Source organism: Fundulus heteroclitus, chromosome 3, assembly GCF_011125445.2.
Source record: "Fundulus heteroclitus isolate FHET01 chromosome 3, MU-UCD_Fhet_4.1, whole genome shotgun sequence".
Lineage (NCBI taxonomy): Eukaryota > Metazoa > Chordata > Actinopteri > Cyprinodontiformes > Fundulidae > Fundulus > Fundulus heteroclitus.
Genome location: NC_046363.1, coordinates 19,266,332 through 19,410,510, shown reverse-complemented (window position 1 = coordinate 19,410,510; position 144,179 = coordinate 19,266,332). Strand labels below are relative to the sequence as shown.

Here is a 144,179-nt window from a genome sequence, read left to right as displayed (position 1 = left end):
ATAACTCAATATTTATAAAGAAAGAATACATGATTCTGGACTTAAAACCCTCTTAACCATCTTAGCTCCGGGTTTAGCAAGGTTACAGGCACCAGCATTATTAAAACATAAGCCTCTGTGTGTTATGGAGAAAGTTGACCCTTTGTCTCAACTCTGAGATTTCCAAAAGGCTGCCAACATTTCCTAATACCTGTAATCTGATAAAGTTTCACTCTCTTTAAGTAGCAGCCTGAATGAACCGTACATGATCTTCTATAGAAAATAGTTTCCTTTTAAATAAAGATTTTTTTTCCCCCACTGACATTAAATTGGACTAAATCTTATCTGGTAATACCAAAATTATTTGTATCTTAATGTGAAAATAATTCATGAGATAAGGTTTTTTTTTTTTTAGAGAATTCTTTTTAATAACTTTCTAGTCAGACAACTTTCTAACATCGGTGGGGGACTTTGATCTACTTATTTATTTAATTTTAAGATTTTTTTCATGGCCTAATCCAACTAACATACAAGTGTTTGGCCATGATGATCATTGTTACATTTGGAGGGAAAAGAAGAAGCTTGAGTGTCAAAGAAGTGAGTCTACAAACCAGATTCAGTTGTAAACTATCGTTAATAGCATCTGGAAGGAGACCCAAGTTATGCACCTTAAATGGGACTTTTATGAAATATTAAGGACATCGATGTACATTTCTGTATTTTAAAATGAAAAAAAAGTTCTTAATATTTAGCAATTTAACAAATACAAATAAAATAGGTCATCCTATTTTAACAGGGTATGTAAATATCTAGTTTCAACTGTAGCTTCTTTGAGCTTTTGCGTTTTCTCTCCTCATTGCTTTTGGAAATAGTTAACTCTTAAGTCCTTTTCCCACAGCATCAACATCCACAGTAAGGATTTTCCACGATTTCTGAGTTCCTGACTGGCCAGTCACAGGTCTGGACTAGTGAAAATAAAAAAAATAAAAACTTAAATCCCAGATATCAGTTAATTTCTGATATAATTTTTAACAAATTTAATTTTTTGTCTTCTTTGTTCTTTTTTAACAGGAGTTGTTTTTTTTTTTTTGTTCACAGAGAGAAATCAGATTTTGTCTTGACCCTCCTACGACTTGCCATCAGCTCTAAAACGTATCTATTTTCATCAATGTGGAGACGTTAGATGGGGCTATCTGCCGCAGGTTGATATTAGAGACACAGAGAGATTTAGCGACAAAATACCACGCGACACACTCAACAGTAAACCATAAATTTTATGACTCACGGCCAACAAATACAGCTTGAAATTAAAGGTCATAAACCATCTGTCTGTGTTTTGAAGGTATCTAACTGGAGAAGCTCCGTTTGCCTTCCATTAAACACTTGTTACTGCTACTTTAATGTTATCACTTCCACACCATTGCTCTATTTTCTTTTTATTACTTCGCCGCCTCCCCTCAGCATGTCAGGCTAGTGCTTTGAAGCAGCAGCCATCTGCAGTGCGTTACAGCCGGCTCTCCTCCCTGCCTGGAAGGGTGGGGGGAGGGTGGGGGGGGGGGGGGAGAGGGTATATATCTAAAATGTGCTGACTCTGCACGGCTAGTTGTAGCGTTCTTTATTACCAGCACACAAGGCTGTTCTCCCGCCAGGACAGACAGCTGAGCATCAGGCGAGTGCAGTGTGTTGGGGAGGAAAGCTATATAATCTAATTGTTTTCTACCAGCTTCTATTTCTTGTTTTGTTTCACAGACTGTGCACACTGTGTGTGTGAGCCGTCTGCATGCAGTCGTCCTCTCAAATAAAACGCCACAAGCTTTTTTTGTATTATAAACCCGCCACCAAGTTCCTTTGAGCGCCTGCACATGCTAGCCTCGCTCGCCGAAATTCCTGCAATTCCAGTCGACAGGAACAGGTGTGATGAGCAGCGGCACGGCAATAACAAGCGCAGTGCAAAAAACCTCCTGGGACGCAACAGCGAACTGGAGCATCCCAGCCCTGAGACAGATGAGGCAGACACCATCCCAGACTGGTGATGTCATCCCCGTGGAGCACTCCCAGTGCTTTGTCTCTCAGCGGCACTGCAGAGTACAGCCGCAGGCACGCACACACACACACACACACACGCACACACACACACCTGTCTGTGACATTCGGCTTTTGTCACTCAGGTTCGAAGGCTTTCTCGAGCCAGAGGGCTGCTTTTTCCCTCAGCCTTGCAGTAAAATGGCGCCCCAGATAGCCTGCATCTTGGAGAGAGGTTGCTCCATTGTGACCAGGAGGGACCAGCAACACCTGCGCTCTCCAATCTGCAAACAACACAGGTCGCCTGTATGCGCTGCGAATATCCGGGCGTTTGTCTTGCGGCAATATAGCAGAAACAAATAAGAGGATATGTGCATCGGGAGCAAATACAGGGGAGAGTACTCGAAACACATAGCGCGGCAGATACTGTAAACACATTCAGACTGTTGTTGATTCTATGCAAATGTGAGTGCCATGGCTTTACAGTATGACTGCAGAGATGAAGAATGCTCTTCAAAGGGTTTTCTTGCATCAGAGCGGAGGGGTAAGACTACTGTTCACAGCAGGATTGAAACAGGAAATACTGCTTTAGCAGCAAATCCCGACACACAGGCAGCGGATGCATTATAATTATTCTGTAGGTATAGCAGTGACACGTCTTTCTTTATTCTAAGACCCAAAATGATATGTGGTTGTTCAGTTTCTTTTACCAATAAACTCTGAAAATGTTGTGTGCCTTTGCACCCAGCGCCTTGAGTGAATACTTTTGCAAGTCGTTTGATGTAGTACAGCTCTACCAAATGTTCATGCATTGAGGGTAAAGTTTTTGCTCAGTACTTTGCAAAGTAGAGCAAGACTTGCCAAAACTGATCAATTGTGTTTGATTCTGGACTTTGACTGGAAGGTGAATATCCCCTCCTGTATTGCTGATCTTCCTCCAGGATTGCCTTTGATTTAGCTCCATCCATATTTCTAGCCTCCCTTTGCCTTTTTGAAGATAAGACGCCCCCACAGCATGATGTTTTCACCCCTGTGTTTAACAGTGGGGAGTGTGTATAGGGTCTTATTTTTGCTGCACACATAGCATTTTGCATATTGGACAAAAAAAAGAAAAGCAAAAACAGTTTTGGTCTCATTTGACAAGTGCACCTTTGCCACGTTTACATGGCAGTAGCAATGTTTTAAAGGAGTTCAAGTGGCTTTCTAGCAACAATGGCTAAGGCCACACAAGCTTTGGATCTCTATAATTTCTCCAAAGTGAGCAGTGGCTCCTTGACTGCTTCTCTGATTTGTACTCTCCTTGTCGAGCCTGTCAATTAAGGCGGATCTGCAGCTGTTCCGCACTCTTTCCGTTTTCAGATGGATTGAAAAGTGCTTTATAGGGTTGATCAAAGCCGGGGATATTGTTAAATCAGCTTTAAACTTCTCCATAACTTTACCCCCAACCTACCTGCTATGATCTTTGGTTTTCGTGATGCTCTTTGTTCACTAAAGTTCTCCAATGAACGTCTAAACCTTTCATAGACCTGCTGCATTTATATCGAAGTTAAATTATACATCATGGACTCTGTTTGCTAATTAGGTGATACCTGAAGGCAAATGGGTGTACTGGATTTTATTTAAGGGTATCAAAATAAAGGGTGGTGGAAAGCAAAAGCAGGAAACTACTCATCAGATTATGTTAGAGCCTTTTGAAAACCCACTTTTCATCCCACTTTACAGTTAAACAGTTTGTGCTGACACCTTCCAGTTGACGGTGAAATATTATTCCCTGTGATATTTGTCTTCCTAGGTAATCTACCTAGGGCTGACAATATTGTAGCTTTTGCTTAGATACCTTATATCCCCTTTCTGCTAACTTCTGAAGAACTTTGAGTCTCGATGGCAGTCATCCAGTGTAAATGAACAGATTAATAGAGTTCTTTTAATCAAGCAGCTCTTCCAAATAATGTCTAAGAACTTAATTCACAAATAAACCCAATTGTTAAGGATTATGAGATTATAGCTGCTGGCTCTCCTCTTCCTGTATTGTTTTATGTATGAGAATCCAGTACTGAAGCAGTACCATCCCTCTGCCTGGTTAGATTAAATATGTTTATGTCTGTTTCGAGCATTGTTCCTTTAAAACGCTGACAGGGTGAGGTAACTTTTAACGCAATAAAGTAGATGGAATAGGGTTCGCAAAAGGACAAGATGTGAAAAATTAAAAGGATATTAGCTCTCTCTCTCTCTCTCTTTGAACCTTTTCTTAAAGCTCTTTGGATCACCCATAAAAAGGGGTCATCATCCCCATATATCTGAAATATATAGATATCACCATCTGTTTTGCTTGATGCCTCAGTTACTACTTGTGAGAAGTTTCTCTCGTTTTTCATAGACAAAGTGGCATCTACTAGACGTGCTATTGGTGCACCTGTTAATATAGATGCTGACCCTGGTGGTTCTGCTGGTTTTAGGCATTTTGAACCACTGTCTTTTTCTTATTTGAACAAAATTGTGCAAAGCAAGAGAACTAATTGCCTTCTTGACGTTCTTCCTAACAAGTTGTTGAAAGAACGTTTTTTAATATCATTGGTCCTACTCTCCTGTCTTTTATTAACTCCTGTCTTAGTTCAGGAATGGTGCCAACTGCTTATAAACATTCTCTTTGAAACCCCCTCTTTAAAAAAAAAAACTCACATATACCCCTTGGTTTTAGCTAGTGTAAGCCTATTTCTCAGTTGTCTTTCCTTCCCAAGGTTGTAGAAAGTTTTGTTTTTGGCCTGCTACAGCCATTTTAGGGAGATCATTTATATAAGTAATAATTTATATAAGTTTCAGTCTGACTTCAGACTGCGACTGCACAGAGCCTGCCTCACTATAAGTACTTAATGACATTTTTGTGTCCGTTGATGGTAGTTGTCCTTGTTATCCTGTTGCTGCCGTACCTTACAAAAGCTTTTGATGCTGTCAATCATTCTGTCTCATTTAAGCCACTATGTTGATATCCGTGGCTCAATGCTTAAATGTTTTGCCTCCTATCCAACAGACCTTTCACAGTTATGATTAATAACTGTATCTTTCTCCAGTGCTCCTCTGTCATGTGGGATGCCACACGGTCCCAATCTTGGCTCACTCCCCCCCTCCCCCCCTATCTGCTCTGCCACTCAGAGCAATTATATTTTGACACCCCTTGTCTTTCCAGTTAAGCCGATTATCTTCAGATTTACCTGTCTTTAAAAGCAGGTAACAGTCACAACACTCCTTCTTCATGGTAGCTCTGCAGTAAAACCGTGGTTAAGCAGAAATTTGTTTGTAAATAAACGACCAGACCAAGAACATTTTGTTTGGTGAGAATGCGACCATTGACGTCATTGCTCTGAATTTCTAATTTGGTGACCCTGTAAGCAATGTGGGAGTAAATTTAACTAGGATTTTAAATTCAACAAATTTAAAATTTAGCTAACATTTTTTTTTAGTTAAAGTCAACTCTTTTTTAAAACCGCGCTGATTTTGAAAAAGCTATAGACACTTTTATCAGCTCAAGAATTGATCACTGTAACAATGCTCTTTAGGTCAGTGTCTCTCAACAGGATTGAATTGATCCAAAATTCAGCTGCACATCATTTAACTGACTCCTCCAGGCGCCAGCTGATCACCACCATTTCGTCCTCCCTACACTGGCTGCCCATCCGTTTTATAACAGATTTGAAGCTTTTATTGTTTGTTTCTAAAGCTCTTAATGGTCTAGTCTCACCACACATTTGTGATTTATTGAGTTTCTGTGTGCATGGTAGGTCCCTGAGATCATCGTCATAGTTGTTCTTCAATGTTCCCATAACTAAATATAAACATTGGGCCTTCTCGGTCATGGCACCCAGACCCTGGAACCAGCTCCCTCTGGATCGCTGCTCCATCAATGACCTGAGCGTTTTTAAATCTAAACTTAAGACTTTTTTATACAGGAAGGCTTTTAATACTTGGTAGCTCTGTGGCATTTTATTCCATATTTCTGACTTTTATTTATAATTTTATCAGTTTTATTTGTTTGAACTGTTTTTAAATGATTCTTATGATTTTATTGGAAATCAGTCTGGCAGCCCGGTTGGCTGTTGTAAAGGGCTATAATACATTTAATGAATAAATGAATGAATACGGGAGTAACATTATCAAGCACATATATTTGAAATAATTGTATAGCCCTTTTAATCCCCTTTTATAATGTTGAGTGCTAACAGCTCTTCATCAAGTCACCGGTCATGCCTTCTCCCGTTAAGAGACAAAGCCTTCGTCAGTTCCCCCTAATTTGCTCTGAACGTGCCAGACATCGGCAATGCGCTCTGTCATACAACACGGTCAGAACACTTTAGGGCCATTAATGATGCTTACCCATCAGCTGTAGTGTTTACGCTCCAGCTCGCTCAACAGACAGCCAATCAGTGGCTCCAAATTAGATTTACTTTCATTTCTGAATCCCCCCTTGGGGCTGTATGATTCTGTTATCCAGCAAACACAAGGGCCGTCCGCACCAATATTGGAATCAAACTGCCTTTGGACATGCGCGCAGATTGAGCAGCAAGTATTAGAAACATTAAATATGCAAAAAAAAAAAAAAAAAAAGTGTTGCAATTTCTTTGTGGGTGTGTGCAACACAAAGGGAGGTTGTGCATGCAGGGTTTGGTTAAAAAAAAAAAGTCTCAGGCCTTTTTGAACTGAATTTATTGTATGTCGTTGTCGTCTCACCACTGATGACAAGTGCCGTGATTAAGACACATTTTCTAATTGGCAAAGCTACCCGTGATGGGTTTATTTAATGTGTTTGATGTCACTCCAGCTGCAATTTGCGGCGGCGCTGGTGCTGCACCATAAATCCCGTAATCAATTTGATGACGGTGTGATTGGTGTACACATGGAAAGGAGGTAGTAATGTCAGCCTCTCAGGTTCATGAGACTCCCGGGCTTCATATTTTCTCTCAATTCACATCCTATTAGAGATTCTGACCCTCCCCCTCCATCCTCACTCTGTGCTACTGTGCTGTAGCCTCTCCGCTCATCCCCACATCCCTCCCCTCCTCCTCCTCCTCCCCCCCCCCTCCGTGCACACACAGTTCCCCTCTTTCGTAGTCACACACATATAGGCGCACACACATGCACTCGCTGCACTCTCTCTTTCCATCTCTCGCACTTTTACAAACAGAGCTCACAGACTGGAGTGTGTCTGTCTCTGTGTGTGCTTTCTGGGGGTGGGGGGTTAGGGGGGGGTAGAAGGGGGGGTACTTGGGCTGCAGAGACGTGAGGGAGGAAAAAAGAGGGGAGATGGCAGGATGGTGACTAGAGATTGAAGAAGAGGGAGAAAGATTTGAAAGCACATGTGTGCTTCCACGGGCACACAACTGAGCAAGCTCCCACCCACCCCCCCTGCATCCTCCATCTCTCCCCTTTTAATTTTTTCCCCCCCGTTTTGCAGCCAGGCACGTTCGGTGACAGCAGCCCTGCAGAGACAAAAGGTGAAGCGCCGCGTAGACGTTGTCAGGTAGGTAGAGAGCAGAATAATGGAATCAATACTATTGTCTGTAACCTACCTGCTGCTGGGCTCCCTGTCTGGCCCCGGCAGAGACTACGAAGGGGAGAGCTAGAAGAGCTGAGAGGAGAAACAGAACCACTCCGGCTGGGAGAGAAAGGAAAAGAAGAGGCTGCCTCTGAGGTGAATACCTGTTTTATTTCCGTTAAGCTTTCTCACCCAGGAGGTTAATGCAGAAAATCAGATCTCTGTTTCTCCATTTTTATCTGCAACTTTTTTTCACCACTAATGCATATAAAGCCGCTGACAGAGGTGAAACAAGTAGTTTTATTGAATATGCGTGATTATATTCATGTAAGTATATGCATGTTTGTCAGTAGTTATGCGGTGTCTATGCTGCATGTGGTGAGGTCGTGTCTGTTTTTAAACTTATTTTGCACCCTTTTTTTTTTTTAAACAAAGTACTGTGTATTATTAAAGAATATTTAATAATGTACGATTGGCCGCTGTCACTTTTTGGAGTGTGCTGTGTGTTCGTGCAAACGGTGCCGAAAGTTTTGGGGTTTGGCATACTGATCTTTGTGTTTTTTCTGTTTTCATTCATGACACGAATAGCCACGATTTAAAAAAACGGAAGGTAAACGCAGCAGCCGTGCGTTTGTGACAAACGTCTTCTATCCCCCGTGGTCTGCTCCGTGCAGCTGCCGTATCACACGTTAACAAAGGCAGAATACAAGAATCACACCTCTGCATTACCAAATCTTGGCCTGCAAGGTTATGACGTAAAACTGTTTAATAAAGCATATAAGCCATGCATAGCAGCTTGATTTGATGCCCAACGTAGATGACACTGCTAAATTCTACGTCTCTTTATACGTTTGTGTAAAATGCAGAAATGTTCAACATTTAAAAAAACATGGCTGCTTGACAGATTTGCCATGAAAAGTACAGATTTTTCTTACTTTTTTCCCCCTCCACATGTGCAAGAACATGCAGTCTTCAGCAGTCTGTCCATGCACTTCTGTCTGTCTACCAGTGGGTGGCATCACTTTAATGTTTCTACGCCATGAATCGTCTCTCTTTCATCAATGAAAAGTGACACAATGATTTTTAACCTGGAATAAGAAGTCATCATGATACATTTTCTTTTTTTTCACAGGAGGATGCCCAACTTTTACCCATCTTGTCTTATTCGGTGATAGTTCTATATGAACTGATGGTCCTGTCTTAGCGATTAATCTACATGAAGATACTATAAAGATAAATCTCATTATGAATGTGTGTAGAACCTATGTCTATAAATTGTAAGTGCCCCGTAAAGATTAAAATATACATATAAAGAGCAGCTGAAGATGCAACAGTCATGTTTATAGTCATTTTATAGTAGGTAGCGCATGTAAAGGTTAAGTTTGAAAACGATGGTAAAAGATAAATAGTCCTTTTTGCTTTGTGTCTTAGCCTGTACTTTATCCGATGATGTTTCCTACATTTTAAACAGCTCCCTGAGCTCAGAAAACCCATTAGACGGTTTCTCCCAATAAATCATGCTCCAGATGCCCATGACATTTACCAACATTTTAAAGGTAATTGTTTCTATTCAATTAAGCCCTTTGCAATGAATTTAATTGATTCATTACATAGATTACTGGTGGCCTTGCCTCGAAAAATGGGCTTCACAACTGCTTTTGCTGCAATGCTAAACAAATGATTAGCGCGGGAGAGTTAATGTCAGTGTTTATGCAGCAGTTCTGCTTTAATTGAACCGTTCGGGCTCATTTCTGATCCGCAGCGAGGCAGGAGACCAGGCCGGTGCCGCAGCAGAATCCAAATGTCAGATGAGGTCATGTCTTTGTCTCGCCGCTGCGGCTCTGCGGTTCTTTCCATTAAGACGTTTGATTTTTGCCACCGGGCTTTTTTTTTTTTTTTTCGCATTACGCTGCGGTGTTTTAAAACCTCTCGGTCTGTTTTCATTTAACAGTATGCCCCTCTGTCCCTGAGACCCTTAACCTGTGAGGTCAAAGCAGGTCACAGGTGAGGTCCTCGGGAACAGGGCTGCATTCAGTTTCAACGTTTTGCGAAATTTGGAAGTATTTGACACTATAATCATATTTCCTCTCCTTCCTGAAAAGTCATCTGTTTCGGCCTGAAGGAAGTGTCAGACGGTGCAGTATCACAGTTTGTGTAATGACGCGTCAAGGCAGCGTGACTCCTCAGACTGTTTTACCACCTGTCATGTTACAATCAAGACTTTTCGGTCTGTGCAAGAAGAGGACAACCACGTCTCCTGCAGCCTCAGACCCTCTCAGGGGGCCAACCCTATTGGCTGCCTTTGTGTTATCGCCTCCGATGGGGGGCCAATAGGAAGACAGCCGAGGGTTGTGACCCCGTCATATGTCGACTTTGAAGATGAAGCACAAGTTTTTCTTCTGGCGGCAGAAGTTTTTCTTTTATGTGTTAATAAAACGGACTAAAAAGGTATTGTCTGTGTACACGTGTGCCTATGAGTTATTTACACAACATATGCTCTTGTAAAAGATCTTAAAAGGACTTTGACATTTTCAACATGTAAATTATTATATATGGAGAAATCAGTCGGAGAGATTTCCCTTTATCGGCTCGGCTCAGCAATCAGAAGGTCCAAATAAACCCCCCCCCCCCCCCCCCCCCCTTAATTAAATGCACCAAAACTAAGAAGTGCTGCCCCTTTGCGATCTGGAAATGACTCACCAAAGCATCTACAATGGATCTCAAAAGTGTACACAACCCTGCTGAGATCCCAAGCTGTTTCCGTGTGGAAAAATGAAACCATAATTATTGCATTTTTTTTTCTCGAAACATAATGTGACATATCCTGTATGTATATCAACTGGAAAATAAATATGTTTGAAGGGAAAATAAACTCTGTCTTGCAAAAGTTCTCCAAATGTATCAGATGCAAATAACTTTTCAGGTGAACCCTTTGTTTTGGCTAGGTCAGTCAGAAACTTACATTTTCTTCCTTTGAATATATTTTTTTTCCCAGCATCTGCTTGGACTCTGTAACGCTGACAGACAAAATCTTTCTTTATCTTAAGCTTCCTGGGAGACTCCTGAAGATTTGGGGTCAAAACTCATGAGATCAAATCCCACACTTACACAAATATCAGTTCCATAACCCTAGATCATGATTCTGCCACCACCATGTTTCTTTGTAGCTGTAATGTTCTTTTTAGTGCTTTTGTGCCAAATTTAACCTTGGGTATTGCGGCCCACAAGCTAATGTTGGTTTCAATGTAACATTACACATTCCTCCACAAGCTTTTAGAAGCTGTTTGGATGTTTTCTTTAGAAAAAACATAGTGTTTTTATTTTATTTTAGAGTCCTAATCTTTTTTTCAAGACATATACACAAATGTATATTATCACATCCAGAACAAACAGACTAGAAATGTACTGTTTTTGGCTCTGATTGGTGATCAGCAGGTCTAGTTCTGAAAAAAGTTTTTTTTTCTGCCCATTAAATGCATTAAAAAAATTAGAGGTTCCTTGTAGAAAACTGAGAAGAGTTGGGAAAATGTCAGACACAAGCCTACAGGCACAACAAGAAAGACACGAAAACACCCTGGTTAATTTGGGATTTCCCGTGTTCAGCCATTTTCAGACTTTGGCGGTCCTGGAGAACACTCCTGCCTGATATTGATTGGCCTGTCTGTGCTGAGACAGATGAATGCATTAGTACCCAGCTCACCCTGCCACTGGAAATATATTAAGTTCATGTATTAGGCACCCTGTCTGGTTGCCATGGAGATGCACCAGGAGCGAGGGATCGGGGAGAAGAAGGATGGGGGGTGTGGAGGGATGAGGAGGCGAGTGGGGGATACAGGATGCGATGAGCCAGTCGAGTTGATTTGTAGTCCTACTCCCTCTTCGTTTATTTCTGTCTGTCGCCGCTCTTACCTCCAACCCCTGCTCTCCACTGGTTTCATCGCTTCGGTCTCCTGTCCACTTGAAACTGTTTGAACTTTATCCAGAAGAACGTGCAATTTTCACGTCTTCAATTAATTTTTTGTTTTTCCTTTGTTCTTGCACAACCCCCCCACCCCCCAAAAAACTGGCTCTGACTTTCCATCTGTCAGTTTCCGCAGCAGACCCATTTATTAAAAATTGTAAATTTTTCTTGCCGATACCCTCCTTGCTTTGTCCTGGCGCGTACGTAAGCGCTTAACTCCCTTTTTATCTGCCCCTCTCCCCCTCATCTGCGCCACCTCCCTTCCTCGGCTCACACCATCTCTGTGCTCTGCAGTAAAACTGGTGCATTGAGGCAGCCGGAAACGGGGACTAGACACAATAGAATGGAGGGAAGTGCAGAGGGTACTGTCTGCAACCTGAAGAATTAGAAGTTATTCACATGTAGTCGCCGTGGGAGCGGGATTTGAATAAAAACAAAACATTTAGTGGAGGCTGGAGCTCCTGTTGAAAATGTGCAAGGCTATTTTGTGGCTCGCAAGTGTTAGTTTGCTGATTTGCCCCGCTGTGAGCTGCTACGAGTGCTTCGTCGAGGTGGAAGACAGCCTTCGGCTGTGCTGGGGTCACGTTCTGACGCACGAAAACGTCCGAAACGTGGACGAGTGCTTTAGGATGCTGGACCGCATATTCAACACGAACGAGAGCGTGATAGAGGCTGGAAGAGTGGGTAGGGGCCAAATAGTCTGTTTATCATTCAGATTCATCGAAGCAACGATTTTATGCGTTTCCCTTCTCCAGGTGAAGGCTATGACATCAAGCTGAAGGAGATACTAGACGCTGAGATCCTCCCCATAGTGGAGGAGTTTGACCAGCAGCTGAATAAGGGTAACTAAAACACCTGCTCCAGCAGACAGCAAATTAGTTGTTCAGTGAGCTCCAGAAATGAGACGTTTCCGAAATGATGCCCTAAAGCATACAATTCACCTAGATGTTTTGAGCCAAATATCTCCTGTCTTCCTCCTCCTCCTCCATCTATCAGACAGCGTGTACGAGAGCAGGCTGCTGACAGCAGCAGACAATTTCATTGCAGCTGCCTCCAAACTGCCTAGAGGTGAGACATGGTCTCTCACACATTTCCTTCATCTTTTCCATCTCAAGTAATGCCCACGCCGGATCATCGCCACTCCCTCTGATCTCTTTAATCGTCTTGTGATAATCTAGTTACGTAATTACAGGCTTTGAATAACTGTGGAAGCAGAACTGCACGTGCACAAAGTCAAATCGTGACTGAGGTAAAATGTTTCGTTCTTTCCACAGTCTCTGGGTGTTTTCCTCCATGTGGTGAGTGCCGTCCCGTTTCTAATCTCTTTACTCAAACCGACCTGTTTAAGGAAAATCCTTCCTCATTTTGTTAAGGATGCAGTGCCTTATGAAACTTTTCATACTCCCTGTGCTTTTTTTTTTTTTTTTTTTTCTTTTGCAACGAACCAACACAAAGAAGATCATAATTGTAAAGTAAGAGTAAAATGTTTTTGTTTTTTTTAACCAATCAGCATCAACATGAACAAGGAGCACACCAGACTGATCAGGGATAAAGCTACGGAGAACATTAAAGCATGGTTAGGCTTAAAAAAAGATGTATCCCAAGCTTTGAACGTCTCACTGGTCTATCTATCATGAAAACAACTGTAAACCTACCAAGACATGACCTAAGACCGGAGAAGGAGAGCCTTTCAAAGAGAAGCAACCCGGAGGCTTATGGTAACTGGGGGAGCTGCAGAGATCCACAGCTCAGGTGGGAGAATCTGTTAACAGAACAACCTTTAGTTTTACGCTCTACAAATCTGGCCTCTGTGGAAGAGTGGCATGGTTGTTGATTTGTCAAAACTAAGCAAAAAGACTTTGCCTCTGCAGCTTACCACAAGCTACGCAGGGACACAGCAAATACGCAGAAGAAGGTGCTCTGGTGAGATGAGACCAAGATTTAGGTTCATAGTTGACGAGAGGAACTGAATGCAGGGCAATCCTGGAAGAAATCCTGTTTGAGGCTGCAAAAGACTTGAGACTGTAGTGGATTGCCTGTCAACAGATCAGCCACCTCAAACTTACAGTCAGAGCTACAATAGAGTTATTTAGATCAGAATATACTGATGCTTTAGAACGACCTGGTGAAAGTCCAGATCAGAACCCAATTGGAAATCTGTGGTGTGACTTGCAAATTTGCCGTTCACGGATGTTATCCATTCAATCTGACTGAGCTTGAGCGATTTCTCAAAGAAGAGCAAAATGTGGTCTTTAAGAAGCCAAACAAAACTGCAGCAAAAGTAGGCGAAACAAAGTACTGATGCGGGGGAGTTAAATACAAATGTATACAAATGGAAACACAAATGGATGCTTGTCAGATTTATATTTGCATTTATATCATTTTCTTTCCACTTTACAATTATGCTCTGCTTTGAATTAGTTTCTCACTTTAATCCTAATAAGATGCACTATAGTTAGTTGCTGTTAAATGACAAAATGTGGAAACGTTCTGGTTCAATACATTTGCAAGGGACTGTAGGTTCTAAATATTTTAAGAATGGTTCTGTTAAGTTTACTAGATTTATCAACATTGAGACGTTCTTCTTTTCTTTTTACAAATAGCGTGAAGGTTTCCCAAACCATGTTATAACAAGTCTCTAATTAGTGTACGATCTTCCACAACAAATTTGTCCTAAGTTGGAATGTTTGTGCAAAGGCTGCAAATACTAAAGCAGTCCCAATACAAAAAAAAAAAATCGTTCTGTGTGTTCCCAAAAAAGAAGAGAAGGGTTTTATAAATGTGTTTTAAAGAATCTTCATTCAGTGCATAAATATCAATTCAGGTTTTATTATATTGTTGAACAAAAACGATCCAATCCCAACCAGACTGATTCAAAATCTGAGATAAATAGGAAGCTACAGTCAGACGCTAACGTTAGTGTTTATATTGTCTGTATCTTGTCTAGTGTTGACAGCCAGATTAGGTGGTTCTGGAAGGTGAGGCTCTCAGCTAGTTAGAGGAACCGAGACTAAAAGCAGAAATCCACCATCTCAAAGTAACTTCGCCCTCAAAGGTGTCAAAGGAGTTTATATGAAAACTGTTTTATTAACCTTTAAATTGTAATTATATTTGCATCAGGTGGTTGTCTTTCTCTGAAACCCAGGATTATTTACATTGGAAATATTAGTAGGAGGCTTGGCCGGACTGGTGATCTTCCTTAGTGAAATGAAAACTAAAGCAATCTGAAAATCAATAAAGTAGCATTTACCTAAATCAATGTAACATATTTGATTTGCTTCCATATCAAAGAGTGAGCTCATGGAATTGCATTTGCATAAACCCCTCGGATGTATTTGAGATCCGAGTTATTTTAAGATGGCAAAAGTCCACCTTTGATTTTGACCCTTCTCACGCTAGCCGATAGCTTTAGACAATCTGGACTTATCCTGAATAAAGGCGTCAAGAGTTTTATCTCCCACAGGTTTAACTTAATACCTGTTTAATGGAACCTCGCTTTAGAAGCACCGAACCATCCCTTTAACTCTAGTTTCATGCTCCCGTCAGGTTTTCAGAGTGCAGGCGCTGTGTACAACTGTATCACCTGCCAGTATGACTCCTGTGAATTCCCACTCGACTGTCCAGGTGAGAGCATAATTCACAGGGTGACAGATTTTGTTACATCACAGCTAAAGGAAGACGGGCTAATCTAGACATGACAGATCCTTAAATAGCTATATTTTCCCCACTCATAAGTCCTGATCCCTGAAATGCTCTGCGCTTGATCCTTGAAATGCTCTGAACAAAAAAAAAAGTCAGGATTTGAAAACGAGACAGTGGAAAGGTTTTACTTCCACACATTATATCTTTTTTGCACAGAGCCCTCGAGGTTCTCTTTAAGTTGATGACTTCTTTATGCGGGGTGACAGCCGACTCCCACACACGGCGGTGTTCGTATCACCCCTGCACAGCTCAGCCGATGTTTAGCATATCATCACTTTTGCTGCACTCCTCAGAGACCGGGCTTAAGTATTATCATTAAGGAAGGCTCAGACTGCAAGCGCTGCCCTCTGTGAATGTTATCTGTATGCATGCGTCTCTGTCTGTGTGCATGTGGGTGGCTATATATTTATTTCAGTTCAAGAAATTGAGGTAATGGAGAACAGCGGGGCCCGAATGTGGTGTGATGTGCCTTTTGATCTACCAAATGATATTGAGGTGATCTGGAGGTTTGCAGAGGAGGTAAGCTCAAAGCATAATGATCCATGTCGGTCCATAGCTGTAGTTTCAGAAGATTAGCTCTTTTTTTGTTAGGACCAGGTTTTCGTCCAACTAACCCACTGAATGTCCAAGAAAGAGGAACAAAATACGTTGAAATAGACATGCGCAGACGACTTTCTTAAGATAAACTGTTTTTGCAAATGTTCATCTATACTTAAAATGTCAAACAACACAAAAAGATCGACAATTTGATCAAAAGGTGAGCATCTAAAGTCAAATAAATGCTGAATCTCTACAAAGGAACACAGCATGGTTTACACGACACATTCAGATAAACCCAAAATGATTCATACCCCAATCAGATTTCAAGTATATTAAAGTTTAAATGTATATTTTAATTCTACCACCATCATGTTTCTTGTGACTGTAAATAATAATATAATTTTGGGAGCAACGTGGCCACAACCCTGACCTGAATATTATTGAAAATCCTTGGGGGGAGCTAAAGATTAGGGCGATTTTTGCGTACTTGTGGCCTGAGTCCCATTGTTTCAAAGCTTAGCCTCCGCTAGAAGGACTAATTTCACTTTTATGTCTTTCGTATGAATCAGAACCTAAAAGCTTATGTAGCTTAACATCACAAGTGGGAAATGTGCTTTTGTTCCCCAAATTATCTTAATGATGTCTAGATTATTGACCTCAACCTACAAATGTTACAAAACTCTTAACTGAAGCTCTTTCCGCATTTTGCTTTAGTCCGAGCAAAATCCACTGTTGCATCTTGTTAGCTGAAGCAACTGCTGTCGATAAACGGGGGGGGGGGGGGGGCAACCGTATCTTCCTTCACAGGTGAAAACGCAGGAAATGGACCAGTTTAAGGAGGTGACAGCAGGAGTGGACAGGCTCTACTCCATTCCATCAACCCGCTTGCAGCATCAGGGCACTTATCAGTGCGAGATGTACTCAGGCAGTCGCTCCATTGTCAGGCTCTACTTCTACATCACAGGTAACCAGATGCACCACATTTTCAAGGGCACAGAAACTGAGGCTTGTTATATTGAACATGGCATATGTGACTGTTTGAGGGGAAAGTTAGGTAAATTAAAGAGGAGTTCATGCCTTTATTTTGTATCTTGTATAATCAGAAAAAGGAGTGAAAAAATCTGAATGTTACATACAGAAGCTTTCAGATGTTTTAGTTAATTTTCTAAAAATCCCTTACAGTCTTTCAAAGTGGTCCTGATCGGTCATTTTTCAGGTTTTCTGACGATGTTTAAAAGATCTCCTTTGGACTTCGGGAAGCGGTATCATCTTTCATTTGATCATCTTTGATGTTCATAATTTTAGCTAAATGCACTTTGGTAATCACCTCCTTCGTGCTAAAATATCACTTTATTTCTTGCAAACTGTTTTACTTAAGAATCAACTGAAGAAATCTGAACATGTTATGTCTATGCAGCCATCTCCCCGTAACAAAGTACCTAACTATCCAATTGGTTCTTTACTAACTTGTGTGTTGGTGAAACATGCATTAAGTTCGCAAGCATTTTTTCATGTCTGTGTGTTTCATCTATCAGAGATAGATAAACAAGCTAAAAAAAATAGTCAGCTGAAAGTATTCAGGTACTGGAACGAATTTGACAATGTTTAAATTAAATCTTTAATAGACCTTCAGAGAGCCTGAACACAGAAACATTAGGAGCACTTTCAAGGATCATAAGAGAGCCAGGCTACTCAGATTCAACATTTAATGAAATAGGGGCAGACTCAACACTTTTACAAAGTATTTGCATACATATGGGACATTTTTAATTACTGCTATTCAAGACATGAATATTTAAAACATTTTAAATGTTTTTGCAACTTTTAAAAAAGAAATCCAAACTCTTCGATTGGCTGAATGCATACTGCTCCTCGCAAAAGTAAACATCAAAGTATCGTATTGCGATTTTAGTGACAGACCCATAGACATTATGTACGTAGACGCCCCATTGGACGCTGCCGGCCGCTGGGCCGACGTGCCTACGGGGCGGCCATCTTGGGTCAGACCACAGATCAGACAGCTGCTATCAGAATGAATAGGAGGCAGCTCAGATCTCATTTTTATCATATGTTCCCAATGCTGGTGACCTTTGAGTTAGATTACTCATATTTATTCAGAACCAAAACTATTTAAACTGAAGTCAAACTGGATGAGATATGTATACACGCAGTTATATCTTTAGCAGTTACATATTAATATAATAAACACACAAATTATACACACATTATATATATATATATATATATATATATATATATATATATATATATATATATATATATATATATATATATATATATATATATATATATGACCTAAGATGGCCGCTCTTTTGGCACGCCTCTCACCCGACGTCGGGGCGTCTACGTATATGATGTCTATGTGACACACCAACACAAAGCAAAGCATAATAGGTAACTGGAAATAAATAAAAACGTGGTTTGCAGTTTTGTTTTACACATAGTGCCCTTTGGTGTATCCCTCTACCAGCTTTGCACAAATGGGGACTAAAACAAACTCAATCCTAGTCAGATTGGATGAGGAGCGACTGGGAACTAATAATTAAAGTTATTGCTCAAGATTCTGAACCAGATTTGGGTCCATTGTAACACATGGATGCGATTTGATTTAAACCATCCGTTGCGGCTCTGAGTGGATGTTTTGTGTCGTTGTGCTGGCGAAAGATGAACCTCCATCCCAGCTGCCAGGGTTAAAGTGTTTCTTCATTTAGCTCTGACAAGCTTTTCTTTCCCTGCTGAGGAAAATCCTTCCCACAGCATGATGCTGACCCTACATTTTACAGCGTGGATGGGCATTTAGGGTGGTGCACAGTGCGACCTTTCCAACATCCTCAGTGTCTTCCCTGTAAGCCCAGATATTTCATTTTCGGTCCCACATGTTTGCTGGGTTCCCCGACGTGGCTTGAACGTGATAAACGACTTCCTGTGGCTTTCTGACAACAACAGCTCTCTTCTTGTCACTCTTCTCAAAGGTCAGGTTTGTGTTGTACCATACTAAAAATTAATCTGTTAACAAACTCTCCCACCACCCACGTGGACGCTGTTTACTCATTAGGTGGCTTCTAAAAAGCAAGCTGGTCTGGATTTTATTTTGGGCTGTCAGAAACAAGGGTGCTGAATAACAATGTACACCCTGCTTTTTAGATGTTTGTTTCAAAGAATTTCAAAATCATGTGTAATTTATCTTCCCCTTTACTTTTATGTTCTACTTTGTTGGTCTGCCACATAAAATCCCAATAAAAAATGCACTTATCTTTCTGATTGTAATGTGACATAATGTGAAAATGTTTAAGCAGTATGGATGCTCTTGCTTCAACAGCATGTATGGTTTTAGAAATCTAAGCTTCTTCTGCTACACTGACGGTGCCATCTATGTTTTCCTGCGTGTTTTTCTTCTCTCTGTGTCTTTAAGTGACCCCCCAGCTTGTGGCAGGCCACACAGAGCTGCAGGAGATATTTGACCTGTCTCTGCTCCCAGGAGGGCAGTTACTCGCCGCGCCTGGCGCAGCTCCTCGCTCCTTCCTCCGCCTCCTCCTGTTTCTTCTCACCACCTGTTTAACCACTTCACTGCTGCTGCTGTTCCTCTCCCTGGGGTGAAAACAAAGCTACAATCTGCACAACATAAGACATTAGCAACGTCAGACACCCGTCCTGTGAGCACGCATGCCTTAGATTGTTTTTTTTTATTGCATATTTGTAATTGGCTGTTTCAGGGTCTTGTACTGGACATCGGTGTCAGAGGAAGAGCGTCCTGTTGGAAATACAGATGAAGACGAAGTTTTGGGGCCTGTCTTGTTATGAGTTTGAACGCATTAATCTGTATTAAAAATGTACAGAAAGCACAGGGCCTTCAGTGAATCTTTGTCATAGTTAATCGTCAACGTGTGTTTAACTCTCCTCACCACTAGAGGTCAGGATACACATCTTCATTAGAACAATCAACCAAGGCCTTTGGCATACATAAAACATATTGAAAGGATTGTTTCAAACTAAGCAGAACAAATGTGTTAGTCTGCACTTATTAGAGCGAGATGTGTCTTCGTGAAAATATCAAATAGGGCTGTTTGTGTTTAGTTACATGCATATAAAATTGTACTCGCTGTTAAGGTAAACCTTTTAATGCAGAATGTTTAAGGTTCAGTTCAAGTTATTTTCATTGGGAGTACCTGACATTTAATGCGTTCTCTAATATTTAGCACTCTAATTCTAATTTTTATAGTTTACATCCTCTATGTTATTTTTTTGTAATAACAAATAAAACAAATGGAGTTGTTTCTCAAGAATCCTTTAACGTCAGCCCATACGAACATATCATTATTTATAAACACTGCCAACATTAATATTTAAGACTCCCTTCAGTTTAGGCACTAAATTTGTCCTGTTAAAGTTTGACAATAATTCTCCTCCTGTTTGGCTTACAATTTGCATGAAGAAAGTTGACTATACTGTGCTCTTTAAAAAAGGTAAATTCTTCAGCAATTTGTTCAAAACACACAAAATATCATCTGAGTTTAAATTTTTAGTGAAGTTGTCTAAGGGCTCAGATAACAGCACTTTAGTTGTTGATATAGAGGAACGAGACCTGTCCATGTTTTGATCCAAGAAAATTTTTATATCAGCTCCAAAAATTAGTACAAAGTTACTCAAGCCAAGCATTTCTTTAGTCAACAGTTGGGAGAAGTTTTCTTTATAAGTAGTTGGGCCATAAATAGATATAAATGCCACTTTCCCTCCCGTGTAAAGTCATAAAATGCCTAACTTCCTAAGCAACAATGGGCTTGTAAAATTCTGTATTCTGTTCACATCCACTGGCCTGAGATGGGTCTATAGTAGAGCTACGCCCACCATCTGCCTGTGCAGAGTACCCAAGAATGCTATCAAGGAAGAATTTAGCCAATTAACATAACAGTATAATTCTGTTAAATTGGCCATAGATTGTTAGGTTAAAGAGGCGCATACAAATATACATAAATAGGCAAGCAAACATAACCCTGATAGAAAGAAAAGAAAAACACCCTCAGTGAAATCATTGTCTGTCATTGGTTACGAGTTCACCTACAGTGTCTTTTATGTTGGTTGTTGTGTAGCTGAAGCCACGCCCCCTCCCATCCCTCAAATCCTTTTGTCTGTGAAATCCACGAAGCAAGATCTATCTATAGGGAATCTTTGTCCATTTCTGAACATTATAAAATACCAGACCTTGTTTGAACAATGCAATGCATTATATGTTGCATTGCAAAGCCCAAAATGTATATAACAAGCAGAAAAATCGAACAATTAACAGGCCAAAATGATCTAGCATTTGGGTAAGGTGGACAAACTACAAGTGTAAGTTACCAGTGGCTTCAATTTTCTTGGTTATCTTCAGGCTTCCATACAGGCAACAACCGGTGGCTCTCCCCCGGCAATCGGCCCCTTTAACAGTATCAAAGGACTTTTGCTTGCTGGCCACTTTAACTCTCATGTTAGCTGGATAAATCAGAAAGTTGGTGATTCCCTTCTGTCGGAAGAGGGCTCTCACCCCATACAGGCCCCTCTCTGTTGCCACAGTTGGTAATTCAGTTGTTAGCATCCCGTTTGATTTGGCTAACAGGGCCCTGCAGGTTGTCAACTTTACCCGTTAGCATATCCACGCTAGCCGCCGGCATGTTTTCCTTATCTTGGACCGACTTCAGCAAAGCTCCATTTTCAGAGATACATGTAATAAGTGGTGACAACGCTTTCTCAAAGGCTTCTGTTAGCGTGTTTTTCACCACACGCTGCAACAAGTTTTCTTTCGACTTCGACTGTTTGTTAGCTCTGCTATCTCACCAGGTGTTCGCTCATCTCAGCAGACAAATCAGTGTGGCATACATTGCATTAATGCGCCTACGTGCATTTTTCCATCATGTGTAAATACAATACAGTTAATAGTAAGTAACGATACACAAAACTAAAAACATAAAAGAAAAGATAAAAAAAAATGCATCCGGGCAACATCATAGAGCATAAAACAAGTTAAAAGCCAGTCTGGATAAGTGCAGAATCAAGGCAGCACAAAGATGGTGGGAACGCGTTGCTGAGATCCACAGCTTGGGTGTAATAATCTGTTGACAGGACAACGTTACCCACTCTACAAATCTGGACTTAATGAAAGAGAGGCCAGGAAGAAAAATAAATGTTGAAAACTAGCCTTAAGGACCATTTGGCCTAAGTGCAACATGGGTTGCAAAAAATTAACATTTCACAGACTTCTGAAAACATCATCCCCATGGTAAAACACACTGGAGACAGTATCATGATGAGTGGATCATTGATGGAGCTAAATCCTGGAAAGAAAAAGCCTGTTAGAGGTTGAAAACGACATGAGACTGAGTTGGAGGGTCACCTTATGGCACGACGGCAACACTAAACAAACAGTAAGTGCTGCAGTGGAATGGTTTAAATCAAAGCATACTCGTATATTAGGATGGCCTTGCTGTTCACACAGAGTCGTATGCATTCTGACCAGGTCTAAGCTGTTTTGCACAAAAGAATAGGGACAAACTTCAGTCTATGGACATGAAAAGGTGCTAGACATGCCCCAGAAGCAGCAAAAGGTGGTTCTACAACCTATTGACAAAGTATTGACTCAAGTAGCCTGAATACAAATGGTTGCTACATGTTTCAGATATTTATCTGTTAAATAAGGACCAAACTTTGTATTGTTTTTCTTCCAGCCAACTCTTAAGTCCTCCGTCGTAGATCAAGGACATTTGCTGTCATAATGTGACAAAATCTGAACAATGTTAGGAGTTATCAATATATTTACAAGGCCCTATGTGTTTTATTCTGTGGAAGTCATCTATGTATTTACCTTCTATCAAATATTTAGTATATTTAGTATCTTGATTTCATTGTTTTGAGGCACAAGAACTAGGAAACAGATCAGCTTGAATCATAGACGTAATGATCCATATCAGATCAGCGTGATGAGGCACTGAATCCAAAGTAAGCGATAACTTGTGTGAAAACGCATGTTGTCTGATAAATTTCTATCAAGATTCTGTCAGACAAAGATAAAGTGCAGGAAAAAAAATAAATCACAAAATAGCAAGAAAGGTGGAAGTTAAAGTACATTTTGGTTTAAGAGCTGTCGTCATGGAACAACTTGATAACCACTCAGGTCAAGAGGTAGTGATTTTACTGAAAAGGGAGGAAAGGATTGTATTGACTCGGTGTGCTGTGCTGAACTCTGTGGCCTGGTTTGCTTAATTTATTGCCTGAATGAAGAGCTTATGTTGATGCATTCTGATACGTTCTGCTCTGAAATCATGAGTTATTGTAAATGTTTCCCCAGTAAAGGTATGGGATTTTGTACAGGATTTATGGCTGTGACCAAAAGACCACCAGAGGGCAGCAAAATACAGCTTGTCATGCAGTCACCTCAATGAGCAACACTGAAGATATGACAAGTAAAATAGTCAGTGTATATTGTATATTTGGTCAACCATTAACGTCTAATCTGATGGCAACAGGTGACTACAGCCCTTAGTAAACATGTCCAAACTGAGCCCAATCAGCCATTTTCCCTCCCCGGTGTCATGTGACTCGTTAGTGTTAAACGTTCTCAGGTGTGAATGGGGAACAAATGTGTAAAATTTGGTATCATCACTCTCACACTCTTTCATACTCACTGGAAGTTCAACATGGCTCATCATGCCAAAAAAAAAACTCAAAAGGATCTGAAAAAAAAGAAAAGTTGCTCCACATAAAGATGACCTTGGCTATGAGTAGATTGCCAAACACCCTGAAATATATGGCCAAGACCATATAACGGTTTAGCAGGACTGGTTCCACTCAGAACAGGCCTCACCATGGTCGACCAAGGAGGATGAGCGCACATGTTCAGCTCCATATCCAGAGGTTGTCTTTTGAAAACAGGCACATGTGTGCTGCCAGCATTGCTGCAGAGGTTGAAGGGCAGGTTGGGTCAGCGTGTCAGTGTTCAGACCACATGCCGGCGCCGCACGCTGCATCAAATTGGTCTGCATGGAGTACTGGAACCAGGTCCTGTGGTCTGACGAGACCAAGGTAAAGTAATTTGGTTCAGATAGCGTGAAACGTGTGTGGCAGCACCCAGATGAGGAGTACAACGACAAAAAATGTCTTGCCTACAGTTGGGTATGGTGGTGGGACTGTTGTGGTTTGGGGCTGGAACGGTGTTGCCGGCTGTGAGGAGCTACAGTTCATCAAGGGAACCATGAATGCCAACATGTACTGTCACGCCAACTGACAAAAAGCACGCCGAGAACATCAAAACTTCTTTCATTCACTTCCATAAACAAAACAAATCTTCAGGTAGACCTGCAGGAGGCAATCAATCATTTGCATTTTTTGCAACATCACCAGAAAAGCATCCTAACCGACTTCCTGTCAAGAGGAGGAACTTCCTGTTAGACGGCCTTGAACATCAGTTCAATACATGCTGTGGAGGGCAAAGGAGGAAAGTTTGTTGAGAGCAAAAGTTTAAAGAAACAAGCCAAACCAAGAAAACTAAAATCCCTCAGTTCACCGTCAAACGCAACTGGTAGGAGATTTGACTTTCTTGAATTACTCACCTGTTGTTGTGGAAGGTGGAAAGGATAAACTTGTGCTTAACTATGTGCTCCAAATGTGCACATGTAAAATGTTTGTCTCAGTAGGCATCTGACTTAGTTTATGCTAATGTTAGTGCTTTTCAGTTAATTATTTTCACTTAATTTGGTTGCCTGTCTTGTTGGCGGACTTCCTGTTTGCGGTAAGGCGTATTGCGTCACTTCCTGTTGTTGCTGTGTGAACGACGGAGCTTTGCTCCAGGCTCTCTCGCTTTTTATCTTTAAACCTCTTTGCTGTAACATCTGTTTCCAAACATAAGCACTTTTAAAACATTGTCTGTGGCTGCTCATCACGTTTGGGAATTCCTCGTGTTTCACACGGTTTGTTCTTTGGCGTGATAATAGGGCGTTAGCCTAGCTTTAGCCTAGCGCTAGCCAAGCCTTAGCCTCATAATGGCTTCTCCGGCTCTGACTAAGTCTCCTATCTGCTGCTCTCTGTGTCAGATGTTCAGTTATTCCTCTGCCTCCTTTAGTGATGATGGTACATGTAATAAATGTAGTGTTTTTGTAGCTTTGGAGGCGAGGGTGTCAGAATTGGAGACCCGGCTCCGTGCTGTTGAAAAACCAGCTGATAGCCGCTCTTTTGCTAGCGCGGAGCCGCATAGAGTAACTTCACGTAGCGAACCTAAAGCAGTAGCACCCGAGCAGCCTGGTAACCAGGCTGGCTGGGTGACGGTTCGTAGGAAGCATAGCTCTAGATTACAGACCCCAGATCACCACCAACCCATCTGCGTTTCTAATAAATTTTCCCCTCTGAGCGACAATCTCGCCGAGGAGCCGACCTTAATTATTGGCAGCTCCATAATGAGAAATGTGGCACTAAAGAAACCAGGGACCATAGTTAAATGCCTGCCAGGGGCCAGAACAGGCGACATAGAATCCTACCTAAAACTACTGGCTAAGGATAAGCGTAAATACCGCAAAATTGTTATTCACGCTGGCGGTAATGACACCCGGTCACGCCGATCAGAGGTCACCAAAGTTGGTGTTGCTTCGGTTTGTGAGTTTGCTAAAACTATGTCGGACTCTGTAATTTTCTCTGGTCCCCTGCCTGATCTGACCAGTGATGACATGTTTAGCCGCATGTCATCATTCAACCGCTGGTTGTCTAGGTGGTGTCCAGAAAACGACGTGGGCTACATTGATAACTGGAGAACTTTCTGGGGAAAACCTGGTCTGATCCGGAGAGACGGCATCCATCCTACTTTGGATGGTGCAGCTCTTCTTTCTAGGAATCTGGCCGGATTTATTAGTTCTCCTAAATGCTGACAACCCAGGGTCCAGACCAGGAAGCAGAGCCGTAGTTTAACACACCTCTCTGCAGCTTCTGTACTGTTACCCACCCATTATCCTATTGAGACGGTGTCTTTCCCACGGCCAAAACTTAACAGATCAAAAACTGATCTAAAAGGAACAAATCATAAAAACCTAATAAAAATCAATATGGTTCACCTTGAACCTAAAAATAAAATAATAAAATGTGGTCTATTAAATATAAGGTCTCTCCCTCCAAAGACTTTGTTAGTTAATGAATTGATTTCTGATAATCAGATTGATTTGTTTTGTCTCACAGAAACCTGGCTACAAGAGGACTACGTTAGTATAAATGAGTCAACCCCCTCCAGTTATTCAAATTTCCACATTCCCAGATCTGTGGGAAGAGGAGGAGGAGTGGCAACTATCTTTCAGTCTGATTTATTAATTAGTCCCAGGCCAACTAATAATTACAGTTCTTTTGAACATTTAACCCTCAGTTTCCCTCATCCAAACTGCAAAGCAATAAAACCTCTTCTGTTTGTTGTTTTGTATCGTCCACCAGGCCCTTACACTCAGTTTTTGGATGAGTTGTCAGATTTCTTATCTGATTTGGTGTTAAATACTGATAAGGTTATTATAGTGGGTGATTTTAACATCCATGTTGACACTGAATGTGATAACCTTAGTGTAGCCTTTAAAACTATCCTAGATTCAATTGGTTTTGCTCAAAATGTGCATGAACCGACGCACTCTCGGCTCCATACTTTAGACCTTGTTCTGACATATGGCATTGATTGTGAAGAATTAACAGTATTCTCTCACAACCCTGTCCTGTCTGATCATTTTTTAATAACATTTGAGTTTAATCTAACTGAATTCTCCACCCCCAAAAGAGGGTTCCATTATAGTAGATTTTTATCGGATAATGCTGTATCAAAACTTAAAGAGTCTGTCCCCTTCTTAATATCCTCAGTATTGCAGAAATGCCCTGTAGATGGCAGCATTGCTGTTTCTTCCCATTCACAAATCGATACCTTTGCTAACAATGTGACTTCCTCATTGCGTTCTGCATTAGACAATGTAGCTCCCTTGAAAAAGAAGGTGATTATTCACAGGAAGCTGGCTCCTTGGTTTAATTCAGAGCTGCGTTCCTTGAAGCACAATGTTAGGAAATTGGAGAGAAAATGGCGCTCTACACACCAAGAGGAATCCTACTTAATCTGGAGGGACAGACTATTGTTGTATAACAAGACCCTCCGCAGAGTTAGAGTAGCATATTTTTCATCATTAATTGAAGAGAATAAAAATAATCCTAGATTTCTCTTTAGTACAGTTGCCAAACTTACCCAGAGCCACAGCTCTGTTGATCCATCCATTCCCTTAGCTCTCAGTAGTAATGATTTTATGGGATTCTTCATAAATAAAATTGATGCCATTAAAAATAAAATAATTGGCATCCTCCCAAACATGATTACCTCGTCCTCAGTAAGTGAGGCAGCATTGGAGGAATCTTTAGAATCTGCGCAGTGTTTGAACTGTTTAGAAGCAGTAGAGCTTTCTGAGCTATCTAAAATTTTAGCTTTATCTAAACCTTCTACCTGTATGTTAGACCCAATCCCAACCAAGTTGTTTAAGGAGATATTCCCTTTGATCAGTGGCACTATTTTAGACATGATTAATCTATCCTTAGTAAATGGATATGTACCACAGGTTTTGAAAGTAGCTGTTATTAAACCTTTACTTAAGAAACCTTCTCTTGATCAAGATGAGTTAGTAAATTACAGACCTATATCTAATCTTCTTTTCTTATCTAAAATTCTTGAGAAAGTAGTTGCTAATCAACTTTGTGAACATTTACAAAGTAATGACCTACTTGAGGAGTTTCAGTCAGGCTTCAGAGCTCATCATAGCACTGAAACAGCTCTGGTGAAGGTCACTAATGATATTCTCATGGCCTCAGATAATGGACTTGTGTCTATACTTGTCCTGTTAGATCTCAGTGCTGCGTTTGATACAGTTGATCACAATATTCTCCTACAAAGACTTGAACATACTGTAGGGATTAAGGGGAAAGCATTAGGCTGGTTTAAATCTTATCTGTCAGACAGATTCCAATTTGTTCATGTTAATAATAAATCTTCCTCAAACTCTAGGGTCACCTGTGGAGTACCACAGGGTTCAGTCCTTGGACCAATTCTCTTTACTATATATATGCTTCCGATTGGCAAAATTATCAGACAGCATGGGATTAATTTCCACTGTTATGCTGATGATACTCAGCTATATTTATCCATAAATCCTGATGAATCCAATCAATTACTTCGACTGCAGTCATGTCTTGATGACATCAAAAGCTGGATGACTTTAAATTTCCTGCATCTAAATTCTGACAAGACCGAAGTTTTAATCTTTGGGCCAGAGTCCTCAAAAAATAAACTTCTTAACCAATCACTTAATCTGGGTGGCATTAACCTGGCCTCTGGTAATAAAGTAAAAAATCTTGGTGTTATTTTTGACCAAGACATGTCATTTAAATCCCATATTAAACAGGTTTCCAGAGTTTCCTTTTTTCACCTCCGGAATATCGCCAAAATTAGAAACATTCTGTCCAGGAGTGATGCTGAAAAACTGGTCCATGCATTTGTTACTTCAAGGCTGGACTATTGTAATTCTTTACTATCAGGAAGTCCACAAAATGCAGTTCAAAGCCTTCAGCTGATCCAAAATGCTGCAGCAAGAGTTCTGATGAAAATCAACAAGAGGGATCATATTTCTCCAATTTTAGCTTCCCTTCATTGGCTTCCTGTTAAATCAAGAATAGAATTTAAAATTCTTCTTCTAACGTATAAAGCCCTTAATAATCAAGCTCCATCATATATCAGAGCTCTGATTACCCCGTATGTTCCTAACAGAGCACTTCGCTCTCAGACTGCAGGTCTGCTGGTGGTTCCTAGAGTCTCTAAAAGTAGAATGGGAGGCAGATCCTTTAGCTATCAGGCTCCTCTCCTGTGGAACCAACTCCCAGTTTTGGTCCGTGAGGCAGACACCCTGTCTACTTTTAAGACTAGGCTTAAAACTTTTCTTTTTGACAAAAATTATAACTAGTGACTCATGTTACTCTCAGCTACCTTTATAGTTTTACTGCTATATGCTTAGGTTACTGGAGTATATCAGGATCTAATTTTCTCACTATATTGAGTTCTACTGTTCTTCAATTATGCATTATGTGTTGTCATTTCTGCTTTAACTTTCTGTTCTCTCTCTTTTCTCTTCATAGTAGGTACACCTGGTCTGGCGTTCTGTTAACTTTGACATCATCCAGAGAAGACGACTCACCTGCTACTACCATCTAATGTAGAACAGATTACTAGATCAATGTGTGCTTCTGTGCTTTTTTGTTTCTCTTGTTGTGTCTCTGTTCTGTCTTCTGTAACCCCAGTCGGTCGAGGCAGATGACCGTTCATACTGAGCCCGGTTCTGCCGGAGGTTTTTTTTCCCGTTAATGGGTGGTTTTTCTTCCCACTGTCGCTTCATGCTTGCTCAGTATGAGGGATTGCAGCAAAGCCATGTACAATGCAGATGACTCTTCCTGTGGCTCTACGGTTCCCCAGGAGTGAATGCTGCTTGTCGGGACTTTGATGCAATCAACTGGTTTCCTTATATAGGAAATTTTTGACCAATCTGTATAATCTGACCCAATCTGTATAATATGATTGAACTTGACTTTGTAAAGTGCCTTGAGATGACATGTTTCATGATTTGGCGCTATATAAATAAAATTGAATTGAATTGAATTGAACTATAGTTTAAAGTCTGAAGGTTATGTTAAGCTTGACAATGCAGCTTGTTGTTTAAGTTAGTGACTGAAACCAGTCCAATTGTTAGGACTTGTGTTTGTGCTTTTGTTAGACACTCCACTATTTGCATATATTATTTACTTCTTAAGTTAAATGTTAAACAAGATATATTTGTTTATGTGAGATTAATGCTAAAACTTAAAGGTATGTTGGCACTTATGCTGACTTAATGCTAAGGCATTGCTAGTTTGGTTGCACTCAAAGTTAGTTGTAATCAATACTAAATTAGTACTTTATGGATTTTTATTTTTTACATTTTAATGGTTTAAACTTGAAATAGCGCAATATCTCCTGTTACTCTTGTGTTCATGGTTTTCAACCTGAATGACTGAATGACCCCTTCACCGATCAAATCAAGAAAACAAATTTCAATAATAAACAAGAAAGGGGATATCCTTGTTCTGGGTTGTTCCTTGCCGACTGGGCTCTTTCAAGTGGAGCATTACTGAGGGGGAAAAAATCAAAATCACAACAAAACTTGACATGTACAGTGACATACTGGAACAGATCAGCATCGCATCCTTCAGAAACCGACCACAGGGCAGTATCCCACCATGATAATGACCCCAAACGCACCTCCAGGATGACCACTGCCTTTGCTGAAGAAACTTAGGGTAAAGATGCTGGGCTGGCCAAGCATGTTTCCAGGCCTAAACCCTTTTGAGCATCTATGGGCTATCCCCAAGCAGAAGGTGCAGCACAAGGTTTCCAACATCCAGCAGCTCTGTCAAGTCTTTACAGAGGACTGGAAGAGGACTCCAGGGGCAACCCGTGAGGCTCTAGTGAACTCCAGGCTAAAGAGAGTAAAGGCAGAGCTGGAAAATAATGGTGGCCACAAAAAATATTGGCACCTTTGTTGCCAACTGTTTAGACATAAATGGTTGTGTGGAGTTATTTTGAGGGAAAGGCAGATTTAACCTGTTGTACAAGCTGTACACTGACCAATTTCCTTTCTATCAAGGTGTTATACATTCAGAGTTGGTCCCATGAAAATATATAAAAAACTAATTTTTAAATTGTGAGGTGGGCACTCACTTTTGTGAGATACTATACAACATTTATCTTGACTTCCCCTTCAACTTTGTGGTGACAATCACATTAAGGTCGTGTCCCTGAGAGTGTCGCCAATGACAACGTCCCGAAAAACACATCTGTAAAAATAAAAAAGAAGAACTTCCAGTTGCAAAACGCATTATTTCCCAAAAGAAATGTGACAACAGAGTCATTTGCTGCAACCTTTTCTGCCACCGTTAATCACTCAAAACTGTTGGCCGCTTTGTCCAGAGACCATTACAAAGGTCAATGAGTAAACATGTCTGTGAGGCCAGACTGAAGAAACACACATCTCATGACAGAAGATGTTTTTCCTCAGTGACTGCATTTTTCTTCATGAAAGAATTAGAAAGATTTGTGAATTTAGATGAGCTGAAGGTCTAATGTCCTTTAAAAAGGAGCGGCAGCTTTCACTCGACTCTCTCTCTGAATGTTCAGAGCCCTGCCTGTATCAAGTATCACAGTAACACTCGTGAAAACCTCCGGTTAGGATTTTTTTTTTTAGCGCGAACTGTGGAAATGTCCCTGATTTATAATGGAGGCCGGATCAAACAGGCGCTTGAAAAAGTATTGGCATGATTTGCGTCATAAAGACGTAATGCTTGGGCGTCGACCTGCGATGAGATCTGTACACATAGTGAGGACTTGCCCTCCTTATGGGGTCAAGCAGTTTCAATAGCACTTCAAGGTTTACGCACAGCGCTCATTATGAAAAGTGAACATGAATAGAAAAAAATAGGAATGTACAGGAGCAGCCGCACCAATAAATGACCCTCATTACAGAGTTAGTCATCCAACTATGAATCCAGATAATTGCATTTGACAAGTCATGTCTTTTTAAAGAAAGTACAGGTAAAAAAAGAATAACTCAAGACCACGGAAACATCTGAATGAATGATACAACAAAAGATAATCTGCTGTTTGGACTGTTGTGTTCACTTTTGAATACATTCTAAACACTTAATTTTTTATCAACGCCATTCATACGGGGATCGTTCAGACTGTGTGTAATTTATTTAGCCTGGATTTTGAGACTCTTCCCATTTCTATTTTATTTTCTCTTTAACTTTTTTTGTCTACTGGGCTTCACTATTTTAAGAAAACAAACAATTGCTGAATATTTTGATGACAATACTGATTAAGACTCAGCCCAGTCTCTTTTTCTAACTTTTCCTTCATCCCTGTGTCCCAGCCGTTTTCGGCATCACAAACTTATGTCACATGTGGACACTGGGGGCAGTGGATGCTCATCCAAGGGGCCAGATATATTACTGGCATGCAGAATTTACATGCCTGACAATTGCGTCCATGCAGTCATTTAAAATAGGGATTGCATTTTGATGTATAACTTGCAGCTCTGTTGATTACCATACCATCATTGTGATTAGATATTTTTCTGTTTGTCTTCTATTCCTTGTATTTTCAGTCCAAAATACGAAAATAAATAAATATGTCTAACTGCTTCTTGACTGGAGCAGCAACTTCTGTCTTCATGCTTATTAACCAAGATTGACTGCACTTTGTGCTGAAGTAAGAATAGAGCTTTCAAAACTACTTTACCAACTCAAAAGTATAGCATTTTATATTAAAGTCCATCTAGAAAAACTTATCGTAAACAGTAGCCCAATTAGGCGAACATTTCTACTTGTTTTTATCTTTGCATAGATTTCTCACACAAGATCTGAGGGAGTAAAGAAGCTTTTTTTGCAGAGTCTGCATAAAACAACCACAGAGGTCGTTTTAGGCTTTGTCAAGGAGTCTTTTTTATTCACATGCCAACAAGCAGAGCTTCGCTTCAAATTCTTTGTAATCAAGGATCTGACTCTATTAGTGTATCCTTATTCTCTGTGGCGTGGTCCTAATCGTGTTCCTCTTGATGTGACACGCCTATATGTAATTTCAAATAAATGTAGGGCTGTCTTCATTTATTCCAAACTAGAAATGGCATTTCTCATTCAGTTTTACAGAAAATCTACTTGAATCTCTTGGTAATGTTAAAACTGATATCAAAACTGTATTTTTGTCCAAATATATCAAAAGAAAACAGAGGCTATTGTAGAGTGTGTCCTAACGCATGCATCCACTGAGCTTTTTTTTAATCCATTTAGATTTTTAGGGAATGATTACGCTTTTCCTCTTGATTAACGGTCAAACCTCTATTGAACAGCATGTTTTTGTTCCATTAAATCACGTATTTTGGCAAGAAACATTTTAGTCCTGCTTTACCGAGCACAATGGTGGGAGTAAGGTCTTAGAAACAAAATAAAACCAGTCCCACAGGCTGTGGAAGAACATTTCGTTCAACCTATTCAAAAAGATGGAGATCCAATGGAAAAACATCAGAAAGTCTCCAAAAAAAACCAGAACATTGTGTTTAAAAATTCTCATTGAGTTAGTGAGGCACACTGTAGCAAAAAGCTGTCATTGATAAGCCTGATAATCTTGCTGCAACAGAATAATATGCACACTTTATTAGGGGCTTTATTAGAACCTCCTGTTCTAACACTGACAGGTACACCGGAACTGGAGACGGTGCTTTCAGGTGCTTGGAGGAGACATTGGACATCACTGCCACTGATTATTCTTTTTAGATTTCTCCTTAAAATGTCTACTCTCTAGCAAGACACCTTCCAGAGAAAAATGTTTGGAGAAAAAATAAATAAAATGTAAACAGAAGTCAAGCAAAGGAAATGAAAAAAAATTCCCCCCAGTTGTACCTGTGGTCTAAAATGCGAGTCCACAGCTGGTGTATAACTAATTTCCCGACAGTGTATCCGTGATCTTAACATATAAACTCTTGAAGAAGAAACAAAAGTGCATTTATTAACTTTTCATCCATTATCTCAAATAGAATTCAAGAGGGAATGAAGGGGAATAGCTTTCTGTTCCTTAAAACTAGAGATTATTCAGGGGCACAGTTTGTAAATGAAAGGTTGTGAGCTGCATGTGGATCTGCACAAACAAATGTAAACACCTTCTCTGTTGATATACTTTTAAAGGCTGAAGAGCTCGAATATATTTTGCCCGGTTTCACTGTTAATCATTATTGTTTTTATATCACTGCTAATTGTTGTTCATCAGCAAAAATAATGAAACATAATAAGAATGTTTCATTTAAAAAAAATCTTATAATTTCAACGACCATTGGAATTTAAGGCCCGGTGTGTACCAGTGTATTTTGTTTGCAATAATTTTCTGTTGTTCTCAGCAAACAAAAAAAAGACAACTGCATATAGTAATTTTTGTTTAAAAATATAGTCACGATAACATTTTACATCAACCAAACAAGTAAACCATGATAAAATTACATTTTATGAAAGTAGAATCATTTTCCAATAGGCTACATTTGCCATTTCAGTGTTGTTCTTCCTTAACAAATTCAAAATAAAATTATAAATAAAAATCATATAAATAAAAGGAATGATAGCATTATACATCTACATGGGCTGACTAGGTCCTGTAAATTTAAAATAAATTGGCAAAACACTTTCAATGCTCACCGTTTTAAATGAGTGAGCCACTTCCAGTGGAAATATGAGGTCATACCGTTGCAGCGGATATAAAACAAGCAGCACATACGACAAAGCAATAAATAAAAATATGTAATATAGGCCGTGGGCCAGAATCTGTACGGTGACTTTTCGTATGAACTGTCAGTGGGCAACTTTCTTGCACCGGGATAAGTTGCTACACATAGCAGTGATCTCAAAACACCAATGTTCCCACGTTTTCACTTGCACATTAAGAAGTTATAGCCGATAAAAAATCTAAACTGTGGCGCTCCAGTCCAATAAGTCACGTGATTCGATTTTTGCTGCTCAGCCAATCCGATCGCTGTATTGTCAGCTGAGCGAGTTTACCACGTCATCATGGCTGCGCCCGTAAGATGGTTGTTTCTGTTGTGTCTGTTTCCAGACGAAGAAAGCCCAATAATAGCATTTTGTGGCGCCACCTGGCAGAGATCTTGATGGCAAGAAAAAAATAAATAGCCCAGACCATCCATCCATCCATTCATCCATCCATCCATCCATCCATTTTCTAACACGCTTATCCCTGCGTTCGCGAGGTGCCGGTCCCTATCTCCAGCTGTCAATGGGCGAGAGGCGTTGTATAAACTGGACAGGTCACCAGTCCATCGCAGGGCAGAAATAGTCCAGACTTTTGCCCAATTTACTGTGATATCACCAAGACCTGCTGCGCTAGGATAGCACAGGTGTCGTTGTGCCAAACGACTTATCCCCGCCAGAATTTGTATTCCCTGCACCAAGAGCGCATTCAGCTGGAAGAATGAATCTAGTCAACTCCGCCTCATTTCCAACCTATTAGGCGTGGAAATGAGGATGTTTTACTTTTCTTAACGAAATATAGCAATGGTGTCGTTACATTATCGTTCATCCATCCATCCAGTATAATACGTTATGAGAAAGAAAACGGTCATTTCCAGATGTGTCACGAAAATATTAGCTTTATGTTATTAGATTGTCGAATGTCTGTCTGCTGAAACCAAAATCCACCTTCCTAAGTCCATCACAGCTGTCTGCTGGTTCTCTTTTTTTCTTTTTTGGTAGCTAAACCCGCATGAATAGATTATATAAAGCGGATTTCACGTGTGATCAAATGAACACTGAATAAAGGCACAGCCAAAATTATCAGATTTAATAAGATTTTAATTCAACCAAGAACCTTATCGAGATATTAACCGTATTAAGAAAACGAGATATGTCTCTTTTAAAAATAGAACAACGTATTAGGAGTTTAAAAAAAATAAATTTCATTTTACTAGAATGTGATGTTTAAAATATTTAGACTTCACAAAGCTGGAGGTTAAAACTTTTATTGATTTCAAAAATACAATACAAAATTCTACAAATTCCGAAGGGGATAACTCGTTTGGCACAACGAGTTTATACAACGCGTCTCACCCATTGACAGCTGGAGCTCGGCACCAGCACCTCGCAAACCCAGCGGGGATAAGCCTGTTAGAAAAAAAAAAAAAAAGAAAAAAAAAAAAAAAAAAAAAAAAAAAAAAAGAAAATGGATGGATGGATGGATGGATGGACAGATGGTCTGGGCTATTTATTTTTTTCTTGCCATCAAGATCTCTGCCAGCTGGCGCCAGAAAATGCTATTATTGGGCTTTCTTCATCTGGAAACAAATGCATACAAACATCTTACGAGCGCAGCCATGATGAACTGATGAACGCGCACAGCTGACAATACAGCGATCTGATTGGCTGAGCAGCAAAAATCGAATCACGTGACCTCTTGGACCGGAGCGCCACAGTTTAGATTTTTTATCGGCTATAACTTATTAATGTGCAAGCGAAAACGTGGGAACATTGGTGTTTTGAGATCACTGCTATGTGTAGCAACTTATCCTGGTGGAAGAAAGTTGCCCCCTGACAGTTCATACGAAACTTCTTAAGGAAGCGTCCTACAGATTCTGGCCCACGGCCTAATACAACCGTGTAACCACAGTATCATCAGTATCACCTAATATCATCTAATATTTAAAGGAAGCATCTGTATAGAGAATCTCTGGCAATCTTGGCTGTTGAGATGCCTGGTAACATCAGGAAGCGAAGACCTGACTTTATCTGTTCGATTTCAAAAACATAGACAGCCAGACCTGCCCAGTCAACAGTACAGTCAATTTAGAGAAGGTAAGAAACTTGACTGGAGTACCTGGAGAAAAGCATGCAAGTATCAGAGCATGAGAAACTCCTCAGAAAAACATCACATGAGATATGAAAAAGGGAATTCCTTTTGGAAGAAAAAAGGGCAGAAAATTTTCAAGTGCTAAACTTTTCTGCAATTATTGTCTTAGAGTTTTAAAAAAAATATATTTTGAATCTGAGGTGCTGATTATCTGAAGTGCTACATCAACACAGATTCTTTTAATTTTCTGAGGTGAGAAAATTCAGCAGAAGACTCCTCTTACCCAGATGCACCACAGAGCGCCACAGGAAATCATTCCTGCCTGTGGTAATCAATCTGTACAACGCCTACCTCTTTAATTCTGACTCAAAATTATTGACATTTATTTATTCTTTTGCACATTAACAGTATCAGTATTTCTTAGATCTATCTATCTATATCTATCTATCTATCTATCTATCTATCTATCTATCTATCTATCTATCTATCTATCTATCTAGAGAGAGATAGTTACATATGTATATATTTATGTTTTGTGTGGAATGTTGTACACACACACACATATCTATCTATCTATATATATATATATATATATATATATATATATATATATATATATATATTGTTTGTATATCTGGAGCATGTAACAAAAATAATTTCCCCCTGGTATTATTAAAGTATTTCTGATACGTGTCTTCTCGGTGGAAAACACACAATGGGAGCACAGCCTAGGATCTGCGGGACCTTATAAAGCTCTCGTGGAGAATCTAAAAATAAGCAGACATGACTCAATGCCCAGGTTTTCCTTCAACAGGCAGAAAGTTGTATTGTTTCCATCAACCCGCCTGCTTACCAGGGCAACTGAGCTTTGTGACACAACTGACCGGAAATATAAGCTGTGAGGGTGGGATTTTTTCCTTTTTTCATGGTTGTATTGTTGTATTAGTCATATTGGAAAAGTGCTGATTTTTTATTTTTTTTTATGTGTGTTGCTTTTTTTTTTTTTTTTTTTTACAGTTAGTATACTGGGCATTTCTTATCCATGGACCCCAATGCACTTGCCTCCAAGCAACTACTAAAGCTGAGGGCTGACCAAGAGTCACAGACCATCTCAGTGTTGAAACAACCATGACTCTTGTTTTTCTTTCACAATATTCAATTGATATAAGAGGTGTTTTATTTTCTTCAGTCAGGACTTTGCTTGATACTTTTGTTCATGTACAGATTTGCGCACAACTGCTGACATTACAAAGCAAAGATGTATTGACTTTTACATTATCATGTGGTAAATAAACGTGTTTTTATTGTCCAAAGTTTTTTTTTTTCTTTTTAACTCCTCCACGCTTTCAGCAAATACATCCATCAATCATCTACACCTGCTTATCTATGCAAGAGGTGGCTGGTGCCTAGCTCTAGTGGTCATTGGGCGAGAGACAGGGTACACCCTGGACAGGGGCCACTTTACATTCAGCAGGACAAACAATCATGCATGCACACCTTGGGGCAATTTAGAGAGACTAATTAACCTAACAGTAATGTTTGTGGATTGTGGGAGAAAGTTGGAGTGCCCTGAGAGAACCCATAGATGCAGAACATGCAAACTCCATGCCGAATGACCACAGGTAGGGTTTGAACCCAGTGGCTCAATAATATTTAGATCTGGTGACTGTGCAGGCCATGGGAGATGTTCAACTTCACTTTCATGTTCATCAAACCAATCTTTCACCAGTCTTGCTGTGTGTATTGGTGCATTGTCATCCTGATACACGGCACCTCCTTCAGGATACAATGTTTGAACCATTGGATGCACATGGTCCTCCAGAATGGTTCGGTAGTCCTTGGCAGTGACGCGTCCATCTAGCACAAGTATGGGGCCAAGGGAATGCCATGATATGGCAGCCCAAACCATCACTGATCCACAGTGGTGTCAAAAGTACACACATTTGTTACTTAAGTAGAAGTATAGATACTGCAGTTTAAAAACACTATGGTAAAAGTTGAAGTATCAACTTGACCTCTTTACTCAAGTAAAAGTGAAAAAGTATGTGCTCCAAAAACTACTTAAAGTATAAAAGTATAAAGTAACCTTTAAAAAAATTCCACTATATGAATTGAAAGCTTAATTTAAACACTGATTAGTTGTACATGTGGCCCAAGACGCAACATAATCATTAACTCATTAGTCAAAGACAAAGTCACTCAAGGAGCATGTTCTCTCTCAAACTTTATTGGAATTCAATTCCAAACAGAGGTAGTATTCAAGCCTGCAGAACTGCCAGAACATAAATGTGTGAGTTCCATCAAATACCTAAGGTAAACTATACCCTTTGGTGCAAAAACATTCTATGTAGTTTGTGTGTGGAGGGAGAGAGAGAGAGAGAGAGAGAGAGAGAGAGAGAGAGAGAGAGAGAGAGAGAGAGAGAAGAAAGAAAGAAAGAGAAAGAGAGAGAAAAAGAGAATAGCTATAGAATAGCTAACCAATGAGTGTTTGCGTTATATGACTCGTACCGCGAGCAAGCTATTTTTAGAAACGTAACGTCACGATGACGTCACATCACGTGGTACGCAGTAGGGCAAGCTTGCATAGTCCGCCGCTGTTTCGCTGTAAAAGAGATGTGCGTTACCCTTGGTTTTACTCGGTAAACGACTGCTTTTTCCAAATCTAAAACCATGGTTTTTAAACATTGTTGCTATGGAACGTGCAACAGCGACTCGAGGTACGCTGATCGGCCGCATATGAAGGATGTTTTCTTCAAGACTCCCAAGGAGAAATGTATGCACTGGGTACACCGGTGCTGTCAGCCTACACAACAGTTCAACCCGGAAAAAGTTACCAAATTCACGTACATATGTAGCAAGCATTTTGTTGGAGGAAAGGGCACAACCGAAGAACATCCTGACCCAATTCCAGCGACATCAAGTAGTGAACAGGTAAGAGTATTTTGGTGGCCGACATGTTAATATTGAAGCGCCTGCTACCATGATAGCATATAGGCTATCATGGTAGCAGGCGCTAACATGATAGCCTGCTACCAGGATAGCTTACTCAAAAACATTTCAAATAAGACAAACATTAAACATATACCGATCCCTGGACGGTGATTACAAACAAAAAAAACGGCCGACGACGCCATGACTGCCGCGCAGGGAAAAAAAACAAAGCTTACCGTTCGATCAACTCGGCCCGTTTTCCGGATTTTTTAAGCCCTCGACACTCAAGCCATCGTTTGAGCTGAACGTTGGTGTGTTCTTGGACAGTGCGACCAGTAATCCGTGAGCTAGGGACATCGTCTTGGGAAAGTTTAACGGCTATAAAGTCGGTCATATCGCTGTTTCTGTTGCGCGTGTAATAGCTGGTTGCTACGGGCGTTCTCTACCTGTATGCCCTACCTAAGCGGCAAAAGGGGCGCTGCTCTTGAGTCGGTGACGTCACGTGCGCGGTACGCCATTACACTAGTTCTCACTAGGTGTGGATGGCGCACATTACGTGAAATAAATATTTATAAATTTTAAACTGAAGCTAAGAGTAACGAGTAACGTTTGTTTTAAAAATGTAAGGAATAGAAAGTACAGATACTTGTGTGAAAATGTAATGAGTAGAAGTCCGAAGTAGGAAGAAAAATAAGTAATGGAGTAAAGTATAGATACCTAAAAAGTGTACTTAAGTACAGTAAGAAAGTATTTGTACTTTGTTACTTGACACCTCTGCTGATCCACCCCCATGCTTCACTCTGGGCATGCAACAGTCTGGGTGGTACGCTTCTTTGGGGCTTCTCCACACCATAACTCTCCCGGATGTGGAGAAAACAGTAAAGGTGGACTTATCAGAGAACAATACATGTTTCAAATTGTCCACAGCCCAAGATTTGCGCTCCTTGTAGCATTGAAACCGACGTTTGGCATTGGCACGAGTGACCAAAGGTTTGGCTATAGCAGCCCGGCCGTGGATATTGACCCTGTGGAGCTCCCGACGGACAGTTTTGGTGGAAACAGGAGAGTTGAGGTGCACATTTAATTCTGCCGTGATTTGGGGAGCCGTGGTTTTATGTTTTTTGGATACAATCCGAGTTAGCACCCGAACATCCCTTTCAGACAGCTTCCTCTTGCATCCACAGTTAATCCTGTTGGATGTGGTTCGTCCTTCTTGGTGGTATGCTGACATTACCCTGGACCCCGTGGCTCTTGATACATCACAAAGACTTGCTGTCTTGGTCACAGATGCGCCAGCAAGACGTGCACTAACAATTTGTCCTCTTTTGAACTCTGGTATGTCACACATAATGTTGTGTGCATTGCAATATTTTGAGCAAAACTGTGCTCTTACCCTTGCTAATTGGACCTTCACACTCTGCTCTTATTGGTTCAATGTGCAATTAATGAAGATTGGCCACCAGGCTGGTCCAATTTAGCCATGAGACCTCCCATATATATATATATATATATATATATATATATATATATATATATATATATATATATATATAGATAGATAGATAGATAGATAGATAGATAGATAGATAGAGATATATATATATATATATATATATATATATATATATATATATATATATATATATATATATATAGAGAGAGAGAGAGAGAGAGAGAGAGAGAGAGAGAGAGATTTAGTTACTCTAATATTAAATATGTTTCACACAAATATTTTCTGAAAAATTACTTCTGCCTGTATTTTAATGGTCAGGGTGTCAGTTTTGGGTCTAGCTTTCCAAGTTATTGATTCGAGTCTAATTATTTCCTGGAGAAATAATGACACTAATAAAATCATGTTTCCTAAAAGTTAATTATTTTACTAAATCATTCTTTAAAATGTTATTTATCCAAATAATGTTTTATATGATTTAGATTTGCATTGTGAATGGGTTGAATATAATAATTGTTCTGAATTAGTTAAGCTAATTTAATCTCATTCCACATACTTTAAGATGAACCTTGGTTCTCTAACTTGGATCAGCAGTGAACTAGGATTCACTGAATCATTCTGATGTTGGTTTTCAACATTTTTTGTTTTGTCCTTTTTGTTCCTTTTGTATGTACATACTTCCTTAGCTTCTTTTATCTTACTTGTTTTGTTTAGTAGCTTAGTGAAGTTCCACTAGCCTGGTAGAAAGGATTGGTTGATTGAAATATAGTGTTAATTCAGATAAACAGCATTCTGTAGTGGTTTTCTTTGGATGTTCATTTATTTCTGTTAATAAATTCTTGAACTTGAAGAGAAGTTGTCACTCCTTTATTCTATATGTGTGCAGAGTTTGCTGTTAAATGAATGCCAGTGTTCGGATCACCCTTTCAACTATTGTCCTAATATCAGCTGTTTGGGCTGATATTCACCGGACAATACTTAGCAGACCAGGAGTTACTTATTAAACATTAAATAACTTGAAAACATGTGTAGTGGCACAGCACGTGTTAGAAGGGAAACCAAAAATCAACAGTAAGTCTCTCTCAATCCTCCTTATAATGTAGCCAAAAAGGAGAAAGTGTTTTGGCTAAATTTTGTCATCAGCAGTAATGTTTTCTGATTAGGGTAGTATGCTAAAAATATGTCAGCTGCAATCCAAACAAGTTTTTTATTGCTTATTGGTGTACCCAGTCATTAAAATTTGATTGGGAAGCTCCCCTGTATTATAGATTGAGTGAATATCCCAAGATGTGGCTAATTTTGAAGTACAGGTTTTGATTGCCATCTTTAACTAATTATTTTGAAAATGTCCCTTTCTACTCATATTCTGATGCAAGGAATCGTTCTGTTTCCTAAATAATTAAAATTTAACGTGACTTAAGTTAGTTATTTTTGGTTGGGTCAGGAGTTATAATTTCTCATATTTATTTAACACCCAACAGTTTAAACAAGGTTTGGGTGAATGATGAACTCTCCAAAAACTAATTCACAATTTATTACAATTGTGAGAAGATGATGTTCACACACTATGAACCCTTGGAACAATCAGTTGTTTTCAGCGTTTCCTACAAACCAGCTTTAAAGAAGCTGTATCACTAAAATATTTAAATTATTTGTTACATCATGGGACTACATACAACAGAAAACTCTTTCATCCTGAGCTGAGCCAAGAAATGTCTCAAATATCCGATAAAGGAATGCTCATTCTCTTCTTTTTAAGCACTAAGGATTTCCACATTTCCTATGAAATGTGATAATGTTGCACATTATTACAGCTTTCAAAGAACACACAAAAAAAGCCCTTCCATTGATCATTTCTAAAAGTCCTGGTGAACCACTCATTGTAGTGACATTCCACAAATCCACAAGTGTTTTCCCATGGGATGCCTCCAATGACCTCACCAAGTTTGGGAAAAACTGTGGTCTCTGAATAAAGCTGTCGTGTTTCTTTAAACTGTGTGTTTTGCATCGTTTCCAGTAAACGATTCCCACTCCAGCAGTATGAGTCTTCCACCGCATTGGGCCAGGCGTAGATTGTGCTCTCTAGTTCAATGATGGGCTGCAAGCCAGAAATAACAGAATGATCTAACCCAGATTTTTTTTCATATCCTTTACACTGAATCAGTGTCTCAAACTTTCTCTCACTTCGTCTAATCTTTTCCACTCTACTTTAGATATACTTAAATTGTATATGTTGCTGGGAAAGGTGAAGACAAATAAAAAGCAGAGAAGAAATTTAATGTGGAAAATACTATTTTGGAAACGACAGGCAAGAACCACACCAGCAAAAAAGCTTTTTTATTATCTTGTATTAAAACAGTCAAGCGTCTTGATCTGCCAGAAGTGTTTCTTTCTTCTTCTCTGCACACCATCTTCTGTTAGGCTTTCACGCCATGTAATGTCGTAACATCTGGAAAGGATTATAAAGCCAACGTAGTGGAGCTGTTTGCGGAAATGGTTGTCACCCTCCAAAAGGTTTCCTGATGATTTTCTCACAGCTCTCCCAGATTGAAGCGGAAATCCTCGGACAGCCGGCTGAGCAGCTCTAAAGGAATGGGACTGATAAAAGTTTGGGGCTCCAGAAACACCACGTAGCTGCTCAGCATGTGCATCAGACTAAAATGTGACCGGGCTGACGTCAAAGAGGGAGCCCCAGACAGACAGGGTGGGGAGAGAAAGTTAACTGCAAACAGAAGATGGGAAGTGATGCTTGACTTGGTCACGTAATTAATTTGCACCAAACCTCTCCTCCCTTTCTGCTTTTTCTTACTCATAACGGGTTTAAAGGTGCAGAGCGTCTGAGAGCTTCAAAATCCAGCTTGAATAAAAGATGGAAAGAGACACCGAACTCCAACTCCCCTTTTGAAATCTGATGAGTCATATTGTTGCTAAAGTTGGGGAAAAATCTACTCCTTTGAATGAATATATCTTAGTTTAGGTTCCATCATATTTTCTATTTAACCCAAATCCTGTTCAGGTCAAATCAAACTGAGTTCATTCCAGTCTTGCACAATCCTGCAAATGTTCCAATTATTACAGCTGTAGCTTAAATTCAAAATTGGGATAATTTCTATATATCGATAGATAGATAGATAGATAGATAGATAGATAGATAGATAGATAGATAGATAGATAGATAGATAGATAGATAGATAGATAGATAGATAGATAGATAGATAGATAGATAGATAGATAGATAGATAGATAGATAGATAGATAGATAGATAGATAGATAGATAGATAGATAGATAGATAGATGGATGCAAAGGAGGACTTTTCCATCTGCTGCCTTCCTGCAAACGGTACCGAAGCAGACTGGGTGTATGGAGGGTGAAACGTGCCAATAATATGTCCATTGTGCAGAAGACAAGGCTGCATCTTGACAAATGCAGAAACTACCAAAAGTGGGTAAAGAACTGTCAAACACATTATTAAAAACTGGAAGGATAGTGGGACCCGTCGTCTTTGAGGAAAAAATGTGCCTGGAAAAATAATCCTAAACGATAGTGATCGCCGATCGCTTAAGGGTAACTCACCCCCAAATCAACCTTTTTTCCAATAAACTGTTAACATGGGTGTCTTATAGTGCTGTCCACATATCCCGGTCATTACTTTGACAAATTTGTGCATATTTGTTGAGACCCTTTGTGTCTAAAATTGTCAGTGTGTCGTCCTCCTAGGGTTAAACGTGGTCTTGCATTGAATTTCGAATTAATGTCGCTTTCGGTTGACCTGACGTAATTCTGATTTAGTGACGCTGGTAGCTCTGCCACTGTAGAGTATAAAAGCAGCCCGGTCTTAAAAGAAAAAAAAAAAAAAAACACAGCTCCATCTTGTACCTCCATAGCGAGCACTATTGCACTTTTCAAACCCTCTGGTGTCTTTTTTGTTTGTTTGGTGAAATCAAATCAAAGAAAAACAACAGCAGAACTCCAGACTATGTTTAATAATGAAAGTAAGAGCATTTCCACACGCACAATGTGAAGGGAACTCAAGGGATTGGGACTGAACAGCTGTGTAGCCTTAAGAAAACCGGTAATCAGTGAGGCTAACTGGGGAAAAAAGGTTTCAGTTTGCTAGGGAGTATAAAGATTGGACTCTGGAGCAAGGGAAGGTCTTATGGCCTGATGAGTCCAGATTTACCCTGTTCCAGAGTGATGGATGCATCAGGGTAAGAAGAGAGGCAGGTGAAGTGATTTACCCACCAATATAAAAATAGGTCTTATAATTATGTTAAGATATACACAGATGCATCAAAACACTTAACTGGAAAAATAGGAATGTCATTCATTGTTCATTGTCTGTATACACAGGAGAAATGTTAGCCATTTTATTAGCAGTTCAGTGGATAGAGGAAATAAAACCATTTCTTCATTAAATTACTTTAAAAATTCCCATGCTGCTCCCAAGTGCCCGTTTGCATGTTGGTCCAACCCTATCTTCACAAATCATGACAGACACAAAAGTAAAATGACAGATACTTTATCCCACACATTACAATGTCCATCTAAAGAAATTGTATATTGCATATATTTTTCCCAGTCATCTAAGAAAGTGAAATTATATAGAGCCATTACACATCGAGGGATATGTTTTAAGCTATTGTTTCTTATAATTTGGATGATTATAGCTTACAGATGATGAAAACCCAAAATTTGGTGTCTCAGAAAATTAGAATACTATGAAAATTTTAACTACTGGAAACTCATGGTGTCACACCCTAATCAGCTAATTTACTCGAAACACCTGCAAAGGTTTCCTGAGCCTTTAAAGGTCTCTCCCTCTGGGTCAGTAGGCAGTACGATCATGGGGAGGACCTTTGACATGACAGATGTCAGTCATTGAGAACCTTAACAGTAACGGAAAGTTGTTGCTAAGGAAGCTGGTTATTCACAGAGCTCTGTATCCAAGTTAACAGAAAATTCAGTGGAAGGAAGAAGTGTGGTAGGAAAAGGTGCACCCGCAACAGGGAGAACAGCAGCCTTTAGGATTGTCAGGCTTCCCAAGAAGTGCACTGAGGCTGGTGTCAGTGCATCAGGAGTCACAACACACAGATAAAAATTAGACATGGGCTACAAATGTCACACTCTTTCATGTCAACCCACTCCTAAACCAGAGATGATGTCAGAAGCGTTTTACATGGGCTAAGAAGTGAAAGAACTTGGGTCTCATTTATAAAACTTTGCATAGAATCTATACTAAAAGTGTACATTCGCCAAGAAAAAGAAAATGGTGTACAGCAAAAAAAGAATAATTCTGATTCATAGAACAATGTGTCAATGCCGTGGGGTGCCAGACAAATGAGTGTGTATGTACAACATAAGACTTTTGGCTTCCATGGGATTTTATGCTGGTGTCTAAATGGTTATTTAAATATTCTCGCATTTTTCTGCACCCATGGCCAGTAAACACTTTAAAGTCACACTCCTGGCAGGTTAGACGTGTGGTTGCAAATGTTAGTCAAACATACAAATGCAAACAGAAGAGTCCAAAAAATAACGACAAGACAGGAGACAATGACACAACAAACAAATTTTCTGTCATTTATTTACAAAATAAAAATGTAATGAGGCTTTTACTTGAGGGGGAAAACCAGATAAAGGAACTTGGACTCATCAAGCCAGACATTAAAATCCAGCAGCAGACAAGTGACCATTGACAAATTTAGGTTCAAGTAGTTTATAGTTTGGTGGTAACCTCCAACCTGTAGCGCGCCTCACCAAAAGTAATTTCATCACCAACTGCCACTGTTTCTGATTATAATGAGAGGAAGAGCAGCACTTGACAGTATGGTGCAGGAAAAATAACCCAGACTTCACCATCTCAAAGATAAAAGAAGTAATTGTGGACAGCAGGAAATCTAAGTGCACCACACACATACCCCTCTGAGTTCATGGCGAGGAAGTAGAGAGAGTTGAAAACTACAAGTTCCTGGTGGTCCACATCTCTGCTGACCTCACCTGGAACGCACACATCTCACACCAGGAGGGGAAGACCCAACAAAGACTATTTTCTAAGGAAGTTAACGCAGGTTTAACGCCCTCACCAGCTGCTGACAAACTTTTACAGGTCAGTGATAGAGAGCCTCCTGGTGTATTGCTGCATTGTATGGCTCTCCAGTTGTTCACAGGAAAACAGGAAGAACCTGCAGCAGCTGGTGAGATCAGCAGGAACACATTAATCAATCACAACTGCTGACTCTGACAGACATTTACACCTGCAGACTCTAAAAAAATATATAGCTCCTTTGCAATAGACTCTACTAACCCCTGATACAGTTTTTCTCCACTCCCATCTAGAAAATCAATCCATAAATCAGTCACCACTATCACGTATAGATGCCATTTTTTTTTTACAGCCTTCTGTCTGGAAAGCAACAACTTTCCGGACAGAAGGCTGTAAATAGCCCTATTGCTTATAACCTTTGTTTTATTAGTGATAAAAGCAATTTATTGGTCTACTCTATGTTACCAATTGTCATTCAGTTAATTTTTAACAATATGCTTTAGATATGCTGTTAATAATTCAAGTGGTACGCTTCATTTTTATAATTACCTAATTTTTCAGAGGATCACATCACTGAGTGTCAAACTCGCTGGAGTGGTTAATTGATGTGGTCCAAACATTTTTGCCAGGTTTGAAAAGCCCTCTGCTGGATCAAGTTAGTATTAAACTTAATTATTTCTAATAAATGTCAAACTACACTAAAAAGAAGAGCCAAATGAATACTTTACTTTCATTGTCCAACTCCCAGTTTTAGTCTGTGAGGCAAACACCCTGTCTACCACAAGACCAGCCTTAAAACTTTCTGATAGAGCTTGTAATTAGAGTGGCTTAGGTAATCTTGAGCTATCTCTGTAGTTATATGCAGCTATAGGCTTACGCTGCTGGATGACATTAAGACCTAGGTCCCTCACTTGGCTTAATTATCCTACTATTCTAATTGTTGTTATTCCAACTTTTAACTTTATGTTCTCTCCATTCTTTTCTCTTTATAGTAAATTGATGAGTTTGTGGGTATTAACGTCCATCCCGGGTCACAGACTTCTTAGTTCATCCCTGTACTGTTGGTAAATTAGTGCTTAATGGAAGATACATAGAAAGTATCGATCTTCTGTGTTATTTTTCTGTGTCTCTGCTCAGTCTTCTCTAACCCCCTGACTGTTGTGTCAGATGACCGTTCACACTGAGCCTGGTTTTCCTTCCTGTTAACAGGGAATTTTCCTCTCCACTGTCGCTACATGCATGCTTGGTATGAAGGATGGCTGCAAAGCCAACAAGTAATGCAGATGACTGTCTACTGTAGCTTCACGTTGTTTCAGGAGGAGTCAATGCTGCAAGTCAATGACTCAATGCAATCTGCTGGGTTTCCTTAGATAAAAATAGTTTGACCAATCTGTCTGGATGATTTGATAGAACTGAAAGTGCCTTGAGATGACGTGTTCTGAATTGGAGCTATATCAATAAATTTGAATTAAACTGAGTTTTTCTGTAATTCCTATCTGCAAGTAAATACATTCTCAACAATTTGTAATTTCACAGTGATTGCTTCTTAATGATTGCACATATAATGTTGGAAAAGCTTTACTAAAAAACTTTTTTTAGATGAAAGCAGCGTAAAATTGTCTGAAACGATCTCCGCTTATGCAACAGCGATGTGGATTAAATGTGTTTGAGCCTCAGAGTACAGTATCATCTGTTTTTCTTTCATGTTTGGCCAAACTGGGATCTCCAAAGCAAACCTTTTGTTTTTTAGCAGATGAGGAGTTGTGTCTGAGTCATTTTAGGTTTTTCTTGTTTGTTTATGCTTGAAGAGTCAATGTCTAAACTTACATTTGCGGTAGGAATGGGAGCGATGTAAAGAGGTACAAACCTCTCATACAATGTCATGTCCTTTGAGAAGTTAAATCGGGTCCTTGCTGTTTATGGCACTCATCAAAGGCCCATGTTTTCCCTGATGGCAGTCCACATGTTTAAATGAATATGATCATGTGGTTGTTTTTATGGTTGCATGGGTTCCTTCAGTTTTTTCTAATCAGGAGTATATGGCACTGTTTTAAGAAACTGAACTTGTTATTGTGGGTTTTTTTTATCTTTGCATTCTTTTGCAAAACCTTGATAATTATGTATTTTTAATGAATTAGTATATTTTTAATAAATACTAATACTAATAATAATATGAATTATTTATGTATTTATCATCTTGTGATCTTACGGAAGAGTACTATGTGGCTGGGTAGTGTAGCAACCGCGTCAACGACAAATTTCTCACAAGGAAAATTAAGAGGCTTTAACTTTATATATATATATATATATATATATATATATATATATATAGAGAGAGAGAGAGAGAGAGAGAGAGAGAGAGAGAGAGAGAGAGAGAGAGAGAGAGAGAGAGAATTAAGAAAGTCCAAAAGTAAAACAAACAAAAAAAACTAAATCATGACTATATATATTGCCGTGTTGGGCCTTTGTGTGCTCTCTCAGTTTTCTTAGTTCTTTGTCTCAACCCGGTGTTGAGACAAAGATGCATTTCCGATCTATACTTCAATCCTGATGGCCTATATCAAGGCCATTGGGACTGAACTCCTTCTCATGTTCAAGAAAATAATTTGGGATGTTTTAAGCTTTGTGACATGGTGCATTTATCTGCTGGACGTACCTTTCAGAAGATGGGTTATACATGTTCATAAAGCAACAGACCCCTAGGTGTCCTGGAGTCATGGACACCCGTTGGGTATGACTCCTGAGGATGTGGCGGACCGGCTGTGGGCCCAAGCTGGGCTCTGAGGGGCATCTCTTTCCCCTGACTTCCCTGGGCTAGCTCAACATTTGGGGTGGTAATGTCCCCTTCCTTCTTGTGTCAGCCTGCTGCTGACATTTTGAAATGTATTTGTACGTCCTACATCCTTTTTCCTCTTTTTATCTCATGCAAGTTTTGTTTTTGATGAATTATGTAATCCTTTAATACGTTGATACGTTATTTCAACTCTGTCACAGCATAGCATTATGCATTAAATGAGTACAGGGATGAACTATAAAGTCTGTGACCCGGGATGGAAGTTAGTACCCACAAACTCACCAATTTAACCAACCCACAAGCCACAGCGGTGGGCTTGCAATACTAACCAGAGAACTGAGCTGCCATTAGACTACTGCAAAGAGATCTAAAAATAAGGAACACCAAAAAAAAGATTTACTCATTATAAATGCTCACTTGAAGCTGAATTCACTTTGTCTATTTTAATGAATGATGTCAGTGATCCATTCATATGGTCCCAAGTGTCATTGTGATTCTAAACTTAACACAGACTTTAGACAAACTTAAAAGCAGCACCAAAGCACCTTAGAATCTAAAAATCTTTTCTTTTCCATAGACCCACCATGTATTTACCCAAATTGCACGCGTTTGGTTTAATATGTTGATTCTTTCCAGCTGCCAACCTAAATATAGTTAATTCTTGGACTGAAAAACAGCACATATTACAAAAAGCTTTTCACAGTACACACATTTTTTTTAAATAATTTAATCAACCTGAAAAGAAGTAAAATCGTAAATCACAGTGAGTTTGTTTTTCTCCTGGTGGAACCTCTGTTACCAGCTACAGATCTGTCTTGAACAATAATAATCATCAGGCCAGCTAGAATACCCTGGCCTGGTACAGAAAACGACCAGAGACTGCTAGTAACATATGGCTAGATGATCAAAACCAGACATTTTAAGGCTGAAGGTATGAAAAACAGTTCATACAGAATCACTACAAGGTACAGATCTCAGACTGGAAACTCTAAATCTCCTTTAGTACAGTTATATTAGGGGCACTTTCCTCTGAACATTTTACTTTCTTTTGAACAAGTGGTCTCATAAAATTACTATTTTTGTTATTAACTGTTATTTATTTATCATTATTTTTGTTTCTGGGACAACTCACATTTCTCTAAATCTCCTGGAGGCCTTGACGGATCACTGAGGCTAGTTTGTCAACGAGAGCAACAGCGTTTTGTGCGCATTACCTATGTTGCAGGTTATAACTGATGCATTCAGTTTCAATAACATTATAGTTGTATCTATTTTGCCGATATGCATTTGCATTAGTTTGTTTCATTTTTAATAGATGTGCAAAAAGAGTTACACCATTGAAGTATTGTTTGGATTAAGGATTAATTAGGTGTCATTACCTTAGCAGTCCAATAAAGAGACATATCCTATTTTAATACAGACAGGTGAGCTGAACAGCAAGAAACAAGGATAGAATCGCGGGATTGAACAGAATCTACTGTAAAATGTAAAATGTTGTAGAACTTGGTGATTTGAGGACAGTCTAGAAAATGCTTTTTGGTTTCCCTAACGATCCGTTGATGTACCAATTACACTACACAGTGGAAGAAAAAAAAAACAGTAAAATACAGCTTACGTTGGTTGCTGCATGTCTGTGTGATGGGACCATTTTAGCTAAAATACATCACTCCATCAGATTAGTAGTTGGTTAGGAAAGGACAAGACATAGTGCAGGAATGGAAATGGGTTAGCAGGCAGGAAAACTGCTCTAGGTTTTAATCACAAAGGACCAATTGGTAGTGCGAGGGAAAGATATAGCAAGCTGAATTATGAATGAGTTAAAATGGAGAGGAGGGAAGCTGGCGTTAGCCCTTTAACTGCTCCCCAGACTGAGACCCTCAGTCAAAATGAGATTTTTTTTGTGTTTTAGGTCAAATGTTGTCGGAATATCCAGCCATGTTTGTAAAAAAAAAAAAAAAAAACAAGCAATTTAACTCTGTCGGAGCAGAAACCCCAGAGGAGGAAACAAAACATTGGTTGCTGTCAAAAAGCAAAACCATCACAATGCCATTGTAGCTCTTGTAAGGCTGAAGAAATGCTATTTGAAGTTTTATATCCTTGTATTTGGTGTAGACCCCAGCAACGTTTGAGGTACTGGAAAACAATTTGGGGCATTGCTGGGGTCTTCACTTTACCAAATCTTTGACCTTATACTTTCACATTGGGAGGAGGCAACATTGTGCCAGAAACTTTTGGATGTCCTTACAACAGACAATCCTATTTCTTTACTTTCAGCATGGCTATATTGTATCGTTCAGCAGCAAAATCAAACATGTTATGTCTTGTTTTTAAATCTTTACTAAAAACAACTTACTGCCCAAAAGTATGTTTGAAATAAGTAGACGCTTGTTAAAACATTTTGAGTGAACCATTTATTTATTTACAAGCAGGTGTAATATTAATATTTATGTTGTACAATTAATCGGGAACAGTTTGTAACCTTTGAACCTCTGAATGCAAGCATTATGTAAGGTAATGCACTCAGTGAGGCTGTAAATCACACATATGACTTTCTTTTGCAGTCTTCAGTCTGTCAAGGTGACTAAGATACGTGTTACACAATGCAACATTACAATAATTAAGATGCGATTCAAATAGAGAAAATTAAAAGATTAATTTCAGTTTGATTTATACAGCACCAACTTTCGACACGTCATCTCAAGGCACTTTACAGAGTCAAATTCAATCAAAGAGCATTGTTTTTATCGTAAAAGGTCTGCTGTATTTAATTTTCTTTGCGTGTTCATCTTATCCACACCCTTGTTCAGATTGTATAACAATCCATTAGCCTTTACACATGCATTGGGATCTAGATATGGTGAAGGACTACTTGGATGATTGTACAGCAAACTTTTTAGCTGTGATGATGCCTGCGTTCAGGGCAAGCATTTTTCCATCATGATACTGTTGACATTCATGTCACTTCTCAATCAGTGAATTATGCTGTTCCTACTATTTACATTGGCGGGGCATTTGCTTGACTGCATTAGGAAAAAAAGAGTCATTACTATACTTTACCGCTCTATAAAAGCTATAGTGCAACCTCCGCCCCATTGTTAAGAAAATAATTCCACCTTAAATAGAGTTCATAGGTCTTTTTGAAGTTATATGCGTCATTTCAAAGTTGTTTTTTAAAAAAAAAAAAAAAGCTACCATCCCGCCCAACACATGTAATAAGGCAGATGTACTGTTTAGGGATTCCCTGTGCATTCTACATTTCTAAACAGAATGGAAATATCCAATACGTGAAGCAATATTGCAGATAACATTTACTCTCTTTTCCCATTTTCCACCTGAAAATACACAACTGAAATAAATCAAGCATAGCTCCACAATTATCAGGTCTAAATGCAATCTTTTTGAGACCAGTGTGAAGATAAGACATAAAATAATATTTTTTTCAGTAGAACCAATGTCCCAACTGTTACTACGTCTGATTTATTTGTGTTTAAACAAAGAAAACATATAATGTTTTGAGCATCGCTTAAAGTTTTTTACTAAATAAACATTATGAAAGTCCTTTTGAAAGCCCTGGAGACACCAGAGATTGTATTTATTGACATCTTTCTATAGCTGCACTAAATGTGGATATTGGGACAATTTAGCCAAATGTGCTAAAACTGTGTGCTGAAAATGTGTTTTTCACCTCATAAAAGGGAATCTGGTCAATGCACAAAAATACAGCAAATAAATGTATGTGATAATTAAATTATACGACGAGACATAAATGTAAATATCCTTCAAAATTAGCTTATTTATCCATTTGTCTTTTTAATTACCACCTCATTTATTAATTTCTCATTATAATATTCAACTTTATTTATTAATGACTAAGTTTATAAATGTATTTATTTCTATGTTTTAATATTTTTGTCTGTTTTATTATTCCTTTCTATATTTTTACGCCATTTATTTCTTCAAACCTATTTATTTATGCCTGTCCTTTTTCCATTTCTGTATTTCAGCCTCATTGTGCAAATGAGGACTGGGTGGTCTTAAGGGGACAACAGCTCCCTATTGGTTGGTCTGCATCAGCCTTCCGTAGGTGGAAACTTCATGCTGCTGCCATAATGGCCGCCACTACCGGCTTCTGTCATAGTGGCTGTTGTGTGGATGCTCTGACGTGTTGCAGTCAGATGCACACATGGACGCAGATGTCAGCAGGTGTCGTGTCAGTTCTCCCGACAGAAACTACAGCCCCTGCGCTACGAGCTCCCATTGGGCTGGAGCAGCGAATCCAGTCGACTCCGTCTCATTTCCAGCCATCTGGTCGTGAAAATAGAGATGTTGAGCTTTTGCTACAAAAAAAGGTTACAAAGTGTTATTACCTCGTCGTTGAGTTAGTGGGTTGAACACCATTTGCCTAATATGATCACATGATCACATCTGTTTTAACTCAATTAATATAAAAAGCCTGGTGGTCCAAGTCCGTCGGCCAGCCTCGTTCATTACACCGATAGGTTTAATGGCAAAGGCAAATTTGTTTGTATAGCACATTTCAGTACAGAGTCAATGCAAAGTGCTTTACATGATTAAATACAGGGGGGGGAAAAGCAATAATAAAGGCAAGCAGGAATAAAATGTAGAAACAAAATAAAACATGGAAAAATAGAAACTAAAAGCAAACATTAAAAACAGTTGGACTACAAAGTTAAACTAATGATGTTTCAGTAAAACAGTTTAACTAGAACAGTCGAAGGCAATCCTGAACAAATGTGTTTTTAATCTTGATTTAAAGGAACTCAGGCTTTCCGTACTTTTACAGTTTTCTGGAAGTTTGTTCCAGATAAGTGGAGCATAGGAACTTAATGCTGCTTCTCCTTGTTCAGTTCTGGTTCTAGGTATGCAGAGTAGGCTGGAGCCAGAAGACCTGAGTGGTCTGGATGGTTGATACACTGATAACAAGTCTGTGATGTATTTAGGTGCTAAGCCATTCAGGGATTTATAGACTAACAGAAGTATTTTAAAGTCTATTCTCTGAGATACAGGGAGCCAGTGTAAGGACTTTAGAACTGGGGTGAAGTTCTCTACTTTCTTAGTCTTAGTGAGGACGCGGGCAGCAGCGTTCTGGATCAGCTGCAGCTGTCTGATCCACTTTTTAGGCAGACCTGTGAAAACACCGTTGCAGTAATCAATTCTACTAAAAATAAACGCATGGATTTGTTTTTCCAGATCCTTCTGAGACATTAGTCCTTTTATCCTGGAAATGGAAATTTGCAATAGAGGACACGGCTCCATTTACTGCAGCAGCAGGAGAGCCAAGAGCATCCTATGGTGCACAAACAACAGTTGGAAGTTGGATAAATTAGGCAGAAGTTAGCAGTAAAACCCAAATGCTGACTCAGAATTACCTAATTCTAAAGGCTCCCACATACATGAGTCCGTGTACGTCTGAGCTGAGTCCTCGCATACTCAATGCGGACTTTGTGTGTGATTTACCTGTATTACATAAAAGCACAACATGATCTTCACTAGCACGTTTGAGGTTGCATGTTCATGGAAATATGATCTTAAAAGAGCTAGCAGAGGTCTTCAATTCCAGTCCTCGAGGGGCAGTGTCCTGCAACTTCCACGTGTCTCTGAGTCAAATAAACAGGTAAACATTAGCAGGACTCTGGTTATTGATTATTGAATTTGCCTGCCAAAGTTCAATTACAGAACTGAAAATGGATTCATCAGGTATCTAATGATCATAAATACATCCTGTTGTGCTATTCATGTTTTTTCTTATGGTTTATTATCCTGGATGTACTTTGAACCAGATTATGTGACTCTTTATATTATGCTCCCTTGTTCCCTGTCAGTGAAATTACTCTAAAGTAAGGTTCTCCAACTCAAACAAGTGAGGCAGCCGGTGCCAGTACTGCCCCATCGTTAGAGGTCTATTTCAGTGTTGCAGTACTACAAAAAAAGCATAAATAATTCTGGGATTCAAACACAAAAGAACTATGTTATGGTGTTTAAATTGAAATAATGCAATACTACGTGTAGCAATTGTTTAATAAAACAAAACCTAAATGAATAGGTACCAGAAATGTGGAAAAAAAGGTAAAGAAGCAGCCATTTGAAGTCAAATAAGTGACTGACTGTTGACATACAGTATTTGTAGCTTCAGCTACTTTTTCACCGCTGCAACAAAAGCATGCCAAGACAATATCTTTACTTTAATTATCCCATTTTATAGAAACAGTTCAATGTTTTCAGAACTCTTAAAGAAAATTTTTAAACCTTTAACTTAACAAGAAAAAAACTGAATGCCTTTGATGGACTGACAACCTGTCCAAGGTGTACCCAGCCTCTCACCCAATGACCGCTGGAGATGTGCAACAGAAAGCTTTCACACTCTAAGGCTGTTGTGATGAGCTGATCCTTGTAGCTCTCGTGATACTCTCCACGTTTAGTCGTGTAATGACTCTTGTGATCATATTCCTTACGAACAGCAACTTTCTCTTTACATTCAATGCATATTGCATTTTCAACGGGCTAAATATATATATATATATATATATATATATATATATATATATATATATATATATATATATATATATATATATATATATATATATATATATATATTCCTGGAATGGCTTCCTGTGTGGAAGTGTTCTGCGTTTGTCATCTTCATTTCTGTAGGTTTTGTTAGCGACATCTTTGGTTTTGTTTTTTAATACTAGTTAGCCTACTGCTTCTGCACTTATTCTCCCGCTTTTTATTGGCTTTGCTATTCCTTTGTAATTAATACGCAATTATTGTTTCTATTAAAATAACCCATTTTAATATGTTTGCTTATTAAAATGTTTAAATTTAAACAAACTACTGTCTTAATACAAAACACCTTGCACAATTACTGTCTTAAATGTGAAATACTAAAATTATTTTTTGCAATAAAAAAAATGTAAGAACATTTTTTATGGTCAGCTTTTTGGGGAAGCATAGTAATCAGGCCTACTGTCAATTCTTTCCAAATACTTTATTTTAAATAGTCTTAATTCACAGAAATAACATACATTGTCACATTTTTATATTTACAGTTTTTGAAAAATTAGAGAACAAACATAAACTGCAGACATTTGTCAAATTCCATAACAAAGTGCATTTGGGACATACTTACAACATAATGAACAAACTAACTGTAATAAATAAAACCATGATGAAGTCTTAACATGTATGACTCCTGTCATTGATCAGAGATGGCTTTTTCTGCTTGTTGATGTTTCACAGTGTGGCGTACTCTACATACAGTGTGCAATTTTCAAGTAAATCTGCAAAACAGTCATTCAGTGCAAGAAAAACATGAAAAAGAGACAATCTACTCATCATGAAAATATACACAACTGCATACATGGACAGTAGTAATCAGTGTTTGTAGAAAAGCCCAATCAATTTCCCTTGATTGGACTTTTTACTGAAGGTAACAATATTGAATCCATTATTTAGTTTGCACAGATAAAATAAATACAGTAATAATAATAAATTAACACATTAATTTAATGTCTTTACACACTGAGTGAGTAGGTTTGGGCGCGCTTTCTGCATAACCTGCGGAACCAGGCCCAGTAGAGGAACATCATGAGCAACCAGTAACATAAGTAAGCCACACAACCAAAAACAAGAAACTTAGTTTCCATTATCTTGGCTGGACTTGACCAATTTTCTTTGGTCTCCCTGTAGATTGTGTATCCAAACCCACTCAGCAGAATAGCAGCCCAAACTGACAGCGGAAGCAGGGGCATGTAGTTACCAACAATCTTACGCCTGCCCGATGTCCCCCAGCTGCTTTTGTTCATTGTGAGAATGGCAAAGTACTTTGCAGGCAGCAAACTGGTCATGTACAGGGTGGAGTAGAGCGACATAAAGACCATCACCATGCTTTGGCGAAGGAGGCAAGCGTATGCCGCTTTCAGCAACCCAATGAGCTGAATGCAGCAGAGGACCCAGAGGATGTCCCACAGTGAGCCCCTCCAGAACAGCTGGATCATAGTGGCCGTGACGAAGAAGGGGAAAATGCCCGAGACGATGGACTCGTAGGTCATCCAGAGGTGATGCTTGTGCCACCACATGGCGTTGTAGAGCCACTCTCGGAAGTAGGATTTGGTCCAGCGTGTTTGCTGGTTCAGCCAGCGCAGAAACTGGGCGGGTGTTTCGGTGTAGCACTTTGAGCGAGCCGTGTACCTAAAGCACAAGGGGGAGAAAAACTTTAGATTTAACATTTCTGGAATATGGTGGATCGTGAGAAGGTGTTTTTTTTTTTTTTTTATAACAAAAGGGTATGTACTTTGTGGCGTAACCCATGCTCAGCATGCGGTTGGTGAGGTGTCTGTCGTCACCAAACGTGCAATGGCTTCCCAAAAACTTCTGATTGTACCAGGATTCCAGAAACTGCTGGAGGAGGTCGTTCCTGTACAAACCTACATTAGAAATGAAAACAATGTTTCTTTAATGACGAGTTTACTCAGAAATAATGCTTCTTTGATGCCAATGACAATAATTTTCCTTACCCAGAGGACCACTGATGCAGGACACACAGTTGAAAAAGGACTGGCAGGCCCGCTCTATGTTGAAAGCCATCCAGTACCTGAGGCTGCTCATGAAGCTGATGTACGAGTCTTTAAGGTTAAGGATCATCACGTCTCCTCCCACAGCACCATACTTGGGGTTGCTCTCCAATACCTTGCAAAGCTCTACTGTGGCTAACGGGTCCAACTTGGTGTCTGAATCGCACACCTGAGGAGCCAAAACAGATTGCTTTACAATTAAAAATCAATTCACAACATAGTGGAGAAGACGTTTTGGGATCTTGAACGAGTGGAGAAAAGTACATACCTGTATGTAGTCAACTGATAATCCCAGTGCCTTAAATGCTGTGTACATCACCTCCCGTTTGCCTCCCCACTTCTGCATGATGCACACACACCTTTTGGTCTGGATCAGGTGCTCCACTTCTTTTCTCTGAGGATCCTCTCCAATGACATAATCAGCATCCCATTCTGTTCCATTTTTTTCATTCTGCTGAGCCTGTGTGGGATCCCATGAGTGGTAATTGTTCTTCCACACGAAGAAACCCGGATCCTGGTCCGCAAAAACCTCCCGGAACATGTCCATCATGTACCGGTCATCGTCAGAGTTGCCATCTATCACCATGATGATACGCATCAGCTCCGAGGGATACTGCAAGCCCCTCACAGAGTTGAGACATTCTCTGAGATAGGATGGATCCTCCTGGTAAGCAGAAATGGTGAATCCAATCGTTTTGGTGTAGCTGCACGGCTTTTTGTGGCTCTTCATCCGGCAGTGCTCGATAAAGGCGAACAGGCTTTGGACCAGAACGTGGAGCGAGAGCAAGAGTCCATAAAAGCCAAAGGAAATGATCTTAAACTTGGATGTCACCAGCTGGAAGCCCTGCACATAGGCCCAAACCATGACTCCCAGAACCACCAGAGCGAAGAGGAAGGTGAAGATAGCTCGGAGGATTGTGCCCAACTTCTTTAATGAATGTTTCAGTTTCATTTTGTTCTGTAGACCAAAAGACACAACGGGTTGAAAAGCTCGTTAAAAAGAGGTTTTGAAAAAACAAACTAATGTGAAAAATTTTTCCAGATGAGGAAGCTTGGCAAAGGTCTTTGATAAAATGTGACAATCTGACAGCTTTTAGGGAGTGTGCAGGCGTTTTGCTCCCAGTTTAGGCTTAGACTGCAGATCAGAGTCGAGCAGTTTACCACCTCACTCACTGACTATTTAGACACACTTTGAATAAGCAGCATTATTAGAAATACCAGCAGATTTTTTTGTAAGACAGAAGCGTTTTACATCTCAGAAAAAAATGTTTTAAAGGGCTCTTCTTTTACCCACCATTGTTTGTAAAAGGTTTTTTTCTTGCATATTTTATAATATTGCCATTACCACAAGGTGAGCTGAATTTATACAATAATATATACAAATGTAGACCCTATTTGAATCATTAAATATATGTTCATTTGGAGTTTTAATATCACACAATATTTAGCATTTTGTTTTTCATAAAAAAAATATTTATTGTTGTATTATCTAAAATTATTGTATTATGATACTTTATTGTATTATAATATTTTATATCTCATTTTCCTGAATCAAACTTAAAATATTAAATAAATTGCCAATGAATTGTTGGAAGCTCCAGATAAATTAGTCTTTCCCTCCTGTTATCAGCAAAGCAACTTAAATAATTAAAATTAATTCATAACGTGTTTTTATTTATTTGTTTATATTAACCTTACCTTATGTGCGGTTCCTTTGGCTTAAAATTTGCAGTTCGCTCACCCGTTGTTCTTCTTAGTCTGGATGCTTTTGGTCTGAAGGTTTCTGCTTTTATAAGTTAGGTTCAGGGTGGGATGAGGCTACATGCTTTCTATGTCCTGAACATGGTCAATTAAGCGCGCCTCCCGCTGACTCAGCCTCACGTCAAGGATTGGCCCAAACATTTGCTTTTCATCATCATCGCATCTCCATGGAAATCCTTGAAAACGCAAATAAATTCTATGATGGTTACGCCTTAAACAGCTGTAAACAGCCGACTTTTTTTGTGATTGTTCTATCTATCTATCTATCTATCTATCTATCTATCTATCTATCTATCTATCTATCTATCTATCTATCTATCTATCTATCTATCTATCTATCTATCTATCTATCTATCTATCTATCTATCTATCTATCTATCTATCTATCTATCTATCTATCTATCTATCTATCTATCTATCTTAAATTTTGAAACTAATCACCATCCTTTGTTTTCATGTGAAATAATTACATATATTATTAGTGAAAATAAATTTATTATTTGACAATATGAACAGTGTGGCATCACCACCTTTGTGCTCTACAAACACAGTTTAACCTTATTTTCACCGTTTTTTCTCACAAATTGTGGTCATAATTGTTATTTTTATAATTTTTTTTCATTTACCGGTACTCGCCCCAGAAAGGGGTATCTAGTTATTACGTCATAGTGACAATATCGTTAAAAGAGAGAAAATAACGATTATGATTGTGGCTTGCAACAAGTCGTTCATTAGCTAAATGTTGCCCTCTGCTGGGTGTTATCTAAAACTGCTGATTTAAAAAAAAATTCTTTTTTTATCTTACTTTCATTTCATTTTTTCTTTTCGTTTAGCTCTTTGACGTGAATAAATGTGTGAAAAGGAAAAAGCATGTGTATGCTGTTTAACTCAGACCAAGAATACTAAAACTCTTTTATGTGTTTTTTTTTCTTTTGCCTTTTTCTTCTTTTTTGCATCTGTCACTGTCCTGACTTAACCATGATCACATCACATCCCTGGAGAGTTTCTTTACAAATCTGTTGACCGCTCCTGTGTGTCTACGCCCTTACCCACTGGAAGCTGGCATGAAGCATAAGCGCGCTTCATGTCCGGCTCAAATAGAAGTCACCGGAAAACTGATGTCACACAGGGAGGCCATCTGTGCACCCAAAGAGTAAACTACAAGGCTAGTTTATGTAGGTTCTCTCCAGCGGTTATTCTCTTAGCAATGACTGGTACAGTATTACGGTATTTTCTTTCAGTCAGTGCCTAAGCTTGTTTACATGTGGAAACTTTTATGTTTTACTTGTGACTTGAAGCTGTGTCTGTAAACAATTTTCAGACATGGTAGGCAACTTGTTTTTGCTTCACTGGGACCCTCAAAAACATACACACCTCTAATAAAACCAGGTGCTGATGACTTCATGACATTCATTTCTAAACTTTTTCCAATTCTAGGGTGACATTTGTACTTGAATTTCACTGAAAAACAACTTAATTGTCTTGGAAAAAAATTGTCATTTTGATTTTATTCACAGAAACTGGCTTATGTAAACTTTATTTTAGAAAAGGCCTCTTAACTCACCATACTACTCAGCTCTACCTTTTCGCAGTAAAATCATTCAGTTGTGGTCTATGCAAAGTGGAACTGCAACGCTTTGGTCTGAATTTCTCGCTAATTTACCCCCACGTTCCCACTTGTCGCCCCTGTTCTGAGGTACGTCTGAGGGCAACTCGATTTTGTGCAGTCTCTTTAGATCTAAAATAGGCACTTCACACCTTACCCACCCACCAGGTCCCAGAGCGTTCCACTCCACCCCGTTCGGCCATTTTTAGAGTTTGCTAGTGGACGGCGTAAAGAGCAGCCGATGTCTCATCCACTTGTAGCTTCGGCATCCTTCAGCTTGGACTACAAAATCCATTTTCTGAACCGCTTAATCCCTCATGGGATCGCTCATGAAAATAAAAGAAATGGCGGAATCGGGCGACTGATGGGCTGGAAGTCTATAACCTTGTTCAGCAGCTTCACAGCAAATGTTGGTTAAAAAAAAAAACCATAATACTGAGAAAACTGAACAGCTCAAGAAACAGACCAAAACAGAATGTAAAGATTTCTATGTAAATCATTACATATGCATAAAAGGGTTTATTGACCAACTTCACCACTCCTCTGCTTCTGAAGAAATCATCAATGCAAAGACACTGAAACTAAAGCATGTTTTGCCGTAAACAAATTCCAAAGGAAACAAAAATTCCTGTTCCTTCGAAAACAAACGTAACATATTTTTGAACACAGGCCGTGATAAACATTCACAGGTTCCAGTCTTTTCTTAAGGTCAGCCAACGGGCTGCGTGACTCACTCATAAAGTCTGTGCTACGCCCAAGCAACCAGATTCACTTAAATCATTTCTGGGGTTTACTAAAATAGTTAGACCATCTGAGAGGACAGATTTCTTAACTGCAGCTGGTCCGGTTTACCGCCTATGATGTCACGTAATTAACTTTAAAATCGTATTTATATTGAAATCTTTAAAGGAGGATCAGCTGACCACCACATTTATATGACTAGTTATAGTTGTTTTTTGCCCTGGTGGACTGCATGCTTTACAGCTTCAACCCCACAGACTGCAGTGTTGCAGAACACTTTGCCATAATTTACAGCAGGCTGACTTGAAATGACAGCTTTATTCCTCAGCTACAGAGGCGATCCTTGAGCAGTAGACCTTTCTTCCCTTTCATAGTCAGGTTCTTCTGAGTCTGAGCTTGTTGCTGCAAATGTTCTGACCACATGCAAGGCAGCTGGATCTGTTATGCTCAATATTACGCTCCGGAGCATTTGCGTTCAGATTTACAGCTTTACAAGCTTACGGCGATGAGTTATGCTTATGTGGCTTTTCAAGCACTTATAATCAGGGCACGGTTGTATTTGAGAGTTGTCTGGTAATATATCCTGTCAGTTTGACAAAGTGGAGATACGTCAGGAGCTTCATAGATCTGGGGTGCTTTTTAAGTAAAGATAATTGGTGCTTATATCACAACTAGACTTTACATCTGACACTTAAAAGTATTTTTTAGCTGTAAGTAAATAAATAAATAAATAAATAAATAAATAAATAAAAACTCTGGTGTTAAAGCCCAGATTGAAATCTGGGCGATTTTTGTCTGTTGAATACAAATCTTTCAAGTGTTTTTTTGAATAAATTGGAGATCCAACAAAGAATCGTCTAAGACAGAGTAAGATGATTTTCAGTTTGATTGCCAGTTAGCAGTAAATGGCAGATCAGAATCTGAAGAAAAAGAAACAATATAAACACTCCAGCTCATTCCCAGGCCAGACAGAAAATCTGCAGTCCCTCCAGCGAAGTCTGGGTCTTCCCTAGGGCCTCCTTCCAGTGGGACATGCACAGAAAACCTGCAGCAGGAGGCGTCCTGGTCAGATGCCCAAACCACCTCAACTGACTCGTTATGATTGACATCTTTACTTCAAGGCCTTCCGGTATATGACAGAGCTTCTCACCATATCTAAGACTGAGTCTGGCCATGTTTATGGAGGAAGCTCATTTTGGCCGTTCATGTGCAGAATCTTGTCCTTTCGGTCACTATCCAGGTCTCATGACCATAGTTGAGGATCAGAAAAGGTTAGGGAACAGGTGTTCCTGAAGGAGGGCAAGACCGAGTAGACCAGGGGTGTCAAACATACGGCCCGCCGAACAATTTAGTCCGGCCCTGTGGCTAAATGCATTATCATTATAAAAAAAAAAAAAAATGTCCAGTGTCCTGTCTGGCAATGTGGCAATAAGATGCCACAAAGAGCTCATCAGAATTGACTTTCACAAGTGGACAAGATAAAAGGAAGAGAATGATAAAACAATTATTGAAAAAAACATGTATTTCGTTTAATTGAAAATATGCAGTTCCTATATTGTCCACGAGGGCGCTGTGTTTTAATTAGCAGATTAAGCTTCAGGTGTGGAAAAATTTAAATAATTTATTAATTTTTATCTGTTTGATGTATTAGACATGCAGAACAGTGTTTTTAAGTAAAAAAAAATGTGAATAAATGTTTTTCAACATTGTATAATCACTGTGATCAGTTCTTATGCATAATGCACTTAAGTAAATGTTTAACTGAGTAAAAGTATTGTTGAAATTGCACATACTTTTCTTAAAAACGCAGAGGTTATTCATAATATATTGTGTAAAAGTGAAATTCATTTAATATAAAAATCAACAACAAGTCCACTTTTATTAGTTCTATTTAATCTTGCAATGAGTTTACTCGTGTGGCCCTCTTGAGATCAGATTAAGCTGAATGCGGCCCCTATACCATAAAATGAGTTTGACACCCCTGGAGTAGACATAAGTCGCTCTTCAGCGTTTCAAGCCTTGGAAAAAAGTGGTATGTTTTTTTGAAAATCTTACAGTTAAGGTAAGCATCTATATTCCCTTAGAAACACACACGGTGACTTGTGTCTTGTTAATCCCAGCCATGCTAGCTGTGTTCATTGCTAATATAAGATGCCCAGGACAGTTTAAGGACAGTTTTTGTCTCATCTCACCAGAGCACCTTCTTCATACGCTTCAGCATGTCCCCTACATGGTTTGGACTTCTGTTGCCTTTTCTATAAAGGGTTTTTGTAGCATCCTGTCCTGGACTGCTCACTGTGTCTATTTCCGTATCTCGCTGGACTTGGGGCTGAACCCATGAGTGGTAGTTTCCCCATGAGGGGAAAATGTGTCAAACCAATGAAAATGGGTTAACTCATTTGTAAGAGGTGTCTTTTGCTCTGCTGAGATGCTGATGATGAAAACTGAGGGGTTGCCAGTTTCTTTAAACAGGTCAAAGCAATCAATAAAAACTGTAAGGGGTAGATGAGTAAAGGTGAACACTTGTGCAAACCTCTCTTTTCAGATTTATTTTGTAAAAAAAAAAAAATTATCATTCTATTTAGAGTTTGTCTCTATTAACAACTCAAAAACAGAGTTTTGGATTTGATTCATATCACAACATAAAAGAGTTCAAGGAGTATTGCTTTTTTTTTTAGCTCCCATCTAGCTTCAGATCTGGTGACTTTTATATTTTTATAGCACTAAACATTATACCGCCTTTATTATTGGTGCACTTTAAACGTAAGTTCTTTATGACTTTATTATTTGATGAACAAATACACCACTCAAATCTGCCTTTATAAAAAATATTGTAGATGTGTTACAAAAGTTATCATTATGAATTGTGACGCCCCAAACCACCTGTCATGTACCTATCACATAATGTTTTAAGAGTTATTTTTATTACACCCATGTCTTTTACTGGTACAAACAAAACATGTTTATATGACATTTCTGTTGCTATGCCATTGACACCCTGCAAACTATACTGTCCTTAAAATGGTAGATCCCAGCTGTTTCTCTGTGGCAAACATTATTCAGAAACAACTAACTTGCAGGAATTGTATGTTGGCCACCCAAAAGGCAGTATTGGGTGGCCAACTTGAATCTGAAACTATTTAAACTAAATATTGTTTAAATTTCCTATGAGGCTCAACTCTATCAATGATAAGTCTGCAGGGTAAAATCTTCTCCAAATTAATGAGCTCTAACTGCCAATTTTTGATATTAATATTATTTTGAAGAAAACTGAAACTGAACATTCAGATAACTAGCAGCTGAATAAATGGCTATCCAAATCCATAAAGTTCCATCAGAGTTTCTCTCTTGAATTCAAATAAATAGGTTTGTATGCATTATTTATTTCTAGATATTTGACAGAACTTTAAAGGATAAACTTATACAGGGTGGAAAGAAGAATAATGAACTCCATATGATTGATAATTGGTCCATCAGTTCGTATCACCTTTGAAGAACCAAGACAAAGTGATGAGGCTACAACCTCTTAAAGTCTGTCATTTATATTTGGAAAAATATCTGATTAATGACCTCTATTCTTAAATATAGTCTGGGGTCTAAACTAGCAAAAAATGATTACTTTGTGGGGTATTTGTTTCATATTGACACAAATCTGAATTAACAATTTTAGTACAGCTTTTAATTCATACAGATGGCATCTGGACATGACATTAGTCTAAATATCAAATATGCAGAGTGAGATCCATGGGCTTTCAGGGGTCTCATTTATAAAACTTTGCGTGGAATCCATACTAAAAGTGTACATATGCCAAGAAAAAGAAAATGGCGTATGCCAAAAAATATTCAGATTTCTGAAACCGTGCGCACACAATTTCCCTTTATAGAACGCAGCTGTACCTAAACATTTGCGTACCTGGTTCTGCCTCATGAACCAGCCTTCTGCATGCCCAGATTTAACCATAAAAGGTCAATTCAAAGCACCTCGTGAATGTTAATGTGAATTAAAATGGGTCAGCTAATCGATTTTTTTCATCACGGTGATTTGGCAACCGCAGAGAAAAAAAATCCCCAAAGAAACTAAAAAAAAAAGTCACAGAGAGGAGTTTATTAAATGTGAAAATCAGAGATAAAAGCACACATGTTGCTCACATTAAAATAACTTGTGAAATGTGAAAATGATCACAGTTTTAAACGCTGGATGACAAACTCACGCAGTGCTCCATGTTTAATCTCATCTGACGCTGTGCGTTCAGATCGACTATCTGAGGAGGGAGGGAGACCATGAGGAATGAGAGGTCTCCTCCCAGATGATAAGGACCAAAAAAAAAACTGTTTAGGAAGCTGACGGGGTGCGGACGCTCGGAAGAGCGCTGCGTGATGAGCGCGCACCTTCTCTGCGCTCTATTTGGACCCAAAAACTGGAATGTTGTAGCCACTGTCCCCTGTAGGTTAAATCAGAATGCAATGCTCGGAGTCACCATCATTGGCTAGAAAACCTTTGATCGCTGAAACCGCGTTTCCTTCTAAGTCCTCCATTTGCAGGTCCTCCAGCAGTAACCATTACATGTATTACTCACGTGTGAATTTGAGTCGGCACAGAAAAAGCTGTGGCGAAGAGGGAAGCTTACTTCTGAACTTATTGTGTAGATGCTTTATATTTTCCCAATTTATTGAGCAACACATCTTCTGTCTACGTGTAGAATTGGACTTGCTGCAGGAATTAGAAGCCATCTAGAGGACGTTCTAATGTATTTAGCTGCTTTGAGAATACATGTTTGGATTTTCACTGATCCAAGCATCAGATATTTTTCACATCATGATATAAATCCAGCTAGGAGCTCCCAGAGATGATCCCTACAGTTTTCAAATTTGTAAGTTTAAGTTTTTTAAGTTTAGCTCAGGTGCTCAGGTGAAAGTCCCTCTGCTTGCTAATCCTCATGATGACCCATCTGATGCTTATCTCCACCTCACATCCTGCTGAGTGAATATAAGTGATTAGCTGTAACTTACAATTAGTTCTGAGTCAGCGTGTCTGGTTCATCCCACGTCCACCTGTTTTCTGTGTGCCACACACACCAGGCTGGTGTTCTGCAGTTGGCTCTGCTGTTGCTGTGAAATGAGCGGTCTCCCCTGATGTAAACCTGTTTTCAGTAATGAACGAGGCTGGCTGAGAGCCCCAGACTGCCTGTCCCTGGCTGTGGTGCACGTTGCTGCACAATCACGGAGCAGCGTTTGCTCTAAAACCTTTGCTTTTGATTCACTGTCAGGTTGTGGTGGAGGGCGATGTAATTATCTGGAATAAAATAGAAACAAATCTGATTGTTGTAAAATTTAAATATTAAGTGTGTCGTCATTTTAGGGCTTGGTGTGTTATTTTATCTAAATGTCTTTCTTCTGAGATCTAAGGCTGTTCGGAAAACATCCTGGGCTAAATGCCTAAAGCCCCTGAAGCCCTGGTCTAATGAAGCTCCAGCAACTACCAGAAAATAAAATGCAATATTTTTTCCCGGCAGCTTTTGGCATTTTAAGTTAATGTAGGCATTAATTATGGACAGTTTCACCACAGTTCTGTGGGAAACATCGGAGTACTAATGATCCAACAGAGCACTTTCACTTTCCTGTTAAATAAAAAAAATACACATTTCTCTTTTACTGGCTTTTCATGTAAACCTAACCTGGTGAAGTGTTAACTTTTTATTATTTTCCATTTTCATGTTTTTATGGAGACAGCTTTGCAGGAGGCCGTTGTTTGGATACAATTTGCCAAAAGCTCTCAGGGGTCCTTGTGTCCTGCCATCATCTATGTCTACGTATCTTCTGCTTTATAAATATTTGCTTATAATTAGACAGTCTTCATATCGATCCCTTGTACCTGTAGACTGATTATCTTTTATTTATTTGTAGCCTTTTTTAATGTTTTGTTTTTGTGTTTTTCTAATTATTTCCTGTGCTGAAAATATCAGCACAGGAAATAATAAAAGAAAAGTAAGTGTTTTAATCATTGTTTAGTAGTTATTCTAAATTAATTGTGTAGTTGTAAAGTGGCTCTGGGCAAATGCAGGTCGGTAAAGGTAGAAAAAATTTTTTTTGTAATTATTTAACCTTAACTGCAACTTAAGGAATAATGGGAGGAATTACTCAGCAGTATAACTAAAACTGCTCATCATCTACTATTATTTATCAATTGAAACAACTAACTTAAACTCCAAAAATAGTTACAAGAAAAGCTGGATAGCATGTAGAGAAGGACAGAAGGGAAATTTATGAGGTCTAGAAAATGGTGGTTAGACAAACTAAATCACGTTTTTTTTTTCAGTCAATTCAAATTTAAGTACAATTTGTCAGGGTTTAGTTTTTGTCTTGCTCCTGTTTCCTGTGAGTTCAGTTTAACATCCTCTTGCTCAGTTTACCCTCCACTCCTCCAGTAATCAGTCACACCCGTTAGGCTTTAATTAGACTGAATCCAATCCACCTGCTAGCCTCCCTATTTAAGCCTCACTCCACCTTCACTTCACCGCTGGTCCGTCTTCATTCTTCTTTTGCTTCAGCAAGAGAAGCTCCCACGTCCTCCCGAGCACCACCCGTCTGTGGCACAATCTACCAGAGATTTTCCCACGTCTGGTAATGTGTCAACAGTCCCAAGTCTGGCCATCGGAGATATTTCCACGTCCGGTCGTCAGAGCTCCCTGTGTCAACCTCCTCTTTCCAGCCACAAGTAAGGCCACCTCCTTTGGAAATAATCATTGTCTCCTCTGCATCAGGACGTTCTAGCCTGCTCTGGAGGCTACCCGTTTCCACGGCTCATCGTCCGCAGCACTCCAGCGACCTCCAAGACTCACCAGCTCTCCAGCTCCACCATTCACCTTCTTCCACATCCATCCCCGCTTTAATAAACTTTCTTAAACGGAGCTCTGTGTGTGTGTGGTATAGTTGGTTCATCTATGCAAAACCTGACACAATTACTCATTGAAGAATACAAGAAGTGGGAACTGATGACCTGAAAATAGTCCATAGGTTCTATACGACTAATCAACCTACAGAGATATGTCTTTGGTTGTTGGTCTTTGGTTCCTTATTATCGCTGGACTGAAGGTGAAATACAATTTTTTTTGCACAACTTCCCCATTCGTCATTAGGCGAATTTAAGTAAATGACCTGCAATGGATACATGCTTTCTTAAAAGCCCCAGTCTTTCACTTACCTGCAGGTAAACCAAATACGGGGGTTTAAATCCTGGAGCTTTCAATGGAAAATGGGCTATTGTGTTATGACACATAATTAAAAATTAGCATTACATCAGAACATAAAAATGCTAATATGATGACTATCTTCGTTAAGCAGATTCTGCTATGAAAGCTTAAGCTTCTTTGCTACCCCTAGGCCTTAATGAAATGGAGGAATGATCACCCATATCTATTACTTTGAGAATAAGACTCAAATTTAGTTCACACCATGTCGACCTGGTGGGCTTTCCTAAACAGTTCTCTGGACCTGCTCCTATCAAAGTCAAACCTACGTATTTTCACTGATGATGAATAACTGTGAGATTAGACTAGTCAGCATTATACAGTAGATAAGGAGTTTGTCAGACTGTGAAATGAGTAAAAACTTTAACTCACACCCTACCATAATAGCTTCCTATTAAAACCCATGTTGACTCAACTTAATAAATAGAGATTTTTGTGAACTATCAGTAAAAAACACACTTTACATGAATAGGTCCCATTGTTTGTCTTTACTCATTTTTCCAGTGTACATGTAAAGTCTTCAGCTTTACACATCAGCCAGACGCCATTGTTGTCTTGATCCAGGAAACATAATTACAAACTTTTGTGTACACTCCAGGCTTGTTTCTCTGAGCACAGCCATGGCCCCAGGACACGACTCCTTGGAGCTCTCCCTTACACACCATGGGACCTCCAGAGTCACCCTGAAATGAAAAAAAAGGTTGTAGGATATCAACTTAGACATTTTGCAACAAGAAAAAAAAAGTGTATTTATGCACCCATGATAATGGTATTACCTGACAGGAATCCTTCCCCCCCTCAAGATATCCAGCGCATATCATGTTTTCAGTGATCTGAAAAGGATATGCATTGAAGCAAGAGTCATCACTCAACAGAGGGACTTCTAGGCACTGCAGCTTGTGTGGGTACCTTGCTGTAAGGACACAGAAATCAGCTATTTCTCCGTCCCCAATTGGTTACATCACCTGTCGGAGACAATGTTTAACTCACAGCCCTCATCACTGGGGCGAATATTCCCCCATCCAGATATCTGGCACATCGTCCCAGCACTGGCACACTGGGATGGAAGCATGGCAGGGCGCACATAGTCGTTCAGAACAACAGGCTGACTCAGCTTGATCAGCATGATGTCGCTGTCTTGCGTGCGAGGATTGTAATCAGGGTGGCGAATGAACGTGGCAGACATGATGTGCTGTTCAGTATGCTCAGGTTCCCAGATGTCATGCTCTCCCAGCCGAACCTCTACATTTGCCCTGAAAAAAACAAACATTTTGGAAAGCCAGTATAGTTTCCCCAGCACTGATGTTCTGTAAAACCTCTAGAATTTAGATGTTACATTTTAGTTCAAGACAAAAAAGCTAGTTTATGGTGTCTTGGAAAAACATTCCCACCCCTCAAACTCCTTTTCATGTTTTGTCACATTTCAGTTATAAGCCTTAATGTATTTTACATTACATTCACACAAAGTAGCGATTAATTGGAAATGATATGTGACTTTTAATGTTGTTTTTTTTACAAATATGTATATAAAAAAAGTGTAGTTAGTGTGTAAATTAATCTGAGTATAAATTCTGTCGTTCTGTGAATGCCTGAGAGGTTTGTTAGAAAAAATAGGAGAACAAAAAGCTTCATGAAGACTGAGGAGCACCACTAGACACGGGATAAAACTGACTTGTCTGATGCGTGGAGAAGCTTGAAGCAGGGTTAGGTTAAAGGACGATGTTCAACATTCAGAAATCAAAAGAAAATGGGACAACTGCAAACTTATAAAATCGTGGCCATCCACCTGAAATCAATGGCTGTCATGACAAGCATAAACCAAACAAGCAGCCAAGATGGAGGTTAATGCATTTATTTAACAGGGCATGGAAGCTGGTCAGAGTTGATTGGAAGATGGTTGGAACAAAATACAGAGAAACCCTGGAATAACAGCAAAGCTTTCAGATACTATTTTGAAAAAAAAACAAAAAAACAAACTCAAAACCCTGTATCCTTTTCCATTGAGTTCACGAATGTTATGACACACACACAAAATCTGAATAAAATCCATAAAATATGATGATTGTAAAGTGACAAATCATTAAAAGGTTCATGTTGCACAAATCTTTGTTTGCAATGCACTGTCCATGCGGTAAAATAGGTGATATTTATCACGTTTCTTACTTTGGTTTGCAGTGTGCAGCCGACAGCACCCACTCATCAGACAGGAGAATCCCTCCACAGTAGTTGTACCCAGTGAACAGCGACACTTGATAGGGCACAGAGTTTCTCGGGCACTCATACCCCCCAACAATCTTCTCATCATCTTCCAGGCCAACTGGAGATCCGAAGGTAAGATTCAACTTTTTACAATATAGAAAATTCACTTACCGTTGTCAATTATAACAAGAGTCTCTGGTGCCACCCAATGTCACCCTATAAATAATTAAATCATATACCTGCCACTCCAAAGAAGATCAGGACAAGAAAAAGATCCATGCCTCTGTCTGTTTTGCTGCTTTACTAATGTGTCCTTGCTCTCTCTAAGTCAGGTATTTTAGTCCTCTTATCTCCTCTTTTCGAGCTCCTTTATCACCTCAAACACATGCCATATGTTACGTTTCCCTAGATATCCTGAATCTAAAGTAAACCATACAATATATGAGCTGTATATTTTTTGGGAAAATAGTTCAGGAAATAGTTTGAATCCTCCTTAATCTTTGTATTTTGAGTCAAACCGTTTTACTTAAATTCATTCATATTATTTTGTGTGATGTGTTTCAGCACATATTGCTGAAACACTGAGGCAGAGATGTCTAAATATTTTTATTTGAAAATATGTTTTTGCATTGCATTTCACAGTTTCTTCATTCAGCCTAATCATGTGGGGCAGATTTTAACTAACTTGGAAAATGGAGGCTATAAAATTTTACATTTAGCTGTGAAGAACAAATGATGCTAACATGTTGGTTTAAGTTTTCAGTATTTGAATAAGCTTGTGAGTTTTTAGGCTGGTGATCTCTCTCTCTCTCTCTCTCTCTCTCTCTCTCTCTCTCTCTCTCTCTCCATATATATATATATATATATATATATATATATATATATATATATATATATATATATATATATATATATATATATATATATATATATATATATATATATATATATATATATGTATGTGTGTGTGTGTCTGTGTATGTATATAAACTGATGCATCTGTTTATGCAGCTGTTAACCTGGTGCATAATTGACGCCCCAGAAAACAATATTATGTTGTCTGTAGCAACAGAACAGTACTTTTCAGAGGCTTTCACTTTACTAAACGTAGTCAAACTACTTCATATTGCTTTATCACACAAATATTTTTATCTTACAGAGGAGAACCCATGCTTATCTGTACATTTAGCCAAAAAACATCTAAGAGAAGATCCTAATAAACCTGATAATTAAGAAACTGCCCAATTAAGAAACTGACACAAAAACAGCAGGTAATGTACATTCAATGACTTTTAAACTTTAAACAGGATAAAATCTTATTGGCATAGGCATGCTTCCAATCCTTCCTAATGGACTTTACTTTCTATCTATAACAATTTGTATTAATAGTTTACGTGTATGTTGGATGCCAGTAACTTAAAAAAAAAAACACCAGAAATCATGAAAACACTTTTTATCTCAGCTGCAACAAAGGACATGCCATGCAGTAAGATGAATTAAGGTTTTATCACATTACATGGAAAAATCTTTTAGGCCAAATACATCACAATACATATAAACTACTTCATAGTATTCAATTCAAGAATACTTTATTAACCCCAAAGCGATTTAAATGCTATCAAAAGTGACCAAAACATCAGCCAGAAAGCAGAGGAACTGAGAAGTGGTCTGTGGTCACCATCTGCAGAACCACTCCTTTATTGGGGGGCTGAGAACAAACATGCAGAAGCTGAAGGGTCCGTGGCTGTGGCGGTAGATAAAACACCTGAGGGGTGACAGGCAAGTTTTGTGTCAAAGGAGGGTGTGATGACTGTTTGGCTGTGGGAGGAAGAGGAGGATGATGAGCTTGTTCCTGAACTGAACCTATTGTCCAGACTTCCATCTGCCCGATGCTCCTTCTGCTTGAAGCCTGTGATCATCTTCTTCCCTGACCTCACATCTCTGATATTGTTCTGCTGCAGCTTGCTCTCCAGCTTCTTCTTGTAAACGTCCTTGCTTTCTCTTATCTTGACTTTAAGTCTCTTTTGTATATGCCTCGGTAATTTCTTGTTTCCCTTCCTGAAAGCTCTTGTTTTTTCCTCATTCAGTAGTTCCTTCAGGTCACTGGTGGTCCAGGGTTTGTTGTTGGGTAAGCATCTCTTTGTTCTGGTGGGGATTGTGTTGTCCACCAAGTGCTTATGTAGTCAGTCACAATGTGACTGGCAGAGCGCATAGAGTGACTGAACATGTAGCCTTGATGTGCTGCCTTTCAGTCTCAATCTGATCTTGTTCTGCCACCTGTTAGCAATCGCTGAAAAATATGTCAATGAGAGCAAATCCACTGGAGAGTCAGTTGTGCTTGGATATACAGGAACAAATGTGGTGCTGTGACGTCAAAGTTTCCGCCAGTAGGCATGACCTCCAATTTTCGTGTGACTGTAGTTACGTAGTACACATAAATCAAAATGGATTTATGGTTTTAATATTTGATGATCAACTTTACTGTGAATTTTTCTGGTTAATTGTTAACATAACTCAGGTCATCTTAATTCCTTTGTATGGAACTCCCTTAGCAACATCAAGTTGTTTAGTGAATGGGAAATAGAGCGGACTGGGTGGGGCTCCGCACTTTTATCAGTTCACTCTTCAGTGAAATAAAACACCAGAAAATTTAGTGGAATCAAAGCGCGTGTTGGTTCAATGTCCTTATTTCCAAACGTCAAATAAGGACAATGAAGTGGGTAAGGAAAGACATTGAATGTTGCCTGCAAACCACCGTACACGTTAATTACCAAGTCATTGACTTTTGTGATGTTGTGGCGCATTAAGTAATGTTTTATTGTTTAAATGATTGTATGATGAATCGTCCCATAACTTGGACTTTTTGACTTGTAGATACAGCACAGTTGTAACAGTGTAAACAAACAAGCATTAGTTCTAATATAACGGCTTTCAATACCCAAACAACATCAGTGACCTGTAATATATATATTATTAATCATTCAACGTAGGATAGTAAACACAAAAAGGTCACAAGTGAAAGGGAATAGGAGGAAATCTGAAATAAATCAGCTTTTAAAAAATGCTACTAATAATAATAATAATAATAATAATAATAATAATAATAATAATAATAATAATAATAATAATAGGTTGTTATCTTAAGTGGGCCAATCTGAGGCATGAAACTCCAGGGCTGAAAATGAGTCCCACTCCGGCCCTGGTCAGGATGGTGTCCTCAAGCGTGCATGCTTTCCCTGTTTAAGGAAAAAAAAAAGTCCAGAGCATTTCCAAACTTTAATTTTGCTTTTAACATTTTATTTAGATTAATCCCTCCTCTACTCTGAGTAGCATTTCAGCCCTTCTTGGTATATCATGAGTTTGAGTGGGTGTAGTAATGCTGTCTTATAACCTTCAGCTATCATTTTCAAAAGGTCACATGTGTTTGTTCTGAGGTTGATGCTGACATTTCACACTGAAACACTTTAATCTCTTGGACACTGAACCCATTTCCTTCCTGAGCTGTTGCATGGCGGGGCATCCCCATACAATTCATACTTGCAAACGCTTGAACAGCTAAATGTGGCAACTTTATGCTTCTGGAAGTTACACACAAGGATAAGTTATGGAGGTGCACAATTCTCTGGGTATTTTTTCTCTGTCATTTTACACACGCAAGAAATACGAATAATTTTGATAATCCTAAATAACCAAGAAAAGAAAAGGTTAGTCTGATTTGATGAGGATAAAGAACAACGTGTGTTTTTACAGAGTGTATCTAGATGTCTGAGGGCACAATGAATGAGTATTGAAAACTGTTATTGAAACACATTTAAAAACTATAAGAAAAGCTTTTTTCTTGTTTGTTAAGGACGGCTTCAAAATGTCTCCTGTGGGGAGAAAGTGGCTGCATGCATTGCTCAGGTGTGGTTTTAACACATTTTTCCACAGAAACTCTCAAATTTTCTAGGTTCTGAAAAGTATTCTTTGTACCTTGATATTCAGCTCCATCCTTAGATTTTTATTTGGATTGAAGTCAGGTGACTGACTGGGCCAAGCAACCATTAGAAGAATTAGTTAGAAGGTCTTCAAAGAATATGCTATACTATCATGAGATGCTTCTGTCATGGTGTGGAGTGAATGAGTGCTTGAGGTGTTTGTCTGAGTTGCAGTTCTTCCACCTGGCGGTGTTCCACCTTGAGTGTTGCAGTCAAACCTTGATACAATCATCTAATCCACCTCTGAGTATTTAAGGAGCCTAATGGTCAACCAAACTGGTTAGATTGTAAGCCAGAAACCAACCACCTCTAAATACATTCAAGTGTTTAATGTTTCTCTGTTCTCCACCTTCATCTGAGCCAAAGGTCTTGGTCGTACCTCAGACCAACTATTCCTTTCCAAGCCACATTCTGATCCTCCTCAAGAACCTCCCGGATAACCCGGCAGTTCCACTTTCATCTCCCACAGCATCTACATCTCTGACCACTCTGCCTGCCCACTGTCTCACTCACCTGCCACACCGCTAACACAAATCCCTCTGGAGACCTCGCAGCACCTCACCTCAGTCTCTCCCTCTGACCCACTTCCTCACTCCTGACACAGTAAGCTTGAGATCATCCTCTTTTCCAAACATTGTCTTTAGTCTTAACTCTTTGGAGCTATAACTCACACTCTCCTACAGAGAACAATCATTGTCTCCTCAAGCAACCCTTTAAAACAGTTTCCTTGTCCCGAGTGGTTCTCCTGCATGCGGGTGAAAATACGATGCTCAAAAAAATAAAGGGAACGCTTAAACAACACAGTGTATGCGGAACAGACTGGAAGTTTTCCTGCCTGTGCATTATAGCTGCTCTGCATCATCACTGACTGGAGCACTGGCCAATCACAATAACGGCAGCAAATGTGGCTCAGGTAGTGCAGTTCATCCAGGATGGCACATCAATGCGAGCTGTAGCAAGAAGGTTTGCTGTGTCTGTTAGCGTAGTGCCTAGAGCATGGAGGCGCTACCAGGAGACAGGCCAGTACATCAGGAGACGGCGGTGGGCCCTGGGTTCCTCCTAATCCAAGACAACGTTAGACCTCATGTGGCTGGAGTGTATCAGCAATTCCTGAAACACGAAGGCACTCATGCTATGGACCAGAACCGCCCGTTCCCCAGACCTGGATCCAATTGAGCACATCTGGGACTCATGTCTCGCTCCATCCACCAACGCTACGTTGCACCACAGACCGTCCAGGAGTTGGCAGATGCGTTAGTCCAGGTCTGGGAGGAGATCCCTCAGGAGACCATCCATCACCTCATCAGGAGCATGCCCAAGCGTTGTAGAGAGGTCATACAGGCATGTGAAGGCCACACATGTTACTGAGCCTCATTTTGACTTGTTTTAAGGACATTACATCAAAGCTGGATCCGCCTGTAGTGAGTGGGTTTTTCCACTTTCATTTTGAGTGTGGCTCCAAATCCAGACCTCCATGGTGTGACGGCCGTGCTGTGAGCAAGTGGCCGGTAATTGTTTGTCATGCACGTCCTTGATTGTGGGAGGTGCTTCTAATTACGTGGCCAGCTGATGGATTTTAAGGAGCGGCGTTCCACCCATGAGGGTGTGTCAACGTGGTGTCAAGGTGTGGCTGAAGTGCCAGGTGTGTCCGAGGCTCAGAGCACTAGTGGACCTAGAGGTTGCTGTAGCTCCAGGGAGTACCGCAGAGGACCAGGACCCAACCGAGAGGCGAGAGAAGACCGGGCGGAGGGAGCACATCTTGGGCTGCCGCGCGTTATCCCTTAATTTAATAAATGCCTCTGAAGGGCTGAAAAACGTTTCTTTTTGCCGTGTCCTCCCTGTTTTTATTTTTTTTGAGCCGGGCCGTAACACATGGGTTAATAAATTTGATTTCCATTTATAATTATTGTGTGATTTTGTTGTCAGCACATTCAACTATGTAAAGAACATTGTATTTAATAAGAATATTTCATTCATTCAGACCAAGGATGTGTTATTTTAGTGTTCCCTATATTAATTTTTTGAGCAGTGTATTATCTTTAATATTTCGCTGACTTTTTGCTCTCTCTTTTGCTTCATGTGTAATGAAGGAATGCTGTTTGTCATTCCTCCACTACACACAATTTCTGCACTAATTTGTATTTAATAACTTGAACTGTTTCTGATGTCAAGTCATGCCAATAGCCCTATTAGAAATGCATTCCCTGAAGAAAAACATTGACATTTAATCTGTACACATTATCTATCATTATACATATTTTTTTCCCCCTGATTTGCAGTTCTGAAGCCTAACACAGGAAATTTATAGGACGGCAATGATTTGTTAAACTCTGACTGTTTTAATCAAATTATTGCAGTTAATATTATGATTGGTAATAGTTGGTTTTCTGAAAGGACACGTCTCAATATGGTTAAAACCTTTGGCTTTACACAGATCTTTAACCTCTTGATTTAACTATTTCAAATTTGGAAACAGGAGCTGTCGCCACAAAACAAAGAGGCTAAACTATTACACTTTCCTGAAGCACCTTCCCAATTGGTTGTCTCCTGTAAACCCTGTAAATATGACGTCTGCAGGAATTCGGCACGTGACTGGCAGAGATATCCCAAATCACCACTGACTCAAGGCTTTCAGAACGGAGATGAAGTGGCAGGTAGTATTTTCTGTTACTCATGAGGATAGTTGTTTATCAGCACCAGACGGGAATTATTTAAGTGGGAGGGTATTTTGTTACCCAGACCATGTGATTATACACTCAAGCTTGAAGAATAACGCATTCCCATCCAGCAGAGACAGGTTCTTTCCCAGCTCCTTACTGAAAGGCACTCCGATTTATGACTCATTCCTTTTTACCATGTTTGATTACATTTACAATCCAGGGGGAAGAAAAACTTAAACACAACACAATAAAATCCAAATTACCAAAGCACATAGATACCTGGATAAAGCTTATTTATTACAGAATCTGAGGGGATCATCCATTTAGGTTCTTGTGAGTTTACTTTTTTGTTTGTATTTTGTCATTACAATATATTTTTTTATTTTATTTTTTTATTTAGGATGGATAAACATTTCACTCAGACATTTTTTTTACACAGGACCTAAAAAAGATCCTGTGATTTGTTACAGTTATGGCCAAAAGTTTTGAGACTGAAAGAAATCTTTTTTTCACAAACTGCATTTTTGGGCTTATCTGGAAACGCTAACGTTGCAGATACAGTTTTTTTTAAAGTGCGAGAATATCAACGTTTACACGTTAAATAGGGCAATGTTTGAATTGGTGTACCTTCATCTTAGCTCCACGCATCACTGGGCCTGGTTTCTGGTGTTATGAGAAGAAATGCAGACGGCTGTTCTTATGTCAGTGGGGGCAGAAAGATTTTAAAGTCCCACAGAGGCAGCGTCATTAAATTAATTAAACTTACCAACCAAGTCTGTTCATGGTTGCTTTAAATCAGGATTCTTCTTCAACCCTCTTCTTGGTTCCTCGTGTGACGGTAACCGACAGAAATTGCACCCCCAATTGAAGCAACAATCCCATTTTACTGTGGATGCATGTAAACACACTTGTTAAAGTTAAGCTTTGTCTGTTTATAGATGCAGCTGTGAGCAACACCAATACCAGAGCTTCAGAGAAATTTTCGTAAGTAAAAAAAAAAGTGAAAAAGAAGAAACTTAGCTTTAGACTTTATTTAAAAAAAATATAGCCTGCTAAACTCAGTTAGCCATAAAATCATATGACCTTTTAGAGAGGATCCACTATGCATTACACTGCAAAAACGGAACTTAAAATAAGTAAAATGTTCTTAAAATGAATGCATTTGTCCTTGATTTGAGCAGGTAAATAAGGTAATTTGCCAATGGAATAGGATTTTTGCACTTAAAATAGGAACAACTCATCTCTATCATCTTATTTCAAGTGCAGGATGTCTAATTATCTTATATTAGGGGTCAAAATACTCATTCCATTGGCAAATGATCTTATTTACCTGCTCAAATCAAGTACAAATACACAACTTTAAGAACATTTTACTTATTTTTAGATCTGTTTTTGCCGTGTAGGTGGAATTAGTTCAATCTGCTGGATTATTCTGGTGCAAACACAAAGCACGTAATTGGAATAAAACAACTGTAAAAATGCAGGCGATTGCACTGCTTTATGTATCCCCGGTATGTTTTGTACATTCAGGGAATTCAGATGATTTACAACTGTTTCCTGGAATGCATATAAGTTCATTAACTTCCGCGCTGAAAAGTTCAAATCTGCTCTGTGTACATGTCTGTTGTCCAAACTGTATTTATTTTTTTCAGATTTCACCAAAGCAGTGGGTTAACTCTCAACACATCCTAGTCAGAAAGCCTGAGGTCGCTGAACCTTCCAGAAACCATCATTTTCATTTATTGGCAAGAACTAAACAGAGAATGTCATTAAACTATGCATCAAACAAACATTCACTGAGCCAGCAGTGCTTTAAATTTCACATGTGGGGCCCAAATTCCTCTTTGGTTCTGAGCAGCAATAGGGACATGATTGCTGGATGACGTGAGTCGTTAAATTGGTTAATAAAAACTCCATAAAACTGAACATTGATCTTCCATTTTCTTTCTTTTATACACTTTTTGTATGCATAGAAATAAAATAAACCCCCCTTCTGCCATCCACTGCCCAATGCTTGGAATCTTCCAATTCCCTAATGTCATTCATCTGCACCTGAAAATACCCTTGGGTGAACAGAAAGGCCACCGCTGTTGTAAATATGTGCGGTTATGTATCATCAAGCTTGTTTCATGTCACAGAGTCCAGGCTGATTATTCATATATCTGCTGTGGGGTAACCAGACGCTGCAGTCGAAAAGCAGAGACGTATGTAAGGAAGTGGTTTAGGTTATTGAGGTTCCACTTTTTTCCCCGCGTGTGGTGCATTCAAGGCACACACACATGCACACAAGAAAAGACTGCTGTCGAGACCAGTTTTGACTCAGAAAAACAAAATTCCTGTCTTTCCCACAGCAGGGAGAGAGGGATTGGATTTCCAGTCGGAACGCCGCAACAGGATCAACAAACCTTGGGGGGGTTCAGGTTAGAGTGGATTCCCACCAGTCGCTCCTTCACTAGAAGTTTTCACCAAACTACTTTACTTCCAGTCTGCTCCTGAGGAGCCTGGGGCAGATTTATAAACATGTTGGATTTCTGTAGAGCTGCAAAATTGAGATGTTTGCACAAAACTGAAATGCAAAATACAGGGCGTGTTTGAGTGATGCAAGGAGCTGGGGTATGTCATTACTCTCTCAGTTTCCCACACAGCAAAACACATTCAGACACAAAAATACACATTCAGTGGCATTTTGTCTCTCAGGTTCCTCACAGCTGCTGCCTCGAATCATTAAAACCCCCAAACCTCCAGCCGTTGAATGCATCGCATTCTGCAAAAGCTGAAATCCCCCTGTAAAACCTCTGCTGGTTGTTCAACACACCCAAATTGGTATTTGTGTGGTGCGCACATAATTGCACGTTTGGTTGGTAAATCAAGAACGCTGGCAAGCCTCGGGCTCTGAAGGCTTCCCTCAAACTATAGCCTTGAGATGGCTATTAATATCCCCTGCAGACTCGAGCAAACGTAAAAACCCTGGTTTTCCTTTGCAGTCCGGAGCACGGCTCCACTGCAACATCTGAAAAGGGTGTGTTTTTTGCAGAATGTATTTGAGACCATAAGCAAAAACATGAACGGAAGTCTGTGTCACAAATGGAGCTGAAATCTGGGATGAAGAACAGTTTCCTGTGGTTTTAAAACATTGCTTTGATTACTGATGCAAAAATAAATCCCAGAGGAAGCTTTCTTTTCCCTGACTCCTGGAGGTTTGAGCAACCAGATAGCAGAGAAATAAATCCACCTACACGCTCTGAAAGGGTGTTGGTCTGAGCGCACGCAGGGACTGAGAGCATGTACATAGACATGTGTGTCTCTCATTGTAGAGTGTCTCTCATTCATTCTCTATCCCGTCCTTACTGCCCCCACCTTTTTTTCCACCCACTCACATCTGGTTTGCTGGCAGGCCCTAGTTCCTGTGTGAAGTATATGTAAATAACCTCGGGACCCAGTTGTGGGGTTAGGCTGCAACCAGCAACTCACACTCTCACACTGATCACTTTTAGAAACTTCGGGCTGAATGCTCAGTGCTGCTTTCATTGCAGAAATCACCTTTTAGATTAGAATTAGATTTTGTGAAACTAGTCAGCCTTATCTGCAATGTCTTAAATACTTTGGCATCAACTCCCTCTCTTGTTAGTTAAATAGATTTGACACCAAATGGGGTATCGGTTTCCACCTCTCTGTAACAAAACTTAAATGTTGTTCCTCACTTCTAAGTCACATTGGACAAAAGTCTGCTAAAAGATCAAATATTGTGTATGCAGTGTCCGAAATTAACTTTGTTATTCACCGGCCAAGTTGGCCGGTAGATGTAAAAATCCACCGGCCAGGCATATTTTTTACCGGCCAAAATATTAATCCTGACCAGACCTCAACTTTTATAAAAATTAAGAGTGAGATTATGTTAATTATGGGGGGTGTGGTTGGGGCGTGGCTGACTGGACCCTGGAAGAGAAACCTTTGTTTCCTGATTTAAAAAAAAGAAAATATTGTAGATGATTATAAAAGACACAATATGAATTATCAGATTCACATCCAGGCGATTAAAAAACACTACAGATTATCATTATTCTTTCCATGTTGGTCTTATTTGTGAATGAGGCAGAGTTTCATCAAGCCTGTACGGTCAGTGGGGGTTCTAGACCAAATTTAGCAGGGTGGGGCCAGTATTTTTCACAGGGGCACAGAACAAAAGATTGGCGGGGGGGGGGGGGGAACTTAACAGGTCAACATTTCATTGTTTAAAATATTAAGTAAGCCAAAGAGCCAATTGTGGCTCTGGAACTGCAGGTTGCAGACCCCTGATCTTTTCTCAATACAGCGGGAGCTTAACGTGAAACAGCTTAATTTTAATTGTTATTTTTTTATATTTTTTTAATTATTTTGTTATTTTAATATTGGGTAAAAACATAAACAAAAAAATACAACTGATCCAAATGACCAGTCAGTCACGTTATCTTTGTCAGCATTTTATCATCCTAAGAAATTTAACATCATGTTTTTAGTAAGGGGCCATAACAGGGGCCAGGAACAGTTCTACATGGGCATAGGCCCCTGTTGGCCCCTGTCCAGAACCGCCCCTGTGTACTGTTCAAAATTTTCCCCTCAGCTGCAACACTTAAAGCACTCAGGGTTCACGCTGCGTCTTTACGCTGATCTCGCTGCTGGATTTTACCCTCCTGCGCTGCGCCCCCGATGTTACAGGTTACATGTAACGTAATTTTGCGCACCTGAATTCAAGCGCAACGCACCACGCCCACCGAAGCACCGCTGGTTCTGTGTCATTAAAAACAAAAGAGCATGAAAAAACAGTTACTGACTCTGACTTTAATTGGGACATTTTGGTACGAGTGGAAGGACATTAAACGTAGCGATTCACGTTTTGAAGGCTGGCCGCTGATGAAAGCACCTTGCTCCGAGAGGGAGCGGGGGAGGCGCAGTAAGAGCGGTGAAGCACAGAACCGCAGCGCAGGTAGTTAAAAAAAACAAAAAAACAAAAAAAAAAACAGAATAAATAAGAACGAAACTTATAAACAGACTAATTGGCGTTTTAGACTGTATCTGGTTAGCAGATCTGTTTTCTGATCCAGCGTTCAGCCATGACTGGTTCTGAATGTGAAAGAAGCTGAACCAGCACCGCAGAAGGCGGGTCTAGACTGAGCTCTGTATGGACAGAGCTGTGAACGGATCATATGGGTTTCGTTATTTTTATGTTATTTTTATTTTATTTGGTACAAACATTTACTCGCCATGTGGCAGCTAGCCCTCTGAAATTCACTCGCCAAACGGGAAATTTACTCGCATTTGGCGACTGGCGAGTGTTAATTTCGGACCCTGTGTGTATGATTCACATTGATAAGGCAAATAAAATTTAGTTTTGCGGATTGTTACATCACAGTTATATCGGTAGCACCGATAATCTTAATGGGCGAGGATAATAATAATGGGTGACGAAGCCTTACAATGCATGAATATTTTCTTTCAATCAGGATAAGCTTGCACAGAAAATGTTCTGATAAATTCAATGTTTAATTTAAATGCATTTAATCGGTGGGGGAAAGAAGCACTTGTCAGGACCAATTCTGATGGTGAACAAAACAAGATAAATGTTCTAGGATTTTAGGAGAAACAGGAATGAGTCAAACACTGGTTCTGTCATGAGCGAAGACGTGGTTCAGAGACAAAGTTATGACCAAAAATTTTAAGTAGGTCATCTTTAACATGTTCCTTCTGATTTGAAGCTATAGCTACCTTTTGGAGAGGCAGAGCCAGAGAGTCACGACTTGAAGCTGAGACAGGGTGTTTAAAAATTTGGTCAATGGCAAGAAACCCTTCTAACCTCAAAGACTTGGATCTCATCACCAAAGATACAGAACCGACTGGCAAACCCTAAAAATCCCAAGTTTCCCATTGGCGCTCATCAATTATTTTCAGATTTTAATATTAATATTTACCATGGTTGCCATAAATGTGAAGGGCGCTGTGGGCATGGATCTGGTGTGTACAGAAATAGTCACAATTGCAGTTATTTGGTGCGCTCGTGGTGTAGCAGCTAGCGCGACCAATATTTGGAGGCCTTTAGTCCTCGACGCGGTCGACCAGGGTTCAAATCCGATCCGTGGTCCTTTGCCGCATGTCTCTCCCCTTCTTCCACCCCCTTCCTGTCAGCCTACTGTGAATAAAAAGCGATGCAAATGCAAATCTTTTATCTGCAGTATCTTAGTTTAGAAAGGTCAGATCAAGGTCAGATCAGCAATCAACCCACCCATGCTTATATTAATGCTTTCGCTTTTTCCACTTTCCTTTCCTGTAAATGTGATCTGCACATAACCATGCAATACATGTGGGGGTGTTAAGGAAGCAACACCAAGATTAAAAGAGCGACCGTGTGGGAGGAAATTTGAGTACGAGGTCAGACTCATATGAAGAATTTGTTCCCTGAAAGGCTTGGCTTCACTCTTGAGACATCCTGGAGTTTTTTTGAGTTTTCTTCTCCCATTACACCGTGTTCATCCTGTGGTAGTTACACTGCATCACTGGTGTTTTTCTTTAATGCAATCAAATATTGTAATACCTGATAGAAGTGCAGGAATTTGTCTGACTGGTGTAAAAAAAATCTAATTGCTACTTTGAATAATTACTGCTTAGACTTGCTTCAGGGGATGAATACCTCTTTGTTTTTGGCTTGTTTCTGTAATGATTTCAGGAATGATAAGGCAGCCAGAAATACCCGGTCCATGGAAAGGAATTCATATTTAACTTGGTAGTCTTCAAGGAACATTATTTCTCTTTGCTGTTTTAACAGGTCACATGCTCTGCTTCACTGTTAAGTTTTCATAAGGGCCCAGATGTGAAAACCGAGGTTTGTGAAGTCTAATAATCTACAGCCCTGTATGTTAAGCATTAAACTTCTATAAAACGTGCAAAATCTTTGTTTTGAGTTTTTATGAACCCTTACAAGTCACATAATAGAGTTTGAAAATTTTCTGTCTTATTGTTGTGATCGCAAAGATTTAATTTCTATTAAACATTGTTGTTTTTTGTTTTGTTTTTTTTTGTTTTTATGCTGAGAAACAGAATAATGGACCACATAAGTTTACACTCAACATCTGCGTCGTGCCCAAGTCAGATTCAGCAAACTCAGCTAAACGATGACGTCCAGGGTGAAAAGACGGGACATCAAAAAGTGTGTGTCCTCAGTAGGTGTGTCAACACACGGCAATTACTGAACACTTATCCAGCAGCAAAAACATGAGCTCAGCCCGCGCAGTGACAAACACATTGCACTGCAGTGTCATCGGTGGGCGGATGAGAAGTCACATCTTCACTCTCTCTCAGGTAGTCATCTCAGCAACCCTCAATTTATGCATTACCTGAAGCAGTTTGTTTATGCTCTGTTTGGGAGTTTTCCGAAAGAACAACCATGAAAAAGAACTACACTTTAATCAGAGTAATAAAGCTGTTGAGTCAGAGAGAATGATGAGATTAAAGAGTTAAATGCTCTTAATACAATTTGATAGCTAGTAGTAAACTGCCCAGCGTTAACAGACAAGGCTGTCCTTTGGGCCCCCCTTCCTTTCGCTCTGGCAATTGAGTCACTTGCCATAGTGAAATGCATACTTTGCTCTGCTGGGCACAACTTCTGTTCTTTTCTACTTAGTTTAGGTATAACACTTCTCTTGCAGGAGTAGCTTAACACAAGCACAGTTGTAGCCAATGTTTCCGATACATCTAAAAGCACTGACTCCAGCTGCAATTCACGCCTCATAAATCTCCTACACATTCTTGAAAAAGCTTCACATCACAATTCTCTCAAGGCAGTGACTATCAGCCTTGAGAAAATTGGGATGGTCAGACATTATGTATAGTGCTGCCTGTGCACCATTTGCTGCTCGTGTTCCTTTTTCAACCACAGTTTTTCCTTCCACTCAGTTTTCCATAAATGATTGGTAATTTTCTGAGAAACTGAATTTTGTGTTCCATTACAGCCATCATTGTAAAGTGTAAAGAAGAGAAAATAATACACACCTGAAATAGGCTTATTTTACATAGATTTATATGATAAATGAGTTTGACTTTTTCAACTGAATCTTGATGGTAAATAAACGTTTGGGTGAAATTTTAGTAATTGAGATGCAACTTCAACTGCAGCAGAGAGTGATTAAACAAAACATTGACTCAGGGGGAATGGACACAAATGAACGCCGCAGTTTTTGTGTTTTACTAGGTTTTCATTTGTGAAAATAAATAATAAAACAAACTCGGTCTCTTTTTCCTTCCACTTCATACAGTATAAAGGACTGTGATTAAATCTGAAAAACGCTTAATTGATTGGCGTCTTTCTGTGATGTGGGCTTCTTTTTATAAAAAGACTTCACAGATGTCTGTAGGAATGCACTTTTGCAAAGCGTAAGCACTGAGAGCGCACAGAGTTTCCCTGCTCAGCAGATGGTGAGGCTGCCTGCTCCGAGACATCCCGCCCCGATGTGATGTCAAACACTTTAGGGGTGTCAGAGACCTGAGCTCCACGTTTCTCCTTAAGCAGCCAGTCAGAGCTGTCTGGGAAGCTGAACACATCTGACTGATCTGGACAAGACAAGGTAGGAAGCTTAAAACTCGTTTTTGTTTTTTGCTTTTTTTGGATCGTTTTAGATTAAAAAGGGGGAGAGCAATTAAAATCAACGATCTCATTTAAAGGATCGGGGAATTAGATGTAGGCTACTGTGTCAGAGCACTTATTTTTACTGACAATAAAAGAGATAATTTTGCAGATTAAGTTTTTAGCGCTCATCCAGAATGACTTGGAATTAACTGAGCGCTAATCAAGCCTGCAGAGCCGCGCTCCTCAGGAGGATTGGTTGCAGTGCGGCTGCTGCGGAGAGGCTCGGTTCCCCTTTGATGCCAGATTTGAACGCAACAACGGAGTGACTGCTGCTTTTGTTCCGTGCGCTCCTGCTGAACGCGTTTTTAGACCCTTTTCATTTTCCAGTGACGCGGGGAGGAAAGTTCCACGAATGTTTTCATTTCTGGTCTAGATATGCTCTCACAGGGAACTGAAAGGACTGAACGACAGCCCGGTTGCCTCCGATTTTAAGCCTGTTTGCGGTTGCGATGACCCGGATAACTGAGAATTTGCACGGAGCGACTGCCAGCCTCTAGCTGGGGGAGTCAAAATGTTCCATACACTTTATAACTAGACGAGCAGGGAGTTAGAAAGTCAGAAGAACATAACTTCTGAGTAATATAATACATTAACTGAGGTTTTTTTCATTGTAATATTGAAAATAGCTGCATTTACTGGTAGACTCGTTCTTGGGTATGGTTGTAGCCTATTAATAACAATATTATTTTCTCTCAGGTGATCATATCAGGTGGTGAAGATGATGATATATCCCCCCCTGGTTGGCCATCCTTTCCCTTATGCTCATTAATCATTAAAAATAAAAATACCCTTGTGAACATTAGAAGTGGGCCGTAATTAGTTTCATTGTTAGCCCCGATTCAAAGCTTCAAAGGCTCCCACATCCACTGCTTAAACCCTCTTTCATTAGGCATGCTGTTGCAGTTGCATTTCAGCACATAATTAATTCTCTTGGTTTTTGTTGTTTGTCTTTTACATGAAAACCAGAGTAATTACAAAGTGCGGTCTTCACATGAAAAGCAAATCAAATCCAGCATGACACTGTGTGAAAAAGCTAGCGCTCACCAAACCTGATAACTGGGTATGCCAACCTTGGTGGCAGCCACTGCTGTCAAGAGATCAGGGTTTCACATCTTTTTGGAGAAATTCGGGTCCACTCTTCTATGCATAATTTGTCTAATTCTGCCACATTAGGTTTTTTTTTAAAGCATGACTGCCCTTATCTAGATTTAAAGCAGGACATTTGATAGGCAACTCCAAAACCTTCAATTTGGTGATATTCTGGGAGATTAGTGGTAGATTTGTGTGGTTATGATCACTGACCTAACGCACAACCCAAGTGCGTCTGAGCTTTAATGTCTTGAACCAATGACCATAATGTCTTGTTCAGGAAGTTCAGATGTCATCAGCTACAGCAGTGGTTTTAAAAGGCTCCCCTTTCAAGAAAGAAATATTTTCTGGCTTCCCCCATCCCAACAGAATGGGTCCAAAATGTAACTTTCATAATTTTCTGTTTTAATGCATTGACATTCATTGACATAATGAATGACAAAGCTGTCATTCTGAAGATTACCCAGAACCCCTTTTAAATTTTATAACATATATATATGGGTTTATTTATAACTTAGAACAATGGTTTCTAACAACTAGAATGTTTCAACATTGCCACACTTCTTAACTATAAAATATTAACAACAATATAAATGGCTTTTACCCCGACTCGTACCTGCATTCTGCTTTTACCTAGCTATGAACCTCATTGCAAAAATAATATCAAGCCATTAATATTAAAGATAAACTTCAGTTGCATTAAATGTTGCACTTTTTTACGAGTTTATTAATAGTATTTATCATATGACTGATTGCATAAGATACACAAAAAGGATTGAGTACCTCACTGGTTCTGGAAGTTCTTTAAACTGGTTTGATCTCTGATATTTTGTTGCTTTGGTCATTTTGTCAGACATGTCTTGTTTAAAGGCGATATCCAGTATCATGCTTTTTGATGTCTTGCTTTTTACAATTAAATCTTGAACTCGTTTTGGTGCTGTCTCTTTAAATCTAAAGAAAGCACTTCATACCCAGTCCCCTTCCTGTTGCGCAGAGCATTTAACTCCACCCGTTCGACCATTTTTGTAATGCTAAGAGACAAAGTAATGAATTGTGTGGGCTAATATACCCAACAACCAAAGATTTTCACTTATACACTTGTAGCTTCAGTATGCTTGAGGTTGGAAAACAAAATCGCAGCGGAAAAAATAAAAATAGCCGAGTCATGAAATTGGTTGGCCAGAAGTTTGTGACCTTGTTTAGCAGCAAATACTGTGATGTAATAGATATCTATGCAGCATCAAGACAGACTATATTAAAATGTCCTGCTTTCCAAGAAATTTTAAGTATACAACAAAATGTATATAACAGCTAAAAATTTTGGATTTTTCATGATGTCCCCTTTAAGGGATACAGATTTTGTTTTCCAAAGATTTTGGAATAATCTGGACATGGTAAAATGAAATTCAGCTTGTGAACGTATATTTATTTATATAAAGTGTTCGGGAGTGGGGTGGGGGCACATACATTTGGATAGCTTAAGCAATCACCATTTGAAAACTGAACTTTGTACTCAGGTTACCTTTAATAATAAAATTTGCTTAATCATCTGAAACATTGTAGTGTGAAAGCAAGGCACAAACAAAAGAGATCTGTAAGTCTTTGTACAAGTTTAGTCATTGACAAACCTACTGCTTTTTTAAAATGTAATTGGGTTATTTTCAAGAAACGTAACATAGCTTTACGTTATAATTATAATTAATATTCCGTTTTTTTATAGTAAAACACTTAATTACAACAACCAGTCTCCAGCCTTGCAAAAGTATCTTAGTGAACTTGAAGAACACCCTAACCCTAGCCCAACTGAGCGTACGTTTACATTACATCCAATCAGACTAGCCTTGTTGGTAAAGTAAAAAATACATTGAATCTGAATCTGAAGGCATGAAAGTTAGAGGCTTTTTAGCTTGTTCCTTTAAATTGTTCTGTTGTTTTTTCCTTACTTTCTTAACACCAATACCTAACATCTTGTCATTTCTTGCAGGTTCTTCAACAATGATGGATGTAATGACTGCTTCTTACTATTACAGCAATGACACAGATATAACCAACAATGACTCCTTGTACGGCGATTACGAATATAGGGATGATCATGGCTACAAAGATGAGCCCACTAAGCTGAGGCAGTCCCTCAACATCATGTCCCTCATCGTCTACTCTCTGGCCTTCGTGCTGGGCGTGCTCGGGAATGGAGTGGTTATCTGGGTGACCGGCTTCAAGATGAAGAAAACGGTCAACACAGTTTGGTTCCTTAACCTGGCAATGGCTGACTTCCTCTTCACGGCATTCCTGCCTCTGAGCGTGACGTACACAGCCATGGACTTCCACTGGCCGTTTGGCAAGTTCATGTGCAAGCTGAACACCACCATCAGCTTCCTGAACCTGTTTGCCAGCGTCTACATTCTGGTGGTGATCAGCGTGGACAGATGTGTGTCTGTTGTGTGGCCCGTCTGGGCTCAGAACCACAGGAACACACGCAAAGCCTCTTGCATCAGTCTGTGCGTTTGGGCATTGGCTTTAATCCTCAGCACTCCATATTTTGTCTTCAGGGACACTGGGCCGTCGTACGAGGATGAGAAGATCATCAACTGCTTCAACAACTTTGCTCTGTCTGACGACAGTGAAAGTCAATCCATGGCCGCGCTGCAACTTTTCCGCCACAAGGCCATGACCATTACACGCTTTCTCCTAGGCTTCGTCATCCCCTTCACCATCATCGTCTCCTGCTACGCCATCATAATCCACCACCTCAGACGAAACCGCACGCTGGCCAGCCAGTCAAGTCGTCCTTTCAAGATAATTGCTGCCATCATCATCACGTTTTTCCTGTGCTGGGCTCCCTATCACATTCTGGGCCTGATTGAGATGGTGAACCACATGAGAAATCACTCAAGCGTGACGATGAGCCACATCCTCATAATCGGAAGCCCGATCGCCACGAGCCTGGCCTTTCTCAACAGCTGCCTGAACCCACTGCTGTACGTGTTCATGGGTCAGGACTTCAAGGATAAAGTCCGCAAATCCATCCTGAAGGTGCTGGAGAACGCCTTCCAGGAGGAGGTGTCCCGCTCTTACACCTACACAAACTCAATGGTCACTATTCGGAGCAAAGACAAGTCGGTCTCTGACGCTGATGTGTGAGGCTTTCACGAACACTTTACCTGTACAATGTAAATGCTACTGTATATATCAAATAGCTTTTTATTTCCCAACCATTTCTTCTACTTTGCTTTTAATATTGTTTTACAACATCTCAGAATGTAATCTCCATTCCTTGTCTAGTTTGATTTTATGTTGGAAAGAATTCATTTAACCATTTAGGCCGAATCACACTTCATGCAATTCCCTACTGTGAAAGATGTTGGGCTGTAAAATCTGAAAAAAAGAACCAAATGTATGCAACCTTTTGCTCAAACAAAGAAAAACAGCTAGTTTTTCATGGAGCTAAAACAGTGACAGCTTGCAGCGATATTGAAAAGAAATTTGGCATTGTCAAATGAAACATTGAAAAATCACTTGCAATGACATCGAAAAAGAGATTTGGCATTGAAAAATTAGAGATGGAAAAGAAAAACATTGTTAGAATGTAAAAACATATGATGATATTTTCATTTTATGCTGCAGTTTTTTGCAATTAAAGATGTTTTCATTGTCACTGCAGAGTTCCTTCAGCTACGATGTCACTACAAGCTGGCACTGTTTTGCAGTCGGAGGCGGGGCTAAATTGAAGGACCCTTCATGTGCCTTCTCCTCATCATCTACCTGCTGTCACTGGTTTAGCTCCATGTCACTACAAACATTAACTGTATAACATAATAGATTTAGATTTATAAATAGAATAAAATAGATTTATTTACATTATAATGAGTATAATATTAATGAAAATAATACCCTTTCTTGAGGTCGAGCAACGGTACATGACCGGAGCTTTCCATAAGTTCAATGCAGCTAAAGAAGTGTAAAGTACTGTTGCGTTGTTATTGAAACTGATCTGTGTAGCTAGTTGATGCACATCATCCATCATATGAAGGATCTGATCACACAGCAAACTTAACATAAGTAAATATAAATCCCCCCTCTCCAGCAGGATCTGGTGGTGCAGTCCATTTAGCCCTCCTTTGGGTACTCTGAGCCCTGCCAGCCATCTCTGTCAGGGCAAACTCCCAGGCATCATGAAGGGTAAGACTAATAAAAGAAACAAGATTTAATAATGATCACAAACCACTGGATTAGAATGGGTAGAAATACATACGTGAACTAAATTTGTGCGTTTAAAAATAGAACAATTGCATTTAAACCAGTCAATAATCGTATTACAAACTACGGTCTGTAAATAAATGAAGGTGCATAATAGTTACCAACTTTGAGGTGTGGGCATGGTTTTGGCCTTCACAGTGTTAGTAGGACCTTTCCTGGGATATTAAATGGCAATATTTTACCCACTTTTCCAAGTATTATGACGTTAACCATCTTTCCATATTTCATTAAACGGTTTTAATGTTACATTTAATCTTGCTTCCGGAAACAGTTTCATATTTGATCATCCCCTGGAGCGGAGTTTCCTGTTCCTTTCAGTATAGTTTTAAGTTATTTTGTGGTTATATCCATAACTAGTGTTGACATATAACGTTTCACTTTCCCCCATAAATTTATGTTCTTTGAGTTTCTGAACCTTCTGCTGACTGTGCATATTTGCAAGACATTTACCACTGTAAACTGCAGCTAAGGTCTTACCTAGCAGATCTACTTTATCTTTGTTTAATAGTAATATCTCCTGATGTCGAGCTAGCACTAGTATATCCCTGTCCTCAGTGACCAAAAATAATGAAGTGTTATTTCTGTGCCTTTTGAGGAACAACGTTACAGTCTATAAGGTTTTCAGTTCTGATATATTTTGTTATTAATGTTTTAAGTGCCTTGTTACGTTCCTTGGCCACTCTGTTACATTCGTCACTCCTTTTTTTTACCTTTTACCTTGTTTGTGGTGTGCTAGATTTTGTGGCAGTAAAAATGTGTTCAGTTGCCTGATTGTTACATTCTTCTGTGGTTTCTTCCAGTGTTATCATGTAACCTTTCTTCTCACAGTTGATTCTACATTTCTGCCTGTTAGCTCTGTTAAAGTAGCCTCGTGAGACCATCCTGATCTCGCGAGTTTTCAAGGTTTCACTCGCAGATCAGTCTGGATACTCTCCGTTGAAGAAAATTTGGAGCCGTTCACCAAACGAACGTCCAATCAGCGTTGGCTTTGAGGCGGGTTGAGGTGTGACGCAACGGGAAGCGCGTCAGTTCAGTCTAAACAACATGGCGGCTTCAGCCGATGAAACTAGCGTTAGCGTGGCTATCGAGCAAGTTTTATCGGAATTACAGAGTATTTATTTGCTGAGCTAACGAGCTTTTACCTGCAGCAGCAAGAGTAGCTTGGCTTGTGGTTGTGTTTTCGTCGTCGCTCGTAACAGAGCGACGACGAATCTGATTGGTTCATTTGGCCCGTCTATCACCAACATAGGCCAATCAGCTAACCAGTATTTTCGCCCCTTCCCAAAATTACTTCAACGGAAGGTTTCCAGATGGATATGCGGAGCAAATCTATCTGGCGGAGTCAGGTAACTGTTAAAGCACCAACTCGTTAATATGGATCTCTGTGGAGAGAAATTTGTTCTCATATTAATGCAGGCAAAAACCACATTTCAAAATTGGAACTTTGAAATCAAACAAATACATTAAATAAACAAATACATTAAGTTAAAAATACTATTGGAGAGATTTAGGATTAATATTAAACAGTCTCATGAATTCTGCAAAAATAAATAAGAAACAATCTGTCATTTGTTCTTTGAGTGAGGAGAGACAGAGAGATAATTCATATTTTTTTCTTCAGAAAGTTGAAGTTGGAGTCTGTCCGTGTCTTCTTGTGTAGCCTACTGTACTCACTAAAATAATCAGTGAGATTTTTTGTTTACATTGCTGTTTCTGATAACGTGCTGTGAGAGATAGAGACAAAAAGTGCTTGAAAAATAGGCCGTACAAAACGAGTTAGACCCTGTTCCAAAGGTTCTCTTATCTCAAAATCTCTAGTGTCGGTTGCATTGATACACATGAGCATAATTGAGCACCATTCGCAGTAGCTGAGCTGATTTTTAATTAGCACAGACAAAAAGGATAACAGCAGTTTGTTCACAAAAATAACTTAGTGTTTTTGTTCAAACTGAACCAGGTAATATAGGATTTGGTTGGTTTTGCTTTTATCAGTGGTCACAGCAGGAATAAAATTCAGATGAAAGTTACAATAATTACATAAAACACACTATAAACTGAGTTCACCTATGTATGGTGAGGGAGAGCTAGACAAATGGATTGAGAAAACCCATGCTTTATATATAAGTTCACCGACAACCCCCTAAATATTTCCAACATAAATGCAGAATGGAAGCCAGGTTTAAAATAGTTTCAAACAAATTTTTCTGGCAGACAGCGGAGCAGAAGACGAGCGCTGTGAAGTGAAAGTGTGCTGTTTACATATCTCTGAGATGATGACATTTTTCTCTTGAAGACAAAAAATCTGGAGATCCTGAAAACCCTTTAAGACTTAACATTTCTGAATTCTCAGCTGGTTTGAAAACTAACTCCATTGACGAGGTAGAAATCAAGCTCAGCTTCTGAGAATGGCAGTGGGCAGCAGCAGGTCCTGTAAATCATTTGTTCAGTTATGCTCATGTGGATCAATCCCACCGATCCCAGAGATTTTGACATAAGCGAACCTTTGAAACAGGGTCTAACTTGTTTTGTACGACTTATTTTTCAAGCACTTTGCGTCTCTATCTCTCACAGCACGTTATCAGAATTATTCATGAGATATTCAATATTAATTCTAAATCTCTCCCAGAGTATTTTTAACTTTATCTGTTATTCTTAATTTATTGGACTGTTTCTCTTCTCTTCAGCATCCTGTGTTGTTTATGCAGGCGTCAGGCGAGCACAGACCAAAAGAAGCACGTCTTAACTTTGCGTCCAAGTTTAGCTGACCAATAAAAACGCTCAAACTTGCCACACACAGACCGATGGATTTATGTCCTAATTCCACAGTACAGAGGAAGCCCAGCCCCCTGAAGTGTAGAGAATGTAATTGGTAAAACACAATTTGAAAAGATTGCAATTCGTAAAACTCGTTCTGCAAAGAAAAAACATTTGAAAAATTAATTTTGAAAAAATAAAATCTGAGAAACAATTTTAACAAGCAAAATCTGAAAAAAAAACTAACTGCAAAACTGTTGGTCTAACTTTAATATGCATACTGTAATTAACTTTAAAAGTGTATTATATAAATATATCCTAATTTCTTTAAATTAAATATTTCTATATTATTTCATGTAAGTTCTTTGGGGTTTGTGCTATTTTTCTGTAAGCCAGTCCATCTTTAATGAAAGTGGCACATCCTCCTCCACCATCATTACTTCTGACCTGTCTTTCTGCGCTGAAATCTAACTAAGGTTTTAGTCATATCTCCGCACATATATTATATCTGGTGGTACTATTTTTAGTTCACGACTGTATTGTTTTAGTTTGTATCCCTTGGCTATTAAACCTCTGGCATTCCACTGAAGAATATGTAGAATCATTAGTAACGCTTTGATCCTTTTCTTGGACATTTTCTGTTGTATCAGTTTTGGATTTGACCTGCTTGGATTTCTTTCATGTGTAAGAACCTCCCTGCTGCTGTCACTATTGATTTTGTTACTTGTCTTCTTTATTTGTAATGTAGCGTTTACATTATCACACATAAATGCTACAACGTTTTCTTTATTTACCATCATTGTATTTTCATTTGACATTTACGTTTACATGTATGGGCATTTGTTGGCAGCAACTGGCAGTTCTGGAAGTTCCTGGCGTTCTGAGTTGTATCTTTTAGACCTTCTTCTATAGACTTTTGGGTTTTCTTTTCTCACCCTCTTCAGTGCTTGAACATATGATACTCTCTCTATTATTTTGATGCTTTGAGCTTCTCTGGCTTCCCGCTGTATTGGGCATCAACCAGACACTGCACTGAGCTCTCATCCACAGTTGCATTTGATTTTGGCATCTTTATCGCATTTTCCAAACTCATGTGGACCTCCACATCTTGCACATCTTATTTTTTCTTTACATTCCTTTACAATGTGTCCCATTCTTTGACACACATTGCACCTGAGGGGTTTAGGAATGTACTCTCTAGCTCGTAGTTCATATATCCATCTGAATGTAATCTGGTACAACCTTTTCAAACTGCAGAATCAATGATAGGCACTCCCTCTCTTTTGCTCTTTATCATGGTTGCGTCTATTATTGTCCCTTCTTTAATTTGTTGTTTTACTTCCTACATGCTCATATCCAGTGGTATTCCCGAAATGACTCCATGCCTCGATAATGAGCCTGGAATATATGCTTTAATCCTTCCCCCAGTGACAGTTTTTATTTTGATTATTTTCTCCTGTTGCTGTCTGCATGTATTAGCACTCTTCTGTTACTATGTCTCTTGCCATTTTATTTCTTCCTATTTCTTCCACAATTGCCTTGTCTACTTTCTCTGATGAATGTGTCCCCCGTCTTGCTGGAATTCAACCACTACCACGTCAACCTTCCACAGACTAAGCACCTCTGCGCTGGCAATTCTAGCAGCTCGCCCAATACTACATTAAAACTTTTTTTGTATTTTATGCAAATATTATTTTTAGCACTTTAGCAATCCTAACATGTTAACTGTGCTTGTACAGCAGCTATACCCTGTCCAAGACTAATTTATCCCAAAGGAGATACCCTAAATAAAGAACCTCCGAAGTTAAATTTTGCTACTTTTTTTTACATGAAAATATGAAACAGCTCAGCTGGAATGTTTGTCCTCATGTAGTTCTATTTATAAGTATGTATATCTGCATCTCTGTGTAGTTTTTAACCATAACGCATTTATCAATAGCATACCCCCATTTTCAAAAAAAACTGTCAACTAGAGATGAAAATTAAAATAAAATGATATTGCTACATGATAAAACAACACACTAAAAAAGTAAAGAACAAAGCAACTGGACTTGTTTTCCGTAGTTGAAGACGTTTCGCTTTCTCTCTAGGAAGCTTTCTCAATTCAAAAAGTCTGGAGTAATGTGCAGTACCAAACTTTATACTACTGCCAAACAAAGGCCTTGTAATGGCTAAGATAACATGCAAATTCAACAGAAACAGGTCCACCCATTATTAATGGGCGGTCGTTAAAGACATTAAGCCAGCAGATTGAACCGAAACTGGTCCACTCCTCTGTAACGAGAAGTCGTTAGGGTTGTTATTGGCTTGGCTTAAAGGAGCGATGTTTTGATCACCCGAATGAGGGCGAGAGTTAAGGTGATGGTTGGCCGGAAATAATTCTATAGCTGTATTGTAAGTTTTTGAGAGTTGGACCTTAGGGCCTCCTCCTCTTAGGCGAGTGGACCAGTTTCGGTTCAATCTGCTGGCTTAATGTCTTTAACGACCGCCCATTACTAAGGGGTGGACCTGTTTTGGTTGAATTTGCATGTTATCTAAGCCATTACAAGGCCTTTGTTTGGGCAGTAGTATAAAGCTTGGTACACATTTTTTTACAAATAGAAATCCAAAAAGTGTGGCTTGCATTTGTATCAGGCCTCCTTTCCTCTGATACCCATTGAATCCAACTCACTGCCTTCTGACATCACCCAAATGGTAGAGTCCGCTTGATCTCTAACAAAACCTCTCGTGTTTGTAAGAGAACATTACTGAACAAACAACCTCATGAACAGCAAGGCACACAACCCATAGGTCAGTTGTGGAGATATTTAACAGGCAACGGTTACTCTGGAGGAGGTGCAGATTGCCACAGCTCAGGTGGGAGATTCAATTGACACAACTGTCAGTCATGCATTTCAGCTCATGTAGACCCAACATAAAGTTTATATGAGTTCCTTTAAGTTTCTTGGAGAATTATATTGCTGCATAAGAAAAGTAAAAAAAAAAAAGATTTCTACCATAAAATTATCAACTTACTGAAACGTATGTCTATTTATGCAGTTCAACGCCTTTAGCTGATCCAAAACACTGTAACAAGTGTTTTGATAAGAATGAAAAAAGAGAGATAATATTTCTCCAATTTTATCTTCCCTTCATTGGCTTCCTGTTAAACCAATAACATAATTTAAAATTCTCCTTCTCCATCTTTATTAAGTATAAAGCCCTTAATAATCAAGCTCCATCATATATCAGAGCTCTGATTACCCCGTATGTTCCTAACAGAGCACTTTGCTCGCAGACTACAGGTCTGCTGGTGGTTCCCAGAGTCTCTAAAAGTAGAATGGGTGCCCATATTCACAAAAAATCCTAAGACTAAAAGTAGCTCTTAGTGATTTCATTTTAGGACTTTCCCAAACTCTATGATTTTTCTTATAATTTTTCTTCAGTTAGATAAAACTTATTCACAAAGCATCTTAGTCCTCAAGAGAGCTCCTAAAGTGAAAAAAAATTTAGGAGTAGTGAGGAGAAATTTTAGAGAGCCTAAGTGTCGTAAGCAGGGAGGATGGTAGAAAAAGAGAGCTGTTTGGCTGAGCACACACACTTTTTTTAACAATCATACAATTATTGATACATAGATGAGATAAACTTTATAATCCCCATGGGAAATTAATAAATTTCAGTTTCGGCAGGTTTAAGACGCGGCTCTAGTAACGTAATTCTGTTGAGGATAAATAAAAATTGGGGAAAAAAATATTGAATATGTGTTGCATGGTGTTGCAGGACGTGCCCTGTGATAGAGAGCTTTAGTGTGTTCACTGTGTGCGTGTTGACAACACTCGTCCAGACAGCGGGGGGCGCTGTGTACTGCAAGAGCGGAGCCTACAGAGCGGATAAGTGGCAGTGTGAATGGCAAAGAGAGAGACGGCGACTGGGTTCAGTCCATATGCACCGTGATGTTTGTGCAGCAAGATTATTAAAAAGCCACATCTCTTGGTTACCTCCATGTCCTAGTGCTGTTGTTTTTTGTTGTTTTTGTCGTTACTCACTCCGAACTGCACAAGTGTGGGAGTTAACCCCGAAGAAGATAACGGAAGCAGGAAAGGTTAACAATGAATAAAAAGTGGAGAAATTTACAAAGAATGTATGTATGTTAAAAGTGTGATTAGCGTATTTTCTGTATTGCATGATAATGCCAGTAAATGGTCATCTAGAAGTCCGCTTGTGATGCCATCTCCTCGCTTTTGATCACTACACGAAGCGCTTCTCACCAGGCTGGTGCGTAAAAGCACCAAGACGCGCAGAGAAAAAGATACATACACTTCAAAGTCAGTGTATTTGCGCCGTGATCCAAGGACCAATTTACTCTTCAACACTGCTCTCTTCTCTTTAAGAGCTGCGAGGTGTGCACTGAACAGCGATGCTGTCCAGATCGTTTTTTTTTTTTACCTTTTTTTTTCTATTTAATGCCGGTTGTTTTGTAATCGCTTTATACAAGCAGCCAATCCCAGTAAAATACTGACAGGTGAACGCGCATTAATGTCAAGCATATAAAATAGTAAATTGACTGGCGAGTTAAACGATACAATAAAACTATAAAATAAATAAATAAAAATAATGATGAGGATGTAAATAAGGTCCTTTCAGCATCACACTTGGGACACCTCTGGGGTTTTTTTCAGTCAGCTATGCGCCCATATCTTTGACATCTTCAATTCTAGAAACACTGCATAATCACTGTCTTATTCAGATAACAAACAATTAGTGGTGCATACCGCCACCTATTGTATATGAATGTGTAACTATAGCCTTCACCTACTATATATATTAGTTTTGTTCTTTGTAAAAATCAGAATAATGCTTTATTTATCATCCTGATTTCCTCCCTTTCCCACTCTGTTCCTCATAATTCTTTTAGACTCTCTTCTTTCTGGCTCCTCTTCTTCATCCCCTAGTTGTTAGAGGTTGGCAAAAAAAAGGGAAATTTGTCTTTTTATTATTCAATCAAACAAAAAGTAATTTCAATCAAAATGTGTGATCAAAACGAAAAAAAATATTTGATCAAAATATAAAAGATTAAAATTATATTTTATCAAAACAGATATGTGATCAAAACAAATTTCCCTCAATATAGATGTATATACACACACACTAGAAAAATCGAATTCTATAAATCCATAAATATAAATCTATAAATTTATTTTAAATTCTATGTTTGTTAATATGGTTGTTAATTTTTATTTCTCTGTACATTTATTTACGGCTGTATTATGTTAAACTTGAATTTAATCTTTTCAAATTTTAGCCTAAATCCTCTTTCGTGTTTATATTTCAGATACCAATGTAACAAGTTCTACTGTGTCATCCTCTCCACAGTGGAGAGGATGACACAGAGATTTACCTGTGTCATACTTTCGTATTTTAAAAAGTATAATGAAGTATAGTTATAATCAGCCTCAAATCTTGGTGGCAACTACTGTGCAGGAGTAACCTTGTATAGACCAGTTCATTGTTTTGATGCGGGTTTTTCGCGCATGCGCGCAGGACTGGTAGGCAAAAGGCGAACACAATGGCGGACGAAAACAAAGGACATGAGGATTTCTCAACGTATTTTTCTTCTTTAGATAACGTATCACAAGATCGTTATAAGAGTAAGTTGATGGTTAATTGATATCAGATTGCCAGATTCATACAGCAAAAGCCTGAAGGGATGGAGCGAGCCTGTGAAATGCTGGCCAAGGGTTCCGTACGGTGACATATACAGCTGCCTTATAAACACGGCAGGCCAGTACACATGAGAGAGCATGAAAGCCATAAAACCACTGGACGGCTACAATTATTTTATATTAGGACATGTTCAGACATGTTTGTGTAACATTGGGAAGCGGAGTCGGACATAGACAGCACCTCAGCAAAGAGGAAGACCCGCCACCGGTAAAAAAAAAAAAAAAACATTGTTAACTTAGGATTATTTTGGTGTTTTTGTCTTAATCCTTTTCACAGACTCACAGCCAGAGGGTTTGCATACATTGTACATGTACGTATATTATTACGAAACAAATGTTTACGTCTTGACTTAAGTTTATATCCTATTTTTTTTATTTATATAATTATTTAAGTTAAACAATGACTAGTGCATGAATTAAGTTGTATTTACCGGAGGTGAAGTGTAGACTGCAAATTCTGTCATGGTATGATGGCTCCCACAGTCGATTGGGATTGTCTGCCTGCATCCTTTTCATTGAAATTATCCATTTCTTTCTTCGTCCTTCGGTAAACGAAAGAAACGTACATCCGACGATTTGGAATGCCTCTGTGGCCACAACAAGTTGTAGGCATTGTTTAGATTAAAAAAATAAACTAAATAAAAGTACGCTCTAATTCACCTGTTTTGTCATGGTAGTAGACGAGAACAGTACTGTTTTTGCCTATGCTGGGCATACACTGTGCGGCTTTTTGCCCTTTTTGGGCTGATTCTTCAGTGGTGCGAGAATTTTTTTTGATCGGGCCATGTTTCAGCTTAATCGTGCGTCCTGCGTCGTGTAGTATACAGGGGGTAACGAGGGGTGATTAGCCTCTCACGACCACCTCCCGATCAGGGATCGTACGGTTGAATGAAAATCAAACATGTTTGAAATCCAGTCGGCCCTCGTGAGTGATCGTGAGTGCATCCTGCTATTGAAGCAGAGCTACGAGCGTCTACGAGCCGATTTCTCCCAACCTCACGCGCTGAGCATGTGCAAACAAGGGAATTCTTCTTCTTCTTCTCAGATGAAAACATAGGAGTGGAGGGAAGCGTGGTGGCAGTACGTGTGACATAGACTCAAACTACGCAGGAGCAACTCGTGGAATTGCCAAGGCAGCGTGTTTCGTTCTGGTGAGCCTAATATTTAACAGTGAACATTGACACTTCCGTCTTTTTCTTCTACTACTGTTTACATTTGGCTTCTGAATAGACGTGTCCGACAAGCGGCATCTCTCTACGGGGTCTAGTCCGACGTGTGGTTTTTGGATGTACAGTGTGAGCAGTCAGATCTCCTCAGAGCATCGGGCCGTTCAGTGTAAGAACAGATGTCGTTAGCTGTGAACTTTTAAACCCCGTGGTTTCGTCGTACAGTCTGAGCTGTACCTGAGTACAACTATTAAAAATATCATACAGTGTATGCAGCGATCTAAATCACTTTTAAGCTAAAACTCCTTGGTAGACATTTTTAGACTAAGATAGAAGCTCACTGACAGGACTCTTTGTGAATACAGGCACAGGTTAATCTCGTTTGGAACCAACTTCCAGTTTTAGTCCGTGAGGCAGACACCCTGTCTACTTTTAAGACCAGGCTAAAAACTCTCCTTTTTGATAAAGCTTCCAGTTAGAGTTGTTTGGGTTATCCTGAACTATCTCTGTAGTTATGCTGCAATAGGCTTAGGCTGCTGGAGGACATCAAGATATATTTTTCATACTCCGTTGAGTTCTCCTGCTGTTCTCCGGTTTGCATTATTTGTTGTTATTTCAAGGGTTTAACATTGTGTTCTCTCTGTCGTTTTTTTCTCTTCTTGGTACGGTTTGGCATTCTGTTAGCTGTGACATCATCCGGGGGGGTCCCCAATACCCTCTAACATAGAAATGATGCTGGATCAATGTGTGCTTCTATTCTTTTTTGTGTCTCCGCTCTGTCTTCTCCAACCCCTAGTCGTTCAAAACAGATGGCCCTTGACAAGCCTGGTTCTGCTGGAAGTTTTTTCTTAAAGGGGAGTTCTCCTCTCCACAGTCAATACATGCATGCTCAGTATGAGGGATTGCTGCAAAGCCATCGACAATGCAGACGATTCTCCACTGTGGCTGCGCGCTTGTTCAGGAGGAGTGATGCTGCTCTTCTAGACTTAAATAAAATTTCATTGAATTGAATTTACTTAGCTGGAGCTTCTTTTGCATAAATTACTGCATCAGTGCATCGTGACATGGAGGCCATTAGCCTGTGAATCTGCTGTGGTGTTAAAGAAACCCTGGTTGCTTTGATGGATGCCTTCAGCTCGTCTGCATCTTTGTCCCCTGTTGGCACTGTGGGCAGAGAACTATTCCTCCAGGAAGATGAAATCAGTATCTCCAAAATTCCCTGGTAGGTGGCTGTCCTGACTTTGAATTGCACACTAGCAGATAACATAACTTATTAAAACATCACTGATTTGGGAAACTTCATATTGGACTATTTGACTTTCAACTAAAATGCATACTTTGCTCTGTTGAGCACTACTTCTGTCCTTTTCTATATGCATTAGCTTAGATGAGACACTACTATTTAAGTAGAAGTTTAACACAAGGACAGTTGTAGCCAATGTTTTTGGAAAAGCTTCACATCCCAATTCTCTCAATGCTGTGACTATCCCTGCTGCTCGTGCACCCTTTTCAACCACAGTTTTTCCTTCCACTCAGTTTTCCATAAAGGATTCACCTAGCTGTGAATAGCCAGCTTCTGTTAACAGTTTGTGGCTGTCAAGGCTTCATTGTGACTGTATAAGGCAATACATGAAAGTCCATATTATAAGTGGTTTTTATTTGTATGTTTGGTAATTTTCTGAGAAACTGAATTTTGTTTTCCATTACAGCCATAATCGTAAAGTGTAAATGAACAGAAACAATACACATCTGAAATAGACTTATTTTACATATGTATATGATAAATGAGTTTGACTTTTTGAACTGAATCTTGATGGTAGATAAACATTTGGGTGGAATTTTAGTAATTGAGATGCAAGTTTAACTGCCTAAGAGAGTGATTAAACAAAACATTGACTCAGGGGGGATGGACACAAATGAACGCCGCGGTTTTAGATTTTTACTAGATTTTTATTTCTAAAGCTAAATAATGAACTCGGTCTCTTTTTCCTTCCACTTCATAAAGTATAAAATACAACAATATGATACAATAAAAAGGCTTCATTGATTGGGATATCTGTGATGTGGGCTTCTTTTAAAAAAGAAACTTCACAGATGCACTTTTGCAAAGCGTAAACACTGCAAAAGTTTCCCTGCTCACCAGATGGTGAGCTGCCTGCTGCGAGACATCCCGCCCCGATGTGATGTCAAACACTTCAGGGGTGTCAGAGACCTGAGCTCCACGTTTCCCCTTAAGCAACCAGTCAGAGCTGTCTGGGAAGCTGAACACATCTGACTGATCTGGACAAGACAAGGTAGGAAGCTTAAAACTCGTTTTTGTTTTTTGTTTGTTTTAGATTAAAAGCAGGACGGTCAATTAGAATACATTATCTCAATTAAAATATCAGATAAATAGATGGAATGTGTCAGATTGCTTTTTTTATTTAACAAGAAAAAAGACTATTCTTGCAGATTGAGTTTTAGTATTTACCTGTGAGTGCTCATAAAGCCTGCAGAAAAAAATATTGGATAAATAGATGGAATGTGTCAGATGACTTTTTTTACTGACAAAAAAAGACTATTCTTGCAGACTGAGTTTTTGTATTTACCTAGAATGATGAAGCATTAACTGTGAGTGCTCATTAAAGCCCGCAGAGTCGTTATCCGTGGGAACCCTGATTGCAGTACGGGTGCAGCGGAGAACAGAAGTTTCTGCTCATCAGGATCAGTTCCCCTTTTACTCTCGCTTTGAACCAGCTTTTGAACGCAACAACGGAGTGACTGATGCTCTGTTCCGCTCACAGCGGAACAGAGCATCAGTCCTTGGCCAGATTGCTCATGTGCCCATGTGGTTAGTCCTTGGCCGGATTAACCACATGGGCAACTGGGCAATTGCCCAGGGGCAAGGGCCCAGGGCAGACGCTTCTTTACACTGTGAACATGAGTTCACAGTGTAAAGATTAAATGGACAACTACTCATGTAACAATTCAGTCTTGGTGTCACCAATTTTACTCAAAGTACAATGTTGGGTCCTCCATGCTGCTTGTGTATTAAGATTTACTGCACATTTAAACACTGACAACTCACTATTGTTAGGGAAATTATTAGTTGTCTGAGAAGATGTAGGTAAGGAGAAGCTGTTATCTACACTTCAGATATATGATGTAAGAAATGTGTTTGGAATGTTAAAAACAAATTACAATAAAAGGGCTACATAGAAATTTGAATTTAATATTTGAAATGCTGTTAGTATCAGTTACAGTTCTACTTCCAGTGCAGAGTAAATACAATACATTTATTTGCAGTCCCTTGAATGTATAATTTTGCTGTGTTTTGTAATGCAGACAGAGTATCTTAGATTAAAAAAATGAGGGTGGAGTTTATCTCTGCGCATTTCTATATCTTCAAAAGAAAATACAGGATAAATCTAGACGACAGACATATTTTGACTATATTTGGTTTAATAGGCATATATTTACCGTCTGTGTCTGTTGCTGGCTGTTCAAATGGAAAAAAGTCCCAATTCGACATTCATCAGATCCAGTGATGCTTTAAACATTAACAAACAGCATCTAGTGTATGTCATGCTTATAAAATGTGTATAAGTGTAGCAAGAAATACTACTTTTCTCTTCAGACAGTCGTAGATTCAGAATGCCTGTCTAAAAAGTTAAATCTGAACTGTATGTTTTTTTCCTAATAAGGAAACTACTTCTCTTAATCTGAGTTAAAAAAAAAACAACAACAACAAAGATTCATAAAGGATATGTGTAGGGATTTATTAACTTATTAGCAATTTGCTTGACAGAAGACATGGACTGGTCATGAGACCGCCATAATATATGGCAGGCTTAGGTCTTATATGAGACCGCATATCTGATGGCATATATGTGTGTGTGTGTATATATATATAAATGCTTCTCCACAACTGGGTATATATCCAAACCTTTTGCTGACAAACACTGTGCAGCAAAAGGTGGTTGTGGGCTACTATGTTTTGCTCTGTTAAGCCAGAGAAAATTAAATTTCAAGAAAGCTAAGTTAGTTTTGTGTCTTTAGGGAAAATTTTCCTCACTTTTATCAATATATCTAGTCTAACTATTGCCATCATGCAGGTTTTACAAATGCACAAGGTTTTATCAAGTGAAAACATTTCAATCTGTTTGTCACTGCTTTTGGATGGGCCTATATTGTAGCTTGTTTGATGAGCTTTAGCTCAAAAATGTGTCAACTCTAAGAATCTTACATCTGGACTAAAAATGGAAACCCTGTTGTTCATGCCAGGAATCAGTAAACACTGGGGGCTGAGCACCCCTGAAGGTCAGATCCTAGAATCGCCCCTGCCGCATAGCCAGCTGTTGTTTGACGCCCCTGACAACCTGGAGCTCCATTGTTCCAAAGTTTAAGACCTCGTTTACGTGGTTTTAAACTTTTGATCTACTGATGAACAGCTATTTGATTTAAATTGTTGTTTTTAATAAATTGCCTGCTCCCAAGATATCACACTAACACCGTGTTAATTAGTTTTGCTTCACAGAAAACATGACACACAGTTCTCAGAATATTTTAGGACGTTTTTCTTTGAATATGAGAAAAAGTGGCATTGTGTTATGCTGAACAGTAGTTTTTCGCTTGGTAACTCTATGATTTTCATTTTGACCACACTATTATTGTTGAATAATGAGCACTGACCTTAACTGAGCCAAGTCAGGCAACAAAAATGTTCTCAGTATTTTTGTGACCTCCAAAATTAGTCTTTGTGGTGCTGTTGGAGTAATTTTTGTAGGTTTTTATTCATGGAAAGGTTCACCACTTTTCCATTTCTCTCACTGTGGTACTCTGGAGTCCCAAAGCTTTATACAGAAATGGCTTTTAACCCTTTCCACGATGGTTTAAATGATTTTGTACCTCAGTGGTACTGGAAGATATTTAATCTGGCTTGATGTTTTGCTTTTGAGATTTTGTGGCCTGTGTCATTTTGTCAGACAGATCTTGTTTAAAGAGGACATATCATGCTTTTTAATGCTTTGCTTTTCACAATAAAGTCATTCAGCTGAATCTGCCAGAGGCATGAAAGTTAGGGGCTTTTCAGTTTGTTCCTTCAAATCGTTCTAACATCTTGTCATTTCTTGCAGGTTTTTCAACAATGACGGATATGGCGACTGCTTTTTACTATTACAGCAATGACACAGAATACAATTACTCCTTGTACGATTATTACGAAAACGAGGATGATCATAGCTACAAAGATGAGCCCACTAAGCTGAGGCAGTCCCTCACCATCATGTCCCTCATCGTCTACTCTCTGGTCTTCATGCTGGGCGTGCTCGGGAATGGAGTGGTTATCTGGGTGACCGGCTTCAAGATGAAGAAAACAGTCAACACAGTTTGGTTCCTTAACCTGGCCATGGCTGACTTCCTCTTCACGGCATTCCTGCCTCTGAGCGTGACGTACACAGCCATGGACTTCCACTGGCCGTTTGGCAAGTTCATGTGCAAGCTGAACACCACCATCAGCTTCCTGAACCTGTTTGCCAGCGTCTACATTCTGGTGGTGATCAGCGTGGACAGATGTGTGTCTGTTGTGTGGCCCGTCTGGGCTCAGAACCACAGGAACACACGGAAAGCCTCTTGCATCAGTCTGTGCGTCTGGGCGTTGGCTTTAATCCTCAGCACTCCATATTTTGTCTTCAGGGACACGAGGCCATCGTATGAGGATAAGAAGATCATCAACTGCTTCAACAACTTTGCTCTGTCTGACGACAGTAAAAGTCAATCTATGGCTGCGCTGCACCTTTTCCGCCACAAGGCCATGACCATTACACGCTTTCTCCTAGGCTTCGTCATCCCCTTCACCATCATCGTCTCCTGCTACGCCATCATAATCCACCACCTCAGACGAAACCGCACGCTGGCCAGCCAGTCAAGTCGTTCTTTCAAGATAATTGCTGCCATCATCGTCACGTTTTTCCTGTGCTGGGCTCCCTATCACATTCTGGGTCTGATTGAGATGGTGAGCCACATGAGAAATCACTCAAGAGTGACGATGAGGCACATCCTCATAATCGGAAGCCCGATCGCCACGAGCCTGGCCTTTCTCAACAGCTGCCTGAACCCACTGCTGTACGTGTTCATGGGTCAGGACTTCAAGGATAAAGTCCGCAAATCCATCCTGAAGGTGCTGGAGAACGCCTTCCAGGAGGAGGTGTCCCGCTCTTACACCTACACAAACTCAATGGTCACTATTCGAAGCAAAGACAAGTCGGTCTCTGACGTTGATGTGTGAGGCTTTCACAAAAACTTTACCTGTACAATGTAAATGCTACTGTACAGTATATCAAATAGCTTTTTATTACCCAACCATTTCTTCTTCTTTGCTTTTAATATTGTTTTACAACGTCTCAGAATGTAATCTCCACTCCTTGTGTAGTTTAATTTTATATTACAAACGTCATCAAACTTCATGCAATTTCCTACTGTGAAAGATGTCGGGCCATAAAATCTGAAAAAAAGAACCAAATGTATGCAACATTTTGCTCAACCAAAGAAAAACAGCAAGTTTTTTTTACCAGCTTCCTCTTCTTTTTGGAATTGAAGAACAGAAACTTGGTACTTAGCACATGATACTGCCTATAATGGTCAAGTGTGGGTCCACATCACCTGTAAACTAGAACAAAGTGTGCAGTTACATTCAGTTTTTACCACAGTTCAGGTCAGCAAAGTAATATTAACACTTTACCTGAATCGTATTTTTCTCTTAAAGAGTAAATTTCAGCCGCCATTCATGTTGCATCATCCCTAGTCTCTTAGACACAAATTCAGCTAATTGGTGGTGTAAAACCTACTACATGTTGCATTAAATACTTCATCACCTTTTCTAAAACACATTAAAAAATATATAATGCTGTTTGGTGGACGCTTAAATTTCCAGATTTTGGATTTGCCCCATTCCTGTATGTATTGGATGTATTGGATGCATTGGCATTAAAAAACTTGTGATTTTGTTACTGTGGTATTTGTGGCATAATAAACATTGCAGACCTCTGCATAAAAGGTTGATTCAGATGTCAACATTGTCATTTTTTTTTTCAGCACTTGTGTACTGGTGCTAAATGTAGTTTTGCTGATTACGTCAAATAAGTGTTGATGATTCATCACCACTTGAGTGGAAAATCTGTGAATTACTGATGCATTGTTACTCACTTGATCTATGTAGCTAGTTGATTACATGCACATCACCTATCATACGAAAGAACTGATCCCAAAGCAAACTTAAAGAGCTGTTAACACCTCTAGATGGGGCTATTTAGTCAGGTAAAAAAATCAGCAAGCAAACAAAGGCGTCTATGGGGGAACGTTACAAATTAAGATCAAGTTAGACATCATTTTGTCTGATAAAATTATAAAATATCATATAAATAGCTACAAGAATACAAAAAAATACACACACATGTGTTTGTAAACACACATCAAGTCTGTTGTGATCAAAAGAAACTATAAAGACCAGCATAACCCATTTCATCAACCATCAGACTACTTTATTAATTTCATTGTTGGTAAAACAAAAAAATATCCTATGAATTGACTTCAGCCTTTTTAATTCACATTAAAGAATGTTGAGTTTAGTGGGAGGGCTGAACAGAGCTCTGTAGCACTGTTGAGTCATAGCAACAAGGTCTTGGGTTCAAATCCTGCAGTCTCACACCTGCACATGCAAACTCTGCGCATGTACAGGCATGGACTCTCTCTGGGTACTCTGGCTTTCTCCCATAGTCCAAAAAACGTGACTGTTAGGTTGATCTGTCTTTCTAAATTGCCTGTGTGTGCAAACAAATGTTGACATCCCATGTGGCAGGGTCATGGCTTGATTTTTTTTTTTCTTTTTTTTTTTTTTTTTCTTTTCTTTGTCTTTTTTTCTTTTTTCTTTTTTTTTCCTGGGAAGCATTAATTTTATATATATATATTTTTTTTTACTATTTACCTTAACTTAACCATGAAGTTTCATTGAGATTCAAATCTCTTTTACAAAGGAGGCCCAGTCAAGGTAGCAGCCATTAAAAAAAAATAGACATGTAATCATAAACAATACAATAACACAATAAAAACAAGCATTTCACCATCACTGCATCTTTTCTGATATTTTCTAAATCTGTCATGGATATGAATGTTTGTAAATTAAGAGATGATGCTGTTTTACCAAGGAGTCTTGAAATCTGGTGGAAACTTAAAAGCAACGACTGTGAGAAACGCAAATAGTAGTTGCGAGAGCTAATAGACAGAAGGGAGCTGAGATACTGTCGGAATTCATGCAGCAAAGCTTTAAAGACAAACAGAGGCTGTTGCAATGCTTACAAGGACTTAATGATATCTAGCCTACCAAATCATAACGGATGCTGTGGTGAGTTTGAGATTAGTTTGCATTTGAAAGGAACCGGAGAGATGTATGATAAGCCGTATCAAGCATTATTAAAGTAGAAGATACTGCATGGCTGTAAAGATTACCATCATAACCTGTAACATAAAGGTGGTTTCCACAAGCATGTAAAACATGATTAATTTCTAAACTAAAAAAAATTTTGATTCAGGTTTCTTGACTAAATTTGTGACATGTACATTAAATATGAGCTTTTCATCAATCCATATGCCCAGGTACTTATAGGAGGACACCCTTTCAGTCAATCTACCATCAAGTGTGAGGATCCATTAAGAAAACAATTAGACATGTTAAAATTAATAATTAGTAGAAGCAACATTTTGTTTTATTTTTTCATTATTTTTTGCCCTGTGGTCCAAAGAAATGCTTTTCATTTAAAAACGTTGATTTAAATACACTCTGGACTGTCATGCGCTTTAGTCATCGGTTTTGGTTTGTTTTGGGGGGAGGTGAGGGGTTGGATGTTTACTATACTCTGTGCTGCTCCCTTACATTAATTACTGTGAATGCAGTAGGCATTCACAGTTCTTGAGATCCTCTTTCGCGTTTTTACTGTTTAAAGTTTGATTCGCTTCTCCTCCTACAATTTTTCTCCGATTTAAACCATTCAACTTTTAAACTATTCAGCTTCTTCTGGAATGGATGGCTATGTCTTTTTGTACTTTTAACTCTTCAACTTTTTAAAATATTCAGCTTTTTCTGCAAATTTTCAGCTTTTTTTCTCCCATAGGAAATGAATGTAATTCACTAAAATTCCGCTCATTTCAGCTGCTTTTTGACAGCTTACTGCTTCAGCCTACTTTCAGCTAGAAACGTCATTCAACTTTTAAAATGTAGTGATATTTTTCAGCTATTATGATATATTTCAGCTTTTTCATGTCTTTGACCATTTTCATATAGTACCTCCTTAAAATAATTTTGGCTTTTCAAGAAATTCAGCAAATAACATGCGTTGCTATGGTCGTCAAGGAGGCAATTATAGAGTACGCACTCTAGAAATTCAACAAATTCTTCATCTCCAAACAACTTCTTCTCACTCGCTTAATTTTCAACCTATCCACATAAATTATACATCAAAACGTAGGAATTTTTGTCTGGATTCAGGAAATGTAACCCTCATTGGTGTAGCATGTATAGATTTTTCGCAAATCACCTCAGAGCGACACAAACCCGAAACCTCCCCCATTCATTTCCTATGGAGCGGTTTTGAAAAATGACGTCTGAAAATCCAAAACATCACACGTTTTCGCATCGTCGCTACTCCTAAACCGTTTGATGTACAGGCATGAGACTTTCACATATGAATGTCCCAACCCTTCTGGCACTCACAAAAAAGGAATTTTGTGGATAACTGTTACGGTTTTTCCGCAGGAACAATTTGTTCGGGAGTAGCGAATGTGCAAAATCCTGAAAATGCTTTAGAGCTGCATTTTTCCACATGATCCACTTTTTTACATCGTCGCTGTGCCTACACCGATTTTTGTACAAACATAAAAATGAGCAACATAGTCCTCAAAAGCCTGCTGATACTCACAGTGAAAGAATTAATTTGATATCTCTTATACTTTTTCAGCTAGAGCGATTTGTTCGGGACCGTTTTTAGAGGATTTTGGAAATTTCTTAAATATTTCCTTTAGATCATAATTTTTTACGCCTTTATTAAACTTTTTCCAGCAAAAAACGATAGCTTTTCTTCTTCCCCTATCCGTTACGAACTAAACGCAGAAAAAATTACGTCTCTACCATTTAGGGATCAGGAGATATGAAGCGTTGTTCGGGGCAAAGTTCTCCATTATAATCCAATGGGACTTATTGTGAGCAAAGTCTCTGCACTTCGGTAGACTGGCCGCTGCAGGTGTGTCAGTGAGTTTCCATGACGACGGAACTCTGAGGGCCAGAGGGAGAGGATCAATTGAGATAGAATGGCAACTTTCGACGCTCACCGCAGTTGCTGTGATTAATGTAGGAATCTGAAATTCGCACAGTCACTTCCTCTTGACATTTTAAAATTTTCAAGTGACTTTCAGCTATGTGTCATTTTTCTTAATGATAAGTGTTTTATGCAGCCAAACATCGACATTGAAACAACAGGATACCTTTTGATTGGTGGGGAGTTGAGGATGACTCTGTTATTTTTGGGAAACTGGGTAACCAAATAGTAACAGCACTAGTCAGGAAACTACCTTATCACTGTGGGACTATGAAACCTTCAGGGTAAGAAAAAGAGAAGGAAAGCTCATCCCTGTTTATTTATTTAATTATCTATAAAGAGTATTGGTTTGCTTTTATATCATTTTGTTTGTATTCTTACATACTTATGAAAGTTGAACTAACTAGGGTTAGGATTTATATTTCAAATATGAGAAAGTATTAGCATATAAAAAGTTGCAAATTGTATTGTTATTGTGGCACTATAGTAATATGAAATGATCTATTTTCTCCTGACTGTGCTTTTTTTGAATGCACCCACGACTTCTGTGAATATGTTTTTTTTAAAGCTAGTTACAGTAATTCTTAGGAGACTTATTTACAGTTTTGTACTTTTGAAAAATCAAATATCTGTCAGTGCCTTCAGTCACATATAGGAAAAACTGTTACCTTTTGTTATTTACCTCTGTGTTTTTGTTTTGTGATTCAGTATTTTTATAACGATTCTATGAAATAAACTTTTTAATTCTGTTAACCCATTCAGTCCTATTAGAATGCTTGACGATCTCTGTGGACACAGTGTTAACTACTACCGCCCTCTGCTGGGCCTCAGCCCAAACATAGCTAAACAAATTTTGCCATCTTTTTCTTCAATATGCTTGATCAAATACAAAGTATTTAATAAAACCTCATCACCAAGCTGTATTTATTATTGTGATTAATAATTTTTTAGTCAAATAAAATATAAACCTTGATGATGCCTTTAAGTTCCGAGAGACTCAAGCAAGTGATTTAAATAAGACTAGTTATGCAAATACGCAAAATAGACAAATGTAACAGATTTTGTTGTTCCACAGCTTTTGGATAGTGTTGCTGTAAGTCCTTAAGGTTACTATAGACATTCATGTTCCAATGCTGTATTTATTATACCAGCACAAATTTAGAAAATTCCTTTCTTCACAACCATGTCTCCCGAGTGTTCAGTGACTGATCTAAATCCTCTCAGTGCTCAGTAGTTGCTTATTTGTCGTAGCATGAAAAATATGTATATTGTATAAATGTGATAAGATATTATTAGGTTCTCTTAAAGCATTTTCTGTTTGAGGATTTTGAGAGTCTCCCTCTATGGAGGTTTCTGCTTGATTTTAAATGCACAGATGAATCAAAAAGACTTTCCCTGGTGTCGTTTACTGTTTGCCACAGCAAAAATGTGAGGCAGTCATGTGGCATGTCTAAGTCTGTGTCCAAAGTCTTGATTTTGATTTGTTTTATTTTGGTGTACTGGTTAATCACACAGCAGAAGCTTCTCCACCTGATGCAATAAATGTGTTTTGTTTTTTTCTCTGATTTCCACGTTATACTATCTTTAAATCATTTGCAACTATTTCAAGACATGGCCTTGACCGTCCTCCACTTCCTCCTAAGATCAGTTGACATCGTTAGTATCAGAAGTTCACATCTTTTGAGCAGAACATTTCATATTTAAGGTTGTTTCTGCAGTCATCATTTCCTCCTGTGCAGTTTCCAGTTATATCAAGAATACAGTCTCTTTTCCAGGATTAGGCATCTCACTTAAATGGTCAATGGTCACTATTCAGAACAAAGAGACGGCCATCTTTCATGCTGACTTCAAAATGTTAATTGAACAGTATTTTTATTTTAGTAACTCAGTTCACTAAGTGAAAGACCTTATGTGGCTTGATTACATACATACTGATTATTTGAAGCCTTAGTTTCCATTAATTATGCTTTCTATTAATGAGTTCCCATGAGACTTAATGAAAACATGACATGTAAGATTAGGATATATATATATAAATATATAGATTTCAACTCAGGTGTAAGCTCACATTGTGTTTAAGTGGTTAATTCCCAAATGGCACTAAATGGAAGATATATTTCTTCCAAGCACACATCTATCTGGCCTGATGGAGATTGTTCATATTTACATAAGGTACTATGCATGCAATTAAAGGAAATCTTCTACCAATTTTTACATTCATTCTGTACATTATGAAAAAGCTCCAGCATTTTTTGTATATAATACATTTTAAAAATACAACGAGCAAGACACAGCACAGAAGATAGAACTGATCCTCTGAGGTGTGCCCTAAGGTTTTGCAAATGACTTACAGGAAATTGTCCAAATTTTGTTTAAAACGCTGTTGATGCTATTTTCTCAGTCAGAGTGGAAGCCTTGTTTGTGGAGCCACAACAGATCATGCTTCATATGCATAGGTTTAATAAACAGCACCTAAAAAAATGAACTCTAAAGAAGATCTGATTGAAGCGTTACACGAGGAATGCTTCAATCATTTTGTGAAAATGAACCCCACCATGAGAAAAGGTTTTTCTTTTTGACCACTTCTGCATCAGCAGTCGTCTCTGTGGCTGATGAGACAACCAACTTGATTTGTGCAAAAACTGGTGCAAATTGCTTGTATCTGCAATAGGAATCCACTGGAGTACAACAAAGAGCATAGATAAAACATGCACAAATTGGAGCAAAGTACATTGCTCTATGAATGATCTTTTATTCATAAATATCCATCCATTCATCCATTTTCCATCACACTTATCCCTTGTGGGATCACGAGGGGTGCCTGGTGCCTGGTGCCTATCTCCAGCTGTTAATGGGCGAGAGGCAGGGTACACCCTGGACAGGTCGCCGGTCTATCGCAGATTCATAAATATATAATGCATATATTTTAAAACAACAATGGTGTGGTTACCACAGTTTTGTCTTCTTTTTGAACATGACAAAAAATAGCTTAGCTCATAGCCTTGCCCACAAAGGCCACCTATGCTTTCAGAATTGGTTGCATAGATAGTTGCACCTAACAAATGTGAATATATTTTCTATTTTAATCAATTTTATTCCTATATTTTGCTTTCAATGCAGAGGAAATGTCACAGTAGAGGACTGAACAGATAATTTCTCACTCAAACAGCTCCACGACGACAAAAAGTTATATTGAAACAGTTTGACTAGTTGCCCAGCTGTCTTTGGGCGTATTACAGAAAATCAGTGTGTCTGTGTGAGTTCCAAATTTGTGAACAGGATGTCGACTTTGACTCATACTGTCCTATATTTTATTTTTAGGGAGACCGACTCATGACAGCAAATACATGATGCGTCATCGACTGTCTAATCCTTAGGTGTTAGGTTATGGTTTTTATTTGTCTTTGTGTTCTCACCATTTCCCACCATTTGCTGGTTATTGGTTTATTTAATACACTATTGATGCTTTTTCAACTCCTGAGTTGGACTTGCCACAGGGGCGACGGATTTAAAACTGTTACACCCGAACGCTGGGCCATGATGACAAAAGCATGTACCGTTTTGAATCAATAGCAAAATTCAACTGCATTAGCCCCTGTTAAACCCTGAGAGGGCAGCACTAAAGCAGTTTTAAGACAAATATTGCAGAACTAATCATGTTCACATAAAAACATTTTTTTAAATGCACCATAACATTTAAAAAAAATCACCCTTAGACCCTATTTATACAGTTAATCTGCAAAAAAAGTAGATTATGTGGTGAGTAATACGTCAAGGATACCCCTGCCGTGAAAGTAGGATGGGTGATCAGTTCAATTGACATGTTCAGGGTAAGATTTTGAAGTGGAGTATGTAGGTTGGCTTTAGCACTCAGTGGGTGAAAGTGGACTAACATCTGGCCAATCAGTGACAGTGCAAACACGTGCGGTCGTTCATCCTCAAATCCACCCTCAAATTCAAGTTTGAGTTAGTTATTCTGTGTGAAGAAGAAATATTTTACAACTGTTTACATATTGTTAAGAAGAAATGGTAAAACTTTCAACATGCTACTCAAAACATGCCGATGTGTTAAAACTAGATGTCAAGGGATATATCAGCCAGCCAATATATTCGGCTGATTATTCCGATTTTTTTTTTTTCCTGTATCGGTATCAACCGATATGAATGTGCGTATCAACCGATACCGATTCATTAGCGTATTCAGCAGCCATGCCTTGACATCACATGGAGCCGCATACATTGCCACTCCATCACTGGCAGAGAGCAGCTGGTAATGTTGCAAGACTGGGTGTCAACAACAACAAAGGTAAGTTTTCAACTTTTAATGTAATTTTAACTGTCTAATTTAGCTGCATCTGGCCTTTGACAGTCTGTGGCTTTCTCACTGTGAGCAGGAGGAAAAGTGCTGTGTGTCTGTTTTTTGTATCTAAAAACCCAGATCTGATCACCAGCTAGTGAGCCGCCACTGCTGTGTGTGTGTTTGCTCCCATGGAGAATTATGCATTCACATAAAATTATTAACAATCACTACGCCTCCAGCATCTAACTTGTCATAAAGTGTCCATACACTGCAGCAGTGGTGTCATGTTTTTTCTCCTCCTTCTACCCATTGAAATAAATAAGCTCTTGTGACACGTTCATTAAGTGCAAATAAAGCGCTGACATAAGAGTCGTGATGCATGTTTTTATCCGTTTACCTTGTCTGAAGTTGATTGTTAATATTAGTGGATTTAATATCAAGTTTTGATACTTGTGTAATATTTGGTATCATTGCCATTTTTACCATGTAAATGAAGGAAGAAAAAACTATATCGGCCTCAAGAATTGGCACCAAAAAAAAATGAGCATGTTGGAATTGATTAGACTGATGTCAGAATAATCGGGAACGGTCTTAAAGAAAAAACTGTTTCGGTTGATCTCTTGTTACCTCTATATCTTCTGCTTCTGTCTTAACATAAACATCTCCACAGATGTAGCCCTAGATCAGGAGTTACAATGCAAGCAAATAAGCTTTAATGTCAGAAAAAGGCACAGAAATCCCATTTTCAAGTCAAAGGCAGACAATAGAGTGTTGTTGTTTGCTATCAAGAAATTCCCATTGTAAATTAAATTTGCAATTTGGTGCTAATCTTTTAAAAAATGCAAATTCATGTCTGCTGTTTGCGTAATGCTTAAATAATGATGTTAATGTATATGAAACAAAAAAAGTCTATCCTGTCGTTCTTACTTTGTGTCATAATCTTAAAGTTTGTGCTGTTGAGACATCTTTGGCAATTGTCCATATGTGTTTCGTAATTCAATAGTATTAGTCAAGCTCAGATGTGCAGGGACTTCTAAAAGGCAGTTCACCTCAGATTTGACCTTAAAGCATAAAAATAAGGCAAAACTTTCATTGTTCTACCCTTTCATCATAACCATGTTTTTCAAGGATAGTTAAAAAGTATGTAACAGAATTTTTTGCCTGGGCTTTGGGTCCGCCTTAATGTGGGCAGTGGCAATATCAACCACAGATAAATTCTTATGCACTGGTCTGTGCTTTCTTAGGGGAACTTAGCCACGGACTTATCAGCATCAGACAAGAGAGGTTTCATAAAAGGTATGTTGCTTAATTTAAAAAAAAATCAAATATCAACTAGTTTCCTATTTTAGAAAAATCAGTTATATTTATTATCCTCAATTCTGCAGACAAATGCACATATTAAAATCAGTTGAGATTTAAACACTGTTAACCCAAAATTGGCTAAACTATTTCACAGGAGAGACGCTTTATCCGGGAATAGAAAATGTTACCTTTGGTCTGTCTTCTGTCATATGATCTTCAGGCTGGGGTCTTTTCCGTGTGGAGTTTGCATGTTGCATGTTCTCCCTGTGTGCATGTGTGTACTTTTTTTTTCTCTCTTGGCATTTTATCGGCTAACAGCATTAATCACTAAAATGAAAACCAAGGACAGTGGTTAAATATGGGGTCTACAGGTTGCTGTAAACCCCATATCTCTGATCAGTGCATCTCTAAAAGCTCTTATCCCATTTCATTTGACCCCATCTTCTAGTGTTAAAGGTTATGTACATTAAACAATACATTAAAGAATTATTAAGAGTAATGAATCCGCTTTATAATGTACCAGAGCTCATTGTGTCCTCATGTTGTCCTGCAGGTATCAGGACAGCCATGGAAACAAACACCTCCATCCATCTCACCACTGTAAATCCCATCCCCTCCTCAGACAACTTAGCCAAACTGAGATATTCTCTACACATCATGTCACTTTGTGTTTACGGCGTGGCCTGTGTCCTCGGCATGCTTGGGAACGGGGCTGTTATCTGGGTGACAGGCTTCAGGATGAAGAAGACGGTTAACACAGTTTGGTTTCTCAACCTTGCTGTGGCTGACTTCCTCTTTACGGCCTTCCTTCCCTTTGCCATCACTTACCAGGCCTTGAATTTCAACTGGGTGTTTGGGAAATTCATGTGCAAGCTGAACAGCACAGTAAACTTTCTGAACTTGTTCGCCAGCGTCTACACCCTTGTGGCGATCAGTATCGACAGGTTTGTGTCAGTAGTGTGGCCCATCTGGGCTCAGGTTCATAGGAGTGTGAGGAAGGCTTCCTATATGTGTCTGTCTGTTTGGGCGTTATCTTTATCTCTCAGCCTTCCGTATTTTGTCTTCAGAGATACTGAAGACGTCCAAGGCAATATCATCTGCTACAATAATTTCGCTTTCTCTAATAATTACAGCAATCCATCTGTGATTCAGTTAGTCAATTTTCGCCATCGGGCCTTGCTCATCACCCGTTTACTCATGGGGTTCATCGTCCCCTACAGTGTAATCATCACCTGTTACGGCATCATCATCCACCGCCTCAGGAGCAACCCCATACTGGCCAAACAATCAAGCCGCTCTTTTAAGATAATTGCTGCCATCATCATCACGTTTTTCCTGTGCTGGGTTCCCTTTCACATCTTCAGTATAATTGAATTGATAAGGTTCCATCCCAGCAACCAAGGCAATGCACTGTTACATGTCATCACCATCGGGATGCCGTTCGCCACAAGCCTAGCCTTTGTTAACAGCTGCCTGAACCCAATCCTGTACGTATTCATAGGCCAAGATTTCAAGGATAAAGTCTGCAATTCCATCCTGAAGGTGTTGGAGACCGCATTTCATGAAGACGATACCAAAACTTGCTCAAAGTCTGTCAGCACCAGCGAGAGCAACAAGTCACATCAGGGCACTGCAGTGTAGAAGCAGTAGTGAATTTTTTTAAACAGCTTAACTGCAAAGAGTATATCAATTCTGCATTTTCCTTCTGGTGTATTTCTATATCGGTATATTGTACTGTAATGACATAAATATGTGTTCCTGACCATTGTGCAACAGCTTTTAGAAATAGCTTAAATGGGTGTTGTTTTGTTGTTGTCAGCACATTTATGTTTGATAAAACAAGAGGAATTAAAGAGCCATTTTCTGAATAATTTCCTGGTTGGCTCTGACTATCAAAAAGAAAGAAAGAAAGAAAGAAAGAAAACAAATTATAAAGTGATTTGTGAAAGTGGCTATTCATAATTCACAATAACGAAGTTTGACCTAAGCCATCTTACCATACAATTTCCAAGAGACAAAACTGTTAATTTTAGCCCCATTAACTGAACATTTTTATTTATGTATTCATTGTATTTTAGCTTGTGCTGTATTTTATTTTTTGATGTAAAGTATTGTAATGTATTGTATATGAATATTAATGACACAAAGTACCATAATAGTATAAAGTAAAAAGTAGATGAAATATTTTAGCAAAATATTTTTTCATTAAAGAAAAATATATGGAACGTGTTGCATGTTTTTGTATTCATTCCTTTGTATTTTAATAACCCAAAACACAATCCTGTCATCTGAAATATGTGCAAAGAATTTAATTTGATTCGTACCCTGACCCTTACATTTAGTTCTGAAGAATTGGACATGTATTCACAATACGTATGAAGAACACATTCTAGATTGCAAGATCTAGTAACTTTGTATTTTCATACTTTTCTATTTAGCTCTTTTAATGTCGTAATTTCTGATGATCCTGGAAACTTTGTCCCGCAAGGTCTACCAATAAATGCACAGAAAGACAAGTGTTGGGCTTCAAGGCTTGTTTTGTCCTTTCTCTTGGAACTTGGTTTGTTTGTCACCTCCATAAAATTATCAAACATGTTACAATATGTACAGTGGTGTGGAAAAGTGTTCACTCCCTTCCTGATTTCATATGTTTTTGCATGTTTGTTACACTTAAGTGTTTCAGAACATCAAGTTAATTTAAACAATGTTAAAAGACAACACTGCTAAACACAAAAGGCAGTTTTTAAAATGAAGGTTTTTATTATTAAGGAAAAATAATCCAAACCTATATGGCTCTGTGTGTCAAAGTGATTGCGCCCCCTGTTAAAATATAATGTAACTGTCACAAACCTTAATATCATCCAATGCAGCTGTGTGGTAGGAAAATCAAACAATAACTGACTTCCCACAATAATTGAATAAGAAAACGGTGAAGTGGTCAAGTTCCAGCACTTTATTGAGAAACAGAGCAGATTACATAGATGAATGCCCTGTCTCTGACTCTCCTCTGCTCTCGCCTCTCACTAATACCTGACAGCAGCCTTGCCGTGAGACAAAACAAAGTCATATCCTATTCAATGTTGGCATATTCGCACAGCAAATACGCCAACATTGAGTTGAGCTGATGCTCGCCGTTGTTGTGTCTCCAGTGCTCACATGTCTGAAGTGGTGTCAACTCATAGTGACTTTAGGATAATAATCCAATAACAAATTGTAAATGGGATTAAGCACTTCTGTAACAATAAAAACACAAAAGTGATAATCTATGACTGTAACCAGGTGTCTGATATCTCAGAGAACATTCAAGACATCATGAAAGAGCTCCCAACCCTGAACAAAAATCATAGTACCAGTGACGTGCGGTGAGGTTCATAGCTGGTGAGGCACTGACGTCATCAGAATCAGATGTGCAAATAGATGCATAGATTGACAGCAGTTTACAGGTTATGTTTCACTTCTGCATCCTTACACATACAAACTGTAGCTCACAAAACACACATTTCATTAAAAAACAAAACAAAATAAATGTTATTACTGTCTTACCTTTACTTATAAATGAAGTCCATGCATCGCTCCTTCTGCACAAAAACATCCGTCACTTTGCAATAGAAGTCCTCTTTATCTTCTTCAGTTTTAAAAGTCTCTCTGTCTCAATGGAGATCACTGCCAGGGAAGAAAGCCTTCCTTGATCCGTCCTGTTCCTGCTGTATGTTTTCAGTCTCTTCAGGGCTGAGAATGACCGCTCCACTGACGCTGTAGTAGCTGGCACCGTGAGAACGAGCTGGAGCAACTTTGTCGCCTCAGGAACAGTTACAACAAGATCCTTCTCGGCCAAAAAGTTGAGAAGCTGTCCAGGAGATTTGCATTCATCCCTCACCGTTTTTGAGGGATTAATGCAAGAGAGGAAAAAAATCACTATCTCTATTATAATCGATCGCTGCACTTGACTTGCTTCCCGAATCGTTTAGCCTAGCTCGCTGTCACTTACTCGGCAGTTGAGGAGTGAACAAGACGAACGTCTGGGATCTTGAGCGCCCCCTGCCATGAGGCAAGAGAACTGCCTGCCTCACCTCAAACCTGTTCTCTGCCGTTTATAATCGCTCATTACACGAAACACGTTACACAAACACAGTTGGTGACAAAAAGCACTGTACATTATATACATAAGCTAAATTATTGGAAATAAGTTCACATATTAAATTTGTTTAAACCATTTTATTGACGCTGTACAGCAACATGCTCTCTCCGCTTAGCAGCCAGCGCAGAGCCAGGGGTTGCGCAATCCAAGGTGAGGCAGAGCTCGCTGCTGCCTCACCGGCATCGCTTCCAAGCATTTGAATGGGAAAATAAGAAAATTCAGCGATTTTGAACAAATAAAAATCGAAATTGGTGAAGCTACATGAAAAATAAATATTTTTTAGTACAAACCACCGGATGAATATAACAATTTAAATTACTTTATGATTATATATTTTCTTTCTTTCCATGATGGCTGGTGAGGCACTGCCTCACCTGCCTCCCCTGACCGCACGTCACTGCATAGTACACACTGAAGCCTTGGTTGTCAATAAAAAATCAGAAGTAATGAAGTAGGATTACATTCCTCTGCTAAATATAGTTGAAAGTCTCAATATCAAGGTGTTTCTCAGCGGACCTCTCATGACCATTTATTGTGGGGATGAGATTTTTTTGCAAGACTTCTAATGCATCACAGCTGGCGAAAAATATGCAATAAACATCAGTGACCTTCACTGAAAACTTAATTATTTTCTGGGAGAAAATATATCTTTTCTACAGAGACAGTTTCTCTCTAAGTAGGTCAGGTGCAAAACCCCTAATTTCCAACATGTTCTATTCTGTGAACCATACCAGCTGTGAACCAGCTTTTGTCTTTAAACAATATACAGCAAGTGTACAAACATATGATAAGCCCAGTACAGTCCAGAGATGCCAAAATAAAGATAGCCGGAAAGATGACCCAGAAAGAGACTTCACCACCACTACAGGAGGATTCACCCCGTATCTCAACAGGAAAAAAAGAGGACACTCCGGTGACCCCAACAAAAGATTGGGATACAACTAACACCTCAGATAAATCTAACCTATCTTTTACAAATATCAAGAATGATGAACATGCCTGTGCTCAGGACTTTCAAATTAATTCACTGTGATACTCACTGTGCTCCAGTTGTAACTCTACCAGAAATGTTAATTTCCAGGAAACGTTTGGTCTCCTTATGGGAGATAGCCGTAAAATGTCTTTGATTATATGTGGCAGAAATAAAAAAAAGCTAAATGGATAACAAACAGTAATAAACAATCATACTTAAACTGTCGGATAAACCCAGCCACAGGGACAATATCAACCACTAAGTCATATGAACTGGCTTTATTAAACAGTAGATCTGTCAATTAAATCACTGTCAATCAACAACTTAATTACCGACCATCATCTTGATGTTATGTGTTTAACAGAAACATGGTTACATGAGTTTTATGAGGCACCTATTCAGAGTCGACGTCTCCATACTAAAATTTTAAAACTTTGTGAGAGCAGACAGTAAAGGAAAGGTGGACGAGCTGCCACCTTGTTTAGTGATTCACTAAAGTGGAAAAAAAGTGTTTCTGGGAAAATGTGACTCTTTTAAATATTTGTCTCTCTAGGTAAATAGCGAAAAACTTAGACAGTGGACTTGAATGTTTACAGGCCTCCTAAGTCTAAATCAAACTTTTTAAATTATTTTAATGACCCCATGTGCATGATAAGTGTTAAATACAAATATTTAATTACTGTGGGTGACTTCGACATTCACTTTGACAACTCTGACGACAGGGGCGAAAAAAATAACTATGTGACTCACTTAGAAATTTTGTTTTGACTCAAAATGTCAAACAACCAACACACAAACAGGGATAAATTTTAGACTTGATCATCACTGATGGTCTAAACATTTCCAAGGTCAATATAACTGATGTTGCCCTATCTGATCACTTTTCTGTTACCTTTGAAAGCATCATTTGCAGTGACTCGTTTAGCCAAAGGGACATCATAAGAAAACATATGTTTAAGGACGATGCCACTGAAACCTTTAACCAACATTGCTCTTCTACTTGCACTTTGCCCAGTAACTCAGTAGATGAACCAGTAGATAACTTTCAGTGTAAAGTTACAGACATCATTGAGTGCATTGCTCCAATTAAAGTGAGGGTTGTTTCTGGGAAGAATACATCTCTGTGGAGAAGAGCTCCAGCAGTTAGAAGTGAAAAAAGGGAGCAGTGAAAAGCTGATCGCAGGTGGAGAAAGCCTAGCCTCCAGGTTCACTACGACATATACAAAGAGAGACGTTATAGATATATCTTACCACAGTACAGAGACCGCCCATGTCAAGGTGTTCAGTGACATCCACATAAGTGCAGACTGTGGAAGAACCACAGTGCTGGTATTACTGGACCTGAGAGCACCAATCGACACAATTGATCACTCTATTCTGTTAGAGTGTCTGGAAAACTGGCTTGGCCTTTCTTGTGCAGCTCTTTACTGGTTTGAATCGTACTTAAAGGACAGGGATGTTTTTTTATGTCAGTTTCATAAAAACAAAACAGAAGTAATAGAACACAACATAAAAGAACATTTCCAGGATTAAAGGACTAATGTCTCAACAAGATCTTGAAAAATGAACGAATGTTTTTATCTTTAGTTGAACTGATTACCGCAACGGTTTCTTCACAGGTCTGCCAAAAAAGTCTATCAGACAGCTGCAGTTGATCAAGATCGTTGCTGATTTCTCATTAACACTAAGAAAGTAGTGCACATCACTCCAGTTCTGAAGTCCTTACAATGGCTCCCTGTATATTAGAGAACAGACTTTAAAATACTTTGGTTAGTCTGTAAATCACTGTATGGCTTCACACCAAACTACATCACAGACTTATCAGAGTATAAACCCTTCAGCCCACTCACATCTTCTGGCTCAGAAACAAACATGGAGAAGCAGCATTTAGTTCTTACGCTCCATTTATCTGGAACAAATTGTCAAAAGACTGTAAAAGTGCTGAAACCCTGAGTTCCTTAAAAATAAACGCTAAAACCTATTTGCTTAGGGCTGCCATTAAATTTTAATATTCAATTCAAACTGTTGTAGTTAACTGAAACATCATTAGATCAAGTTTGTAGTCCTAATCTTGACCTGCTGCTACTATTCCACTGCAATGTACTTTCCTCCGTATGTTTTCTTTTTTTCCCTTATGTTCATGTACAGCACTTTGAATTGTCTTGTTACTGAAATGTGGTTTACAAATAAACTCGCCTAACCTTAATTTAGAAACATCTTGCGTGTGAGTTGTAATTTCTTAACAATGTATCTCTCAGAGGGTAGCAGTATGTGTACAGGGAAGGAAGCTTATGTTGAAACACTAGAGTTGTGAAACTGTTGCCAGGAAAAGACCTATCTATATATGGGCTTTTCTTTTCTATCAGCTAATAAGATAGTGAGGCAGCTTAGTTTTAAGGTGTAAAACTTAAACTTTTGGCTTTAAACAGCAAGAAGGATGAATGTTAAATTTTTCAATTTTCTTCCTTTGAGTAAGCAGTTTAGTTTGTGAAGATTTTGTTTGGTCATGCTCTTTGACCCCCAGATGGGACTGTTTAACCATGTAAATATGCTCATCCCATAATTGTTGGGCTGTGGTATGTCCACTGTTTTTTTTTTTTTTTTTTTTTTTTTTTTTTTTTTTTTTTTTTTTTACTGTCATCGCTACTTTGATAATTTGGTGCAGTGAATACATTGTCATAGTCATAGCTTTGGAAGATGGTGTTTATCTTTATGAAAGTAGCCATAAGAAGGATTGATTCATGGTGGTCACAAAGGGATGTCCACAGTTTTATTTGCAAGGCATTTTAGACACATACTTTTAAAATATATTCTATAATATTCTAATTGAATACTATAATTGAAATTAAAGTAATAGATTTAGGGGAAAAAATGATGCCTCAATAATGATTTGCTTTAAAAACATTAAAATCAAAATGGAAGTGATGCTGAGGCCTATAAAATGAACAGAAAAAATCTGAATAGTAAAACACAAGTGTTATTCAAAAATTAGTGAGGTCTTTATTACACAATTACGTATAAGAAGCTAAAAAGATTTCAGGTAGCTATATAATTAAAAAGCATCAAGAAGTAGAGAAAGAGGGAAAGATGGCAAGAACAGAGAAAAGGCAAACGGTTTTTATAGCATTCAGCAGAGGACAGCTGGAAATGAGGAGCGCTGATACAGAAGGGAAGAAGCTTTCTCAGAATTGGACATACATGATTAAACAGTACCTTAAGTCATAGTGTGGAAACATAATACAGGTAAATGTGATTATTGTGGTGAAGATGAAACTATAGATCATATTTCGTTTGCGGTTGTCAGAAATACAGAAATGAAAGAAATGCGGTTGTCAGAAATACAGAAATGAAAGAATTCAGTCAACAAAGTCTTTATAAAATGACAAAAGGTTAAATTCTGTTGAATTATTACAGAGAAGGTCAACATTTGATGGTACCCAAGGTTTGACAGATTATCTTACACAGACTTTAGACAGTTTATTTATTAAAATGAGTTTGTTTTTTTTTAGCTTCGTTCCAATCCACACTCCATGCCAGGTGGTGGCGGTAATGTACTTATTTCGTTTGTTGCAACCCGCCAATTTCTTTTTCTTTTTTTCAGAGAAAAAAGATGAATTGATCATGTACAAACTAAAAGGCACAGTTCAAGACCCTGAGGTTTAGAGTGCAAAAGGAATCCTAAGTGCATGATAAAAGTGCAATACTAACAAAAAGATTATTATTTTTTAAAAGGACAAAAGAAAGGGCTACGGTTGAAATTGTAAGTCCTATTTTTCAATTGAGGCAAGAAGACTGGGGGCATTTTTATTATGCGTTCTACTTAGAACCTTGAAGTATAGCAGAAAGCTATTTTAAAGACATATAAATTAGGTTGGATTTTAAGGTACTTAGCTTTGTGGATGAAGAACTTAACCAGAATGATAGTGTTTAAAGTAACTTTGGCGGTTGTCCAATCAGACCGTAGATAACATCTCTTTCAGGGAATATGTTAAGAAAAGGGATTTTATGGAATAACCAATCAAAAATATCAGTCCAGAGTGCCTCAACATATATAAAATGGATAAATAAAAGGTCAGTTGTTTTAACCGCATCACAAAAAACACAATTTTTACCAAATAGTTTTTGAATGAAGTTACTGATGTGCAGTTTATGACTTTATTGTAATTGGTAGAATTGATATAATTCCGACACGCTTATCCCTGTTGGGGTCACGAGGGGTGCTGGTGCCTATCTCCAGCTGTCAATGGGCGAGAGACGGGGTACACCCTGGACAGATCACCAGTCTATCGCAGGGCAACACAAAGACAAATAGGACAAACAACCATTCTCGCACACATTCACACTTAAGGAGAATTTAGAGAGGCCTAACAAATAATAATCTAACAAGTCATGTTTTTGGACTGTGGGAGGAAGCCGGAGTACCCGGAGAGAACCCACGCATGCACAGGGAGAACATGCAGAAAGACCCAGGACCTTCTTGCTGCATGGCAACAGTGCTACCCACTGTGTTACTGTGCAGCCGCAATATTGGAGTGTTGAATAAAAATAGAAAGCATCTCAGCAGCTATAAAAAAAAATAAAAGGGGATAAAGGAAAACCTACCACGTTTTATACAGATCTGAGTAGTAGTTGTATTTTCATATAAACATCCTATGATATTCTGAAAGAGAGTTCCAAAAGAAAACAACTTCAAGTTGTGAAATTTAAAGGGGTGCACGATGGAGTCAAAAACCTTGTAGAAGTCTGCCGTCGTCATCTTCTGTAATATAATTGTAATCAAGAATCTCCAGTATAAGGCAAATGTTATATGAATAGACCTTTCCTTCATAAATCCTGATTGTATGTCACTAATAATTTGATCTTTGTTTGTTTTTAATCGTTTTGCAGCAACCAAAGGTTTACATATATAATCAATTTTCAATAATGTAATGTGTATTCAATTGTCTAAAATAGCAGGGTCTTTACCGGGTTTGGGGATCAGTGTTATAATGCCCTGCTTCATTGTGATTGGAAGGGAACAATTATTTATGGCTTCTGTCACCATTAGACTAAAGGGTTCTCTTCGAGCAACCCAAACATGTTTAAAAAAGTCTGCCGTCACAGACAGGAGATTTATTCAAGAATAAAAAAAATAAAAAAAAGAAGGTATAGAATGTTTAAAATCCCATTAGAATCGCAAGGTGGCAGCAAAGCCTGTGGTCGCTTGTTGCACTGTGAGAAAATGGAAACAGAAGAAGAAGACGGAAGCGAGCCACCCGGCCTGTTTTAGCTAGCAGGCTACAATTTCACGTCGGCTTTTAGCTGGGTGTTACACACCATTAGTGGCCGTGTTCTGAGATGTGCGGCATTTCACGGTAAGTCGCTGCACAGCAAATTGTTGAAATTGGTTTTCGTCAACCTAAATCTGACTGTTAAGAAATAAAATGCCCGGATGTTCTCACAATTGAGGTGTTAGCGTTAGCTAGCTAGCAGCAGCTAAAGGTAACCACTCCGACCACAATGAGCTCACGAAGCGAACAACTTAGTTGCTCGAATGCAGTACGTAAAACATTGCAGCTCGTTGTAGATTTACGCCGTACCTAGCTGATATTAGCTACTGACTGGGCCTTCTTGTATCATAAAGTAATGGGGTTAGCTTAAAGAAGTAACGTTGAGCGTGTTGGCATGCAACAATGTGTACATGGTTCGGCTAGCAACAATGGGGTTGACAGGGCCGAACTTCTGCTTTGAAAATATCCTATATAGTAGAGTTTTGTTTTTGATAACTGCTAAGAAACCCTGCCAATGCCTCGCTGGCTCTAAAATAATGGACACGTGTTTGTTTGTATACATTCTGTGTGCTTGATAAGGAAAACATCCATCATACAGGTTTAGGAACCAGGTTACATTTGTCGTTCCGTTACTTTCTGAATAAACACATCTGAATGCATTTGTGTATCTGAAAGTTGTGGGTGTATGCATTTAAATTTAGTTTGTTTGAAGCCCCTTTATTTTTACTTTAAACACAGGTTAGGAAAAAAAAAAGGCTAAATAAAACCTCATCATTGACTCTCCAGATAGCTATACTGCTTGTTACTTAAACCTAAAGCATAAAAATAATGTTGCAGATCATTTACCGGCTTTTTAATGTGTAGCATCTGACTAGAAAAATCATATGCTGTGTCCGGGTGATGGAATAACACACTCTGCATACTGTATGAGGGACTATACACATTTGACAGGAGGTACTTTAATTGAAATGGTTAAAAAAGAGTAGTCAGTAGAATTAGAAATTATTACTGTGTATAGTTTTAGAATGATAATAATCAGTACGGTCCAAGAATTAATAATACACCTTATTCCAATAACCCATGATACTTTGCGTGGAGGAGTATTTGGACATGTAAACAAAGTAACTCTTGAAGAGTAAATAGAATTTAGCTTGAGAAGATACATTTTCTCTTTATCATATTGCATTTGACTGGTGTAAATTTAAAAAATGCAACACAATGTCACTGTTGGCTGTAATTTCAAAAGAGGAAGAAAAAAAAATAGAAAAGGTGAGGTGACTCTTCACTCCCCACATGAAAAAAAAGATCACCATTGGAAGAACACAGCTTCCGAAGGACCCGCATTTGTGCTCTCAACACTCCTCTCCAGAAGACTTAGTGTTTACGAGCAAAATTGATGACAGGTGTTAATTATTTCTGAAATCTATATTGATCCCGTTTTGCTGTTGACTCGGTTATTTAGTTACCACATTCATCTTGATTTTTTCATGGTATTATATTTTTCGTACTATAAAGCGCATTTAAAATCCTTAAATTTTCTCAAAGATTGCTTATAATCTGGTGCACCTTTTATATATCATTAAAGCTGTTCTTACTGACCAGTTTTGTATGACTTCTGTTAGCAACAAAGCAGTTACGCTGAATTGATAATTGATATTCAGAGTTACGGTACACTGTGCCACTACCTGATTGGCCTCCTGAGCTGTCTACAAGACTGCCTGGCTGTAATGTCTAAACTAGAAGTGCATTCATGTAAGGCAGGCCACGCCCGGAGTATGCGCTAGCAACAGTAAACCAAGTAAGTCAATTCAATATAAAAGTTATGTTTAATTTGGCCTTATGTTGGAAACAGGGCAGTGTCGTCCAACTACGGATCAACTACGGATCCGTCTCCCTATCCTGTGGATAGGGAGACGGATAGCTCTCCCTCTCAGGAGAGGGCGTTGTTAGAGTAAACACATCGGACATGTAGAATACACGCGTACTACGCTTAGGTTAGCTTTTAGTTTTAATCATCTAATAAATGTACACTAAGTGTACATTAGTACATTTTTCTAATTTCAGATGCCTATATGCTCCTGTTTGGCAGGGAATAATCAGGAAAACATGCTGTCAAAGTTCACTTCCGGAAGTATCCCACAATAAGAGTCGTCGAAAATAAAGCGCCATGGATGATGTAGTTGTGACAAGCTAACAAAGTAAAATATGCGATTTCTAATCAGATATAATAATCATGATATGGACTTTTAGGTGATCAAAACATAGGATACATTACTGGTAATTTAATACCATACAAATATATTACTGGTAAAGACCTCTTGTTGCACGAAACTTTTTTCATGATACAAAAATTCCCCAGATTGCAGGAACAGTCTTTTTTTGTTGTTGTTTCTGTGCATTTTTAACACGTCTGTTGAAGACACAAGTTAACGTTGGTCTGATTACTGCAGCTTGCATGGGAACAATTAGTCAAGTTGGGTCATGTCGGAGCATTTTGGGACAAACCAGTTATGCCCCTTTTCCACGGGCTCAGGAGATGGTTGGGCTACAATGTGATGTGAACAGATTACTGTTCACTGATTGGCCATGGGCGTGGTCAGCAGGATCACGCAATAAAGCAACAAAACGCCATAGAAGCAACGGAATCATCACAAGCAGGGCTGAACGATACAGAAAAAAAGCATATTGATAAAACAGAAATCATATTGATCGATATCAATAATTATCGACAAATTCAAAACATATATTTTAAGTGCAGCCCTGACCATTTTATGCTGTTGCAAACATGTAAAATGAAATAAAAAAAAATGTATTCAAACTCAATGCTTTATTCAACCAACGTTTTACCAAAACTGCAAGTATCTAAAAAAGAAAAAAAGAACACGTGCTCTCTGAACTTTTTAAGGGGGCGGGGCTTATTTCCTGGGTCTGCGTTGTGATTGGTTGTGTGGATGTACTGACTGTAATATTAACCTACGTGGCTAGAATGCAAAAGGAAGAAAAACTGTTCTTCTATTGAACTATTTACTGACCATCAATATACGTCTGTCGATCGATAAATATCGTTATTGAATTGTCGTCCAGCCCTAATCACAAGCAACCGGCAAGTGTAACCCTTGGTGCAATGAGGTGCTTTTCTGTGCATCAAAGACTGCAATATTCAGCGGCAACTTGATGGAGCAACTAGAAATGAAAGGTCATTTGCCGAAGTAGTGGAAACGACGCCAAACTATGGACTTCTCCGCACATTGTAGCCACAATCTTGCCGTTGGAGGACATCTGCAAAGGTGAGGTTTTATTTTACTTTGCTCACGTTGGACCATACAACAGTAACAGTTATTACCAGTCAATATCTGCTAGCTTAAGATGATTAAAGAGGGCAAAAGAGCTAGCTCGCTTAGCAGCGATAGCGCTTTGCTTCCGATTCCTGGATTATTTTGCACTCTATTCAACTGGTTTGTGTTCTGATAAAGGATCCCTCTCCTTAACTGTAGGAGCTGTTGACACAAACGACTCTTCTTCATCCATTCTTCAGCTTCAAAGCTGGCTAATCCGAGTGCCCCAATGCCCCTAGAAGCTCCTTCAACAGACCAGCCAGCAACTCCATTCAGATGAGCAGTGTGTGGGTATGTGGCTATTTTATACTATATTAAATGTTTGCATACATTTGTCTTGTGTGTACGTCTCTAAATAAAACGACAATTATTTATGTGTGCATATAAAGTAATGTCTGTGTGTGTCGACATGTTTATGCCAACATGCTTATGTTAGGGCAACAGCCCCTCCATTCCTCAGCAAGAAAAGTTGCTATTGGCTGTGCTAGAAGTTGCTAGATGATGCCATTGCATAATTTGTATATTAATTTATGTAAATAGGCTGTATGAAAGGTGAGCTTTTAGCAAGACAAAGTGCTTAAAACCACTGTTAAAATGTTTAGAACTTAAAACATAACTATGACATTTTTTTTTGTTGTTTTTTTTATACATTGTCTGAATTCCCACTACATAAAACAAATTAGACCAAAAAGACAGTAATCACAATGTGAATGAGGTAAATAAGTGATTGAAGCTGTGTGAATCAAATTCAGGGAGTTATTTTAGTTCTACATTTGAGAGGAAAAAAAGACTACTTTAAAAATTCCATTTACGCATACCTCTCAACTTTTGACAATTGTTGAGAGTGAGATTGTTGACCGGGGGGGGGGGGGGGGGGGGGGGGGGTGCTGTTGGTCGATTGAAGACGGTCCAACGGGGGGGGTGGGGGGGTGCTGTTGGTCGATAAAAACGGGGGGGGGGTGCGCTGTTCGAGTCAAGACTGTCACTACTTTATACGGACTTTGCTTTCATGTTACAGCTTGGGGTTAACACATGCTGTCTTACCATTTAATTCGCACGCAACACGGACGGTACAAGTGTTTCACTTAGGATGAGGGAAAATTCTTTGCGCGCCGCCGGTCCTTGCAGCTGTGTTACCTCAACTACTGGACGTGCGGAAACCATTGTACCGCAAAATGGTTCCGCCATGACGCGAGGCGTCCGTACGCGTGCGTTTCAAGAGTGAGATTTTCATGGTAAGATTGAGATTTTCATAGTAATGCGTGTGAGCGTGTGCAATTGATGAAATGCGTGTGTCACACGGTCAATGCGTGAGAGTTGAGAGCTATGATTTACGTAATTTTTATTTTGCCGCTTTGTAATACAGGGCAAGATAACCGGTAGTTTTACGCATGAAAGATTCATTTGCAATGTAAAAAAAAAAAGATTGGAGCAGGTCTGCTGTTTGTCCTCTGACTGCATGTGGGGCTTTCAGGACAAGATGGCTGCAGCTGTCTGTGTGAGACAGCGCTTTGTGGAAGTGTGGAGCGACGAACAGCAGCACTCGCTGCTACCTCAAGACAGTAACGATAGAATGATTGCTGCTTTCACGGGAAGTCGCCAAGAACACAGAAAACGTCACAAAAAAGTTTTCTCAGTTGCTTCAAAAAAGTCGCTAGAGGGATGGGTATCGTTAAGGATTTATCGGCACCACTACTCTTAGCGATACTCCTTATCGATCCAGTACTTTATACATGCAAGACTTTGAAAATTAAATTAAATAAAAAGTATGTTGTATATTTCCATATATTACTAAAGAAACTTCACTGTCCAAAATGGAAGCCTTTCGGTCAACTGCCCCATATTAAATGTGCAAATAATTTATAGCCTACACATACATTTCTTGTTTGTTTTTAAACATCACAATTAAAACATCGTACATGTATTCATTGCAAGAATTAATGCAAACGTATGTCAATGCTTCATGTGTTTGATTTACATACATACATGCATACATACTTGCCTGCTGTATCTGATTCAGAGGCGGAGCTTGTTGTTGCACTCTGGCGGTGGAACACTGCATCTTTCTGTTTGTATGTGGTGCACTTTTGTGAGCTGTTTTATCAAATTACTTTTGTTCTCACCTTTGCAAACAATGGTGTTATTGCGGTAATGGCAGTGTGCGTTGTCAACAGCTATTTTTTGAGAAGTTAAAACCAAACGTTGGACCTTTTTGTTCGCTCTGCTATTGTACCTTTATCAGTGAGCGAGCACCTTTCTTTATGTTGGATGACATAGCAAGGCCAAGAAGTGAGAGCAGAACATTAGCCCCACTGCCCCTCCCAACAGTCCTCTCTGCGGATGTATATCTTAAGGAGGATGGAACTGGTATTAAAACGTTTGAGTTGGAGTCTCCCTCAAATGTTGAATACGACCTTAAGCCCCACATACTTCCGCGGACATATGTCCGCAGATGTCAGTGTGGCGTCAGTGCCACTGACAGTATGAGCAGTCTGTGGCAAGGCGTGGCACAGCACGGAACGCTACAGAGTCCAGAGTGCCTAAAACCATTAGGAGGACCGATAAGACTAAGGCTTGTCGGTCCAGAAAGTCTGGCCGACGCGGCCCTGGAGCCGTTAGAATACCGGGTTTCAGTACCCATCCCTATTAAACATTTAATGATATTTTGATTAATTTCCAAGTCTGATTTGGGTTTTTATAAGTGCACAAATATGGGCGATGTATAGCAGTGACTCTGCACCACAATCACATATAAAGGAAACCCCGATCTTTGTTTCTGTATAGATTTTTTTATTTATTTATTTGTGTATGTGTGTGTATATAACTTGTACACATTTGTATGTTTGTAGTCTACATATGTACTAGAACATTTGTTTTGTAAATTTTCCCAGGGAAAAAACCGGGTGACATGACTGACATGGGCAACGATGAAGAAGAGATGTGAGCAGCACAACTTCTGAATGAACACCTTTTTTTGAAAGTAGAAAAAAATCCTGCCTGGTTGGTGTTTTTAAAAACTAAACTGTTGTCATCTTAGTCAACTAAGCAATCCTTTCTCATACCCTCTCTACACATTCTAAATATTAGAATGACATGTAAAGTTTTTAGTAAAGTATTTTTGTTCTAAAAAGTAAAATTCATAGATTAACGCTGGAGTGAAATATTTCAAGCCATTATTTGTTGTAATTTTGATGATGTTGATGGTGACTTACAATTAATAAAAAAAAAATTGTAAAAAAAAATCATTGTCTCAAAAATGTTGAATAAAGTATTGTGAAAATGTTAAAAAGTGCTAAAGAAATCATCATTTTGTTGGTGTCTGGAAAACAAGCGGTTCACCTGCCCCTCTCCTAGCAAACAACCCCAGGTGAGCTCAGACCCCCCCCCCCCCCCCCCCCCCCACATAGCAACCCAAGTGAAGTAAAGCTGTTGCATTCAAAACCTTAACACTTTACTTTATATCATGTCCTATATTTAAGGTATACATGTTGTAATGCATCACATAAACAACTTCACAATTGGCATTCAAGCTGTAGTTGGTAATTCTATTCAGAAACACGTTTTGTTATACTGGGTGAAATGGTCCTTCTGTCTTGACAGTTGTCAATGCATTATGTATTCAGAAAAAGAAGGTTCAGATAATTCGATCTCTGTGAGTGCTGCAGGACTGCAAAAAACCAGTAACAGATAATTGCAGCTGTGGAGACTGTAAAACGCAACCCCTCTCCAACACAACATGCCCACATACACAACACACCCACTGACTTTAGGGTTAGGGGACAGGGGAAGGCATATTTACCGTGGGGCTGCAGCTATACCCTACTTGTAAAAACAAGGATTGGTCCTGCCCTCACCCCCATCTGTCCCTCAAGTTCTGCGGGTATTGACTTATGTATTGGTAGCCCCGCATGCCAATCATTCGGACGTGCACATTCCTTGCTAGTTTCCGCTTGCTGGCTGTGCGTGTGTTCTTCTACTGTTTGTGTGCCCAGTTAGCTTCGGTGTGAGCCATTTTCAAATTACATGGTGAGAGCAGCGGAGCTACATTGAACAGCTGACAGTCACAGGAAGCAAACCATGTGCAAGTTGAAGAGGAAGGCCTCAGTAGAAAGAAATAAGACCAGAGTGGAAAATGCCTCCTAGAAGTATCTTTACACAAACCACCACTATAAAAACATAATTAGACAGGTGTTTCTCGGTAAAGTTATACCAGTGTTCTGACGGCTCACCATACCCATCGGAACGGCATACCTCTGTTAATGTGCGTGCAATACAATGAAACCTACATAATTGCGCATGTGTTAAATTCCATTAATTTCAGCATACCTCCGACTATGAGTATTTGTGCATTTTTTTTTTTCTCCCCCAAAAGGAGCTGTGAAATTGTTTAATTTCCTGTTAAACCGTTCACTCTGGTGTTGGATGGAGATAACGTTTTGCAACATCCACCAAACTGTTCGATATTTAAGTCATCATATTGAAATGGTATTGGATTGAATAAGAAAGAAATAATCCGGATACATTGTATGAGCACAAAATCAATTAATCTAATCATGATGTGGGTTTACTTCTACCAGAGTTTATTCTGAATAAAAGCGCTCTAACTTTCTCAGTTATCAGATTTCCCTAAAAAAACACAGATGTCGTACTGTCCGTGTTGAATAAAAAAAAACATATGTGGATTTTTATTTCATTTTTTATTGTTTATGAAATCTGGTGACTGTGGAGGCCATTTGAGTACAGTTAACTCATTGTCATGTTCAAGAAACCAGTCTGAGATGATTCATGCTGTGTGACATTGCGCGTTATCCTGCTGGAAGTAGCAATCAGAAGATGGGTACTCTGGTCATAAAGGTATGGACCCGGTCAGCAATAATACTCAGTTGGGCTGTGGCGTTGACACAATGCTCAGTTAATACTAAGAGGCCCAAAATATCCCTCACACCATTATACTACCACCACCAGCCTGAACCATTGATACAAGGCAGGGTGGATCCATGCTTTCAGGTTGATGACGCCAAATTCTGACCCTACCATCCAAATGTCGCAGCAGATATTGAGACTCATCAGACCAGGCACTGTTTTTCCAATCTTCTATTGTCCAGTTTTGGTGAACATGTGTGCAAATTGTAGCCTCAGTTTCCTGTTCTTAGCTGACAGGAGTGGCACTCGGGGTGGTCTTCTGCTGCTGTAACCCATCCGCCTGAAGGTTCGACGTGTTGTGCGTTCATAGATGCTCTTCTGCATAGCTTGGTTGTAACGGGTGTTTTTCTTGAGATACTATTGCCTTCATATCAGCTCAAACCAGCTCACCATACATTTCTTCAACAGCCCGTCTGTTGAAGAAATGGGCCCCGGTCTTCAAGAACTACGTGAAGAGAGCACAGGACCACCTGGAGTGTCTAGCTGCCTTTAAGTCCCTTAAATATCCTTTCTTCCCCATTCTAATGCAGCAGATCGTCTCGACCATGTCTACATGCCTAAATGCATTGAGTTGCTACAATGTGGTTGGCTAGGTGTACCTCATAAAGTGGCTGGTGAGTGTAAAAATAAACACGGAAAAGGAAAAACAAGTACATATACAAACATACAGAAGTGTGTATGTTCTGTCTCTTTTGAACCCCCAGAATGGCCCTGAGCCATTCGCCATTCTGAAACAAGTTTTAAGATGGATGGTGGTTTGTATTTAGGATCGGCATAAACCACCGGTCTCATTAGGAATGCAATTTCATTCACATTGAGCTTAATCCAATCACAATATTCTGACTGGCGTGTTTACATTACACATGTTTATTCCGATCATCCCTTTATTCTGATTTTAAATTTGAGTTTCTTTATTTCAGATTACTTATAGCCATGTCAACATAATTCACTCCCTTCAGATAGGCTGTAAGCCACAAAAGGTAATTACTAGAGAACCTGATTGTTCAGAGTGCTTTATTCAAGAGAAGGTTGTATTAAATCCATTCATGAATTTGGGGAACATTCATAGGAGTAGACATGCTACAAGGGCACCCCTGTTGTAGAATGGTAGGGGAAACACTGATCTGGGCATTGTAGGGTTGTCATGGTTGACACACCTCTTTAATGTGACTGAAGTGTTGGTCCACATTTCTATAAGAAATGGGACTGGAGGGTGTCTCCCTATTATGGAGGGATCACACTCCTCAGCCTTCCGGTGGAAAGCTTGCTTTGGAGAGGAGGCTCCAACTGATTTTAGAACCTTGGATCCAGAAGAAGAGATGTGACTTTCATTCTGGATGTGGAACCGTAGACCAGAGTTTGATTCTTGCAGAATTGCTGATGGGGTCATGGCAGTATACTTGTCCAGGTTCCAAGTGTTTTGTTGAAGTGGAAAAGGTTCATGACTAAGACCCCCCCCCCCCCTTTGAAAGAGAGTATGGGGTATCTGGGTGTCATTCAAGGGCCATACAGTTCTTGTATACTCAAAGCAAGAGCTTTGTCCACATTTTCAGCACAAAGTCAAGCCATTTCCTAGTAACGTATTGCACTAGCTTATGTTATTCTAACCCTAATAGCATAAGGTTTATAACTTTGCTGATGTTATAATGTTATATAAGGTCAAGAGGTTTACTGACCTTTCTATGTTGCTCTCAAACATTCGCGTCATACTGAGTGTAATTCATTTCAGCGTAATTTCGCCAACTTTCAATATAAAGACCCAGTACACTGAAATGCGCTGGTGAGAGCCCTGGATCTGAGTCTGCTCCTAAACATGACTCACTCATCAATGGTGGTGTTCAGCTCACTATACACTATGCATGGGTAGTTGTAATAGAGTGTCTTCACTATGGAACACATGATTTTGGGGGTGTATCTTTTCATTGTCCCACATCCAATCTTTGTGATGTGCTCACCTAACACCATTGTGCGTGCTTGTTCATTGAGCCTCAGTCAGTGGTGTTCATGCTCGCTTGTACATGCATTGGTTCTCTCCTGGTACTTTTGTTTCTTCCCACAAACAGAAAACATGACAGTTAGGTTAGGTCGTCTCTCTTAATTGCCATTAGATATAAGTGCGGATGTGTGTGTGTATAATTGTTTTTACTAGTTTTACTTTTGATGAATTGGCTGCCAGTGTGTACTCAGGGGTATTATAAACAAATTGGAAGCGATTTGGAAACAGCAGTATCTCAGCCACGTAGTTGTAAGCCATGTAAAATGACAGAGCTGGGGTAGTGGATGCTGATGCATAGTGCAAAGGTTTCCGATTTCTGCAGTCAACCGCTGCAGACCTCCAAACTTAATGGGGTCTTCCATTTAGACCAAGAAGATCGTGTAGAGCACTTAATTGGTTTCTGTGGCCGAGCAGCTGGATCGAAACCATACATCACAAGTGCAATGCAAAGTGTTGGATGCAGTGATGTAGAGAACACTGACACTGGAGCAGTCGAGGCATGTTCTTTGGAATATGCTGTATGTGGGTATGTTGTTGGGGCCAGCTGCTTTCTGTGCATTGAGTCTTCTCAATATGGACATCTGTGGTCTCAAGTGCCCGTTCAGCTGGGTGAGGTATGGATTTCCTCACAGGACTTTGATCGGTTGAGTGCTTCAATCAATCAATCAATCAATTTTTTAAGTCAACTGCAATTTGCATTACAATCGAAAATTCACTTCCAGTACAACCGTCCATCACATACACTTACCAAACATTTTGGGGGAACGATTGACTGAGGCCCCTGCTACATGAGCGCAAGCCGTTAGGTGCGTCCCTCCAACCTGCCCCAGACCCCGCTTTACGCGGGGTCCCCAGGCGTTGCCCTTGAGTCTGTTGAAGAAAGATTAACACTGGGGGAGTGGAGGGAGATAAAAACGATAGGTGCTGCACAATTTGTGTTTCCAAACAAAATGTGAACAGTGTTTCCCGCAGGAATTTGCTTAGGCGAGGCGATGAGTTGTCGGCCGGAACAAGTTTTGCTAGGATGACTGGCAGAGGGGGCGGCGAGGGGGGGGGGGGGGGGGGGGGTGATGCAGACTCCGACGGTGAAGTCGACCTGCTTCTCGCTTCAAAGTATCCATGTATTTTTGCCTGTTTTTTCCCTGCCATTCGCTATATGTACGCGAGAAAGCAACAACAAAAAAACGCGTGTTAACGTCAAATAAATATGCAGGCATATTGAGTTTTTTATTATTATTATTATCATCATTTTTATTTTTATTTTATTTTTTATGTTGGCGAGGCGGTAGCGTGAGTTTGGCGAGGCAGCCGCCTCGCCAAGATAGCGCTGCGGGAAACACTGGTGAAGCATCCGACAAAAAACCTCATTTGCACGAAAAGCACAATCAATGACGAGACACAAATATGCAGAAGGTAAACATTTGAGTACTGGTCGGGTAAAAGTCATCTGTATTTGTGAGCATATGTGTGTCTGGATGCATGTTGTGTGGAAATCTGTATGTCCATGAAGGCCATCCCTCCGGCAGGCAAGTGTCCTTGATGGAAAGTCTATCACTTCGCAGCTCCAGCTTGACGCCTCCACAGATGTCAGAAAGGAAGGTGGGGGGGCAGGGGATTTGTGTGATGTCGCCATAACAACTCAGGGAGAATTTGATAGCGGGGAGTCCGATTTGAAAGAACAGAATTTGTTATGAGAACAAGCTGACACCAACTTTTCTGTCAGCCTTAAAGTCTTTTCGCCGCTGGCTCCAGGATCCAATATTTCAATAATCCAATCGATGGGCTAGTAACTTTCACACTTCCAGGTTTTTATCCCATCTCACCTCTGTGTACCACAACCGCGGTCAGCTTATCAAGCCGTCCGTTTTGTTCATTCAACGACCTCGTGAGCTGAGAAAAACCGACCGACCTCGAGGAGAGATGGAACAGAAACCGATCAAAGTAGTTGAGTGCATTGAGAAAGTCTGTCTTGTCCTCCGAGGGTAAAGGAGCAGCTTTGTAGTGGTGGCCTGGATGCCTTGCCACATGCGTCTGGTGCTTCTCTGATTGTGGAAGACTCCTTTTTTTTTTTTTTGGCCATAGCCACGCTTTGCTGTTCTTATGGCACAGTTCAGGTTGGCCCTGGCTGATCTGAGTTCCTCTCTGTCCCCACACTTGAACGCCTCATTTCGTGTGCTCAACATTGTGCATATCACATTGGTCATCTAGGGTTTCTGATTTGCCTGTGTGGTGACAGTCTCGGTCACAGAGACATCCTCCATGCACTACTGGATGTATGCAGACATAAGTTCAGCATAGTCCTCTGCATTGGTGTATTTTTCAATTGTTGCCACCCTGAACATGTCCCAGTTCGTGCACTTAAATCCTGTAATGCTGGCACAGATCCTACAGAGCAGACTATCACTTGCTTCTCTGTAGCTTTTATAGTGGCCTGTAACTTATGCGTTGAGTGCTTCCTTATGGGGTCGACACACAGGGAGCAACATTGCCATTCATTTTCTTTAGAACTTATGCAATGAGGCGACAATGGCTTGCCATTCTCCAGCCAAGTGACCGGCATAAACTTTGCATGTGAAATTTTGAGCTGCTACAAATGGACGTGCACATACAGGCTTGCGATGCGACACAAATTTAAAACAATTTAAACTTTTCACTTTTGCATGGTATCAAATAACCTTCATTGTCTGTAATATAGGATGAACCATGTTGGTGGTTTTATTTTTTTGAGTTAACAAAAGCCAGATTTCAGTGAATTCCAGCAATATCTTCTGATTCTTCATCCCTGTCGGTCACAGACTCTTGGGTCCACAGTTATTGTCAATGTTGAGTGTAAACATTCACAGTAACCCCGTGATAATGAGTGTCGTGTTTACCTTATTTTTTTGGACTGACTTCAGAGGTGATTCCTGCTGTCTGCTTCCATATACTCGCGTGTACTCAAACCTCTGGAGGTCCACCTGACATTTCCACTAACTAGCTACGCAGCATTAGTCACTCTGTGCCGCAGGTGTGTAGTGGCTGCCTGGTGGAGACTAGATGTAGCTAGGCAAGAAACTAGCTCATTAAACGTAATAACATACATCACCTGCTTTGTCAAACTAGCAGAAAGTGTGAGAAATGTATGAATTTGTCACAAGAAATGTAGGAAATTGCTCGAGTATGAAGTCCGGACAGCTAGCGTGGCTCGCAGTCCGTTACGCTGGCTAAAACAACCCTGTACTCCACAGTGGTGTTGTTGTTTTGTTTTTTTTTCTCAAATGTTTAAATCTGTTGTAGGTTGCGGCGTAACTTTCAACTCTCAGTACAATGGTATTATGAGACTGTAAGTTGCAGTCTTGCTTTGCTATGTTTCTAGTGTAATATATTTCCACACAGCAGGAATGTTGTGATTAAAAGTTGGTCATTCCAAAAAAGTTGGTTAGCCACTGTGCAAGGCTCAGTACAGCACCTCTGCTAGCTGGCAGCAAACTGTGGGGATGGATTTCTTGACCGGAAGCGGATCTCATCGTGAGAGCCCGAGGAACTCTGCTACATTCAGGAAATCCTTACCACAGTTAGCAGCCAGCTAGTAGAGCAGCTGCCTGAGACTCTGGAGACTTTCCAGCAGAAAACCTTAAAGCACAGACGCAGTTTATGGATTGGAAATGTCCCCAGGTTGGATCAGAATTTTCCGATCTGTAAAAAACGTTGGTATTGGAGCTCATAACCGATACTGGATCGGTTCCATCCCTATACTGAATGTTCAGTGCAAAATTAAAACTTTTAAATGATATAGTTCTGTAAATGAGATCTGAATTTTTGCTTACTTATTGGTTTTACCCTAATAAAAGAATTTGAAGTCAGTCATATTGTAATTAATCTGATATTTCACTGTTAACCAGGAATAACCTTGAACCTTTAAAATATGTTTCCATGGTATTGACAATTGTATCAAGTATCAATTTAAATAGAGGACAACACATGCTGTGTGCTCTTTATAGCTAATGGTACTGGTGTTACTCCCCAGCCTCTTTCAGAGTATCCTTTCAAGCCAGGACTGAGACTCCTTGTCGTTTCTGTTTTCTCTGAAAGGACCAAGACGGCCTGGGGTGTTGGAAGTCGACCTGTTCCTTTGGATTCTCTGCGCTGCCCAGCTATGTAGTGCAGCTGGTTGGTTTTTACAGCCGGTAGGTTAGCTGGTCTCCTAACTCAAGAGTGTGATTTTTCAGTGAGCATCTATGGGAGCAGCTGTCCAACAGAATCGAGGTAAAAACAAATGAAGACCATTGCAGTCTGGTGCAGAGGCAGTTTATAAAAGGGCTTAATTTTGTACCAATGGTGGAACTGTCTTGTGAAAAAGGTAACTGTTCCAGTAATCAATTCCAGCTTGATTGCTTTAATTATAGAAATTTTGGTGTAAGCATGCATTGTCATTTCAAGTGGTTGGTTTGTGAGAAGTTAAGATGGCTGTCACTGGGGCGGGCCGTTTGCAAATTTGATTTATAAAAAGGCTTGTTCCTTGGGTCCACATGTTCAGTCATCTAAAGTGAGAGCGTGGGATCAACGTTAGCCAAGTGCTGTGCAGCCACATGGTCATTAGTTTTCTTGTTTTATCAAATGGAGACATATTTACATATATTTACACATTTCGTCAAACTATTAACATGGTTTTCATACATATTTGTTTCATTTCTACAGGTGCTACAAAGTAGAAGATTGGAGGAGCTGACCTACATCATCGTTTTTTTGGGGACAAAGACCCTTCACTGATTGCCATGCACGTCTTTGGCCATGTCTGCATAGAAATTTAGCTGCACATTTGGGTTCAAAAGTGATGCCATCAGCACACGGACAGAATCGTTTTATCATGGATAAACAGACGGCTGTGAATACTGTTTCTCCAGCACAGATGGGAGCAGAAGCCATTGCTTTCATCTGCACGGAATGTGGCGATGGATTCAGTCAATACACAAATGTATTGACCCATATGGCTATTCATGGGCCTCTGGAGTCTTTTTCCTTTGACGGCTCATCAAATGGATTTGAAATCCCTCGGGAATATGTGCTCCAAGAAAATGGTACGCTGATCATTGTAAATGGTTTAGCTCAGTTGAACTCTTTTAATTCCTCAAATTCTTCTGCCACACCAAGGTCTCCTGAAAGAGTGTCATCACATTTGCCATCACCCATTAAGCCCGTTTCTACAATTCTGAACTCACAGCCCTCCTCGTACAAAGACACATTCAGACCCAGGCCACCAGGCTTAAACTCGGACCAGTCTCGGCAGAACTGTTACCATTGTGAAATATGTAACCGATCATTCACAACCCCACAGAATCTACTCCGTCACCAGCAATACGGTAACTCTGAGAGGGGCTTCAGGTGCACTCTGTGCTGCCAGATCTTTGACGATAAACACAACTTTAAGAAACACCTTCAAGACCACTTCAATGAAAGAATTAGTTGTTGTGGCCACTGTGGTAAGCGATTCCTTAAAATTGATGCGCTTAATGCTCATCAAAAAGAGAATCACTCCATGCCCAAGGGTTTGGGTAAGCCAGAGAGCAAGGAAGATAAAAAGATGGAAAAGGCATATCCTTGTAACAAGTGCAAGCTAGTTTTTTTCTGGATGTCAGACCTACAGATACATTCTTTGTATCATTGCAAGGGACAGGAGCCTGATGTGGAATTGGAATCTGATTTTGAAATTGATGAGTTTTCCAAGGATTCAGAAGATGAGGAGCTTGTAAACTGCCACACCAACGGTCCATCCAGTGATGTCAAGAATGGAAGTCAGAA

General features: G+C 39.3%; 6 protein-coding genes, 1 long non-coding RNA gene and 1 pseudogene across 7 annotated transcripts; 6 read left to right on the top strand and 2 right to left on the bottom strand.

Moving 5' to 3' along the window:
• The first annotated feature begins 11,844 nt into the window (after positions 1 to 11,844).
• LOC105920036 (sperm acrosome membrane-associated protein 6) lies at positions 11,845 to 19,583 on the top strand. Its single transcript, XM_012855526.3, has 9 exons — positions 11,845 to 12,173; positions 12,245 to 12,331; positions 12,486 to 12,557; positions 12,764 to 12,787; positions 15,036 to 15,113; positions 15,607 to 15,710; positions 16,539 to 16,695; positions 19,165 to 19,345; positions 19,466 to 19,583. Exons 1-9 carry the CDS (start codon positions 11,960 to 11,962, stop codon positions 19,551 to 19,553), a joined length of 1,005 nt encoding a protein of 334 aa, XP_012710980.2. The 5' UTR covers positions 11,845 to 11,959; the 3' UTR covers positions 19,554 to 19,583.
• Positions 19,584 to 56,896: 37,313 nt separating this feature from the next.
• On the bottom strand, positions 56,897 to 59,756 carry LOC118556245 (hyaluronan synthase 1-like). The gene is made up of 5 exons (XM_036128150.1): positions 59,708 to 59,756; positions 58,278 to 58,967; positions 57,953 to 58,178; positions 57,730 to 57,862; positions 56,897 to 57,626 (listed from the first exon to the last, which is right to left on the bottom strand). Exons 2-5 carry the CDS (start codon positions 58,959 to 58,961, stop codon positions 56,951 to 56,953), a joined length of 1,719 nt encoding a protein of 572 aa, XP_035984043.1. The 5' UTR covers positions 58,962 to 58,967; positions 59,708 to 59,756; the 3' UTR covers positions 56,897 to 56,950.
• A 10,081-nt stretch (positions 59,757 to 69,837) lies between these two features.
• LOC105920033 (trypsin-3) lies at positions 69,838 to 71,908 on the bottom strand. The gene is made up of 5 exons (XM_012855524.3): positions 71,803 to 71,908; positions 71,528 to 71,681; positions 70,355 to 70,617; positions 70,141 to 70,277; positions 69,838 to 70,047 (listed from the first exon to the last, which is right to left on the bottom strand). The coding sequence occupies exons 1-5, from the start codon at positions 71,840 to 71,842 to the stop codon at positions 69,898 to 69,900; spliced, it is 744 nt and encodes a 247-aa protein (XP_012710978.2). The 5' UTR covers positions 71,843 to 71,908; the 3' UTR covers positions 69,838 to 69,897.
• A 14,796-nt stretch (positions 71,909 to 86,704) lies between these two features.
• On the top strand, positions 86,705 to 91,510 carry LOC105932657 (chemokine-like receptor 1). Its single transcript, XM_012871903.3, has 2 exons — positions 86,705 to 86,791; positions 89,927 to 91,510. Exon 2 carries the CDS (start codon positions 89,938 to 89,940, stop codon positions 91,081 to 91,083), a length of 1,146 nt encoding a protein of 381 aa, XP_012727357.2. The 5' UTR covers positions 86,705 to 86,791; positions 89,927 to 89,937; the 3' UTR covers positions 91,084 to 91,510.
• A 12,109-nt stretch (positions 91,511 to 103,619) lies between these two features.
• Positions 103,620 to 108,101, top strand: LOC118560672 (chemokine-like receptor 1). Its single transcript, XM_036131985.1, has 2 exons — positions 103,620 to 104,115; positions 106,936 to 108,101. The coding sequence occupies exon 2, from the start codon at positions 106,947 to 106,949 to the stop codon at positions 108,084 to 108,086; it is 1,140 nt and encodes a 379-aa protein (XP_035987878.1). The 5' UTR covers positions 103,620 to 104,115; positions 106,936 to 106,946; the 3' UTR covers positions 108,087 to 108,101.
• Positions 108,102 to 117,666: 9,565 nt separating this feature from the next.
• LOC118557793 (chemokine-like receptor 1) lies at positions 117,667 to 119,675 on the top strand. The gene is made up of 2 exons (XM_036128143.1): positions 117,667 to 117,760; positions 118,320 to 119,675. The coding sequence occupies exon 2, from the start codon at positions 118,334 to 118,336 to the stop codon at positions 119,405 to 119,407; it is 1,074 nt and encodes a 357-aa protein (XP_035984036.1). The 5' UTR covers positions 117,667 to 117,760; positions 118,320 to 118,333; the 3' UTR covers positions 119,408 to 119,675.
• Positions 119,676 to 131,156: 11,481 nt separating this feature from the next.
• On the top strand, positions 131,157 to 134,679 carry LOC118560661. The gene is made up of 3 exons (XR_004929506.1): positions 131,157 to 131,434; positions 131,642 to 131,773; positions 134,374 to 134,679. It is a non-coding gene; the product is annotated as an uncharacterized LOC118560661 (long non-coding RNA).
• A 4,295-nt stretch (positions 134,680 to 138,974) lies between these two features.
• Positions 138,975 to 144,179, top strand: part of LOC118557504 — a 7,714-nt pseudogene continuing 2,509 nt past the window's right edge.

Coding starts and splice junctions, on each gene's coding strand:
- LOC105920036 (XM_012855526.3), top strand. CDS start 11,960: ATGTGCAAGGCTATTTTGTGGCTCGCAAGTGTTAGTTTGCTGATTTGC. Junction 12,174..12,244: donor GATAGAGGCTGGAAGAGTGG/GTAGGGGCCAAA, acceptor TCCCTTCTCCAG/GTGAAGGCTATGACATCAAG. Junction 15,711..16,538: donor TCTGGAGGTTTGCAGAGGAG/GTAAGCTCAAAG, acceptor CTTCCTTCACAG/GTGAAAACGCAGGAAATGGA.
- LOC118556245 (XM_036128150.1), bottom strand. CDS start 58,961: ATGAAACTGAAACATTCATTAAAGAAGTTGGGCACAATCCTCCGAGCT. Junction 58,179..58,277: donor TATCAGTTGACTACATACAG/GTATGTACTTTT, acceptor TTGGCTCCTCAG/GTGTGCGATTCAGACACCAA. Junction 57,863..57,952: donor CTGCATCAGTGGTCCTCTGG/GTAAGGAAAATT, acceptor TTTCTAATGTAG/GTTTGTACAGGAACGACCTC.
- LOC105920033 (XM_012855524.3), bottom strand. CDS start 71,842: ATGGATCTTTTTCTTGTCCTGATCTTCTTTGGAGTGGCAG. Junction 71,682..71,802: donor GATCTTCTTTGGAGTGGCAG/GTATATGATTTA, acceptor TCGGATCTCCAG/TTGGCCTGGAAGATGATGAG. Junction 70,618..71,527: donor GCTGCACACTGCAAACCAAA/GTAAGAAACGTG, acceptor TGTTTTTTTCAG/GGCAAATGTAGAGGTTCGGC.
- LOC105932657 (XM_012871903.3), top strand. CDS start 89,938: ATGATGGATGTAATGACTGCTTCTTACTATTACAGCAATGACACAGAT.
- LOC118560672 (XM_036131985.1), top strand. CDS start 106,947: ATGACGGATATGGCGACTGCTTTTTACTATTACAGCAATGACACAGAA.
- LOC118557793 (XM_036128143.1), top strand. CDS start 118,334: ATGGAAACAAACACCTCCATCCATCTCACCACTGTAAATCCCATCCCC.